Source organism: Artibeus jamaicensis, unplaced genomic scaffold (genome assembly GCF_021234435.1).
Source record: "Artibeus jamaicensis isolate MK-2021 breed Jamaican fruit bat unplaced genomic scaffold, CSHL_Jam_final contig_233, whole genome shotgun sequence".
Classification (NCBI taxonomy): domain Eukaryota; kingdom Metazoa; phylum Chordata; class Mammalia; order Chiroptera; family Phyllostomidae; genus Artibeus; species Artibeus jamaicensis.
The window spans coordinates 4806390-4943986 of NW_026521486.1; the positions used below are offsets into that span (position 1 = coordinate 4806390).

Sequence of the window (137597 nt, forward strand, 5' to 3'; positions counted from 1 at the left end):
GGTTAGCGTTTTCCTTGCCCCCTGTGCTCCATTTCCCCTCTTCACGCTCTTGCTATCCTGGGGTACTACCCCAGAACCCCCTTCTCTCCCTATTGCAAGAGTAGCTCCCTCCTGAGTGGGGTGCATTTCCCCCCGTCCGCCTGCCTTAGTTCTTCATGTCCTAGAGACATGCTTGATTTTTCTTGTTCCCCAACTCTTACCACCATAAAATAAATCAGAGGAAGGAAGGGGATCCTGGCCTTGTTTTCTGCTCCCCCCCCCCCGTGTGTAGGGAAGGGGTTGGCAAAAATTAATAGGGTCTATTTCTGGCCCTGTGAAGCCTGAGAGATGAAGGGTGGACACCCCCCCCCACCTCACCCCCCCACCCCCGCTTTTGGATCGGTCTCTGGTGACCGTCCTCTGGCCGCTGAGCCAGAATTCACAATTTGGGCTTAAGCTCTTTATCCTCTTTAGTGTTTTCAGTGGAAACTGGGCGGGTGGGGGGGAGGAGTACCTTTAGAGGAATACCAGTGAGTGGATTCTGGTGGATCCTGGTGAGGTGCCTGGGAGGAACAGCCCCTACTCCTAAGCTCATTCTCCTGTCCAAAGGATGGACTGTGTCCTTGACCACAAAGGGAGGGGAAGGAGGGAGCAGAGAGGAAGGGCAACTGGCAGGCCCTTTTCTATCCCCCAAGAGAAACCAGAACCCCACACAGCAGGCTTCAACTTGGGGGCCAGTGGAAAGGGTCTTGGCGGCCTGCTCTGTATACTAACCTTTTTCTCCTTCCTATCCAACCTACCCTGGGAGTAGGTCCCTCATCTTAGATTTTCCAGGAGGAAAACACCCCTATTGCTTTCTTGGGCACCTATCCCCATCCCCCTCTTAAGCAGAGGGGGAGAGAAGCTAGTGTGGGAGGAAGGATTTAGGAGGTTTGTTTAACACCCTGTAGGGGAGCTTTGCTTAGGATCTGGTAAGTCTGGTCATAGAGCAGGCCTTGCAGTGGGAGGAGACTCACAAACAATTTTAAGTATTGGAGGGTGATGATGTCCAGGTGTCAGATATATGTTTTTCCTTCCCTGCCCGGGAACCTCTTCCCATTTCCCTCCCCGGGTCTGGTTACTCGGACTTGAATTAGAAGAAGCGTGAGGCTTGGGCCCTGCTGGCTTCTGGCCTTCCGATTGCCTGCCTGGCGCCTCCCCGCAGCTTGACTGGTAATTTCTTCGCCTGAAAGGACGGGAAGAACTGGCTTTTAACTACTGCCTTTACTTTCCTGGTTGTTGGGGTGCGGGAGCCGAGCCTGCAGGTCCTTAACTGACAGGGTTCTTTCTTTTTGAATCTACCATCCCTACAGCAACTCCAGACAGAGACCACCAAACCCCAGGAATACAGATTAAGTGGCTGGGATGGGGGTGGGAATGTGACTTTATCTATTCAAGCCCACCGCCTTCAGCCAGGAAACCTAATTTGAAGCAGATACTTAATTCAGCAGCCATGGGAGGCTGTAAAGAGAAAGGGAGAAAAAGTTCAGCCTCTCAGGAAACCGAGACAAGGGTATGGTACGGTGATACAGTACAGCGAGTAGGCCTTATGGGTAGAATTTATATAAAATTAATTAGGCGGTGGGCGGGGGAGGGGGCAGTCCACTACAGCGCGCATGTGCCTCGGAAACTTTTCCTCGGTTCTCTGAACCTCGGCCAGCTGCCCTTACTGAGCATGCGTTGTTTGCCAGCGGAGCCTTCGCAAAGTACGTAGGGAAGTGTAGTGTGTAAAGAAAGTAGGTCACTTGGTTCAACCAGAGTTTGTGGTTTCTGAGGACTACAAGTCCCAGAGTGCGGGCCTGACTTCGCCACTGGCCTCCCCACTTACTTTGGGGCTCAGTCAAGCCTTCCTGGCTTCGGAGGAACCAAGAGTGCCGTAGAAAAGACCCTCTTGGGCGGAAGAATCCTTGCCGTCAGACTTGGGCTGTGCCAGCCAGTGTTTTGGGGAGATGGTGTGAGATTCTGGGCGGGCTTGTGCAGTCAGTCGGCCCAAGTCCTGGAAGCCTTTGAACCACACCTGCCATGTCGGTGCTCCGGGACAGGTGGGGTGGCTTTGTCCCCCATGGCCCTGGAGCTTAGCTCTTACTCCCTGGCACCCAGTTTGTGACACCTACTGACCTTGTCAAAATTGAAGACCCCTCCTCCCTGACTGCTCTGCCCACACTCACTTGAATCCAGTTGTACTTGATTGTAAAACACTTTGAAAGTTAAGGCTTTGGGATGCTTGAATATTTGTATAGGTTCTCACGGTTTGAGAGCCTGGTGGGGTCCCTTATCATTATCTTTCCTTTTCTCCTTTAGTTTTTTATTCGATTTTTTTTAATAGAAAAAGACATTGATTTGTTGTTCCATGTATCAATGTATTCATTGGTTGCTTCTTGTCTGTGCCCTGACCAGGGATGGAACCCACAACCTTGGCGTATCGGGGTGACGCTCTGACCAATTCTGCCCAGCCAGGTCCTCTTCTCCTCCAGTATATAACAATTTTTCTTCTTACAGTTCTTCCTTTGCATTTTTGCTAGGCATTCTCTTTGTGCTGTCCATTACCCTGTCATTGAGGGAGGCTACCACCACCTTCATTTTTGTCCTGTTATGCACTTTTCTTTAAAATGAGGCAGTTAGAGGGATCTGAGTAACTTTGTTGCTGGAAGTAAACAAGTGGAAGATAAGGTTCTAAATAAGGTTTGGCAGAATTTAGTCTCACATTTGCAACTTTTTAATATATTGACAAAAGGTAAATTTGCTATTGTTAAACAGCTTCTTAGACTTCTCTTCTGCTGGTTAACGCAAATCTACTTGTGGCTTTTGTTGAAGGGTAGTTATTTCTAGGCTTTCTAATCTTACACATACTATAAATATTTTATGTGTAAACTCTAGAATTTGTTCATCACCTAAAAAGAAAATGAGCAAACTCGTTGGAGTGGTTACTTCTATCTTTAGTTAAAGACAAGACAGCACCAGTGCTTTAATCCTCAGTTCCATAAGCTTCTTGAAGTCAAAATTAGAGCCTGAGCCGATAGAGCAGAAAATCCCATTCTGGTTGTCCGGCATTTTTGTTCGGTTCCACCCCACAGCCATCTGGCCTGGCCTGCTCTCCAATTAAAGAGGCAAAGGTGGCATTATATATACTTCCTCATTTGTGCGGCAGCATCACTGAGGTATAAATTGGTGTGCAGCTTTAGTTGCTTATGCTGCAGAAAATGGGTAGCTAGGCAGGGCTGATGATAGTGCTTCTATTGTATTTCAAAGTGGGAGGCTCATTTCCCAGTGACTTTGACCTGCATTTAAAATGCTCTCAGTTTGAGACTGAACTGTTTAGGGGAGGTTAGCTTAGAAGGCAAATATGCATTAAAGTTGGAGGAGGGCTGGAAATGCGTAGAAGCCCTTCAGTCTGTGCGGCATGCCAAGAGGCTGTGTGATGCCTTGAGGAGTGTCGTGTACTGGATTCAGGTCTTTCACTTCAGGCTCATCCTTGGGGACCAGTGCCAGCTTCCTCACAGCGTTTACATTTTAGTCTCCTCCGTATTGGACGCCTCTGGTGGGCTGCCATAGCCCTTACATACCTCCGTGTTTTTTTTTAAGATTTTATTTATTTTTCTTTAGAGGGGAAGGGAAGGAGAGAGGGAGAGAAATATCATTGTGTGGTTCCCTCTCGTGCATCCCCTGCTGGGAACTGGCCTGCAACCCAGGCATGTGCCCTGACTGGGAATCGAACAGTGATCCTTTGGTTCTCAGGCCCACGCTCAATCTACTGAGCTACACCAGCCAGGGCCATATCTCTCTTTTTTTTTTTTTTTTTTTTTTTTTAGGTTTTATTTATTTTTAGAGAGGGGAAGGGAGAGGAACATCAATGTGTGGTTGCCTCTTGTACGTTCCCTACTGGGTACCTGGCCCACAACCCAGGCATGTGCCCTGACTGGGAATCAAACCAGTACCTCTTTGGTTCCAAGGCCAGCACTCAATCCACTGAGCCACACTAGCCAGAGCCATACCTCCATTCTTGAGTGGAGGTCCAGGTTCCTGGTGGCTGGCTTTGCATCTGGTGATGAACCCATTCCTCAAAAACAGAAAGCCCCTTACCTTTACCCTTGTTCTTCTCTTAAAACCAGAAGGCCCCCGGAGTTGGTCTGTGGTGACCATGAATAGACATTTGAAGCAACTTGGAGATTCAGTGTTTGCTGGAAGCTGTGATAGAGGGGAGATAAGGGTCTCCTGAATCCTGAGCATCCCTGTGGGGAGCGTGGGGGAGTCTGTGCTCAGAGCATCTCTGTTGGGGACTCCCCCACATGACCCTCTGTCTACTCACACCTGAAATGAGGTCAGGACTACACCCAGCCAGTGTGTGTGCTACTCCAGATTGACTTGGTGCATCTTCTCTGAAACTCCCCCCAGAGAGCTTCACTTGAGAATTCAATCCTAAAAATGCTCCTAGGAGACATGGCCCAGGTCTGAGAACTATAGGGAAGTGAGTTGAGACAGGTGTTCAGAAAATTCAAGATCCTCAAGCCTAGAATTAGTCCCTGGATACCCTGTGCTGGACCGAGAAGGGATTTTAATCCAATTCCAACGCCAGGTCTATCCCAGGACTGAAGATGCCCTTGATGGAGTCTGGATCAGTCTTGCTTCTGTGCTAAGCGCAGCAGCACAGTCTCACCCCAAGGTCCAGCTAGGAATGTGTTCTGGCCTTGTCGGCCCTGCAAGGCAGGTGGCCTTTTCTAGTTCAGTTCTCCCGTAGCATGAGCCTGGAGCTGTCCTTTTGGAGAAAGCGAGGAGATGAGGATCACTGGCTCTTAAGGCCTCACAGATCATCTTCCTGGGACTTGAGGCTGGCCCAGAAGTCGGGAATAAACCTCTTTGACCTCTGTGCGATCTGGCTGTGAGACAGTCCCAAAATAACAATCCAAGTGTTTATCTTGGGCTGCCTCCTCTCCAGGGATCTCCAAACACTTGATAAATCTGATCTGGGGCCAAGGACAGGTGGTCAGACAGTCCCTGGGAGACTGAATGATGATGGATCCCCAGCTGGAAGCTGCAGGGTGATGGAAAATTTCTTCTCTCTGCCCTCCTTCCTCATCACCTACCCTCTAGACATGTGTTGGCTGGCAGGACCCTCCTTCCCTCTCCTTCCTCCGCAGCCCTGGGCAATCCTTGTCAGCAGTTCCATTATTGGCCCAGGCCCCTTGACTTTTCCCTGGGAATCATGCTCTCATCTCTATTCTTGGAGGCCGTCTGGATGGCAGTGCTTGCCTGGGCCATACTGCGCCATTAAATGAGTTGTGCGAACCCAGAGTGAGCCAGAGCACATACACACCCAGGAGCCCGGGATGACAAACTGGATGTGACGGGAGTCCAAACCTTCAGTGAAACGTTGGCAGTGCTGCTTCTTGTTCAGTGACCTGTATCCCTTTCCATTTAAGGAGGGAAACTAAAGATTTTAAACATATCTTGGCCTGTGGCAATTTGGGAGCACAGTTTCACCGAGATATTATAGAGACTAATGAGTTAGCAGAAGCCTTCCCTTCAGCTGAGTTCAGGATTCAGTTTTTTTGTGTTAGTTGGGCAGTGGTCTGAATTCTCAAAGTATTGGAAACCACAACATCTCAGTTTCTTTAGAATTACTTTAAAAATAGTAGCTAGTTTTATCAAGTACATACTGAACACCAGGTAGAGCATGAGGTGGTTTACATCCTTGAACTAACCTAGTCTTCATGGTAACTTCATGTGGCTGATGAACCTAAAGCTCAGAAAAAGCGACTTGCTCTCAGCCCCACAACAGAGGCAGTCACCAGTAGAGCAGAAGTGGGACCCTGGGTCTGTGTGATCCAAAGTCGGGGCCAACATGTCCTTTGCCATCGATCGCCCGAGGCTTTCTGCTCATCTACTCATGATGCCCTCTCTTGTTTCCCAGAGCCATCTGGAGCCCGAGGCTGCCTGCCTTCCATCTTTCGCCTTTGGCTTGTGCACGTGCCCTGTGGTGATTATCTGCCCAGGAAAGGACCATGCAGCTGGAGATCAAAGTGGCCCTGAACTTCATCATCTCCTACTTATACAACAAGCTGCCCCGGCGGCGGGCAGACCTGTTTGGGGAGGAGCTAGAGCGGCTCTTGAAAAAGAAATACGAAGGCCACTGGTACCCTGACAAGCCACTGAAGGGCTCTGGCTTTCGCTGTGTCCACATCGGGGAGATAGTGGACCCTGTGGTGGAGCTGGCCGCCAAGCGGAGTGGCCTGGCGGTAGAGGATGTGCGGGCCAACGTGCCTGAGGAGCTGAGCGTCTGGATTGACCCTTTCGAGGTGTCCTACCAGATCGGGGAGAAAGGCGCTGTGAAAGTGCTGTACCTGGATGACAGCGAGGGCTGTGTTGCCCCAGAGCTAGACAAGGAGATCAAGAGCAGCTTCAACCCTGATGCACAGGTATTCGTGCCCATCGGCAGCCAGGACAGCTCCCTGTCCAACTCCCCATCACCATCCTTTGGCCAGTCTCCCAGCCCCACCTTTATCCCGCGCTCCACCCAGCCCATCACTTTCACCACCGCCTCCTTCGCTGCCACCAAGTTTGGCTCCACCAAGATGAAGAAGGGCGGTGGGGCTGGGGGTGGTGGGGGTGTGGCCAGCGGTGGGGCAGGCGGCCAGCAGCCCCCACAGCAGCAGCCTCACATGGCCCGCTCTCCCACCAACAACCTGCTGAAGCACAAGAGCCTCTCCTTGTCTATGCATTCACTGAACTTCATCACACCCAACCCAGCCCCTCAGTCCCAGCTCTCGCCCAATGCCAAGGAGTTCGTGTACAATGGTGGTGGCTCTCCCAGCCTCTTCTTTGACGGGGCCGATGGCCAGGGCAGTGGCACCCCGGCCCCCTTTGGGGGCAGTGGGGCCAGCACCTGCAACAGCAGCAGCTTTGACGTGGCCCAGGTATTTGGAGGTGGCGCCAACAGCATCTTCCTAGAGAAGACGCCCTTCGTGGAAGGCCTCAGCTACAACCTGAACACCATGCAGTATCCCAGTCAGCCGTTCCAGCCCGTCGTGCTGGCCAACTGACCACCCACCTGCTTGTGGGGCCGTGAGAACGCAAGACCACGGAAAAGAGAAAAGAAAGGAAAGGCCAAAAAAAGAGGAAAAGAAAAATACACAAAAAGATTTCCAATCTTCTCACTCTCACTTCTAGAAAGATGCAGCCGAGGCGTGGAGTGGAAGGGGGCTCCCGAAGCACCTGAATCGTGTTTAACTCAACCTCCCTGCTCTTTTCCTGCCTGCCTCTGATTTATTTGGTTGGTTTGGGTTTTTATATTTTTTCTTTTTTTTACATGTAGTTTTCTATATAACATCTTTGATTAATGGCTTCCTGTGCTAAGAATGGTCCAGATGTGAACTGCTGCTCCCTCTTGCCCTCTCTCCCTTCCTCCCTCCTTCACACACCTGGTTTAGGGTTGGTGTGTCCAAGCTCACAGGGAAGGGAGAGCCGCAGCTGGGGCCTGGCCTTCCTCAGAACAGGGAGAGGCTGTCCCATGTCACTGCATCAGTCACCCAGCTGTCCTCTCACTCAAAGCCATCCAACCTCAGCAGGCCTTCTTGTGTCCTGCCACTCAGATAGGTCTGACCCTGGCCCCCACTCCCTCTCAGGCATGGGTCATGGGGAGGTTAGTGCTCTGTCTGTTGGAATTCCTTTCATCTCTGTCCTGTGGCCTCCTCACCGCCATCCCCATCTGGAGTACCAGACTGTCACTGTGGCCCTGGAGACCCAGCTGTTGACTTGTGTGGCATCTCTCGCAGCCCTTTCTTCCCTGGGCCTGAGGTGGTGGGTGGGGAGATGAGGCCAGTTGAGGGGGGGGTGTATGCATGTGTGTGCTTGGTTTGCTGTCCTATTTCAAAGGGTTCCCAGCCATGTGAAGCTTCCCCTCTGGGTGTGATTCTGGGTCGCCGCAAGTGCTTATTTACATCTGAGGTTGGGGAACGGTCCAGGGCAGGTTGTCAGTCCTTTCATAGGGTGGTTCGGGTGGTTTGTGTGGTTCAGTGAGGCTGGCTGAGCCTAAGACACTCCCAGAGTAGAGCACTGCCGAAGGAACTGGTTTCCAAACTCCGGAGGGATCTGCACTTTTGTTTTTGACCAAAAAAATTTTAAATGGTTCGCTGCGAGGGACTGAGGGAATACCCTGCCTCTGACCGCTAAGAGAAGTCCCTGGACTTGGGCCCTCCTGTTGTAGTGTGACCCTTGCCCGGTGTGGGAGCTGAGACCCTGGCGGGTGAGCGTTTTGGGGCCGTGCCTATAACAGGCAGTCCTGAGCCTCAAACTAAGACTTCTTGGTCCTTTGGTTGTATAGATGTTTTAATACATTTCTGCCCCTGCCTGCTTGAAAACTTTTTGGTGCCTCTTGCCATCCGCCCTCACTGCCCGGCCCAGCCCCTCTGGGCCTCGATGCTGTGACGGGTGTTCTTCTGGGCGGGCCGGGCCCAGCCAGCGCAGCAGGGTGTTCGGACTGCAGAAGAGCATTCACTCCCCCCTCTGCTGGAAGAGAAGTTGTTTCTCCCACCCAGCCCCAGTGGGCCAGCTTCCATACCATGAGTCTTTGGCAAGTGGGGCACATGGCATCAGGGTCCCCATCGCCAGAAAGTACCAAAGCCTTTGGCACCCCACCCTCCCCGGTGACCCCAAGTGAGCAACTGCTGTGGCAGTGGGTCCAGCCCAGACAGACACTGCCAGCCTCCCCCGCACTGGGCACCAGCTCTACCTCCCCCGGCGGGGCGGTGCCCTGGCTCCTCAGCCCAGCACCGTCTGTCCCCCAGACTTCTCAGGGGCCAGCCCAGCCTGGGCCGCTCTCTCTCCTTAGCCATGGGTTCTCTCACAGGTGACAGGCTCAGGCAGACTGCTGCTCTCCGGGAAAGGTCGGATGCCGCCTTACGCCCTCTCCCAGCTCCCCCCTCCCACACTCTCGTGCACAGGTACTCCCACACCCGGTCAGCTTGTTATCCTGCCACATGCAGGGGGAGGGGGACCTACCCCTTAGTGTCTTGAAATACGAAGGAAAATGTACGTCCAGGAGCATGGCTCCAGCGCTGGGCCCCGGGCCCGGTTCGGTCTGTCTTGTCTCAAATCTAGGCATTTTGCTTCAATTTTATTTTTTTTAAGAAAACAAAAACAAAAATCTGCACTAATTTACCTGGTTTCGTAGAAAAAAGGTTTTTTTTTTATTTTTTACATTTTTTGGTGTCCGTTTGTATTGAATAATTTGCTACATTTGTAAAATGTAAGAGGTATATAATATATGTATATTTCTAACGTAAAACGTAATTTTTTTCTTTTCAAGATTTTTTCTTAAGAAGAGAGAAAGATATTTTTTCAGGAAAAACAAACTTTAAAATAAAAAAGAATAAAACTTTTCTCCCCTTTCCCCATCCTTTATTTACCCCCTCTTTCCAGGAACAAATCAAGAGGTGGATCGTCTTGTAAAGAATGTAAACTTTTAGTCCAGAATGATGTCTTTTTCTCAATGCAGTGAGCTGTAGATTCTCCAGCTGGACCCCGAGGGGCGGGAAGGGGGCATCGAGGTGATGTGCAGAGGGGTGTGGGGAGCAGGGCAGTGAACGTGTTTTCTTTAGTGAAGGAGGAATACAATCAGGCATTTTGTATTCAGAACGTTGTGCAATATTTTGGAATGGGACATTGGTGTGTTTAGAGATTTAGTTTAAAAACAAAACAATTGATCAAATCTGTACAGTTTATATTGTTCCAGATTTTTTTAAGTTTGTATTAAAAGCATGATATATAATAGCCTCTGCGTGCTCCTGGCTGGTTTGTTTCTGGGCTCCTCCAATTTGGGATGGAGAGAGGGAGTGACTTGGCCCCTGTTGGTTTCAAGAAACAATCGCTCATCCTCACCTGACCACTGCGTGAGCGCAGGTGTCACGGGCTCCTTTCTGACCACCTGTCCTGCCAACACAGGACACCTCAGGGTGCCCACTCCCCTGGGGCCTGCTCCGTGTGGGAGACAGGGTCCAGGGGGGCGTGCAGGGCCCCAGCTCCCCGCACTCAGCGGTGGTGGAGCCTGGACTGGAAGCGGAGCCTTGAGAACAAGATGATGCCCCTGGGTCCTTTAGGAACGGCCTCCAGCAAGCTCTAGAACCAGCATTTGCCGACTCCATTAGACTTTTAGGAGTGGGCAGGGGCGAGAGAGCCCCCCTCATACTGAGGCTGGGGAAGAGCCAGCCTCCTACCTGATTCCAGAGGAGTTCAGCCACCCCCTCTGTCCTAGGCCCATAAGGCTGGGAGAAGGGAGGAGACACAGACAACCCCATTCAGTACCTTCCCAGCAGTGATTCACATCGGGCCCAAAAGGCCCCTGGGTGGAAGCAGGCAGCCAGATGCTTGCTGGATCGGTTCACAGAGACTTGGTGGTGCCAGTACTACCTCTGCAGTGCCACCGAGAAGTGGGCTCCAAGTTAGATCACCTGCTAAGTTCGCAAAGCTAGGAAGTGGGGAAGCTGAGGTTTTGACCTGTCTGCGTATGGCGTTTTGTTTTTGCTTTTTTAGATTTTTAAAAATATTTATTTTTAGAGAGAGGGGGTGAGGAGGGAGAAAGAGGGAGAGAAACATCAATGTGTGGATGCCTCCTGTGTGCCCCCCCGACAGGGGACCTGGCCTGCAACCCAGGCATATGCCATGACTGGGAATTGAACCCGTGACCCCTTGGCTGGCAGGTCAGCACTCAGTCCACTGAGCCACACTAGTCAAGGCTGTGTATGGCGTTTTTCATGCATAAAACTGGTAACAGCTATGGAAGGGTGACACAAGACAGGCAGGGAGGGCCTGACCACTAGGCTGGGCAATAGACAAGCAGCTCTTCTGGGCATGGGCAAGATAAGGGTCTCCTCAGGTCCCTCCCCAAACAGGCCAAAACTGATAGCCCACCACCCCCCCACACAAGCATGAGACCTGGGCCTAGGACCCCAAGTCAAACATACAACCTCTGCTTAGGGTCCTAGAAGTCCTTGGTGTCATGCGCCTCCACTGGCCACTTCCTCCCACAGCATCTGGCCTAGGGTGCCTGCCAGATGTAAGGCGACTTCCAGGGGTATTCCCTTCCTCTGTCCTGCCAGGGAGAGGCCCAGCCTGTCCCTATATCCCTGTGTCCAGGCCCCAGGGCCCTTGCACTCATTCCTACTTATGTTAATGTAAATAAAGCACCTAGTATCAGTGATTATCTGCCCTGGAAGCACAGGCGGAACAGCAGTTACAGGGCAAGTGTGCACAGGGCCCGCAGGATCAGGAAGGGAAGAGGAGGAGTTAGCCAGAGAGGAGAAAAGCTTGGCCACAGCCCCTCCGCAGGGACCCTGTCAGGGAAGATTCTGGACCTGGCTCCCTTGTTTAGAAGACTCAGGTTCCAGCCCTACCTCTGCCACCTCCTAGCTGGGTGGCCTCAAGCAAACCACTTCGACTACACCTTATTTCTTTCACCTCTAAAATGTACCTACTCATGAAACTAAATAAAATAATGAGTGGGAAATGCTTAGCACAGTGGCTGGCCCAGGGTAAATGACAAGTATCATTTTCGTCATCAGGACCGTTATTGTCCATCCTCAAATGCCACAGGCCAGCCAAGTCCAGGATGTGTCCTCACATTGGCAGACAGGCTGAAACCCAACTCTGTCGGCAGCAAGAGCAGGAAAAGGAAACTCCACTCTCCGAGCCGCAGAGCCTAGCTGCCTGTCACTGTGCCCTGTGCCAAGGTGGGAGGCTGCCTGCCCCCCAGGCGGACAGCTCCTGTAAAGTGTGCTGTGTGTGGCCACGCCTCCTCCCCCGGGACCCAGCCTTTGGCCTCAGAATGGGATGGGCCCTCCAGGTGTGTCCAGAAACCTCCTGGGAGTCTCTCCCAGGAGAGGCAGGTGGGCAGGTGGGGGTGAGTGGCGGGGGCAGGAGAGTCTTGCTCTGTTCCTCACTGTCTGCCTGAGCCAGTGACTACCCTTACGCCAAGTGAGTGCCACGGCCTGGTTCCCACCACTGCACCCCCTGCTCCCTCAGAATCCAGGGAGTAGAGTGGTACACTCTTACCCTCCCCACTCCTTTCCACGGGCAGAGCCAGTTGTGCCAAGTCCCACCTGGGCAGGACGTAAGGACAGGCTGGGACCAGCCAGGAAGTCTCCAAGCCCCTGGGCAATAGGAACCCACTGATCTGCTGGTTTTTAATTTAGAGAATTTCACTGCCAACAAGACAAGTGTGTTCTCAGTCCTCACAGCTGTGGACTCTGTGTAACCTCAAACACATCTCTCCCCTCTTAACATCTGTCCCATGTGTATGAGGGAAAGTGGGGCTAGACCCCTGCCCAGCTAGGACCTGTCCAGCCAGGCCATCGGCCTGGTCCCCTGACCATCACCTCTTCCTGCCCCACTGGCTCCCAAAATTTGGGGAGGACCCTGGGGGACTCTGTGCCGTGCCACCTTCCCCAGAGAGGGGAGCCCTGAGCGGAACCGCAGGGTACTGACAGAGACCTGCCTAGACACGAGGACCTGATCAGGACCCTGCTGAGCTGTGGCAGAGCTGGGCAAGGCCAGGCAGGAGAAGAGGCCTGGCCCAGCCACGGGACATCTGGGTCCTTCTGCTCTGTCCTGATTTACTATATTCAACACTCAACATGGAGCCTTCATAAACACCAGACACTTCTAGACATGAGAACAGTAAGGGCAGACAGCAGACAAAATCCCTGTCCCCCTAAAGATGATCTTCTATCAATCACAGACAAGTGAGAAAATGTCAGACGGTGAGGATGTACCATTAAGACCATCACAACCGGTGATGGACCAAGCGGTCCCTGTATCCTGGGCGGTTGGGGGAAGTGGGGACCTTCCCAAGGATGCGGCTTTCAACCTGCAACCTGAATTAGAAGAGAATCACAGAGACAGGAGCCAAGGGCTCAGCCCCTTGCACAGGCAGGCAAGGCAGGAACCAGCATGGTGCACTCAGGGAACTCAGGGAGGCAAGTAGCCCAGAACAAGGTCCAGGAAGTCCTCGGGGCCACATAACAGGCCCCATAGCCCAGGGGGCGAGTTGGGATTTTATCTTAAATGTGAGAGTTAAGTTTCTCACGCCCAGGTTGCCTCATATGTGGCCAGGGGCAGAGTGAGCGAGAGAGTGTTCTCTCACACAGTCAATCCACAGACTTTCCTGAGGCCCCTCCTGTGGACCAAGGCCCTGAGCTGGGTCCTGGGCACGAGCCGGTTGGAAGCATGGACGTGCTTCTAGTGACAGAAGAGTGGGGGCAGAAGACAGACCTGAGTCATTATGATCAGGCCCGCCCATGGCAGAAGCAAGCCCCGGGAAGCACACGTGACCAGAGGAGGCGCCTACCCATCCCAGGAAGGCTCTTTGGAGGGTTGATAGAAGTTCAGGTGCAAGGAGTTGTGGCCCGGCACGCAGGCTGAATTCTTTAAGGTGAGGCAGCAATACGAAACCCACACTCAGCATTGAGGGGCTCCAGCAGGGAGGGGGCAGAGAAGCTAGACCCAGAGGAGTGAGGTGGGAAAGCCTTGGGCCCCCCAAGTGCATGTGACCCCTCCGAGGTAACCAGAAGTGTAAAAATGAACTGTAAAACCTGTACAAGAAAAGAGGAAATCTTCATGTTCTTGTATAAGGAAAAGATTTCTTAGCTATGACTCCAAAAGAATACTCAAAAAGAAAAAAAAACTGGTAAATTGGGACTTTATCAAAGTAAAAAAACTTCCCTTGGGCACTATTAAGAAGTGAAGACCAAGCCACAGACAGGGAGAAAACAAGTGCGAATTATATATCTGATGGAAGGGCTTGTGTCTGGGATCTATAAAGAACTTTCAAAATTCAATTATAAGAAATAAACCCAATACAAAAGTGAGAAGAAGACTTGAATGGACACTTCACAGAGAAGATATATGAATAGCAAACAAGCACATGAAAAGATACTCAACATCATTAGTCATTAGAAAAATGCAAACTAAAGTCACAACGAGCGCACCTATAAAAGAGCTGAGATGAAGAAGAATTAAGAAGACTGACTGTGCCCTGTTAGTCAAAACATAGAGGAATGAACTCTGGCTGGGCTGCTCGGTCGGAGTGTCATCCCACACACCAAAAGGTCGCGGGTTCTCTCTCCAGTCAGGGTTCATACCTACGTTGCAGGTTGGATTCCCTGGTCAGGGTGCGTGCGGGAGGCACCCAATGTGTGTTCCTCTCTCACACTGATGTTCCTCTCCCCCCGCCCCCCCCCAAAAATCAATGAACATATCTTCAGGTGAGAACGAAAAACAACAAAAAACAAGATGTAGAGGAATGAGTAACATTCATGCACTGCTATTGCGAACGTAAATGGTCCAAGCACTTTGGAAAATAATTTGGGAGCTTTTTTAAAAGTTAAACAGACAACTACAATGTCATCCAGCCATTCTGTTCCTAAGAATTTACTCATTAGGAAATATATGTCCATACGAAGACCTGTACACGATTGTTCACAGCAGCTTTATTTGTTAGCCCCAAACTGGAAACAAACCAAATGTCTTCCATGGCCTAAACGGTCGAACCAACTCCAATACAATCATACCATGGAATATTACTGAGCCATAAAAAGAAATGAACAAGTGACACCTGCAACGACATGGAGGACTCTCAAAATAATGATGCTGAAGGTTGGACCGCCCCCAAGTAAAACCATACTGTTTGAATCCGTTTATAGAAGATTCTAGAAAATGCAGACTAATCATGTAGCAACAGAAAGCAGTTTAGCAGTCAGTTGCCTGAGGACAGGAGAGGGAGAGAGGGAGGGACAGGAGGGACGGAAAGGGAACAAGGAAACTTTCGAGGGTGATAGACACATTCATCACCTTGACTGTGTTGTGATGGTCGTGGGTATGTACACTAAAACGTATCAGCTTATAACCTTTAACTACGTGCAGTTTACTGTATGTCGATTATTCCTCAGTAAAGCTATTTCAAAAAAAAAACCCAGCCAACCCTGGCCAGTGTGGTTCAGTGGATTGAGCGCCGGCTTGTGAATCAAAGGGTCACTGGTTTGATTCCCAGTCAGGGCACATGCCTGGGTTGCCAGCCAGGTCCCCAGTACGGGGCATGTGAGAGACAACCACACACTGATGTTTCTCTCCCTTTCTTTTGAAAAAGAAAAAAAAAAAAAAGAAGGCAAGATGTGTCTGAAATATGAAAAGGCACAACCAAAATTCAATTGTTTATTTGATAAATACATATTGACCTCCCATTCTGTGCGAGACCCTGTTTTTGGGATGGGAAATAAAGCAGGGACAAAATGAAGTCCCGTCCTTACCAGGCTCGTGCTCTAGAAGCAGGACAAACAAGAAATCTGACAAACAAGAAAAGCTGTGCAGAGAAACACCCTCCGGGAAACAAAATATGAGTGCCGGAGCTCTCCCCTTCCTTGGTGGGGGGGGACCGAAGGAGGGTGTCTCTGGGCAGGAGGTAGTTAAACTAAGACCAGCAGGGTCTTGTGTACCCCTGCCACTCTGAGACTGCCCCCTCCCCATTGCCACTGTCCCTTAGCCCCACGCTTTGTGGCTTTGCATGAAGGCAGGTCTCAGCTTTCTTCAGCAGAGACGAGGCTGTGCCCCCGCTCACAGGGCGCACGCAGCTGGTTCTCTGCCAAAGTCGGCCTCTCACCTGGGCTCAGCAGGGTTCAGAGACGGGCTGAGCAACACTACCAAGGGCAGGTGAACAGGCATCTCAGGAGCCCAGCTGCCTTCTCCTGAGAGGCACCCTGGGGAGCCAGTCTCTCAGGATTGGGTTGTCTTGTGGGGACAGGCATAGGCTGGAGCAGGGGGCGCTGTCCTGGCCTCTGGGAAGGCAGCTCTGGTGTCCTGTTCATGCCAGGCCCAGGGCCAGGCCAGGTTGGCCTGAGGCCCGAAGGGGCGGGGAGGGAGGTCAGGGGCTGGCCGTGGTGGCGGGGCCACTTGGCCCTCTCTCTGGACACAATGTCCTGGACTGCTCCACGACTTGGCTGGCTGACAGGGAACAGTGGCTGGCAGAGGGTATGGGCAGCCAGCCGACTAGGGGGGAGAGCAGCCTGGTCCCAGCAAAGGCCTTTTTCCTGTACCATGTCCTGCCCCACCTTGAGCAAGGAGGGGACCAGCTTGCCTGGGAGGCAGGCAGAGGGCCTGGCAGCACCCTGTGGGCACCTGAACAATATCCCTCTGCCCCATGCCTTAGTTTCCCCACACCTCCACCAACTGCCGTCAGTTAAGGGAAGTTCTGCAAGAACACAGAACCCTGCCAACGCTGGCCCTGGCTCTGACCGCTGTGACCTTGGGCAAGTCACCACCTCTCTGAAACTCAGATCTTCACCCCCAAAATGTCATCTGCTTCTTTAGCCTTGAATGTGTGGGAAACATTTATTTAATAGTACAGTTACCTTTCCAGAGGAAGCCTTAATGGAGTAGTTTGCTATACTTACCACATTAATAAACAACAATAACAATGATTATGTATTGAGGGCCCAATGTAGACCCAATGTAGGTTTTATCTACATTGTTTTATAAGTGAGGAAAACTGAGCTCTAAGAAGCAAAGTGACACAGCTGATACTAGGGGACAAGTGGCTCCCCTGGTGGGAGTCCAGCCTCCCCTGTAAGCAGAAGGATATAAGGCTGATGCGTGAACCCTAGGGTTTCCTTCAGGCTGACCTGAATCAGGAGGGGCCCTGGGGTGGGGGGTCTTAGGAACTCAGTAGCCAAACCCAGAGAGTGCTCTTGCTTCCCACTGGACCTAGATGTGTGGCCTAGAGGTAGAACGACTCTCAGTTTTCCTGTTGAAAGTGCTGCCTCGCAGGAAACCCCTCAGTCCCACGGAACCAGGAAAGCTGGTCACCCCACTTGTTGGAGTTACTCAATCTCTGGTTTCCTCAACTATAAAAGGACACTTATCACCTGGGATTGATGTGTGAAGGTAAACTCAGCATAAAGCCAGCAGAGGCTCCCAGTTCAGGCTCCATCAGTGGGATAAGTAGGAGCAGGGATAGCAGCATTGACTTCTTCCTGGCAGAGGGGAGGGAGAGAGGTGGAATTATTCCCATTTTGCAGATGCAGAGACTGGGGCTCCCTTGGTTTTTCAGCAGAGCAGAGAAGGCCCGAGCAGATGCTTCCCTCTCCCTATCTGCTCCTAGGAGCTGCTCAAAACTGGTGTTGGGTGGGCTACCTCAGGGAGTGAGACCATGGGTGGTACTGCAGGGGACCCCCTAGGTGCTCCTAGGGACTTTGTGCAGAGGGCAGCTGGGCAGGTCCCCCTGTGCTACATCGACCTGCAGGACCAGCTGGACCCACTAGGCCACAGGGCAGGACGGCACCATGTACTCCCTGAGCAAAGGCCGAGGCCCCCAGGGAGCTGACCGGCCTGAAGGGGCACCACCTGCTAGCCGACCCAGGCCCAAATCCTGTACTGTTCCAGGTCCTGGGATGGTAAAGGGAGGGTTAGGACACTTCAGCTTCTTTGCTAAGTATTCAGCAAGTGCTGACACGCCTGGTTTTTCCCTACACTAAAAAGAGTACCCATCTTAGCCCCATTTAATAGGTGGGGACAGTGAGGCTAAGAGAGGCCAAGTTTACCCAAGGTCACCCAGAGAGTACCTGGAAGAATCAGTCACCACTGAGCTTCAATGCTTGACTTTAGAATTCAGGAAACTTAGTGGCCAGGCACAATGGGGAGGGAGGCGCAGCTGTGTAGGCTTTCCCAAAAGGAAAACAGCCAAGTGGGAGCCAGGGAGGGAACCTTGGTTCAGAAAAGGAAGCCATAGCCTCAGGCAGAGCTGGGGCTCCCACTGCAGTCTGCATTGCCCTGTAGACCCAAGGATCCTATCGAGGGAGTAACCCCCATTCCCGCAGCCGCCCCCTCGCTGGAAAGCGGCCTGTTTTCCCTCAGGCGCTAAGCAGAGGTAGGGAGTCGGGCCTGGGAAGGTTGCACAGAAGGAGGAGAAGGCCTCTCCTTTCCCCAACCCCCACAGCAGCTGGGGCGCGAGAGGGCGGGGGAAGAGTTACGTAAGGGCCGGCTAGGGGCGGGGCTTCAGCGCTGGAGGCCGAGGGAGCCAATGGGGTCGCTTCCTAGGTCGAGACGGCTGTTCCGGTTGCCGGGACTCAGGACTGCCCCCTCTGCGCGCGGCGCCGGCGGGAACTGGAAAGGGGGGCGGACTCGCGGGGAAGGTGGGGCTCGGGGGGGCGCGGCCGTCACCGGGAGGGTGGCCTCGCAGTTTCCAGCGCCTCTCCGACTCCCAGGCCGGCGCTCCTAAGCCGCTTTGCCCGGCGTTGTTACACCTCCCGCCCTGGGTCCAGGTGGAAGCAGCTCAGCCTGCTGCCTGGCCTCCAGGCCCGGAGCCCCGGACTCCTCATCGAAGGTCACTGGAGACCCGAGGGAGCTCCGGGCCCGCGCCCCCCTTCCCACCGAAGCGCCTTTGCAGATCCCGCTCCCCAGCAGCGGTTCCTGCCTCTCAGCTCGCACTTACTTCACGCGGCCTGGCTTCGTGGTTATTTATATCCAAGTCTGCCTCCCAGCAGACAGCCCTGAGGCCTGTTCACGCACCTTGTGCAGCAGATTCTGGGGCTGTGGGGCCTGCCTTTGGCCCGAGGACCGAGGCCGAGTAAGCCCCTTACATAGGCCTGGCTAACCTTAGTGTTGGGAAAGGAGGAAGGATGCAGACAGCTACCAACTGAGGTCATGCCCAGCCCCCAGTCCCATTGTGACTGCACGAGCTCTCCCTCCCTCCCCCCTTCCTGGTCTGGGCATTATTTGGGGCTTGTATGTTGTCCCCGCTCCAGGAGGTACCCAAAGCAGAATTGTGGTTACCGGGAGGCTGCTTAACAATGCTGACTCTAGGGTCTCACACAAGGCTCCCTCTACGTGGGTCTCCCGAGGATGAAGCCTGGACTCCTCACTTGAAATAGGCTCTCTAAACTGGGCTTTTTAAGGTTTGGAAGCTTGTGGGTGCCTTTGAAGGAGGGAGGTTAGGACTGCTGCTGCTTTGATTTGATGGGGTGGGATGGAAATGCAGGGCAGAGGAGCTTAGAGGTTTGGACTGAGCAAGTGAGGGTTTGAAAGGAGGGTTGACAGGGGACTTGGCCAGAGCAACACTCCTGTGGCAAAGCCGGTTCATGCCTACTCAGGGATATGGTAGATCCCCCCCAGTCGGCAGCAACCCTGCACAGTGGGCCTTGTCCCCACCTCACAAGGCTCACGGAGGGTATGTGATTGTCCAAAACCCCTGGTGAGAAGGGAGCAGGATCAGGCCCAATTTCATTCCTTCATCCACTAGCTAGACACTGGGCACGGAGAGAAGAGTACAATATGGTTCTTGTTGCCCCCGCAAAGATATGGGTCCAGGAAGAGAGCTGGGCAGCAGACAGCTGCTGCATTCAGAAGCATGATGGTGGTCTGAGGAGCCACAGTGGCTCCTAGCTGGATTATGAGGATGATTAGGGGTTCCCCAGGAGGATACAGGAGGGGCATTCCAACCAGCGGAACAGCTTGTTCAACTACTCAGAGGCCTGAAATAGCAGTTGCTGCAGGGATCTGTGAGCAGTTTGGTGAGGCTGAGGCTTAGAGTGTGGCACATATGTGATGAGAGATGAGGCTGGATGTGCAGGAAAAGCCTTGGCCAGGACAGGAGGCTGGACTTTGTCCTGAATGCAGCGAGGTACCTAGCCCTTGGAGGAGGAGGAGGAGGAGGAGGAGGAGGAGGAGGAGGAGGAGGAGGGGGAGGGATGGTAGGGAGGCCAGAGCCCAGTGGAGGAGAGGTGAGAAAGAGGAGGGATGGGAGGGAGGCCTAATGAACAGGGGCACCCCAACAGCAGAGGCAGCAGGGACTCCTTCCCTTTCCCCACCTGCCTACACCCACCTTGGCTCCACCTTAGGTGTCTATCAGCAGCTCACACTGGGGTCTGCCAGTGGGGACTTGACCCCATCCCAGGTGGGCATGAGGTGCTGGCTGTGCAGCCCAGAGTAGGTGATTTTGTCTCCCTAGGTCTCAGTTTCCTCATCTATAAAATGGGGACAGCATTAGCTCCTGCCTGTCCTCCTTGGTTGGGGTCAGAGTGAGGAGCAGAAGTGATGGATGGGCAGGAGGAGCTTGTTTGTCATGACCAATGTCGAGCACAGTGCTAGCCATTGCTCATTTGATGCCTCCCCCCCTCCCCATCCTCTATCCAGACGAGCCTCCTCCCCAAATGGTTCCCACCCTATGCTCACCAGGAACAGGACCAAAATTCGGAATTAAAGTCCAACACCCACTTGCTTATTCTCAGGTCCAGTTCTGCAAGTTCAGGCTGGGAATTAATATGTAAGGAAGTGGCTTCATGTGACAGCTTTGGTTCTCTCATGGCCAAAATTTAATCACTCATGCCAATCAGCAGCTGGTGGTACTTTTCTTTCACTCAGTTCTTGGAAAATAAATTTTTATGATGCACTGGTGGGTCTCCACGGTCATTATCAGCTGAGCAAACAATATTGTCTTCCTTTATTTCAGTTGTTTGGTCCAGCAACTAAGGAACATTTGAAATAGTTTTCATAAAACCGTTGTTTCCTTGTCACCCACAGCCTATGCTGGCATTGTAACACCGATGGAAAAAACTTACACTCTCCTTGAAAGCTTTATCTAGAAGGGGTGTCCAACCTTTTGGTGTCTCTGGGCCATACTGGAAGAAAAAGAGTTGTCTTGGGCTACACATTAAACACACATACACTAACGAAAACTGATGAGCAGCCCTGGCTGGTGTAGCTCAGTGGATAGAGCACAGGCTGTGAACCAAAGGGTCGCAGGTTAGATTCCCAGTCAGGGCACATGCCTGGGTTGCAAGCCGGGTCCCCAGTGGGGGCCACATGAGAGGCAAACACACATTGACGTTTCTCTCTCTTTCTCCCTCCCTTCCCCTCTCTGAAAATAAATAAATGAAAATCTTTAAAAAAAAAAACTGATGAGCAAAAAGAAAGATTTTAAGTCAATTTGAGATTTTGCGTCAGGCCACATTCATACCATCCTGGGCCACGTGTGGCTTGGACACCCCCGCAAAGACAATGAATATTGGAATCTCTGAGGTCTGCTTGGCAGAGTAACTTCATCCACCCCCAATTCTCCAAAATGAATTAATAACAATTATTTGCAGACTGCTACTGACGGTTCATACACAGGTACGGTATGAGCTAGAAAATGGTCAACAAAGCTGTCTAAATATAATTTTAAAAAAAGAGTCAACGCGTGAGAGGCAGAAATGGCTCTGAGTTGTGGAGCTGCCACGTTCCTCAGAGCAAGTGGCCCTCAGTTTTCTCAGATGCAAAATGGAACATGCTGGGGGAGGAGGGGACTGGGCAGCCCCTCTGACCCAGGACAGCCCAGGCTGGCTGTCCCCAAACACAAATAGCTCCCAGGTGCAGAAAGAGCAGATGGGACCTCTCCACCCTCCCCTTTGCCATGTCCCCTCTGCCACCCCCAGCACCTGCCAGGGACATCCTGTGCTCTATGATGTCACCAGGCCCTGGGAGCTGTGGCTGGCTGTGGCTGACAGCCCTCAGGCAGGATTTATTTTTAAACTCTTGGGGCATGGTCAGCTCCCTGCCCCCTCCCCTCACCCCCCACTTCATTCTGTTTACCCTGTTTCCCATATCTCAGATGAGCGCCAACAGAAGGTTCTCTCCATACATCCTCTGTTGCCTAAGTCACAAGAACCAGGCTTCGGAGGGGCCGTGAGGAGCCAGGCCATTGGCCAAGCATCTCCTGCCCAGACCTGCTGAGGTAAACAGATGGGCCCCTGGAGGTGGACTCCAGCCTCCTGTGCCTCCTGAAGCCCAGAGGGTGCCCAAGGCCCCGGAGCTGGGGCTCGGGTCATCAGATGGGTGCTGTGGGCACCTAGAATGCCTGGCTGAGCTGTCACCAAAACTTGATTTGATTCATTTTTAAAAACAGCTTTTTGCCTGTGGGCCTGAAGGTTTTTTGATGCCATCCAGCTCGGGTAATCTGCAGAAAAGACTGGGTGCTGGAGTAGCTTCCAGCGGCACCCGGCCCTCACCCACACCCTGGGCAGGGCATGTTTCCATCACAGTTGTCATACACCCTCTCAAGTGACTTTAGGCTAAGAACCTGTCAGCACCCTGAGCTTGGAAATTTATGCTGATGAAACATGTCTTTTATCAGTTTCCTATGTTGGCCTTCTAGGCTGAAAATAAGATTCTTCTGGAAAAATCTACTTGAAAATGGCAGCCTTGACTCCTCCGTCCTCGAAACTGCCCCATGAGGCTGGGCTAGGGCCAGAACCCTCTCTCAGCAAATGGAGAAATGAAGGCTTGAAGAGGAAGCATGACTTGTGTGGCGGCTGGAATCCAGGGTGCTCCGGCCTCCAGCTCTGTGAGAGGTGAGATGGACCTGCGGTGCCCAGTCCAGCCCAGCCTAGAACTGTTGATCCAAGACACCCCCTGTAGGCCACGGCACTCAGTGAGGACACCCCCTTAGAATCTCCATTTCTTTATTTTTAGAGAGGAGAAGGGAGGGGAGACAAGGAGAGAAACAGCAATGTACGGTTGCCTCTTGAGTGCCCCCTACTGGGGACCTGGGCTGCAACCCAGTAAGCATGAGCCCTGACTGGGAATCGAACCTGCGACTATTTGGTTCACAGGCCGGCACTTAGTTCACTGAGCCACACCAGCCAGGGCAGAATCTCCATTTCTTGACAGTTCACTTCAGTGCAATACAGACTCTGGACCCAGATAAACTCAGTTTGAAACCTTCTTGTGGCATCTCTTGGCTGTGTGATCTTAGGTAAATCACTTCACCTCACTCTGCCTGTTTCCTTGCCTGTAAAATGAGGATGATAATAGGAAGCATTTCACATGGAGAGTGGTGGGGAAGACTGCTTGAAAAACTGTCTGCGAAGCACTTAATGGCTGGACACTTGGCACTTAGCTGATAGTACATTTTATCACCACTAGTATTATCCCTGAACCAGCAGTCATTGGATCTTTTCCCTGATAACTCTGCCCTGGGCACTGGAAGGTGGACATGGCCTCTGCCCCCAGGTGGCTTAGAAGTCCAGAGAGACAAGGGGCAATGCTGAGGGAAAGGCCACATCTGATGGGGCATCCGGGAGGACCTTTGGGAAGAAGTGGCCTTGAAGCTGGGCCTGGAAGGGTGGCCACTTTGGGCAGTGTCTGGGCAGGGCCACTGTGGGTTAGGGGGGTAGCTGGCTCAGTTGTTCCGGGAGGAAGAATTGCAGGGAGGACCTCCCAGCAGCCTGGGGTGGCTGTGGGGAGAGGCTGAATTGGCTCTGGAACCCCCAAACTTCAGCAGAACCTTGCTTCTGCTGCTGCCACCTCTACCACCCTCATCTCCCCAGGGGGTCACTTGAGCCAAAAGACCGGGAGCCAGGTGGCTGGACAGATGGCGTGTTACCAGGAGGGTAGGAGTCAGGAAAGAGGGAGCCCGGGCCCCTCGCCAGAGCTGGCTCCAACCCCACTTCCTGTGTGGTCTCTGCGCTCCATCTCTCTGAACCTGTTTTCTCCTCTGCAAAATGAGTGTGAAGATGCCTTAAAGGGCTGTTGTGAAGACATAATGAACAGGCGTGTAAAACTTCTGGCACACAGTAAGTGTTGACTAATTATATCTCTTGAGAAGGGTTAGAGCCAGGCTGACTCTCCATGGGCAGAAGTGAGGATGCTGGAGACTGGACCCCACCAAGTTAGTCCCTGGCCCCCTGACCCTTGGGAAGTCCAGGGCCTCCAAGACTGGGCTGGCAGGAGTGAGAATGAGGGAGAGCCCATGGGGTCTGAGAGCAAATGGATGCAAATAGGGAAGCGCGGGGCGGTGCAGGGGGCGGTGCAGGGGGGAGGGAGATGAAGAGAGACATCCAGGTCCAGCTACCAGGTGCTGGGCAGCCAAAACAGAAGCCAGTACCCTACGGGCCCCTCTGTCCTGGAATCCCCAGTCCCCCTCTGCAGCTTGTCCTCACCCATGGACGCCCAGGTGTGGACACAGACAGACACATGCGCACAGACACACTCTTATTCAAACACAGACACACATATATACACCCAGGGACACTCAGACATACACTTCAGGTCACAGGCCTCAGGACAGGGGAGGCCTAGGGAAGTCAGTTTGACGGAGCAGGAAGCGAGGCCCTGGGGACTGCCGATTTCTTGTCCATCTGCCTTTTCCCCAAATGCACCCACTGCCCACCTGCACACACCACTCACACTGCTGGGGAGCCCCCTCCAAGGCCCCTCATTCTCATTCCAACAGAGCAGTCACACAGGGTTTCAGTTCTTGTTAACATTTTTGTCTCTCTGCTGACAGATGAGGAAATGGAGGCTAAAAGCCAGGACCAGGCTTGTCAAAGGTGTGAGGAGGACAGGAGGAGGTGGGAGGCCAACCCAGGCTCAGTGCGCAGACTCCTAAATCCAAAGCCTCTCCAGAGTCCCTGACCCCAGTTCCCCCCACAGCACCTCCTCAGGTCCACACACCTACTTCCTCCCCAGAAAGAGCCTAGAAGTACAGGCCATGGGAGGCAGCCAGCCTTCCCTTCCTGCCAGGCCTCTGGATACCCCGGACCCATGTGTTCCCGTAGCCACTGGGGAACAGGCAGGGTGGGGGTGAATCAGCTGGTGCCCCACAGCACGGTCTGGCACAGCCCTGGGGCTTTGCCGAGAGGACAAATCTGGAGGCTGGACCCGAGGTCACCTCTCAGGGAGGTGTCTGCAGCACCACCTGGTGGTGATATGGCACTGCTGCCACACCCGGCGTGCTCTGCCATCTAGGCCCGTGAGTTCACCAGGTGTGTTTAGTGGACAGTTACCACTTGCCAACCATTGGGCTGGCCGGTCACTGAGAATGGGACTGGGCTGAGAAGATCTGGGGGAATCGGCCTAGGCAGACGGAACAGCAAGAGTGACGACTCGGCGACAGGGAGTGGGGCATGACACAAGTGGTCAACAAGGCTAGACCTGGGTGCCGGGGCGGAAAGGGAGGGGAAGAGAACCAGGTCAGCGGCCCGGGCTCCCAGGGCCTTTTAGGCTGCAGTGAGGAGTTTGGATTTTTTTCCCGAGTGTGAGGGGAGCCACAAGACATGATGGATGGTTTAAAGGCTGCTGTGAGGAGGACAGACAGGGAACTGATGCCCAGAGCAAGGAGCATCGCAGTGAGTCCTTGGTGGGCTGGGCACTGGCTCCTGGATCGGGACTCCCCAGCTTTGGGCACCTCCCCTTGCTTGGGTCACATCCCCGAGGCTCAACCAGGGGCCTCAGCGAGGCTTTGGGATTAGATTTCAGGGTGATTTGAACAAAGTCCAGCAGCTTCTCAGATGGAGTTCTGGGGTCAGGGGCATGCCCAGCCCAAAGCGGTCCTGGACACAGACCCAGGAAAAGTCATGATCTTCAGCCCTGAGTGGCCACTCCTGCTGACTTCCAGCCCTATCTCTTGCCTCTACTTCCCTCACTTTAGCCTCCAGCCAGCTTTTCTGATAGAATCTCGGGCATTGGCAAGTCTTCGGGGAAGGTGGTTTATGTGTGGTGTGGGGAGAAGGTGGGGCGGGGCACCTTTCATCACATTTTGGATCCCAGATGTGCTGGGCTGGGACATTGTCCCATGTCTCAGCCCTTGCAATTTACATGGGACTTCTATTCAGCATATCCCTTGAACTTCACAGCAATGCTTGGGCAGGACAGGGATCCTGATCTCCATGGCGCTGATGAATAATAAGGGCCCAGTCAGGGATGTGGCTTGTAGAAAGTCACACAGCAAGTTGGAAATGAGGCCTGATTTCTGCTTCCACGTGAGCCCAGGTTTCCGTGACCCACTCATGGTCCAGGAGGCCTGGGAGCCACCTGTGCTGTCCCTGAGTGAAGAGCCAGCCAATTTCAGTGTGATTTGAGGGAGACGGGACGTGTGGAGGCGCAGGCTCCCTTAGCCCAAGTCTTACTTTGCTGCATGAGCTTGGGTAGCTCCTTTTCCTCTCCGGGTCTCTTTCCCATCCATTCAGGGAAGACATGGATGTGATAACTTCTAATGTCTTTGTTGAACAAAGCCTCTGACCCTGGCACCCAAGAAGAGAGGAGATGCCATGAGGGAGGGAGGGAGACGGGTCCACAGGTGAGGGGAGGGTCCTTGGAAGGAGGGTGGAGTGGAGCAGCAGTGTGGCCTTGGGGTAGATACTTCCCTTTTGAACCTGTTTCCACACTTGTCAACTGCAGTTACCGCGGAGGTCCTGGCCCAACAGGTGGGACAAATGTCAGTCTTTTCTTACCTACCAATTGCTGGGCCTGGGTCTTGTTGCTGCTGGCTATAGTAGGTTGGGGAGCCATGGAAAATGTCAGACCAGGCAGTGGTCTGGCTGCTCGGCTGGCTGACCTCTGCTGGCCCCAGGAAAGTGGAGAGTGGGGTGTCCTTCCAGCAGGACAGGCCTAGGCAGCACCAGCACCTTATCACTCAGATGGCAGAAGGGGCTTAGGCTTAGGGGCCACCAGGGCTGGGTTTGAGTCTCAGCTCTGACACTTAGCAGCTGTGAGACCTTGGGCAAGTCACCTAAGACCTTACTGAGCCTTAATTTCCTCTGTAAAATGGGAGTACCTATCCTCAGGTGCTGTGGGGCTGGACAGCGGAGGAGCAGTGGGAAGCAGTGCACCCAGCCCAGGCTGAGAGGACCGGCTGATGTCCCTTCTTCTTCTGCTTTCCCCACAGCCCCAGTCTGGACTCGGAGTCAGCCTGGAACCCAGGCGCCAGTGGATGCCTCACCTAGCTTGGAGACATACAGGCAGCCTCAGAGTGGGCGGAGGCTGAGCTGGGCACCCCGTGCAGCCCGGCTCCTCCCAACAGAGACACAGCTCACAATAACCCGCTCCACGTGTCCAGGTGTCATTCTGCATGGTTGGGAGGGTTCGCTGGTGAGAAGCTGATGAGAGCACAGGAGGGGTTGCCTGAGGGTAACCACCCCAAAACCTGATTTCCTTTGCTGCTCACCCCTCTCTGGCTGGCAGCCTTCCTAGATTAGCTGCTGACGTCAGGAGCTGCCAGCTGGGCAGCCTGGCACAGCCGCAGGAGGTGGCTGAGAGCTGTCTGGTTGATGGGAACACTCAAGGAAGGGGGCCTGTGTCGAGCTTTGGAAAATGTGTCCTTCAGGGAGCTGGGAGGTGGGGTAGAGAGCTGAATTGTTTCAGGCACTCACCTATTATCTGAGTAGCGCATTCACACTGTAGAGAGAAAGAGCTCAGGGAGAGGGAGTAACTTGCCCAAAGCCACACAGCTAGTCTGACCCTGGCTGCACCCCAAGCCATCCAGTGGGCCCACAGCTGCTAGGCCAGAGGGCTCCTTGCCACGTAGGTCAGCAGCCCTAGATCATCGCCACAGCAGCAGCTGCCGTGTGCTAAGAACTGTGAGGCTGCTGTCCCATTGTGTACACAGGGATGTAGTAGGTGCTCAAGCAGGCACCTGGGCTCCACCGAGGCAGCAGAACAAGGATGAAGAGAGGGTGGAGGTGGAGGAGGATTTACAGGGGCACTGCCAAGGGTGATGCACCCTATCCCACGCCACCCCGGGCTGAAAGCCAATGGGGGGCCCGGGCCAGCCCTGAGCAGGGGCCCTGGGGATGCCAATGCTAAATCAGGAATGAGTGCAGGTGCCCTGCACGTGGCCTATGCATAAGCAGGTGTAGCTTATACTACACCTTGTTTTTTAATTGTGAAGCTCCCAGGGCCAGAGAGAAATCTGGCAAAGGGAGAACAAGAAAAGCCCCAGAATCCCACCCAACCCTTCCAGTCTTTTTTTAATGTAGTTGCTAGCAAGGGTTCCCCATTGGGAACACTCTCCAAGAACAGTTTCCTGTCTTCCTGTTGCACTTTCAAACTGCCTTTGGTCTGCCTGGTAGTGTTTTTCCTTGGTAAACACTACCAAGAGCTGTGAGGAGAGCAGGCAGGAATAACTTCCAGCTGACAGATGAGGAAACTGAGGCACAGAGCGGTCAGGTTACTTAGTCAAGGGTACCTGGCTAGTGATACAGAGGTGCCAGGGACAACTCTCAGGCTCCTAGGCCAACACGGACAGAGAAGACCCGGGAGAGACAGGGGAGAGAAGAGGACAGCAAAGACAGCCCCACAACTCTCGTCTCAAAATATTTAATTTCATTTTGAAAAGGTTACATTCCCAGCTTCCCTCCCCATCATATCACTCCGGCCCACCAGCAGCGACACACTCGCACGCACACACGCACATAAGGCCAATGGGCTACAGTCTGCTTCTGCCCTCTCCAGCTGGGAAGGAGTTTTCTCCTTGCCTCCTTCCCCCGCAAAGGTGAGAAAGAGGGGCTCACTGGAATGCCAGCTCCCAGGGGAAGACAGGGAAGCCCCCACACACTCTGTCACATCACATGCACCTAGAAAAATAAAACCAAGTGGTGTTCTGGCATCCCCAACACCCTAAGATAGCAATATCCACCTGGAAATCATCTTTACCATTTTCTAGAAAAATTTATTGCACTTAATTAACAGATGTTAAAGGAGCTCTGGGGTGGGGCTTTGCCATGAAAACCAGGGCTCCAGGGCCCTGGAGCTGCCCAGCACAAAGGGGCCCTCCTCTGCTGGCTCCCACACCTGCCACCCTGATTCAGGCTGGAGGGCCGCAGGGGCTGCCCACCCAGGGCCACAGCAGGGTAACATCGCTAAGTGCCTTCTCCAACCTCAGCCCCAGACAGGCAACCCCCTTCCTTTGGCCAAGGGTAAGAGTTACCCAGGCCCTCCGCAAGGCTACTGGCCATTGTGAATGCTCTAAGTACCTATCAATAGCTAGATACACATTTACTATATGTATATTCTTGCAACATTCTAGCTCATTCACAATTTGTCTGTTCGGAGGCTGTAGCAAAGCTGCCATTAAACTGAAGACAGGGCGCTTAGGAAGGGATGGCGCCTCCCAGCCCATCGCAAACCCGTGTAAAGCCACTTGACATTGGCTTCTCTGGCCTCCAGTGCTTTTTAAGGAGATGTCAAAGATTTGAGCAGAGGAGTCTCAGTCTTTGGCTGCCAGCCCCAAGATGGAGAGGGGCCAGGAGGGAGTCTCCTTGATGGAAATCACAGGCACCAACCGCCTCCTGCAAGGACTCCATTCTTGGGCCTGGGAAGGAGGTACATTTCCCTGGGCTCCTGTTCCCCAACACGTCACCCCCATGGACATTTCCTTCCTGTGTCTGCTAGGCTCCCAACTCAAAGGGGCTTTTCTAAAAGAGGCCAGAAGCCACACTCTTTCCACATAAGCACTTTGGGAAAGAACCAGAAACCCACTGCCTGGGGGAAGGAAGGGGAGGGCACTGAACAGGCAGAAGGTGCAGAGGGTGGGACAGAAAGGGGAGACTTCAGGCCACCGTCCCACCCACAGGAGTCAGAACATGGATGCCACCCAGAAATTAAGTCTTCATCCTTTAAAAAAAAAATGAAACAAAACCCACAAGCCATACACTTTCTGGCCAAAGAAAACGAAGAGCTTTTAAGCTGGAGGCTCTTCTACCAACAACAAAATGAGAACTGCCCTCTTGGTGGGCAGCCCGGCCAGAGGGAGAACGCCTGGGCGGCGGGCGAGCGGCCCAGGGCAGGACACTGACATGCCGGATGCAACTGCCCTGTTGTGGTTACAATAGAGTGAAAAGTGTGAACGTGGGTTTTATAGAACCACGAAGTAAAAGTCAGGGGCCTGGAGGGAGGTGGTGACCCCCCTTGGCCTCAGGCACCCTTGTCGAGTCCCCTGGAGAGGCGGGTGTGCGGGTCCCCGGGGGCCGTGGCATTCCTCTGGGGTGCGGTCCACGGTCAGTGGATGGCTTCCCCGGGTCTTATTATGTTATAAAGTCTTTGGGGGTCAGAGTCGGGTCTTGGAGCTACCACTTAAAAATAAAGTCAGTGGTAAGCATGACAAAGTGTGCCCGTCACCTCCAACCCGTTAACCACAGGCTGCCTGGCCCTGAGCCAATAAATATACCCATCTTCAGATGCCCCAGCTGACCACAACGAGCAGAGGGTTCCATGGATTTCTTCGATGAATCTCCCAGGCAGAGCAAAAAGACAAGTCCAGCTGGACACAAGAAAGAGCAGCTGTGAGGTAGCGAAGCCACAGCTGCAAGGACCCTCCACATACCACAGCCACGTTTGTGAGACTGCCTGTATCTCGGGACCAGACGGAGGAGACCCGCATGTGTATGTCCAGAGAACCTGCTGTTCCATGAGTTGCACTGCGACCCTGGTGACCCCTGGCCGGGTGTCCTGCCCGGCGGGTCCCCTCTTGGCAGCTTGCACAGGGGAGGGATCCTGAGGCAAGAACTGGGAAGCCCTCTCCTGCCTTCCTCTGGCCCGGCCCACACCGGAGCAGAGCAAGATGACACGGAGACACACACCCCAGCTCCCCATCCACAGTGGGGACCGGTTTCCCGACCACCGTGCAGAAGTCTCCTGCCTCTAAGGAAGGTAAGCTTCCTAAACAAGGGGGTTTTCCTTTTAAATTCAAAATCTGAGATTGGTCACTGGGTGGAAAGAAACAGTCTAGTGGGACGAGTGAGATTCAGGTGGCCTCCACAAGTGACCTGGAGAAGAGGAGATGTCAGCGCAGCTCTCTGCACTGTGACCAGACTCAGAGACTGGCCGGCCTGGGGACCTCCCCTTCACAACAGACGAAATGCAGAGAGAGCCGGCTGCCAGCGCCTCCTCCCTGGCTTCCAGGCCCCCCGAGTCACGAGAGTAAAGGGGTGTGGTAGCTGTGAATGGTTCGGTGCACTTTTACTGCAGGCCCCAGACCCCAACTCTGCCCAGGCTGGCGGAGCCCCACTCAGGTGGCCTGGCAGCCACGCAGACATGACGGAGGAGCCAGTGTGTCTTCTGCCTCTGAGGGAGAAGGAAACGGATGTTTCTCTCAGACGTTCTGGGTAAGGAGAGGTGGCCCGCCGACACAGCCTGCCTAGGAACACACCCTGCTACCTGAGATGTACGGCGACAACCATGGACTCATTCTGCAGAGACAGGCCTCCACAGCCCGGGGTAGAGACTGAGGGAGAGCAGGGCAGCCTGAGTGCCCTGGGAAAGGAGATCTGTACTCCAGAGGTCCCCTTCCAATTCAACTGGGACATCCAAGAACAGAAACTAAGGCAGATGCACCCGTCTACGTCGATTCTCGCGTCCCTGCCAGTGAGCAGGCTGGTTCCCCAGGGAAGTCGCCACGTGCGCTGGCCATGGGATAATGAAGCTTGAACATGACAGCTCCTGGAGCAGGTGCGTCGCCATTTGCCCGTGACGAGTCATAAGTCTCCACACACGTGTGGGGTTTCAGGGAGCCCCCAGGCAGAGGGCTGAGATGTAGGCAGGGCAGCCAGGGTGAGGGCACGGGTTGTTACAAGGGCCCGTACTTGGTCTCATACTTGGACACGATGGTCTTGCACTTGCCCACCTCCTTGCGTAGCTCAGCCACCTCCGTCCGCAGAGCCATGTTTTCCTTCTCCAGGAAGGCCGCCCGGATGGTGATCTGGTTTTCCTTTAGGCGCCGGGCGTCCCGGGACCGTTTGGCTGCCACATTGTTCTTTTTGCGTCTCGTCCAGTACTTTTCATCCTGTGGGGAAGTGTCCTCTGTTGGTCTTTCCTCTTCCCCAACAAGGAAACCCAACCTTTCTCCTCCTTCCAGCACTCTACACCCAGGACTCCTTTAATCACTCATTCGGTGCAGAAGGAATGAAAGCTGGGACCCAGGGAAGGAGATGCATGTGCCAAGGACAGCAGGGGGCCCTGCTCTTTTGCCAGGATGAGAAACAAAGCCCTTTGTACGAAGTGGTAGAGTGAGGGGGACTCCATGTACTGGGAGCCTGCTCTGTGATGCTCCAACATAAAGAAAGCACTGTCGCATTGGTTATGGCTGAGGTCCAGTCCCCTGAGTTCAAATCTTGCCCCAGCCCCTTACTAGCAGAGGAACAGTGCGACTTCCTTAACTTCTCAATGTCTCAGGTCCCTCATCTTTACAATGAAGGATAGCAGTAACTACCTCAACAAGTTGTTTGAGGAGTAAATGAAGTGGTATGTACAGGTGCTTATTACAGTAAGGACCGCATAAAAGTTTACCATGTTCTTTGCATTATGAAAGCCTCAGAAACCTCCTGATAGGCAGGTACAGTTAGTTATTCCCATTTTACAAATGAGGAACCTGAGGCCCAGCTAGTTCTAGGTGGCAAAGTGGGGCCTGGACCGAGCTCTGCCTAACTCCAAAGCTTGTATGAAAAGTCCTTCCTGTGAGTTTTCCACAGATGAGGATGGAAAAACTGCAAATCTTCCTCTCCCTCCCAAACCCAACTCCTATAAAACCATCAGCCTCAATGCTGTTTGCAACATAAAACTATCTTTTGCCCTTCAAAGTGAAGACTCGTTCAGCTCAGTTCCTGTGACCTAGTGAGCGCTTGCCCCATAGCTGGGCTAAAGCCAGGGAAGCAAGAACATCCACACAGCCGCTGGCCAATAAGGAAACAGAAACCACAGGGAGTCAGGCGGGGGCCAAACGCCACCTGATTCCCTTTCTTCCTACCAGCTGGTGCAGGGCATGGGCCTATGCTCTGAACTCATGCCTTTCTAAACAGTATCTATAGAGGGGGAGGACCCTCCAGGTAAAACCAAATGTGAAGCAGCACAGCCCCCAGCTCTCGAACCAGTGCTGCACCGTCACTTACACGGACATAACATTACCTTCTGCTCATCGGGGACAAAGACCTTCTTGGCCTTTTTGATCATGGGCTGCGGCTTCAGGTCCTCCTCTGCGAATTTGTGCTTCCGAGGGTTGAAGAGCTCCCCGCCTGGCACACTGGAGAGGACCAGGTCTGCAGGGTCGGGATTGAAGTTCACATCCACCTCCACACAGTTGGGGTCGATGGGACTGGGCGTTTCCCTCTCTTTTTCAAGTGAGGATTCTGAAATACACAGAGGCAGGTGGTCCCAAAGTGGGCTCACTGAACAGCAGATTCATGCCATACACTCAGATACCTGCCTGAATCTCAGCATCACACAGCCACTGCCACCTGGAGGGAAGGAAAAAAACAGCACCAACCCCCAAGCCAGACTGGCATTTGTGATTCAAATCAACAACACAAACACAGAAAGAATCCTTCCCTTTAGGAACAAAATGCTGAAAAGGAAACAAAGGCCCTTGAAAAAGACAGGATTTTCTGATTGTTTCTCCCCCCCAAGAAATATTAAGCAAAACATGAAATCATTATCCTCCTTAAACTTCCTGTGATTTCAAACTCTCAAGTAATAAGAAACAGCTGAATCTCTGTGTGAACTGTAATGAGTTAGGGACACAGTCTGAATAATGAAATGGCATCGACTTTTGAGTCCTTAGAGATGTACCAGTCACAGTGCTCCTTTAGTCTTAGAGCAACTCTGAAAGCCAGATGAGTGTCAGCTTTATTTTACAGATGAGGAAACTAAGGCTCAGAGAAAGGACATGGTTTTCCCAGGGTCACTCAGAAGGTGAGTGACTGAACTAAAATTTAAGTCTGTGCCTGGCTGACTCTGAATCCTTTTTCTTCTCTGCCCTACTTGGCTGCCACTTTATAGTGAACATTAGATGAAAGGGACTTTCAGAATTCAAAGGTTGTTAGAGATAAGTTATTTTAAAAACCTACACCTTTGGCCTACTCATTCAATGTTACTGATAGGAGTACACAAAATACATCATTACTCAGTCAATAGCTGTTTATCGAACACCTACTACATGCCAGCTACTGTCTTGGTGAAGACAAAGTAGTGAACAAAACAAGTGAAAGTCTTGCCTTTGTGGATGTTATTCCAGTGGGGAAGGCTGACATTGTACAAGCTGAATTTTAGATATTTATAGAAGCCTTAGATGGCATGGGAATACCTGTGAGAAAACATTTCAGGAACAGCGACCATCAAGTGCACTGCTACGTGCACAGCCAAGCACTGGTATGTGCAGGGTCAGCCACAGAGGCTGAGAGAGCTGGAGTGAATGAATGAGAGGGAAGAGTGATAAAACAGGTGAAGAATGGGGGACAATTTGTTCCTACAGGGGGCATCTGTCCATGTAAGAATTGTGCAGAGTGGGGGAAGCCCAGGCTGGGTAGCTCAGTTGGTTAGAGCACTGTCCCAATACAAGAAGGTTGCAGGTTCGATCCTTGATCAGGGCTTATACAAGAATCAACCAATGAATGCATAATTAAGTGGAACAACAAACTAATGTTTCTCTCTCCCTAAAGTTGATGAGTGAAAATTAAAAAAGGAATTGAGCCGGCCCTGGCTGGTGTAGCTCAGTGGATTGAGCGCGGGCCTGCGAACCAGACAATCGAGGTTCGATTCCCAGTCAGGGCACATGCCAGGGTTGCAGGCCGGTTCCCTGCAGGCCAGTACCCAGCAGGGGACGCATGAAAGGCAACCATACATTGATGTTTCTCTCCCTCTATCCTTCCCTTCCCCTATAAATATAAATAAATAAAATCTTAAAAAAAAAAAAAGAATTGAGCAGATATGTAGCGGGAAGGGAGTACTACTGGTATCTAGTGGGTAGATGCCAAGGATGCTGCTAGGTATCTTATAATATAGAGCACAGTCCTTTCCCTGACCCAAACAACAAAATTATCTAGTCCAAATGTCAACAGTATACCGATTCTGACTTTTACCCTGCTATGAGAAAAACCACTGGAGGGCTCTGAGCAGAGGTAGGACATGATCAGTTAACTTTTAACTAGACAATGCACATAAACTCATTGCATCCTATTAGAGGGGATTAATTACAAAGAGGGCTGAGTGTCAGAGGAATGATTAACCAGGGACCAATGTGGTCACTGAGGAATACTGGGGCTGCCAAACTCTATACCTACAGAACAAACAGTCAAGGCATCAAAGGCTGACAACTAGAGCTCCCATACCCCAGCTGCTGGGGGTATTCACAGTTATGGCCATGTCGTGCACTGGTAGTATCCAGAAAAGCTGAATGTATGGTCCTGGCCGGGTGGCTCAGTTGGTTGGAGTGCCATCCCATACACCAAAAAGGGTGCAGGTTGGATTCCCAGTCAGGGTACATACCTGGGTTGTGGATCCTCAGTTGAGACATGCAGGAGGCAACTGATTAATGTCTCTTTCTCTCTCGTATGCACACACACACAGACACACACACAAATCAGTGAAAATATCCTTGGATAAGGATTTTAAAAAATCAGAATGTATGCATGTCCAATGACCCAGCCATTATACTCCTAGGTAAATAACCAACTGGAAAGTGCACATGTATTTACCACCTGACGTGCACAGAAGTGTTCATGGCATTGCTGCGCATAACCCCAAACCAGAAGCACCTCAAATGTCCATCATCTATAGAGCAGATATGTACTATGGTCAGGTAATGGAACACTATTCAGCGATGAAAAAGGACAAGCTATGCTACAGGCAACAATATGAATGATCCTCATAAAGTTGAGGAAAGAAGTGAGACACAAAAGAATGCATACTACTTATGTCTTTCCTACAGAAGAAACTGAAAAATTAAGAGGGAAAATTCTACCTTCAACTCTACCATGTGTACAATTCTTTAATGCAGATCTTTCTTCATCTGTATTGTGGTTTTTCCGTCACAGGAGTATTCCTTAAGTGTGTTCTGTAAATCTACGCTGTTAGCGTAAAGAGATTCTGATGTCCACGTAATTTATGTGTGTACTATAAAGCTAGCTACAGAAAGCTATAAACATGAGTATAACCAACACGGTAGTTAAAAAGAGAACATAATATACAACTCCATTTATAGAATGTTCAGTTACAAGCAAAAGGAGTCTCTGACAATGGAAATCAAGAAAGTGGTCACCTCTGGGGAGCAATGACTGAATGGGGTCGCAAGGCACTTTGGGGACACCAACAATGCTGTATCTCCTGACGGGGTGAGAGTCACACGAGTAGGTACACTTTGTGAACACTCATTGCATGGTACACTTGTGGTGTGGCACTGTTGCGTGCCACCCTAAATAAGAAGGTTCTTAAAAAACACAGTCAGAGGCAGATGTCATCCAGGTGACCACAGGTACAAGACGGGCTCGTTTCCTACTTTGCCCCTGCCCACACATGAAACCAGCCTTCTAGGACAGCCCAACCAGCATACAAATGAGCTGCCTTTGAACAAGAATTTGGCCGGAATCAGCTGAATCCTCTAGAGCTAACCCATTTACAGGAAAACAACAAGGGGCAGAGGAGCACGGTAAATGGCACGACAGGGACACAGTCAGAAGAACCCAGCACATGCTGAACTCTACAGGACAAATGATTCCATTTCTTCAACAAATAAATTGCAAAGGAAAAAAGAGTGGAGCCTGTAGATTACAAGAGACTTAAGAGATTTGAGAGAGACAACTGAGTGAAATGTGTGGGCCTTGTTTGGATCCTGATTCAAACAAACTATAAAACAGCCGCATTGCCCTGGCTGGTGTAGCTCAGTGGATTGAGCACGGGCCTGCGAACCACATGATCGCAGTTCGATTCCCAGTCTGGGCACATGCCTGAGTTGCAGGCCAGTTCCCAGCACGGGACTCACGAGAGGCAACCATACACTGTTATTTCTCTCCTTCTCCTTCCATTCCTCTCTAAAGATGAATAAATGAAATCTTAAAAAAAAAACAAGCGAGCAGCATTTATGAGATAACTTTTTGTAAATTTGAATGCTGAAGAATCTATTGTTAAGTTCAGATGTAAAATCGCTATTTTTTTTTAAAGATTTTATTTACTTATCTTTAGAGGGAAAGGGAAGGAGAGAGGGAGAGAAATATCAATGTGTGGTTGTCTCTCCTGCATCCCCTGCTGGGAACTGGCCTGCAACCCAGGCATGTGCCCTGCCTGGGAATCGAACCGCGATCCTTTGGTTCACAGGCCCACACTCAATTTACTGAGCTACACCAGCCAGGGCTATTTTTGCTATTTTTAAAATAACTCATATTTTACATATGTATTGATGGATGACTATTTATGGATGAAATGTAGTATCCAGGATTTTACTGAAAATGATCAGGTAAGGGGGATGGGAGAGATTCTAGAAAACGACTGGTTAAGAACTGTGGAAGCTGAGTGATGGTTGCATGGAGGTTCATGATAGTAGTTTATCTTCTGTATTCGAAAATTTGTCCATAATGAAAAGTAAAATTAAAAAAACAGAGCACGGTAATTCTCCGGGTGTGGGTTCCCGGGGGGGCCTCCAGGAGTCATCAGCCTGTGCGCCTCTAACCGTGCCTGCAGAAAGGTTTGCAGAGACCCCTGAAACAGTGACCATGCCCCCTCCCAAGGGTTCGTGACCAAAGGGCATGAAGACCAACCAAATAACCAAATGACCCCTCAGGGGTAAAACAGAAAAAGGACAAGAGGATGGAGGAGTCCCCAAGGTCCCTTCTTTGTGCCAGTGCCTAGGTGGGACCTGGCTATGGGGTCAGACAGCCTGGGCTCAAGTGCTGTCCCCACTACCTACGAGCTGAGTGACCTTGGGTAAGTTACTCAACTTCTGTTTCCTCACCTCTAACACACATAAGAGTATTGATCTGATAGAATTCTTCTGTGAGGATTACATGTTAATGCCTAGCACAGAGTAAGTGCTAAGTAAATGTTAGCGGGCGCTATTATTGTCATCGCCTGAGCTTCCCAATAATCTGTGGCAAAGTGCATGTGGCAGGGTATGGAGTCATGCTGAGAAAACGCAGAATGGGATTTCTATCCTGGAAAGCCTTAGACTGGAAGGTCTTGCTTCACTGTCCTGAGCAGCGGCCACATGCCGGCCAACAGAAAGACTCCAGCACTGCTGACATGACTGCTGTTTCTGTCTTCAGCCTCGGGGACTACGCTGGAGGGCGGAGAGCAGAGGGTTTCTCCACACTGCAGGCCCACCGGGACCTCCCCTGAGAGAAGAGGCTCACTGCGTGTGTGGACATTAAGCCTTCAGGGGAAAGTGGACTTCCTTGGATGAGACAGGTGGCCCTGTCCTAAGGCCCGTCACCAACCTGTGCTGGACACGGTTTCAGAGGGCTGAAAGACGGCGGTGGAAGAGGATGGTGGGGACGCTGTGGAAGAGCTGGCCGACTCCTTCCCCTCTAGCTCGGCCACAGGCAGCAGTAGGTTCTGGGCCAGGTGAGTGGGGCTGGCGGGGATGCCATTCTCCAGCAGGAACTCGTCCAGGTCCATGTACTCCAGGTGGAAAGACTCGCCATCATATGGGATGGTTTTGTCCCAGATGGGTGGCATGAGGGAGGCTGAAACCGCCATGGTACTGGCTGCTGAGGCCTCGTCTTCCTCCAGCTTTTCCTTCCCCTTTTCCTTATCTGCAGACACAAAATCTGTGATGAGACGCCACATAAGAGGATAGTTCAATCCTAGGAGGGGAGTACTGAGCTTCACAGGGCTAGCGCATCTCTCCAAGTCCTGACCTATCCCATGCATTTCAAGCGCTCACTATGTTCTCCATTTATAACCTGGTGCTTGACCAAGGCCCACTGGTCTCCTTTAGAGATGGCAGCACATCCTCATCCATGCCTGGGCTTCCCAGAATGCTCACTACAATCTTTAATGTGGTTAATTCAGAATGGGCTGTGGAATTAGCATCTGGAGGAGAGAGGCTACAGGGAGGAAATGGAACTTCTGAGCTTTCCTGATGATCTATCATTTCCCTGTGATAGGAAAGGGGTGATTCCTCAGGTCAAGAACTTTTGTATTCTCCTGTCCTGTCCCCTCCAGCTATGCTTCACCACAGCAACCTGGCCTAGGGCTTGAATCCCAGTTCTGCCACCCAGTTGCCATGATGTGCGACCTTAGCCATGTTATCTCACCTCTCCCAGACTCAGTGTCATCCACTGTAAATGAGAATAAAGCTTCCTCTTTGGTGTAGACTAAAGATAACATCTGAAAGTGTCTTACAGAGTTCTGGGCAAATAGCAGGCACTCATTACTACCGTGAGTTCACAGAAGGCAGGGGCTGTGTCTCATTCATTGCTAGATCTCAGCACCAACACGGGAGCAGGATGACCGTGGGCCATGGGAAAATGTGTATACTGAATGAAGAGCACTAGGTTGGCACACAGATTCCCTTTAAATTTATTAGATACAGAGGGTATGGAGCTGTCTTTTCAGGACCTTTTTTAGAGCAATAATTTCCAGAGAAGTCTATCCCTGAATAAGCAGAGAGGACTGAAAGGCAGGTTTTCAGGGAAGAAGGAGAGGGTGGAGCTGAAGAAGAAATCTTGCTCCCATTCAAAGCAAAACTAATTAGCAGGGACTAGGTCTCACCTAACTGTCTCGATCTAAAAGTTATACACATGGATATGGAAGAAAGGGCAAATTAGGAAAAACAGACGAGAGAAATGCAACAAGGCTGAAGGAAATCAAAGTGACAGGGAGGCTAATTGGGGAAGTAGGAGATAAAATCATGACAAGTTCATAATGGGTTTTCAAAACGAGGGAGACAACTTTGAACTCTGGATTCTGAAGTGGAAAAGAGAAATCAAATATGATTATGTTGGAAATAAACCAGTCATGCATGGACTCCCACACCACAGCCAGCCAAAAAGAAGCCCGTCGGTCCAACAGAAATAGGTTAAGAAGGTGGAGGTTTTAACAAACAGAATTTGGTCATGGCTTCTAATACAAATTAGCCTGAATTCTTGCACCTGCCTTCTGTACCAGGCTTTGGTTGAAGTAAGAAAGCAAGCCAAATGGGAACTAAGAAAGCCAAGCTTTGGTGGGCTGCATAGGCCAAATGGCCTCACTTCCCCCCCCCCAGATCTTTTAATTTCTATTTATTGATTTTATAGAGAGAAGGTAGAAGGGGGAGAGAATGAAAAACACCAATTTGTTGTTCCACTTATTTATGCATTCATTCATTGATTCTTATATGTGCCCTGACTGGGTGTCGAACCTGCAACCTTGGTATATCAGGACAGGACAACACTCTAACCAACTGAGAACACTGCCAGGAGTCTCCCTGCCCAGATCTTGACTCCACATTCTGTTCAGTGTCCATGTTAGTTGAGGTCATGGGGATCAAAGGAGAGAGGAGGAGACATAAAAACAGCCACACTAAAGGACAAATAAAAATTAGTTTCAGGTTTTGCTTGACCTAAGCAGTTAAGGGTATTTTTTTAAATATTTATTTTTTTAAGAGGGGAATGGGAAGGAGAAAGAGAGGGAGAGAAACATTAATGTATGGTTGCCTTTCTCATGTCCCCCTACTGGGGAGCTGGCCTGAAACCCAGGCATGTGCCCTAGACTGGGAATTGAACTGGCAGTCTTTTGGTCCGAAGACTGGCACTCAATCCACTGAGACACACCAGCCTGGGCTAACTACGGATATTTTTAATATCCGTAGAATTTTAATTGTAAGAGATAATAAAGAACTAGGTCCATCACTCAGGTCACAGGGATTAACATTAGTAGTTCCCAGATGGTAGAGCACCAGACTGAGTTACAAGGCCTCACAATGTGACCTTGAGGGAACATCCTCCCCTCTGAGCCTCAACTTTCTTCATCTGTGAAGTGGGGATAACACCCTCTACAGGACTGCTGTGGAAGACCAAATAAAACAAGGTTCTGTCAAAGTGCTTTGTGAGAACTCTGCTAATGTAAAGGAAAATTATTGTTATGGATAGCTTTTATTGGGCAATCTTGAACAAGAACCTCACAGATGTCCCAGCAGCTTGTCTCAGCCCCAGATTTGGAACAAAGCATCGCCTTAAAAACAAACAAAAGGGTCTGAGCACAAGAGGTCCTGAAGCAAGAGGAGAAAGCCTGGCTTCACCTGATATACTGAGGCTATTTATAATCCAACCATGACAAGCCATAGAAATGGAAGCCTCAAAACACACCCAGGAAAGAGATGGCATTTTTAAAAAGAAAGTTAATTCCTCAAGACAGGTAATTCACAGAAAGCCTATTCCATCCCAGACCCCTGAACTACACCAATGGTTCTTGGAAATTCAAAGGTCTCAGATTAAAAGCATATCTCCGTGCACTGAAAACCACAATAGGTGGCACTCTACTGCTCTCTGAACTTCATGTTGCCGGGCCAAAAAAACAAGGCCAAACCTGCTTTCCACATGGGCCCTTGGGACCTTTGTGGCCTAGGAAACAAAGATGAAGGCCAGCTCTGCCACTGTGGCCCTCGAAGTCTAGGGTCAGTCCCCCAAAACCAGGTGAAGGACCTCAGTGGCATTGTTCTGATCTTCATCCCTCTACCTGCCTTGCCCCACTCTCCATCTCTTCTGACACCCCCTCCCCCAGCTCAGCAGCAACCGAGACACACTTCCAAAAAATCTCCAGTGTGTACCTAGTGGTATGAAGACAAGGTCCTCCTCCCAGGAGGAGGCAAGGCCAACATCAAAGACAATCTACCATGTAAATCAGCGCTTCTCAAACTTTAGTGGACTACGGAATCAGAGATGGGGTGCTCCTTAAAATGCAGACTCCTGTCCCACAAGCTGCAGATTCGGTAGGTGAAGGGTGGGGCCCAGGAACCAGCATTCAAAACAAGCAACCCAAGTGATTTGATTCGGATGACGCTGTCCCGGGAGAAGGCTCCCAGGAGCGTCATTTAAGCGGCTGTACGACTTAACCCCCACACCTCATAACCCGCACAGCACGCGCGCGCTCGGGCGGCCCCGTGAAACCTCCTCACCGCGACCCCACCCCATCCTCTCCCTCCAAACCCTTCCCCGCCAACGACCATCTGACCCAACCTCTCTCAACTGGCCCCTGACCTTCCCCCAACCTTCTTGCCTCGCCAACCAGGCCTTTTGTCATCTCGAGTCTAATCCCCCTTCCGAGGGACCACATCACCGAGACCTCCGACCTTCCCAGCCCCGCCCTCAGAAGGCCACGCCCCTGCAAACCCCGCCCCCTAGAGCGCGCGGACCCCCGGTTCCTCACCGAGGCGCGCCTCCCGCGGGGGGTTCTCCATCAGCTTCTTCAGGACCAGTGGGAAAGACCCTGGCAGACCCCTTTCCCCAGCTGCGCGCCCAGGCCCCGGGCCTGGCCCCGCCTGCGGCTCCACAGGCGGCTTCTTTCCACCGCCTGTGTCGGACATCGCGCCCCCCCCTCACGCTCTGCTCTCGCGCCTCGCCTGCCCCGCCCGCCCCCCAGAAGGGCCGGAGCGGTGCGACCCGCCGCAGCTGCCGATACTGGTAGCTACTGCGCAAGCGCCCAACAGCTCCCCCGCCTCCCTCCATCCCTACCCCGCCTGCGGACCTGCTCGGTAACATTAATTATTCATGAGGCCAGGACAGCTTTCCCAGACCGCGGCCTTGGATTGGCCCACCCTGAGAGAAAGGCAGGAGCGGCCTTCCGGCCCGTGATTGGTTAGGCTGCAGTGATAAGTGAGACACGTGCAGGGCCAGGTGAGGAGCAATGCCGGAGGCCCCGCCCCACCCACCCGAGTCACCTGATTGGTGCCTGCTGGAGTCTGTGTCATACGCCCTCTTCTGCGGTAGCTCCTTCCCTGCTACCAGAGATTTCACCTTCGCCTTCCTCTTCATAACCCCCGCTCTCATCCCAGACCACCGCGACCGCTCTCCTTTCCGTCTCATCCCAATCTCTCCACCTTCGGGACAGGCCAATGAAGGGAGGTGCGCTGGGAGCCGCCGGGAGAGCCTATCAGAGAGCCCATTCGGGATGCAGGGCCCACCCTCCGCAGGTCACATGGAGCCCCAGCCGAGTCTATTCGCGCGGGGAGGGGGGAGAAGAGGAGGAAGGCAAGGAGCAGCCAATAGAGGGCGGGGGCGGGGCCCGGGTCGGTGCACGAGGCTCAGCACGTGCGGACTTGCGGCGGGGCGGGGAGGAAGGGAGGGGAGGAAGAAGGGGCGGGCCCTTTTGTACCCAGGACTCTGCCCTGGGTTGTGGTCCCGGGACACTGAGTCGAGCCTGCACTCCCCCCTCCTCAGAGGTTGCCTGAGGGCAGGGCGGCAGACGACGACCTGCTCTTCCCGTAGGGATGGCCCGAACAGGAGCAGGCTTGGCGGTGCTGAAGGGGGTGTCAGGTTCCTCACTAATCCCGAGTTTCTAGTGCGGGCGTGGTGGCCAGATAAACACTAGCGTGGAGAGAAGCATTCTAGAGGCCGGGGCGGGGCGGGGTGTGTAAGGTGGAGGGGAGGGAAAGGGCCCAGCCCCAAGCCAGGACCGGGGTACACACTTTTTGTCCTCCAAATGACTAGCTGTGACCTTGGGAAAGTCCAGTTGCTTCCCTGGAGCCTATTTCCTCGTTTATAAAATTAAAGGATTGGGCTAGATAATCTCTAAAGTCCTAAACAGCTCTGAAATTCGGTTCTTTAGGACCATTCCATCCTTTTCCTAGGGACAACCCCCCCCCCCCCCCCCCCCCAGAAAACCAAACTCCTTAACATGGGGTACCGATTACACATTTCGTGGGAGAACCACCTTCTCTCTTACAATATAAACACTTCCTGGGAGTTCATTGGAAAACATAAAAACGTCAAATTTGAGGAGTACACAAATGCGGAGACATTATAGGAAGCTGCTCCTAAACAGCGCCCAGAAACTTGTCCCTCTCCATAGAACAAACTATACTCTGCTTTGAACCTGAACCATACAAGACTCTGCCTGCCCAAACTCCCAGAGGGCAGGGTCTTTGGCCTGTTTGTCCGGTATCCTACCAAACGCTAGGGAGTTGGGAATGGCAGGACGCAGCCGGCCGGGGTTCACCCGGCAGGGGCGTGACAGCGACACCCAGCTAGCTGAGAGTTGTCGGACTGCGGCCATTAGAATTTTGCCGGGAGCTGAGAAGGAACAAGAAATTGGGTTTCTGCCCAGGCCTGAAAAGGTGGTGGGGTGGGGCGGGGTGATGGCATCTGACTCCAAAACTCAAGTTTACTGCCACACGCATTGGATTTCAGTCACTTTCTGACGTGATACCCCCAGCCAATTGCTCCCCCTCTCCAGGCCTCCTTTCCATACAAGGAAAGTTGAATGGGGGACACATGTCAAGGATCTACCTTGTGGGGTTTCTGGAGGCCAATGTACGTAAATGTGCAATTGCAAACCTGCCACAAGTGGTAGTTTCCATAATTTTCTAAAACTAACTAAAAAATAATAAAAGTCATGTGTATAACATCACTGGCTGGTGTATCCATTATCCTGGAGGCTGGTACAGTGCCCACATCACTTCCTTTAGTGGAAATACGAGGTTGTGTACACAAAATCTGTTGTGTTGCAGAGTCGTTGGTGGGAATTCTGTATGTGGCTAAGAAATCTTTAGGTGAAACTGACTTAGAGGTTTTTAAAAACACATTTTAGCAGACTTAGCGAGAGAGATTGATTAAAACAGTATACGAAGCTTTTTTAAAAAAATGGCTAGCTTGGTGGTGGAGAGACTGACTGGACTAGAGTCAAGTGCATATTTTAATGGCTAATATGACATTGTTGAAGCGGAAAAAATCTCCAAGTGTTAGAGAAGGATTTATGATAACATAACAGTGGAAGGTTATAGTATTTGTTTACGACAAAGGCGGGATATAGTAACAGGGAGTGAATATTTAGATACTTTTAAAGCTACAATTATCCAGGGGGAAAACGTTTACTTTACTTATCACCCAGCCTGGAGCAACTAATGTACAAGGCAAGTGACAATGGGGAGAAGTGAGGCCAGCGGTCGGGGCTCCAGGAGTTAGTTTGGATTTGGTGCTCTGTTCTTGGGCTGGCATTCCCCAGAGAGGGCTTTCCCCCTGATAACCACAGGGTGAATGGTGCATCACAAACACCGAGGAACATTCAAACATGTTCTCTCTCGTGCCTACTGGCAAGCTGGGAGGTTCGCTACAGTGCTGGCTGGCAGCCTCAACAGCCCCATCCAGGAGTCGGGAGCCGGGAAAGTCTGGTCTTCATTCTCCAGCTGACCTGAGAGGAGGTGTCGCTGCCTTACTCTGCCTCCAGCTCCTGTCAGTGAAGTGGGAATAGCAGTGTGGCCTGGCCCCTTCTCTTAGTGGAGAAATAAATGTTGTGAGGAGTAATTAGCTCATTTCCACAGTGTTTTGTGAGCCCTACAAAGAAATAAACTCCATAGCAAGAACATGCTATTATCTGGTTAAGGCTTTAAAGGTATGAAGTGGTGCCCGAGTGTTCTTTAGTAACAGGGTTTCCATGCAGACACTTCTGGAGAAAAGTGTGGTCCTGGGGACAGCTTTGTGGGCTGGGGAGGCAGGCCTGGGTAGAGTCCCCCTCAGATGCTGACCGGCCATGTGGCCTGGGCAAGTGACTTTCCTTGCCTAAGGCTTTGTTATTTTTCTCTTGGAAACAGAGATGAACATGCTTACCTCACAGAGTGGGTATGAGGATTATGTGTGAGAAGTAGTGTCAAGGGCCCCCCCAGAACAGTGTGGCATGGTGTGGCCTCTGCCCTTCTGCTTCCCCTCAGGTTATGTTGGGTCTGGAGTAGAATTATTTGGGGTGTGGGGACAAGGCTGTGTAGGTGCAGGGGGTGGGAGGGCTCTGGAGCCTATGCTGGAGCCTTCTCCAGAGCTGGGCTGGCTTTGAATTCTTTCCTGTTCCAGAAACCTGCTAACCAATCCATGTTAAAAACTTAATGCAATTCAAGTGAGCATATGCAGAACAAGTGCCTTTAAGTCATTATCTACCATTTAAACTTGACATTTACAAGAGCTAAAACTCCAGCCTGGGAGCCCGTGGCCAGATACCCCATAATGATCTCTTTGGCCACACATGCAGCGTCCGGTAGGACATGACCACCCCATCTTTCCGCTACTGAAACATGTGTTGCAAGGCCGGTGTGCGTAAGACTGGGGCGAGGCCGAGGCTTCCACTGAGCTCTAACAAAGCCCAGTCGTTTGTGTGATTTGCCAATACCAGTTGCAGGAGAGTATACAAAGCTTTGTTCAGGGTAGTAACTCACTAAGCATTTGCTGGCTCATTTGTTGTTGGTGCTGGTAGGAGGGTTAACAAAACTTTTCAGAGCCAAGTCATACACGTTTGGAACGTGCTAACATTAAATAGCTGTCACCGTGTTTCACAGTCAAACCTAGAACAACAAACATGGCAGGTGCCCCGGCACTAGCTGTACTGACAGCTGCCTGCTTTCGGGCCCACATGCCTGTGGGCTGGGCTGTGTACCTTGGTCTCAGTGTGTTCTAGGGTAGAAGTGGTGGGTGGAGACTCTTTGCTACCTCTTGCCTGTCTCTTCAATATTCTCAAGAGTACTGGTTTCCTCTTCTGCTTGTCTTTTGCCTACACCCAGGATCCTGATTGATTACAGACAGAGAGCTGCCCCAAGAGGGCCATTTCCAGAGAGAAGCCCTCAGCTCCAGTCTCCGCCATCTCAACAGCCACTGCCTGGTGGCCAGGGACTCTTCCGTGCAGGCCCTGCTGGTGGTGCAGTGGTAGGGTGTGGGCTCTGGAGCCGGACCATTTGGGTCTGATTCCTGCTTCAAGTACTTCCTAACTGTGCAGCTTCAGGCAAGTTACTTAACCTCTCTGTGCCTGAGCGTCAGAAGTAAAAGAGTACATTCAGGTACACCACTGAGAGCAGCACTTGGTGCATAGCAAGTGCTCGATTAAAATGAACTCTTACTGTAATTCCATCTTGAATTGTTCTGGGACTACCTCATTCCTCCTCACCTGCCACCTTCATGAGAATAGTGCGGGTGGGTAGGGCCTTGCAGGCAAGGGGATGACAGCCTCATGCCCTTCGAGGCCCTCCCTGGTCCATGTGTTTCCAACCTCACCTCTTCCTCCTCTCCCCTTGCTCACCTTCTGCAGCCACAGTGGCCTTTTGTTGCTCAGATACGTGAGTCTCTCCTATCCTAGGAAAGGCCTTTGCAGGTGCTCTTCCCTCAGCCTGAAAGTTCTGGGTGGAGACGTGGACCTTCCCTGGTCCATGTCTCTCCAAACTCACCTCTTCCTCACCCTCCAGGCCTCAGTTTGAATGCTACCCCCTTGGAGAGGTTGGCCCTGCGTGCATGTGTCATTCACTCCAAGCCACCAGGGTAGTGTAGCAAATGTTCAGTGAGCAAGTGATGACGAAGCAAAGGATGACTGAAGAGGTCCTGCCCTGGGTCCGGGTTTCGGAGGCCCTGGGTCCTGGGGGCAGGGTCGAGCCTGGAAGCAGGCAGAGCTGGGCTGGAACGCCTGACAACTCTGAGCCTCAGTCTGCTCATCTGTAGAAAGGATAATTCCACTGCCCTTGCAAAGCCGTTTCACAGGCAGTGCTGTCAAAGCTTCTGGCACGGCCCCCACTGCAAACCCCGGAACAGTGGCCTTCCAACCCAGGATGCATTCCTTAAGCAGCCTGGTCTTGGGTCAGGGCCTGTCAAGATGCAAAGCCATCTGGAAGGGGCACCCCTGGACACTGCCATCAGTTTCTGGCACCTGGTGAGAATGAATTTCTCACGTTTCTCTGGTGACAGGGGACAGGTAGAGAAGGCAGCTGAGCCCCTAAGGTGGAGCGAGGAGAGAGGTTGGCCCATGTGGTGGCCCTGAGGGCAGCCAATCCTCGTCATTTAGAAGGTGGTGGTGAGGAGCCAAGGCTTCCAGCACACTGAAGCCCTCCCCTACTTCTCTTCCCTGAAAGGATACTTCAAGATTGCTTGGTTTTGCCTGGCACCCCCCCACCCCCAGGCTGGGAGCGGAGGCGACCCCATGGCCCGTCCTGAGGCTAACCTCAGGACAGCCCAGGCTGTACCAAGTCCACCCTCTGGGGCCTTTTGGTTCAATCCCCCAAGAGAAGGCTACTCAGGCCCCTCGTCTGTACCACGGCCTCTGTCCCAGAAAGTCCCCTTGACATCCAGCCTGTTATCATTCTACTCTTTCCCTGGGCAGGCCAGCTGGGCTGTCCAGTCTGATTCAGGGCTGATGGCCCCCAAGAGCTCAGCACGCATTTCCAAGGACACAGCACAAACTTACAACATTCAGTTGTTTTAGAGAACATCCACAGGAAGGAGGGTAGAAAGAAGGGAATGTGGGTCAGATTGCGGTCTGACCGCAAATTGCAAGTGTGATGTTGGTGGAAGGAGCATAATGCCAGGCCCAGCTGCTCTTTGCTTGCACAGAGAACATGGCACTTCACAGTTTGCTCATGCTTTCACATGGGATAGCTCCTTTGATCCTGGCAACAAGCCTGTGAAGCAGGTATTCTTTTTCTCATTTTTTACAAATTTGTTATGGAGAGAGAGAAAGAGCTATATCTAGGATGCCCTACTGGGTGACCCACTAATGATTCTAGTTAGGAGCTTCCTGAAGTGGGGACCCTACCTGGCCAGCTCAAAGTGAAGGCCATGTTCAAGCTTTGAGTGTGCTTCATGCCAAATGACTGCTTGGAAGGCCTGAGTGACCAAAGCTGTCAGAAAGATGGGGGACCGGCCTCTGAGCACAGCCAGGCCCCTATAGGGTGAGGGAAGGAAGAGGTATAAAGAGCTAATAGTACAGTTCAGAGAAGAGGTCTGTCCAGAAGCTGGAGAAGAAAGTAGCAGAGAGTGAGCAGAGTCTGAAACAGGAGACGGTCCTGGGGAGAAAGGGCGGGAGTGGTCCTTAGGGACCAGGGATCAGAGACAGTGGGGGAATCGAGCCAGACCACCCTTTTGCTGGACGTGGATTTCTCTACCTCACAGGAAAGTCGGCCAAACTGGTGGCCCAGAGCGAGGGTCTGCCAGGTGGCTGTTGTAATCCGAAGCCATGGGAGGCTGGAGCCTGGTCAGATCTGCTAGACAAAATCTGCTTAACCAGGGACAGGCAAGAGGTGGAGGTCTCTCTGTGCAGGCTGGGGTGGCAGGCAAGAGGGAGAGGGAGAAACCCCAAGGTCAAGATGCTCAGGGAACATCTTCGAACTAGAAAATGGAATAAGAGTTCTGCAGGGAGAACAATCTCAGGAGAGCACACCTGGAATTCCTCACCCTCTACATGTTTTCCTCTGAAACTCCCTCATGCTGGACCCAAGATATGCTCTGTACGTGACCTAAATGTGTGTGGAAGCAGCCAGTGGGCTGGAGTCTGTAGACAGAAAGTTGGGAGTCTCTGGTGAGAAACCTGTTCTTATTACATCAAAGCAAAGGGCAAGAGACCCTGAGGGCAACTGTTTCTGGGCCAGCTGGCACCTCAGCTGTCTTCCTCCCACTGAGGTCCAGGCCAGAGTGGGGAGCCCAGGGAGAGAAGCTCCTTCAAGAACTTAGGGTACTTGCTGCATGACTGCCAGAAATTCTAGTTCTGGGGGGGTGTGTGTACTCTCTCTTACCGAGATACATGGCTTTTCAGGTAGATACTTTTATTTATGAAAGACTTGGAGGGTCTGGGAGCTTTGGAAGTAGTGGTTGCAGGCTGGGGCAGTGATGTGAGTGAGGTCTTTGTGGGTGCTCTGGCCTGTCGATTTATCTACGCATTGGTGTCTGTCAGTCCCACGGGGCCTCATGCTTCTGACCCTCAGTGAGATACCACATGGAGAAGTGATGGGAGGTGGCCTGAGATGCTGGTCCACAGCCCTTGACCAACCCAGTTGTAGCAGACCAACTGATCCTAGGTCAGAGCTTGCCAATAGTCAGCAAGCTCTGTCCAAGACCTTCGGCCAGTCCTCTCAGTGCTGGGCCCCGACTGTGCCCATCTGTAGTGAGTGATGGGGATTTTCCACTGTCACAAGGCTCTGTGGACCAGCTGGGAACCAGCAACCAGCAGCTGCTGCCACACTTCAAGGGCCTTGTTATCCTCACGGGTGGAGGAGCAGCGCTCTGAGTTGCCCCCGAGAACGCTTCCCTGCCCAGCAGGGAGCTGTCCCTGCAGCCCAGCCACTCCCTGTGCATGCACTGGGCCATCCTGCACACCCCACCTTCCCTGGGTGCCTGGACCAAGAAGGGAGCCCCCTACCTCTAGCTGCTGGAAGGACTTGAGTCGCCTACCCACACGGCTGTTCAGAGATGGCAAGAAAAAGTCAGCTGTGACTCATCCGCCAGGCTGAGTTGAGGGTGTCCCGAGGAGATGTGCTTCTCCTGGTGAGCAGCTGAGGTCCTGAGTGCGAGGAGGGCACAGGAGCTCCTGTGATGCCCACCTCCGGTGGGGGGCGGGGGTGGCCCGGCTGCCCCAGCAGGAACCTCAGGGTGCCGTCTGAGGAGCCTGGGCCTGGAGCTCTGAGACCCTGGGACCCACCTTTCCTTCCCAGCAGGGTCTCCACAGAACAGAGCCCACAGCCCCTCTTTTTCTGAGCCTGGTTCCCCGAGGGGTGAGAGGGAGAGAGGGCACAGGCTGTGGTGTCTGTCCTCAGCTTCAGAGTTTGGGAGTAAGCTGAGAGTACTGTGGGACAAGGTCCTGTGGCAACAACCAGGGCTACCTGGTGATGAGATATATCAGTTGCCAGCACAGTAGGATGAGGGAGAGGCCTGAGAAAGGTGCCCCCAGGGGACACACTGGGCATCTAAGTCAGACTCAGGCAGCAGAGGACAGCAGGGCTCCTTTAAGACGCCTGGGGAGTTTGAGCAGTGAGGACCTGGGTGTGAGTTACTGACCTCTTAGAAGAGAGGAGATGGGGAGAACCCTGAGCAGGGGGGCTCCCAAAGCTAGCCATGCATGGCCTTGTGTTGCTCAGGCAGGAGTTGGGAGACACCTGGTGCTGGCGGCTGGCTATGCCCCTTGGTCCACGCCCTCCTCTACAGGCTCCCTTGCCCCGTGTTTGCCTGTGGTATCCTAGGAACCCAGGCTTCGAGCCTGTGGTCCTGTTACATAACAGCTTCCCTCCCATCCACGGGTTCAGCCCTCCAGCAAGCAGGAGCTGAAGCAGGCACATGGAAGAAAGCCTGTTCTCCAGACGGGAGGCTGCCCAAATCCACAGTCTCTGCCTGTCCTCTGCCACCATGCAGAAGGAGGGGACTTAATCAGCAATCTGCATCCAGGACATTCTCTCAGCAGGGCCCTCTGGTCCTGCCCTTGTTCCACGTGAGCACAGCACCTGTCAGTGGCCACACGCTGGCCATGGCCCCCCTAAGCCAGCAAGCTGAGGGGGCCGTCCTGGAGTTGCAGTGGCACGCCCCGCCTTGTCTCTCTCTGCACCCCAGCCCTTCCTCCTGCTCAGGAAGGGACCAAGGACAGACCCCTGCTGGGGACCTTCTCTAGCTTGGAGATGCCTGTCCTGCCACTGTGCCTGTGGCTGCCCCCAAACCCTTGGGCACCTGGGCAGCCAGCCAATGCAGGCCACCTCCGTTCCTACCTGTCCTCTTCTCTGGCCAAGGCAAAGAGTGCTCCAGCAGGGATTTGAGAACCTCAGGCATGTCCATGGCAGGGGCTACTCCGATCCGGTCGCAGCTCGACATGGCCTGGCAGGAGGAGCTTGCTCTGGGAGTTTAGAAGCAGCTGGAGAGGCAGGAGCTGGCCCGGGAGCCACAGGCTCTGGAGGCGGGCGGGGCGGGAGCCGGAGGCAGCCAATGGGCAGCTCGGACCCCGGCCCGCCCGTCCACCCCCAGCTCGGCCCCCTGCCAGCTCAGGCTGCAGCCAGGCCTTCCCTTCCCTGCTGCCTGGCAGGGCAGGCCTGGCCCTGTGCCAGCTGCAACACGTGGAGCCACTGCACCAATCATCTGACGGGAAGCCTGTGCTGTTATCTAACTTTGCAAAGGGAAGTTCTCCCCCAGGCTGGGAGCCACGACCAGGGCCTGCCAGGTGAGAACAGGGAGCTGGCTGGCTCCACGCCCGCAATGAGCGTGCACCGCACAATCAGCCACACTCAACAGAGGACCCCTGGCACAGTCGAGAGCAGGGCCTGCTGTGGAAACCAGCTGGGGCTGGGACTTGAGACCCTGGCACTGCAGGCAGCTCAGCACAAAGGATAAAATCCGTGTTCGTACATACAGGCACATGAAGGCACCTTACACAGTCACCTGCGGGCTTGTGAACCTCCAAGGGCTGTGTGTTTTCATGCTTGTGCCATGTGCCTTGCAAGGTACACAGGTGTGCATGGGGAATGCATCATTGGGGCTTTCTACCATGTGCAGAGCCTGAAGTCTGTTTTCTCTCTCTCTTTAAAGGTTTTATTTATTTATTTTTCGAGAGGGGAAGGGAGAAAGAAAGAGGCAGAGAAACATCAATGTGTGGTTGCCTCTCGCACACCCCACACTGGGGACCTGGCATGTACCTCAACTGGGAATCAAACTGGTGATCTCCCGGGTTCACGGGCCTGTCCTCAATCCACTGAGACATTAGCCAGGGCTGAAGTCTGTTCTCTTAAAGGAAGTCACAAAACCTGCAGCCTGGGGTCCCTTTGGTTTTCCTGAGAGGGAAGAAGTGGCGGGCGCCAGCGGGCAGGTGCTGGGAGGCCAGGCGGAGCAGGGACTACTGAAAGGGGCCAGTTCTGTGACCTGCCTCAGGCTTGTCTTGGATGATGCCCTGCTTCCCGGGCCATCCTAGGCACCTTGGTGAATACTGGACTCTGTGGTTCCCAGGCCACCTGAAAGTGTGGTTGAAGCCAGAGTTCTGTATGTCACCTTCCGCTGAAGACCAGCATCAGATTCGGCCAGCGGGTTGTCAGCTCTCAGTGACGCCACACACTGATGCGGGATCTGGAAGCAGCCGTTCAGATCTTCTGGGTCTCTGGTCCAAAACTGCTGAACGTGTGACAGCCTTCAGGTCTGGTTCTGTGTCTCTGACACTCCTGATTGGATGCAGTAAGCAATGCTTCCTTTGCTGTAGCAGATTTGTACGCCATCCTTCGCTGCTCTCCAAAATCCCATTTTTGCATAGAACCAAACATACTCCAGGAACCTCTTTGGCATCTTCTGAACAGCTCTCACCTTGTCTTCTAATCACCCTCCTTCCCTCCCTAGTGGCCCTCCCTCCCCAAAACCATGTTCTTTTCCCAAACTAAAATTAATTTCAATTTTTGAAAACAGAAAAACAGTATATGGCTCAAAGCTCAACATTTTCGATGAAGGCATCCTTTAGAAATGTCATTTCTAGCCCTGGCTGGCGTAGCTCAGTGGATCGAGTGCGGGCCTGCGAACCAGAGTATCGCGGTTCGATTCCCAGTCAGGGCACATGCCTGGGTTGCAGGCCAGTTCCCGGCAGGGGACGCATGAGAGGCAACCACACATTGGTGTTTCTCTCCCACTCTTTCTCCTTCCCTTCCCCTCTCTCGAAAAATAAATAAATATTTAAAAAAAGAAAAAGAAAGAGAGAAACATCAGTTTGTTATTCCACTTGTGTATTAATTTGTTGATCTTTTGTATGTGCCCTGACCAGGGATCAAATCCACACCTTGGTGCATTGGGACATTGCTTATAACCAACTGAACTATCTGACTAGTGCTCCTTGTTTTTCAATTAGTCTATTTGTCTCATTGATATCAACTCTCCTGGGTTCTAGTCCTGTAGAAATTAGTCACTGCAGGTATCTTCAAGTTTATCTCTTATGGTGTCTCGTACAGAATTTCTTATATTTGATGTAGTTGATTATATTGGTCTTTCAAGGTTTGAATTCTTGTTGAAGAAATCCTATCCTACACTAATGCTATTAAAATACTCTGCATGCTTCTAAACATTTTAAACATAATTGGAGTTGATAGTGTTTGGGGGAATAGGATGGGGCCTGCCTGGATATTTAGTTATATATAATGAATAAATAACCAGTGGTCACAACTAAAAAAAAAAAAAAAAAAAAAAAGAAATGTCATTTCTAAGCCCTGGTTGGTTAGCTCCTGAGCAATTGGTTGGAGCATCATCCTAATACACCAAGGTTGCAGATTTGATCCCCGGTCAGGGCACACAGAAGAATTAACCAATGAATGCATAAATAAGTGGAACAACAAACTGATGTTTCTCTCTCCTTTCCTCTTTCTCTAAAATCAATCAAAAACAATTTTAAAAGTACATATATAATGAAACCTCGTTTTTAAAAAATGAGATTTTTGTATTTCTCTTTCCAGCACCCTTCGCCTCTGTGATCCCGGGTAAATGAGGACATGGCGGGCCTGGTCTGCAGGCTGCCCCGATTTGCAGGATGGGGTGACCGAGGCTGAGCTGGTGGTACCTTAACCATTCCTTGGCCCAACAACCCTGTCACATGCAAGGTTAGCTTACCACAGAGGTGGAGTGGGTAGGTGCCCACAGGTTTCAGAGGCAATAGGAAGTGCCCCACATGACTCAGAAAAATGCCCACCAGATGCATGACATGAGTCCTTGGAGCTTTGTCCCTGTGGCCCTCTGCAGGCCCGTCAGTGTGTGAGCATATGAAGCCTCTAGGACCTGGAACAAGTGCTTAAGGTGTGCCTGGCACCGCCTAGGTCTTGTGAGGAATTCAAAGTTAAATAACAGACGCAGCCAGGCAAGTCTCCACCTTTAAGGAATTTTCATGCCAGTCAGGCCACCTCGCACCCCTGCTCTGCACCCAGGGTGTCCAGACTGCAGCATCACCCATGGTCACAGAGGGGCCACCCAGCAGGTTGCTGGGTCAGGGTGCTAGGGAGGGACGTGGGAGGGGGGAGGCCATGTAAAAGCCTGGGGACACTCAGAGGGGCCACCTAGCAGGCATGTGGGGATTGTCTGCACTTCTTGGGTTTCCCGGCTTAGAGGTCTCCTCTGGTTGGTTGCTTATTATACTCTTTATTTGTTGAGTTCAAGGGAGGTCCTGATGTGGGCTCATAATTTCTCCAGCCCGAGGATTGGGTCTGGGAGCAGTACCTTGTGATGCCACTTTGTTTTTTTTGGTGTGCGGCCAGGGATGCTGAGAAACCAGACGTCAGCGCTGAAGAGACCTTTGCCTACCAGCCAAGTGGTTCTTTTTCTGCCTCCTTTCTGGGGGTCCTCGGAACCTTCACTGAATGTACAGGAATATTGTGAACAGACACACTGCGTCCGGTGCCTGGCACACAGAAGGTCCTCAGTCAAGCCAGCAGCTGCTTACTCATCTGGTCATTTGTCAAGCATCTTAGCCCTTCCTGTATACTGAGCCCAAATGACTCCCTATCCTTGAAGTTACACAGGTCTTAGACCTCTGTTCCTGGGGTCACTGTGCTGTAGTTTAAAGCTGTCTGGAGAGCTTGCTCATGAACATGTGCAGCTCCTCCATGGCCTGCAACCACACACAATGCGAGATTTGAAAAAGTACCTCCAGCCCTGGCTGGTGCAGCACAGGGGATTGAGTGCCAGCCTGCAAACCAAAAGGTCGCCAGTTCAATTCCTGGTCAGGGCACGTGCCTGGGTTGTAGGGCCAGGTGCCTGGTTGGGGCATGTGAGAGGCAACCAGTCAATATATCTCTCATAAATTGATGTTTCTCTCATTCTCTTTCTCCCTCCCTCCCTCTAAAAGTAAATAAAATCTTTAAAAAAAGAAAAATTACCTTCAGCAGATACAGATGTCCCTCATTAAGGATTCCTGAACTAATATACTCTTCTTTTAAGGATGGGGAAGCCCATGTGACTTAGATCTTCCTGGGCCCAGAAGAATCTGTGTTGCAGTCAAGATCCTATTTCAAAGCATGACATGGCCCCTCACCTTCCTGGAAAAACCACACACAGACAGTGCACAGTGCCGGCCCTTCAGGACGTGCACATGGTAAGAGTAGGGAGGAGTGGGTGCTGCTGGACAGCCCACGCGGAGGGCTGAGAGCAGGCAGGCTGCAGAAGAGCCAGCAGAGGGTGGTACTGGGGTCACTTGAGCAGAGCACAGCTTGTCCCTGTCAGCTGCCTGAGCCAAGGTCAGCTGTTGCCCTGTTTACACAGGGAACCAGACCTGCCCCTCACCCCTCGGAATGTCTGCTTTGAGGCATTCCCAGCACCAGCCAGCTCTGCCTCATGAGTATATTGTAGCCCAGGCCCTGGGCACAAGTGCCAGGCAGGGAGGAACAGGAGCGACACCTTGGGGACAGAGGTCAAAATGCACATTTATTTTCTAGAACAAAGGCTAAGAGAAGCAAGTTTCTTTCATTTTATTTTAAGAAGGACAAAAATTGTTATTAAAACATCTACATTATTATCAAGATACTAGACCTTATGAATATTTAATATTAAAGTGTGGTATTCTTAAATTTTTATACACAGACGTTTTAAAAGGACCACTAAGTTGATTCCTGCCCAGCTGAGAAATGCAGCATCCCTCTTTGCCTGATCCAAAGGGACCCTCACATCAAGGGTGTCTGTTCCTGGTCACCATGTTCGCAATGACGTCTTGACCCTGCCTGATGGTGGTGGGCACAGGCCCCTGGTTCAACTCTCCCAGCCTCCCAGTCAGGGTCACAACTGAAATAGTCCCCTCACCACTCAGAGTCTACTCCCATCCCCCTCCCCACACCTCCCTTCCTGCTTCTTGCTCAGGGGAGCAGCTCTGGCCAGGCCAGAAAGGCCCAGATCCCAGGGACCCCTGGGAGGGTAACAGGTAGAAGAAAAATCTGGACTCTAATCCGATTCCCTTGGGTGGGAGACAAACAGCAATCATTTTCTGTTCTTGAGCACTCTTACTCGCTCCTCACCAGCGGTGGTCTGGGAGCTGCCACGCAGAGCTAGGCCTAGGCAGGGCCACTTCTGCCCCAGTCACCTCTGACCACGGCTCTAGTCCCTGAATCCTTGAAAATGGCCTGATGACCCTGAAAACCTTTCCCAATTACATCAGATGGCTGCATTTTCTGACCAAATTCTTTATCTTTAGCCCTCGTTAGAAGTGATTCGTTGGATACCACACACATATATAATATTATATAGAGCGATATATTTAATACCTGTGTATATATGTATCACAGGAGCGACATATATACACACTAAAAACAAGGCTGGTGACAACAGACTGCAACACCACGAATCAGGGAAAACACATGTCATTGACATTCATGGCCACGCCCCCACCTTGGGTGTGGTCTCTCCTCCCCTCCAGCTCCACCAGCATCCACACTCCGCAGCGCTGGCCTGCTGGGGGAAGGGGCAGGGAGGAAGGGATGCATGCCGGTTACTGGGGAAAGGCTGGGCAGTGGCGGCAAGAGGAACAGGGTTCTCTGCGGCCTGGGACGCCCGTCATCATATCCGCACACTATCAATCCTTGCTTGAGGAGAAATACAGGGTACTCTATACTCTCCATCTCACCCCCAACTCCAGCCTTGGTCCTGGTTCCTTTGGGGGGGGGGGGGCCCACTTCTTGTGCCAATGGTGTGGGGCCTTCTGGAATGTCTAGGGAACCATGGGAGGCTGGATATACTCACAGGGGGTGGGATGGAGAGGAAGGGGTGCACACAGACATTAGACGAGGGGGACAAGAGAGGGGCTTGGTGGGGGGGCAGGGGCTGGGGAATCAGTTGGGGTCCTAGGCAGCTGGCAGGGCTGGGGAGCAGGAGGGAGGGGCCGGGACAGATGGTCATAATTGATTTCTGGGTCTGGGGAGAAGGGGGAGAGGACCATGCTGGGTGCCCAGAAAGAGGGGTTATATCTGGTCCTGGAGTGGCCCATGGTGCCCAGAGTCACGTCTCCCTTCTCTCCACCTCTCCCCCATCCCAATACCTGATGCAGAACCTGAGCCCACGGGTGTCCTGCCCATTCCCAGCTCTCCTTACTACCTGTCCCTGAGCGGGGCGGGGAAGTAATCTTTGCTGCTACACTCCCCGCAACCGTCCTCGGGAGGGCACTTCCCCTCCACATTGCTGACAAGACTAGCCCTCTGAGCCCCCTTCCCCAGCCCCTGGGTGGGGTTGCCTGGGACCCCAGCTGCACATGGAGTCAGAGGCTGTCTGTCACACTCTTATCGAGAGCCTGGAAGCTCCAGCTAATGACAAGCCCTGAGTCTTCTGACTAGTTTTGCACCCCAGCTCTACCTCAGGCCGTGGGAGGGAGACCCTGGGCAGATAACTAACCTCTCTTTTAGGCCTCAGTTTTCCTATCTGCAAAACAGAGGTTTGGGCTGGGCCATCACCAAAGGCTCTGAGGATCTAGGATTTACATTCAATGGCTCAGGAGCGAGAGGGGCTGGGATGGTAGCCTCCCTGGAGAGTCAACTCCAGAGATCACTAGCCCAGCCCCTCCCATTCTTCCAACCAGAGGGAACACTGAGGCCCCAGAGGGTAAGTGGCCAGTACAGTGTCTCAGCCCCATCCTGGGGCTGCATGTTAAAGCTACGTGGGGCTTCCTGCCCTCTGCTGTATCCTGATCTGCCCCCAGAGAGGTGGGGGTGGAATGAAGGTGGGGTCGGGAGAGGACCCTCCTGCTGCAGATTCAAGTGGGGACCCCAGGCTCTTCAGCCCTGACCTTTGGGCCCCCTTCAGGAGCAGACAGAAGTTAAAGCTGTAGCTGAAGCTGGAGGGGTCGGCTAGACTCCTCTCTACCCAACCCAGAGGGCTGGGAGTGGGAGAGGCCCTACCCAGGGTTTCAGCGGGATGAGGACCCTGGGACGGCTGGTGGCTGCAGCACGTGCACTGGGCTTGTGCACTGGGTAGTAGGGACAGATGGCAGGGTGAGGCGTCTGGAGCCAGGGGCTGCTGGGTGAGGGCAGCCCCCACCCCCAGCCCTGGCCTGCTCTGGCCTTTCTACCAGGCCCTCTGTCCCCACCCCAACCCCTGACCCTAGGACTTCACCCACGACCAAGACGGGGTCCTACTCCCCAGTGACAGTGGCAGTAGCAGGAGCTTCTGGGGCTGCAGCAGCAGTGTTGCCATCCTCTTGCAGCAGGAAGTTGTATTTGCCAAAGTCATCATCCCGGGGGCACAGAAGCATGTCCTTGCGAGCCTTGGCCAGCTTCTGCTTCAGCACCTCGCGCCGATCCAGCCACTCGTTGAGCTCCTCCTGACCATGGGCGCAGCGGCACTTGTCCCCGTCGGGGCAGGCCTTTCCCTTCTGGAGCCTGTGGGCGGCAAGGGGCTCAATGCCCAATCCCAGTGCCCTTTCTACCACAGGCTGCTGGACCTGGGACCAGCAGCTTAACCTCCCCCAAGACGAGCCTCTCCCTGGGCAGCTTCAGTCACGCTGCAAGCTGGCACGTCCTGGCCTTCTCCAGGATCTGATCCAGAGCTGCGTGCGAAGTAGGGGTCTGGCCAGGCTCCACCCCACCCCTCCGACCCAGTCCTGCTGGCCCGGGCTTCCACCTCCCCAGGCCCACCGCCATCCACCCACGGCACTGGCCTCCCCGCAAGCACCTGTCACACAGCCGGAACTCGCCCATGGGGAAGCGATAGGCCCAGCCACTGGCGTCGCTGTCGGATGTGAAGACCTTCTCCTTGTGCTTCTCCGACTGGATGTGCTGCTGCCACTGCTTCTTGCTGTTGCTGTTCTTGCCGCAGAGCCAGCAATGGTAGCCCATCTGGGGGCACAGCCTCCGTGGGTGCCGGCTCCTCACACCTCTGCCCAGAGGCTGAGCCCCTCCCCACAGCCTGCCCCCAGTCGGGCTCAGAGCAAGGCCCCAAGCACGCGTGAGGCGTTACCATGATGTCGGCGTAGTCCGTGGGCATCTGGATCTGCTTCTCTCCTTCCCGGGAACTGATTGGGGTCCCTTCCCCTGGCTTCCCTGGGTTGTGTTTCTTCAGCCACATGTCATAGGTCTGCTGCATGTCCAGGACTGGTGGGAAGTAGGGAAAAGGGGACAGAGTGCACGGTGAAGGGGTGCTCTGGCACTCTGCCCCATGATCCCTGCTGGGACAGAGAACTGGGGGTGGCTCAGGCCCTGCCACTGGGCTGCCGGTCAACCCCAGAAGACCAGAGGGCGTGGCCGGGTGTGCCTGGAGAAGGGACCAGTGGCAAAGGTGCTCTTGGACCTGCGGAAAAGTTGGGGAGTCCAGCATTGAGGGGACGCAGGGCCCACTCACTCTTATTCTCCTTCATGAACGTCCACATGTCCCTCTCCTCTGGGCTGTGTGCGAAGGAGCAGTTCCCCACATACTGGCACTTGCGGCCGTTCTGCGCGTGGATGCAGAGCTGCAGGGCAGGCAAGGGGAGAGCATGATGCCGAGTCCCCCTGGATGGCGTCACCATCCCAGCTGGAGGGTAAGCCCTCCGGGAGCCCCATGGTCCCCCCAACCTGAGGTCCGACCGCCACCCTGCCGTGCCTCTCCCCTGGCACTCACGTCATATTGCTGTGGGAAGTTGCGAATGGATGGCAGTGGCCTCACTGACACCCACTTTCTCTTGGCCTTGGACATCACGAGAAGTACCCGTCGCTCCTTGGTCCAGCTGCAGGGCAGAGCGGGGGGCGGGCCACTTGGGGTGAGCTTGGGTGGAATCTCAGGCTGAGTGACCTCCACAGAGAGCCACAGCCTCCTTACTCGGTGCTCAAGTACACCACCCCTGCCCCCCGCCCCCACCCCACTCACCAGTGCTGGGCCTTGGCACTGCAGTACTTGAGGTCTTTGTCGGGCTCCACCACCTGCCCATTCCTCCAGCACTGGCCACACACAAACTTCATCTGCAGGTCAAAGGTGCTGGGCCCGTGTGTCCGTGGGGCACCCTGTGGACAGAACGGCAGGTGACACTACAAGCACCAGGGCTGAGGCCCTGGGGTCCATCATGAAGGTGGCCCCCGGGAGCATTAGGGCTGCCCAGAGCCTTGGAATGGGCTGCTCCATCACCCCTTCCTCGTGGGATGTAACCTCCCCCAACACCAGGAACGAGGCCTGGGATGGGGCTCCTGACTCCCAAGGTCCTGTGGACCTTAGCTGGCCAGTCCACACAGGCCTGCTCTGCGGAGGTGCTGGCATTTCTCTGGGCACAGCGTATGACCTCACACCTCTCTGCTTTTGCACATGCTGTTCCCTCTTCCTGGAATGCCTTTTCTCCATTCTTCACCAAATTTGTTCTAGAAATCTCCAAAACTCAGCTTGAGCACCTCCTTCAGGAAGCCTTCCTAGAGCTCCCCTAAGTGGTGGCTGTTCATCCTCTGGGCTCCCGCAGTATCTGAACTTGGTTGACGCATCTCATTATGAGGGCCAGACCTGGTGGAGAGCACGGCCCAGAGGGTGGGAAGCCACCTGTGGCACGTGGGGACAGAGGGGCCTGCGATGGGCAGTGGGACAGACTTTGGGGCAGCCCTGGACTAAGGCCCCGCCATGTTCATTCCCCATCCTCTCCTTTGCAGGCAGGAGGCCCTGCTCTTCCTGCACCCCTGTGTCAGGGTGAGAGGCAAGAGGTGAGGAAAGTGCCTACCCAGGGTTTCTTGCAACCTAGCTGTCCCTCCTGTGAGCCAGAGCCTCCCCATGCTCCTGGGAGGCTCAGAGAGGGGCCACCCCTGCAGGCAGCCGTCTCCTCCAGGCTGGCCAGTGCTTGTCCCCTGCCATGGGCGCACCCATGTCCCCAGCACTGCCAGCCCCACCCTTTTATCATAAGGATAAGGACTCGGCCTGTGCTACAGTGCTCCCCGCTGCAGCCCTGGGGGGTAGGTGGGGGCATTTGGCTCTGGGAGGTTACTAACCCACCCTTGGGTAAACGGCTTGAGGACAGTGACCTGGTGTGAGGCAGGTGCTCATGCTTCTTTAAGGAATGGCACAGATGGTTTACTTTGGCATCTCATACTTGGCTCCACTCTGGGATGGCAGGCAAGCAAGCAAGCAAGACGCCCATGCACAGGTCATGGCCAGACCTAGCACAGTTCTATTCTGGAGCCAGGTCCAAGGGTGGCATCTTGGTGGGGAGGGTAGGGCCTGGCAGCAGCCCTGGGCAGGATGAAGGGGGTGGGGGGGGGTTGGCAAGGGCTCTCTTCTCTCTTTAAAAGACGAGGCTGCAGGTCTAGCCCTGGCCCTCAGTGGTGCCCAGCTAGGATCCCAGCCAGGAGCAAAAGTAAGCCACATGGAAAGGGAGGGAGGAAGGAAGCAACCAGCAAGATGGGACAGAAAGAAAAAGGACCAGAAACAAGGGGGCTACGGAGAGAGAGGGAAGGCCTGAGGGTGCCGGGCAGCCCTGCTGACTGGCCAGCTGCGCCGCTCCCTCGCTCAGTGCCCACCCAGGCTGGTCTCAGGGTGGGCCAAGGGCCCAGCCTTCTCTCAAGTTGATCAGTGGGTTTTCCCTCCTGTGTGGATGGCACAGAGGCATCATATCATAATCACCATCTTCTGAGCTCTGAGGCCACCCCTTCTGCCCCAATGTCATCTAAATTACAGTGAGCCCTACCTGCTGGGGCAGGTATGAGGGTCAGGGTGGCACAGGGCCAGTACAGAGCAGGGACTCAGGACGTTGCACTGTGGTCAGCTCCTGTGAGCCTCACACCGACCTTGGGAGAAGGCAGGCAGGACTAGGGTTCCATTTTATGGATGAGGAACCCTCAGAGGTGAAGGGCATGGGACAGGTTGGGAGGGGGCAGAGAAAGGCGTCAGAGAGCCTGGGATTTACTTCACTGAGCTTGAGTCCCAGGGTGGGTCTGAGAATGGTCAGAGCTCCCTTTCCCTGTCCACAAATGCCATGATGCCGCAGCTCGATCTTCAGGACCAGGGTGAGGATTAGGAGGGACGGGGTTAGGGGGAAGTGGGGCCCCCCCAATCGGTAGATGAAAGTTTGAGGAATACCAGGATATTTACATGATCTCAAGTATCTCCCCAGAAGGTGTTTATTAATTACAAAGGGGAAACATAACTTCACAGTGGAGGCACGTTATATTAAGTTGTTCCATTATCATCAGTAAAAGCTGAGTTGGATGATGTGCCCCCCAGTGAGTGACCCAGGAAGACCACTGCATCATCCTGAGGTTTGAGGAACCACTGGGCAATGCCAGATGGATGGGCCTTTTGCAAAGCAAGCGTCTCTTCACCAACGTCCAGGTCATGAAAGACACAAAACGACTGAGAAAGGGCTCTGCATCGAAGGACACTAAAGCGACACAAGGGGCGAGTGCAGTGTGCTACTCGGGGTCTGGGAATGATTCGTGAAATCTGAGTGACAGTGCACACCAACGCTCATTGTGTGATGTTGATCAAGTCCTGTGCTTACTGTGTAAGGGGTGTCTTGATTTTTAGGAAACACACACGGAAATATTTAGGGGTGACAGGGCATTGTGCCTGCAACTTACTCTCAAATGTGTTCATTTCCATATATAAGTATGTGTTACGTACACACAGACAAAATGAGTGTGGAATGTGGTAAAATGTTAACATCTGGGGAATCCACAAATGGGCATACACAAACTGCTTGTACCACCGTTAAAATTTTCTGGTGAATCTGGAATTACGTCCAAGTAAAGGGATGAGGTCTGAGCCCACCCCCAAAGCCGGCCCGGGCCTTACCAAGCTGCTGCTGGCCTTCCCTGCGTGGGCCTCCATCTGCTGCCAGTATTTCTTAGACTCCTGGACGATGTCTTCGTGGGTCATGCCTGGGGGAGGGGTGGAAGCAGACATGGGTGTCCCTGAAGGCCCTCATCCAGGAGAGGCGGGGATCTGAGCAGGGTGGTGGACCCCAGGCCCAGGTGGAGGAGCCCCCCGCCACCTTTGGGCCTGACATGGAAAGAGGTAAAGAGGTAGGTGCAAGAACAGTGCTTGTTGTCTGGGCTTATTTGTGCATCTGTGACTGCGACAGCGGCCTGCTCCAAGAATGGGAAAATGCAGGAGGAAGATCCTGGCTCCGTGGCATGGCATGGTGGCTCCATGACCCTATACCACTGTCCCTGCCTCTTGGGCCAGCTGCTCAGTACCCTTCCTCGACCCCCGTCACACTCAGTGGGGCCTCAAGCCTGACCCCTGCAGGGCAGACTCCAGCCCACAAGTTCTTAGGGCTCCATGCCTGGCCTGGCCTGGTTCGCCAGCTCACTGAGGGGCAACGTCTCTTCACTGCCTGCCAGCACGGGGTATGAGCCCGAGCCTGGGGCCCAGACCCACCTACTCTCACTGCTGACACTGAGCCTGCCCGAGGGGCTACAGCTCAGACCCTTTTCCATGAAGCTGTCCTCCAGCCTACCTACCTCCAGCCTTCTAGTGCCTTTCCCAGAACTGATTTCGTCTTTGACCTTGTCCTATGGATACTGCTCCATGGTGGCCACTCGTCATCAGCCATTAACTCTGGGCCAGCCACTGCGCCTGACATCCATTTTCTTGCTAACGATTCCCAAACATGTATGTCCAGCCCAGACCTCTCCTATGAACTTCCAGGTGCCCACATCCAGCTGTCTGCTCAGTGTCTCCACTCTAAGTCCAACGGGCAGTGAGAACGGCCCAGATCCCACACCGGGCCCAGATGAGACCCCCACATCGGCTCCTCCTACAGCCTCCCCTCCACAGAACATGGCAACGCCGTCCTTCCAGCTGCTCTGGTCAAACCCTTATAGTGGGGAGAAGAGATGGAATGCCCACCTGTCACACTGCCCGCCCTGCCCTCACTCACACACGGCGGTCCCCACACAGCAAGGGTCTCCCTGGCTCTTGCTCGGTCCCTGACACAGAGCAGGGGCTCAGTGAGTCCAGGTTAGATTGAGTGAGTGAATCACTTTTAATCTCCTCAACTCTGACACAGAGACGATGATGGCCATTTCAGACAAGCAAATGGAGGCTCAGTGAGGGGGTGTGACCTGCTGATGACCATCCGGGGAGCCAAGGGAGTAGGAGCCTGGCTCTACTGGCCTCCGCCTGCCACTGCGGCAAGTGCCTGGAGAGGGGAAGCCCAGCATCCTGAGAGCAGAGCCTTCACAGTGTGCAGGAGGCCCCTCGGTGGCCACCCCGCTCCGCACCCAAGTCCCCCTCCACCCGCCACTGGGCAGGCCCTACCCGAGTACTGCTGGAGCAGCCAGACTTTGAGCTCGATGAAGCTGTGGGCGAAGTGGCAGCTGTCTTCCCGCAGGCAGCCGTAGCGTACCTCGTGGCGGCACACGTCGAACTGGAAGTGCTCCTGGAACTGGCGGATCTTGGAGTACTTGAGGGAGGTGGAGCGGACGATGTGCACCAGGCACCTGGAGGGCAGGTGAGGGGCACAATGCAGCCTGCAGCCCCCATTCCTGGGGGGGCCGCCTCCCACAGTGCCGGCAGCCTAGTGGGTGTCCTGCCCTCAGACCGCCCTGGATTACGGTCCCAGCTGTGTGCCCCTCTCCCGGATTCGACCTGAGGCAAGTTCAAAGACAGAGCTGCCTGCAGGAGCAGGGCACCAGCTCCCAGGTGCTCCTCGAGGCCGGGAGGAGGGAGAGGAGGCGTTTCCCTCAGGAACCCCAGCCCGATGCTCCAGAGCGGGTCCTGGACCGAGGGACAGTAATCGAGCAGCTCCTCCGGGCCAGGAATTTTAATTACCCTCTCAGCAACCTTAGGGGACTTGGGATCACCGTCAACTGTACAGATGAGGAAAGCAAGGGTCACAGTGGCCAGAGGACAGAGTAGGCCACTGACCAGGCTGGGCCTTGGACCCAGGTCTTTCTGACTCCAGGGCCTGGGCTCCATCATCCCCACTGGGGCAGAGCCAAGGGCGTCAGTGGGAGCAAAGGTGGGCAGCTGACTCACCCAGCCCCTCCCACTCAGTGTCCAACACAGATGTCAAGACAGTGGAGGGTACCAGACGGGGGTCAGAGGTGTGGCCTCCTGCTTGCCCGATGAGTACGTTACTTACTCCCAAGCCTCAGCGCTCTCATCCGTACAACTGACAGGAACTCTGACCTCATAGGACTACAGGGACCACTAAGATACCCAAGAGGATGCTTGGAACACAGATGCTCAAAACAGGCGGTTATGTCTGTCCTTTCCAGGTGGATGCTGGGTCTGAGTCCCAAATTCTGCCCCTTGCCTTGACAGCCTCCATCCACCCTCGAGCCTCAGCGGCTCCCCCGGCATCCGAGCTGCCCCGGGGCCCTCCCCCTGTGCCCCCACCCCTGGGCCGGGCTGCGGGCCCCACTCACTTGTTGTTGTAGAAGCTGTGCTTGGCAGCCAGGTTGGAGCAGACCGACGGAGAGTCCTTTGTGCCTTTGCTGATGATCCGGGGTTTGCTGTCAAAGCAGATCTGCCCAGGGAAGGGGCGGACAGATGGGTCCCTACAAGCCCTGTCCCGAATACCTGAGTCTGGGGAGTGAGGAAGGGAGTCCCAGGGTCTCTGGCCCTTGACCCTCTGGCTCTGACAGGTAACCAGGGCCTTGGCTCTCTTCACTCCCACCCCTCATTGGGACGTCACCATGTCAGGCCTGGGGCGGGGGTTATTCCAGGCCTCTGAGCCTCAGTTTCCACCTCCACACAATGAGGGGGCTGGAGAGGGTCAGGGCTTTGGCGTGATAGCAGCCTCTGAGCCTAACTTTCTAATGGTCCAAGAACCTGCTGATTCTAGCCTTGGGCCTCCAAAGCCCTCAGGCTCCAAGGCTGACATCCCACGATGGATGGAGTATGCCAGGGAGCCCCCTCCCTCCCCAGCCTGTGCCACGGAGGTGGCAGGTGGGTGGGGTGGGCAGGCAGGTACCTCGCAGAGGAAGGTGAAGATGCCCTGGTGCTCCTTAAGGAGCTTGGCGATGGTGAGGCTGCCACGCTTGATGCCCCCCAGCGGGTCAAAGAGCAGGTCGCGGTTAAGGGTGCCCTTCCGCTCCTCGGTCCACACGTCGATCTCCTCCTGATGGTAGGCGAAGGTGCAGTTATCCCCGTACTTACAGTCCTGCTTGTTAATCATGTCTGCAAAGAGGCAACAGGACACACGTTCTGCCAGGCGGGAAGGCACCCCCACAACCACCGCCACCGCGGTCCGGGGGACCAGCAACCCCCCTGCAGGGCCTGTGCTCATCTCCGACATAGTGTGCTGGACACCTGGGAGGGGAGGGGAGGCAAGGCAGAGCTCCGGGACAGCCCTCCCCAGGCCAGGCCCCCTCTCTGCCCTATACCTGGTGGGTGGGGATTTGCATCCTCATCTGCAAAGCACAGCTGTCATCAGGCTCCACCCCCCCGAGTCGTGAGGACGCATGGCAGTGGGTACAGAGGGGCGGCAATATAAAGCACTGGCCAATACTGTGACCGCCACGTACTGCTCTACAGCCTGCACCAAGATGCTTAGTTGGAGAATGGGAAGAAAGCGTGTAAACTGTCCATTAAATTTCAACCATAATGACATGAGGTGAAGTGAGGGCAATAACCACAGAATAATTTTTAAAAGCCAACACTTACCAAGCCTTTACTATGTGCCCCTCCTAAATACTTTGGTAGTTCTCCTTAAGCTGTCTGACCCTCACATTCGAGAGCACAGGCCACCAGCTCAGTTGTAACATCCCGAACATTCCCACCTGTCTGCAGGGCTGGCCACAGTGGGAAATGCTCGCTCTGATGTGGGGTTCACCCTCGATGGGCCATACCTGCTCTGTCTACCTCTATCTACCTGTGATGAGGAGCAGAGCAGCAGCCTGGAATAAGAGCAGGACCCTGCCACGGGCCACCCACCTTTGCACAGGTAGTAGGAGCCCACGAAGCTGGTCTTGGTGGGTCGGGGCCGGATTCGCTTCCAGGTCTGGTCCTCAGAGCTCCGGAGCCGACCGAGCAGGGTGTCCCGCTTGCACTTATGCTCCAGGCCCTCTCGGTAGGTGTAGTCGCCTGCCCTGGGGCCTGTGGGTGCAGGGTGGGTAGGGGCTGTCATTCTGGAAGCAGAACTGACAGGTGATGGCTGACGGGCCTAAGCAGTGGCAAGTGCCCCCCCCCCCCGCCACACCCTCCCGTGCCCTGCGCTCTCTGGGGCCTGGCTAAGGGAGCCTGAGCACGTCGGGGTTTCCTGGAATGAGTCAGAGGACAGGGCCTGGCAGAGAGCAGACCTCCACAACACCCTCCCTTACTCTCCTGCCCCCAAGGGCATCACCCAGATACAGTCACCCTCCCTTGCTCCTTTTTCTCTTCTCAATCCTCTCAAATCTTCTGACCAAGGGCCTCCCTTCCCCAGACAATGGAGTGGGCCAGTCTCCTTAAAGAGACCACGAGGAAATGGCCCTTGGGGGGACCTCATGTGATCTGGCCGCCAGGCATGCACCGGCTCCTGGGGCCTTAGCCAGCTTCCTGGGTGCTGGGAGCAGCGGGCACGTGGACTGGGAAGGGGGCCAAGGGAGAACTTCCTCATGGGCACAGCCATCCAACAAAACGGCATTCTGCGCTCCATCCCCACAGATCCATGGGTGCTCTGGTCAGATGACTCTCAGGGGTGACATGTATGTGGGGGGGCTAATGGGAGTGTCATGCAGAGAGCGGATGACAGCAACTGGATGGTCTCTAAGGTCCTCTGAACTCCAATACGCTTGAGATAGAGAATTCTAGACTGTTAGGATTTGGGGTTCTGTCAACCCCAGCATCCCAAGAGAATATCATTCTAGAACTTCAGGACAGTAGGATGCTGACAAATAAAACTCTGAGTCTTAAGAGTCTAGAATTCTGAGATTCTAGGCATGCTGAAAATTATCTACCAACCTTGGAGATCTGTTCTGAACTGCTTCTATCATCTCCCTTGGATGTGGGGGGCTGGGAGCTGAGGAAATACCTTTCTCAAACTCCTTTGCCACCTGGGTGCAAGGTTTGAACTCACCAGGGGAGGCGCACTAGGGGGTGGAGCATGGACAGAGGGGCAGGCTGCTGCATCTCCTCTGGCAGAGGTGAGTTCGCAGCACCCATTGGCTTCTGCATTCTGCAGCCAGGTACCAGCTTCCAGGTTGCAGGGCAGCCATGATACTCACCAGCAGTGCCAGCAGGGGCCCCTCCCTCCCAGCCCTTCTGAAAGCCCCCACTCCCATATCACATCCCTGTCTGCTGGAAATCCCCAAGGGGCTCCTGTCCCGCAGTGCACGAGGGACTCCTCTCTGACCAGTGCACGAGAATTCTGTCATGCTGGGAGTATGCACTCCTGAAATTCCAAGCAGCTCTGGGCAGAGGGGCAGAGTACAAAAGTTACCTGTTTTGGGGTAGCAGAGCTGGCAGGCCTGCTTGAACTCGTGGGTGGCAGCCAACGGGTTCTTGATGAGCAGGGCGGTGTTGGGCATGGAGGGCTCTGGCTGTGGCAAGGGAAAGTTGGCCATCTTGGGTGCCTTAGATGGGGGCTCTATGACCCTCCCATCCCACCCAAGAGCAGAACTGTAGTCCAGGGCCCTCTTTCTTCCTCTGCCCTCCCAGCTGGGGAGCTCCCTATAACATGATCCCAGAATCCAGAACATCAGGACTGAACCAGCATAGTAGGGGTACGCGGGTTACAGTGACCTTGGCTTAGAACCATTTACTTGAGTAAAAAAGCCCAACATGAAAGTGGAGAAGTAGGAGTGGCCCCAAATGCCATGCTGTCCCCCAGCCTCTGTTTCCCAAGTCCCCACAGCATCAACAGATGGGGAAGAAGGCAAGACTAGAGGAGGTTCGGTGACTTTGCTGGGGCCACCCAGCTAGTGTCCAGGCTGAGGCATGAGTTCAGGCTTCATAAATCCTGGTCAAGGGCTCTCCTGCACCCAGAACCCGGCTGAGTCCCGAAACCAGGGATGTTGACTATCCCGGGGAAGTTACTTAGCCTTTCTGAGCCTTGATGTCCTCTTCTGTCACACCCCAGTGCCCTCTGCCCTCTGCTCACCCCCCCAGCACACAGCTCGGGTGGGAAGTCTGGGAGAGACCAGCCCTGGCCCGTGGGCTCTGAGGGGCTCCTCCCGGGGGGGATGCAGCTCTTTGTCCCAGGCAGAGGGCTCACCCCGACTCCAGCCCCCAACCACTTGTCCTCTAACCCCTGGGACGACATGGGATGCCTGAGTCACCAAGTCACTCACCGAAGGGGCTGGTTTTTGAGAGCCACTTGGGGGACGATGGTCCTGTGAATTGGCATCCTCTGGGCAAGGAGAAGACACAGGGGTCACCGCCCGGATCTGGAGGGTGTGAAGGGTCCTCCGAGGACCTGTCCTCCATATTTCTAACCCAGAGAACCTCCCAGGTACACGTCCTCTCCTACTCATGCTGACCCCCTAACTCTTAGGGAAGTGTCCCAGCCTAAGTGTGTCCCCGTGTTTACACCTTTGCCACACTCACTGTCCCCCAGAAGCAAGCCGAAGCGCCTCAGCTTGGCTCCCAGGTCCTCCAAGACCAGCTCAGGTCTTGCCGGCCCCCAGACCACCCTCCCTCATAACCCGCTCATCTGCCTTGGGAGATGTCCCCCTGTCATGCAGACTGCTGAAATGACCTCCTTCAAGAGGTGCCGTCATCCCCTCCTGGAAGCCTCCCTGGGCCCCGAGGCTGAGTGAAGCCCCTCTGGGCTCAGCAGCCCCGTGAATCCCCCTCAGCTGTGAGCTCTCTGAGCCAGGTCTGACTGTGGAAAGCCAGGCCCATCAGGGCCCAGGTGGGTCTGTTTCCTCTCTGGGTCCCTGGCACCCAGCTCAGAGTGGTGCTGAAGGTACCCATGGCCTTGCACCACTCCCCTAGCCTCAGGGTCATCCCATGCGACCCTATCGTCTAGTGACCCCAGGGCCCTGAGGGCTGGGCAGAGAGCACCCGATCGCAAGTCCTGGTTCTAGACTACCACAGCTCTGCTGTCTGAGACTAGATGAGATGCCGGCCCCATGCCGCACTGAGAGTGGCAGGAGACAGCATCTCAGAAGACGTGGCCCCGGACAGCGACAGGGTGAGAGGACCTGGGCTTTCTCAAGACAACTGTGACCCCCGCTCTGCTCTCCAGAGACTGGAGCTGCGATGATACTTGGCAAACTGTCAAGGGGTGCGGGGTGACTATGCCCACCCGGGACTCACCCATGAAGGAGCTGGTCTTGTCCAGGGAGCCCCGGGTCGACCCAAAGCTGTCCAAGGCGTCCAGCCGGGTCTCTGAGTACGGCAGCAGGTCCAGGGAGTCCAGTGCGGAGCCTGGGGGGTCAAGGGCGTCCAGCACAGAGGCAGCCAGCTTCTTGGAGGGGTCCATGACGAGGCCAAAGGAGGCAGGGGGCAGTGGGCTGGAGACGGGGATGGACCCACCCACCACGGGTGGCAGCAGCGGGGTCCCGCCCGGGAACACGGGTATCAGCTGGGGCAGCTCACTGGGCACAGCGCTGCCAGGCAGGCCACCCTGGACCAGAGACTGCAAGGTGAACAGAGGTGTCAGGAGAGAACTTGAGTGCCCGGGTCTGGGCACATCGGGCACTGGGAACAGCCAACCCTCTGCACCTTGGCCCCAGCCTGCTCCATGGGGTGAACCAGAAATCTTTATCGCCCCTTCCAGCTGCACGTTCTGCAGCTTTACATTTCTTCCAAGCTGGTACCCACCCAAGGCCTCAGTTTTACCACCTGTGACATGGAGACAAGGGCTTCCCTCCAACCGTTGTGGGTTGTGAGGATGAATGTGATGGGGTCCCAGCTGGGATGGGCAGTCAGGAGAGCAGGAGGGCGGAGGCAGGGCTCACCAGGGAGTCCAGAAGGGAGTCCAGCTCAGGACCGAGGACGTCCCCGTCAGAGAAGTCGTCCAGGGCCTCGGTGCCGGGGAGGGCCCTACTGCTACTGTCCAGGGGAGCCAGCAGATCCAGAACGTGAGGGAACAGGGGCATCGTAAGGGTGGAGGGGAGGGGTGCCGGGGAGCCTCGAAGGTCCACGTAGCAGTCTGGGGAGGGGGGAGTGGGGCTCAGTAGCTGTGGGGGCTGCTGCTTGGTGGGAAAGGGGAGTTGTCCCAGGGCCCTGGGGTCCTCATCCAACACCATTCCTCCTCCCCCACCTCCTGCTCAGAACCCGGTCCACCCTGCTGGCCTGCCCCCACCAGCAGGGGCTCAGTGATAGGGAAGGAAGGCCACCATGGAGTGGAAGAGGGTCCTTCAGTCCCGTAATATGTCCTGATGGGCCCGGCTCAGGGCCTGAATATTCTGTCTCTGGGGTAAGCAGTGCCCTCTCTAAGGGACACTTTTAAAGTGGTCTTTCTTGGAAGCCAGTGAGAAAAAATGAGGAGAAAAAATAGGGAGAGGATGACCTTGAGAGGTGGCACCCAGTTGCAGGGTGGGGGAGCTGGGGCGGAAGACACGGGACCAGCACTGCCCCGCTGCGGGCAGCCCCGCCTGCCCTCCCAGGCCTGGGCGGTGCTCTCCCCTCCCTGCGGGGAGTCTGCCCAGACCCACTCTATTCGCCTTCCTGCTTCACACAGTCCCCAAGGAAGGGAGCCCTCGGGAGCTCGTGTCTGCGGGGCTGCGGCCGGGGCCCCATCTCCACCCTCGCATGAGGGACACTACCTGTTTCGATGTCATCTATGGACCCCCATCCACTGGAAGTTCCCTGTGGAGAGGAAGGACATGGTGGGTCAGGCAGACATGGGCTGGGAAGGTCACAGTGCCCAGCACCCAGGGGGTCACCTGGGCCCATGGGACTGGACAGCACAACCGAGAAGGCACCAATGTGCCACTCCCTGAGTCACCACAGTCCCCTTCTCCAGTTACAGCCCCGGGCGGAATCGGTCCAGGTGGGATCCCGCTGTTGAGGGAAGGCCGGGCAGAGCTTGCTCCTGGCCTTGCCAACTTCCTCACCCATCCGTCCTGAATCCTTATACACAAAGTGAGGGCGGCACAGTCACCCACCTCCTCGTACCATTACAAGGATGAAACAACTCGACATCCGTATTAGGGCACCACCTTACATACCGGAACTGCTGTGTGTGTTCAGTAAACAAGTAACAGAATTTTAAACCCAAGCTTTCAGGAACTGAGCTGGGTGACCTGGGTGCTCGTGTCCCCAGCCTCCGCACTCCATCCCTGTGGACGTGTACAGATTGTCTCCGCCTGCAGGCTGCGGCCCAGCGTTCTGCGAGCCTGGCCCGTCCTCCCCTTCTGTGAGTCCCACACACTCCAGCTGAAGTCCTCCTTCCCTGGCGAGGCCCTGGGGGATCCCATCTCCTCTGTGCTCTGAGGGAGGGCAGCGGGGGCACCAGAATCCCCCTCCCCCCGCTGACCATGCTGCCCTGTGGCTCAGCAGCAGTGAAAATAGCAACAAGATTAACCAGGTGCTGCCTCACACCAGGGCCAGGTCTGCACTTCACACCCAGTCGAGTTCAGCCCTTAGCCTAGTGCCCTGCCAGGTGTCCCCCAGCACAGAGACGTCAGACCTGAGAAGCTGCCACTCCCAAGTCAGAAGGGCTGTCTGACTTGGGAGCCTGCCCTGACCCTACCCCGGGCCTTGCTCTCCCAACCCTGTGTGCAGAGACCCCCCCACAGTGCAGGCTCCCAGGGCGTGCCTGGCCCTCACAGAAAAGCCCAATAGCCCAAGGCCGCCACGCCGCGTCGGAGAGCTACCGTGCTCACGGCGAGTGTATGAAGTACTCACTCAGTGCCACCGTGGCTCCCCAGGCCCCACAGGACAGAGTCGCCTTCGCAGCCCCTGCCCACTACCTCCCTCCAGCCCACCTCTCTAAGAGCATCTCTCCCTGCCTGTTTCCAGCTAATGACACTCGCTTAGAACAGAGGTCTCTGGAGCCCCTCCTCTCCGGTGGGCGCTGTGCTGAGACCATTCTCATGTGACCCACTGGAATCCTACAGCCACCACAAGACGGCAGGAAACAGCACCCCTCCAAGAGGTGGAGGGGCCGCCTCACATAAAGGGGTGCACTCAAGACCTAAACCCAAACACACCAGGCTGCAGGGCCCAGATTCTTCTGAACCCCAGGGGGAGAACGTGGATTTCCTTCTGCCTCTCAGCCTTTGCTCTAGCTGTTCCCCTGCTGCCCCCTCTCTGCCTACCTGAGTCCTGCCAACCTGACTCCATCACAGCCTCTCGACCATCGCTGCTTTGGGCTCGGTCTGTGCCTCGGACTCACGGCCCTCCTTGTATCTCGCTCCCCACACTGCCAAGGGACACAGCTCTGGCACAGAGACCGTGTCTTCAGGGCCTGCCTGACTCCAGGGTCCTAAGAAGCCCCCTGTGGGCACAGTCGTGCCACCTCCAGTACTAGGCACACATGTGGAATGACTGGCTGAATGAACGCGACGCCTGGGCCAGAGATCCATCCCGGCAGCCCAGGCTCACACCCAGTGCGTGCATATAGCTCCCAGGTCAGGGGTCTGGCTGTGTGGGTGCACGCAGTGCCACTCTGGCCACTGAGGCAGGGTCTGACCTCGTCTCCTCCACCGTGGAATCCACTCTGCTTGGCCTTCTCATGGATGCCACCCCCATGACCAGCCCTGGCCTGTGTGCATGTGATGGGGCCCCAGCAAAGCTGCATGGATGGGCGAGTGGTCTGGCCGGGGCTAGCTACCCGGTGCCATGCATGGTACCATCTGTGGTCCCCTAGCTCCAGACTCAGTGGACATGGAAGGCTGGCCCTCTGGTAGCTGGGCATTCTACCCACATTTGCTGTGGCTCTTTGGCCACAGTCATTCACCAAACAACTTTTGAGCATCAGTTGTGCCTGCCCAGCACAACATTGCCTGCTACGACCAGGTGCCACTATACTGCACACTCGCTCACTCAGCCTCCGAGGACCTGGAGGCAGGTGCCTCGTCCCAGGCTCCTAGAAGAGACCTGTGAGTGAGCTGGGCTGGAATGGGATGGGAGTGAACACCAACCCTGCCCAGGCACCAAGAGCTGTCTTTCCAGGCCTGCTCTCATTTCATCCATGAGCCACCCTGGGGGCTGAGCACAACTGTCTCCATTTTACAGAGGCCTCCCAAAGCGCAGACAGCTGACATAACTGCCTCTCAGTCATGCCACCAGTAAGCAAAGGCCAGGCCTCCCTGACTCCAAAGCGGTGCCACGCAGAGGCACAGAACAGAGGAGCTCAGAGCCCCTGCTCTCAAGTGAGCTCCCTGCAAAGCAGAGACAATACATGCACACACGCCATCCGGTGCGTCCGCAGGAGGTGGTGAGGGTGCAGAGGGAGGCTGGAACCAGACGATGGAGAGGCCTGAACGCAAGGCGGTAGTACCCGGACGTTGATTAATCACATTACTTTAAAACAGACACTTCACTAACCACTGAGGGTTTCTAAGTGAGGAGAGATCCGCCAGGCCTGGCTGCTGGAGCTCACCCTGCAGCTGCAATGGGGGAACAAGTGGGGGGGTCTGCAGAGTGTTGAGGCGACAAGAAAGGAAGTCCAGACAGGACTTGGAAAAGTGGGATGTGGTCTGAACTGGGGCAGTCACTGTAGGAAGAGAAGGAACAGAGACAGCCCATCACATACCGGCTAAGGTCATCCAAGAGCTGCCTGCTAATGCGCAATCACAGCACTACCCACAGAAAACAAAAGGGCCCAGTCTCTCGGGCTCTGGGGATGAGGTAGGAGCCCTTGAGATCCAGGAACCCTGGATAAGACCTGTCTGAATAACCCCCTGCCTCTCCATCACCTCTGGAAGGACGGAAGAGGAGCCTTGCACAGTCCCCTCCAGCCCCTCTGGCCTCCTGGCTGTTCTCACACACTCCTGTCTCAGGGGTTCGCACTAGCTGTTCCCCCTGCCTGGTCCCCCAGACCCCCTTAGGGTTTATCCTCATCTCCTTTAGGACTTTGCTCAAGTGTTTCCTTCTTTTCAAAAAAAAATTTATTTATTTATTTTTAGAGAGAAGGGAAAAGGAGGAAAAAGAATGAGAGAGAAATATCAATGTGTGGTTGACTCTCATGTGTCCCCTACTGGGGACCTGGCCTGCAACCCAGGCACGTGCCCTGACTGGGAATCGAACTGGTGACTCTTTGCTTCACAGGCCCGTGCTCAATCCACTGAGCTACACCAGCCAGGGCAAGTGTTTCCTCCTCACGGAGGCCTTCCCTGCTCCCTGTTTAAATCTGCAGCCCCCTCCCAACAGCCCCAGCACTCCTCAGCCCCCTTCTCCATAACACATATCACCTTTTCTTTACCTTCCCCAATTAATCTGCAAGTTCTGTGAGGGTGTGGCTCTTTGGCTGTTTCTCTTGCTTTACCCCAAGTGCCTAGATCAATTATATGCTGGGCATATAGCACTCGATAATTATCTTCTGAATGGAGGGAATCAATACCTTCCCAACTTTCTTATGATGAGGATGCAGCTCCTCACCAGGGACAAAGCAGTCTGGCTTCCAGCTACTGTTCCAGCCCCACTGGACCGCTGCTTCCCCTCCACTTGGTCCCTCCCACACCTGAGCTCTTCCCAGCCTTGGGGCCTTTGCGCATGCCTGCCCCTGTCTGGAATGCTATTTTACCTGTATATCCTGCCCTGCCTATTCCTTAACCTTCAGGGCTCAGCTTAAAGGTCACTGATGCCAGTCCAAATCAGGCCTTACATGTCCAGTGGCCCGTGGCTCCCCACGGTCTGCCTTTAAAGGTCTCATCATAGTTTGTAACCAGAAACGATTTGGCTAGTGTCCATCTGCCCTGGCTGGGGAGCGCTTTGAGGGCAGGGACCATACTTATTTGGTTTGCCATGTGCACAGCCCCAAGCTCAGTGCCTGCCACACACTGGATGAACTCAGACCAGTCACCTAACTTCTCTGTGCCTATTTCCCTTTGTCACAGGGAAGACGCAGTACCTCCCTTGAGGCACTGCTGTAAAATTATTTGGGACTGTTCATTGCTCATTCATTCACTCACTGCTATGGTGTACCGGTTTATCCCCCCCAAACTGATATGTTGTAATCTAACCCCTAAAGTGATGACAGTAATAGAAGAGGCCCTTTGGGAGGTGATTGGAACAGGAGCGTGAGTGGGGTCCTCGAGAATGGTATCAGAGACCCTCACTGAGATCCCTGGTCCCCCCTGCCCTCGAAAGTTACAACTAGAAGGTGCCAACTACAAACCCACAAGTGGGTTTTCACTAGACACAGAATCTGCCAGCACCTTGTTCTTGCACATCCCAGTCTCCAGAACCGAGAGACAATTGTCTGCTGTCTATAAATCACCTGTCCTACGGCATTTTGTTGCAGCAGCCCAAACAGACTAAGACATTCCCTTATTATTTTTCGAACACTCAGTACATGCGCAGCTAATAATTTCTGGTTATAAACCACGATGAGTGAGGGTTACAAACCAGATGAGATCGCACCTGCCTCCCTTGCAGCCTGAGAGGTCCCCCAGGGCAAAGAGGTGCCTAACTAAGCTCTGGCCCTGCAGCCGGGCCAGGGCCTAGAAGGGATTCCCTGAGATGTGATGAGTAAATGAATGAAAGAGCTGCAACACCCTGGAGGAGGGTGGGCCTGCTGCTGCCCTGCTGTGGGACACTGGTCAAGTCCCCTGCCCACTCTGTGCCTCACTCTCCCCTTATGTAAAACAAGGAGGCAGGACATGGGCTCCATCCGTACTCTTAGAGGCCATCCCTCATCTTCCGAGAAGGCTCCAAGTCCACGCAGCATTTCCCATGTGGTGAGTGGCAGGGCAGTCATGCGTGTGCTGAGCCCGCCGCCGCCCACAGGGAAAGGCCTGGGCGGTCTGGCCCCGGTCACCCTCCTTTCTACTTCCTTATCCCCATCCTTCCTGCTGCCACTGTTTCCCTTCTCAGGGGTTCATAGGCTGCCCCTGCAGCGACCATTCCCGCCACCAGCAGCCACAGCCTGTCCCCACGAACCTGACAGGCTCAGGCTGTCAGCCGCCCCTCTTCCTAGCACAGGTGCCTGGCTCATAGCAGCGGAGACGAGGATAGATGGAGCCCAACCCTTCAGTCTGACGCCCCTGCGCCCTCTGCCTGTGGTCATTTATACCCCAGAGTGAATTCAAAGCTCTCACGATGGATGAACCACAACAGGTCATTCCTTGAGGTGGGGAGGAGGGAGGCTTGGGGTCCTGGCCCCATCCTACCTGATCTGCCACACCAGCTGCAGTGCCGTTACTGAGCAGAGAAAAGGTTTCCAATTCCTGCCAGAGATTGGAGAGAGGTGGGAAGAGATGAAGATCCTGGAAAGATGCTCAGGGTCCCATCAGCCAGGGCAGCAGAGGGGGCCCGACAGGCGGCCGGGGTCCATGGTGCCCTCCAAGGCTCCCTGCCCCAGGCCGCCAGGGGTCACCTGCACTTTCTGGGTCACCTGAGGGTGTTTTCTTCCTGCAACCCTGACCTGACCAGAGGAATTCGAGCACACACTGCCACTGTGTGCAGGCACTGCCATGTCACTTGCTCACTGTGATCCTCCCGGGGACCCTCTGAGATGGGCATGATTACCCCACGTCCCAGGTGCAGAACTGAAGGTACAGAGAGGACTGACTTGCTCGAGGTCACAGCAGAGACTCCAGAACGATACCCTTTCTACGTGCAGCTTCCTGGCACACAGTAGGTGCCATAGAACATACATAGATTTGAACGAACCGAACAGATACCAACATTTCAAATATGCGCCACCACACGGGGGTTATGTGAGGACATAGGCTGAAGGACACCACTATCACTGAGGCCATCTCTTGGGTGCTGAAGTCATCCAGGGCAGGGGAGGGGATGGGTTTTAACAGCTGGTGTTTAGTTTAAGGTGAGCTGGAAGCTTCGGCTGTTCTTTCCTTTCCCTAAAGGTTCTGAAAGTCACTCCAGGGCTTTCGGCCAAAAAGAGGGACGATCACCTGCTGTCACTCCCTTCTGTCCCGGCCTGGCCCCGGCCACCCTCACCTACTTCTCCCAAAGGCGCCTAGACTCCCTCTTGAGATCCCCCCGTCTCCACCCCACCAACCCCGGCACCCAGAGCCCGCCTACCTGGGGCCTCTTATACGCCTTCCGAACTCGCAGCCCAAGCTTCTGAGCCAGCTCCTGACCAAGCTGAGTTACACTTTCATCCTGGGAAGACAAGACACAGGGTGGAGCAGGTTGGTCTGCCCGGCTCACCAAGCTGGACTGTGGGCACTCGTGCAGTCCGGCGAGGGGGGCTGCTCTCAGCCCACGTCACTACGGACAAGGAAGCAAGCTCCGGGAAGGGGACACTAAGGTGGCTGGCTGTCCAAGTCACACAGCTAGATTGTGGTGCGGCTGGGACCAGAACCCCTGGCTTCTGTTTTTCTTTTATTGGGGGGAGGAAAAGGAATCTGCCCCACAGGATGCATGGGCAGCCCGGTCTGGTGGGGGAGACCCCTGGGTAGGCAACAGCATCAGGCTGGTCTGGGCAACGGCGGGCGAGGGGGACTGACGCACCCCCCGCAGCTGCTACCTCCCACTCACTGAGGAGCTCCCGGGGCCCCAAGGTCAGGCTCTGGGGTCATCTCTAGTCATGGTGCCAACACAAGGCACAGTTCTATTAGCATCCATCCGCAAAGACTGGAAATGGGAACTCTCCAACTCAGAGTCCAAAGCCCTCATCTGCGTACTTCCCTCAGGGGAGTTACCACCCTGGCTGGGCTGTACAGTGGGGTAAAAGCCAGATGTCCTCGCAGGAGGGGGTCGCCACAACAGCTGGGTGTGGGCCTGCTCTGAGTGCTGGAAAAAGCTGTACGGATGGGGACAACTGTCGTGAGAAAGGTTCTCACTGTGAATGAACTGAGTCAGGGGAGGAAGAATAATAAACACAACCCAGAGTAACAGCGCATGTTTTCTGAACACTCACTGTGCCTGCTACCGTGCACGCCGGCCCGTGCGACTGTCGAGTTCCATCCTCAGCACAGTCCTGCGACGCCTGGTTTGTTATCACCCCGTTTACAGGGTGTAAACCAAGGCCAGAGAGGCCAAGCCGTGTGTGCAAGGTCACACAGCTAGTACGTGCAGGCTCAATATCAGGACCCAAACCCAGGCCAGAGCTGGGGCACTGATGTCCTTGACCATCATGCGTGTGACTTCCTCTCTGCTCTGCTCACCCAAATCCTTCTTGCCTCTTCCAGGCCCACTCATGACCCACCTCCTTCGGGGAGTCCTCCAGGATCCTGACCACTCCTGAGTCCTCTCAGCCCTTCCTGGGAAGCACTTACCTACCCCAAACACCTTCACACCCACCATTTCAGGGATAAAGTAGAAAAGACCTTTTAAAGGCATGGAGGTGATGCGCAGGGACAGGTCCACGCCCGGGGTCAGTGGTGGAGCCCAGCCTAGACCCAGGGATGTCTCCACTTGTCTCCGCGCAGCCTGTGGGTCCCCGAAAGGCACAGCGCTGGGTGCTGCGTGGGCACTCAGTAAACACTCGCTACGCAGGAGACTAAATGGGGAGCGCATGCAGATGCCCAGCCGCACACTGGCTGAGGCACGCGGGGCTCTCTCCAGGTCATGTCCCGTTGGCTCCTCCCCAGCTAAGGACAGCCTGGACACTCCGTGCACGTGGCACCCCTTTCATTCTCGCTGCGACCCTGTACTCAGCACTCAATCTGGTTAGAAGCACCAACTCTAACTCTAAGCACCAAGCCTCGGAGATGCCGGGAGAGTTCCTTTCCCTCTATCATCTTTAAAATGGGGATAAATGTATCTACCACAAAGGGTTGTTTGTTGCAAGTGAGCTAATATAATGTATCTTTAGCAATGCCTGGCACACAGTCAGAGGTCACGGTTAGTAACAGTAGTTGCAACTCTATGGAATAGAAAACTCAGGCTCAGAACGATGGGGTGGTTTGGCCAGAGTGGACGCAGAGCCGCACTCACGTGGGGCAGGGCGAGTGAGCAACGGCTGCTGCACTCATAGGCCTCCTTGTGGCGCCCCAGCTCGGTGAGGGCCCGCGCCTTGCGGAACAGCGCTCGGATGTTCTCGCTGTCCAGACCCAGGGCCTTCTCGCTGTCCTCCAGCGCCTTCTCGTACAGGCCCTGCCGGAGAGGAGCAGGGGCTCTGCGTCAGCGCCGGTGACCCTCCCTCCCCCGGGCCTCCTGCTCCCCTCCCTGCAGAGATGGAGGCTGCCCGGGGACCGGCTCAGGGAGGAGGCTGTGGTGGGAGGCGAGGAGCCCAGGAGGGAGCAGCGGGGCAGGCCAGAGGTTTGCAGAAAGAGGCGGCGTGATGACAAGGGAGGTTCTCAGCCCTGACTGCCCACAGACTCCTGGCAGCGCTCAGGCCACCCTGAGATGCGAACTGAATCCATCTGGGGTAGGGCTTAGGCACCAGCGTCATCTTTAAAAATCTTCTCACGTATCGGTATTAGTACTTCACGAGCTCTCCAGGTAAATCTGCTGTGCAGCAGGGTTGAGAGTCAAGGAAGTAGATGGTGAGATTCAGACGGGAGGCTGGGGAGAAGCCGGCCTTGCAGAGGCTCCCCGGGGTATGGCCTGGCTCGGCTGGGCATCTGGGGAAGTGGCGGGCAGGGCAGGGGGTGGGGGAGGGCGGGGGCGCGCCAGGCTCACCATGGTGAAGTAACAGGCGGCCCTGTTGACATGCAGTTTGCACAGCAGCTCCCGGGGCAGGGCCACCTGGTCGGAAGCGGCGTAGTCGGCCACATTCAGCCCTTCCATGTACTGCACCAGGGCCTGCTTGTAGTCCTTCTCCCGGAACAGGTCATTGCCCTCGGCAAACAGGTTCTGCACCAGCTTGAGCAGAAAGGCCTGCCAGGGTGTAGGACACAGAGGGCACTCAGGGGGCTTTCTCCATCCAGCCCCAGCCCTGGCTCCTGGACCCACACCCGCCTCATTGGACACCCCTGCTCTTGGCCTCCCCCCAGCCCAGCAGCTGACACTCACCTCATATTCTTCTTGCTTTAGGGGTAGTGTCGACCTAACAGGAAAAGGAGAGGAAAACAAGGTCTAGCTGAGCCCGAGCGTCCCAGATACATGGAGGTCCAGGAGCCAGAGCCACAGGCCAGGATCACGCCTGGAGTGGGCTCCTCCAGCTCGGACCTCCGATGCCACCTCACGGACTGGGATGAGTGGACAGCAGTTTTCTCTCCCTGAACCATCACCATGCCGGCCTTCCACTCACCCCAGGGCCTAGCAGCCTGGCTTTCCCAGGTGCAGAGGCTGAGAGAGAGCAGGCCAGCTCGGCTGAGCCAGCTGTCCTGAGAAAGCAGTCCCCTCCCTACGAGTGGCTGTGCCCTGCCACACCAGCCCTGCAGCGGCAGGCCCCCAGGCACCATCAGCGATCCACCCAAGGTCCCCTTCTCCTGCCCCTTCCCACGAAACTCACATTAACACCAACCAATACCAGGTACACCTAGAGCCTGTCACCCCTTCATGTCAGACTCAACAATGTAGATGGGTCCCTAGGTGCCCTCTGCTCTCCCGTGGTCAAAAAAATGCCACTCAGGATGGTAGCAAGTGTCAGCCCAGGAGAGCAGAGGTGCACCTGTCATGCTGAAGGGCTGAACTGGAGGGGAAACTGGGGTTTGTCTCCCGGCCACTCATGTCACAGAGGGGAAAACAGACACCCCGAGGGGCAGTCATTTGCCCGAGGTCACACAGCAGGTCAGCGCCAGGGCCAGAGGGCTGGGCCCTTTCCATTGCGTGGAGCTGTCACCAATGGCTGGGCGAGAAGGAGCTGCCTAAGCGAGCGAGGGAGAAGCAGTGAGAGATGCCGGAGGACTCCAGGGGGTGAGAGGTGTCCCTGATGGTGACAGCAGGGCTCCCAACCCGATCCTCTTACCTCCCCACCCTCAGAGGCCAGGGCTTGTCCCTCCTTCCCCACACTGTCCCAGCCCAGGCCACTGCCGCGGTCACCCTCCTCCTAACTGGTCTCCACCTCCAGCCTTTCCCCTTCCAGCACGGGCTTCCTCTTCAACAGGTCACATCCTGTCCTAAAAATCACCGCATCCTGGTGTTTAAGGCCTCCACAAGGCAGCGCCAACCCACCTGTCCAGATCGCTTTGTGTCTCCTCCAATGCTCTGTGCCCAGAGTTGCCAACTAAATGTTTGCTAAGCACATGCGATCTGTATGTGAAAACCCAGTAATTTCACAAAGAGCAAGGCCCACTGTGTTATCCCGCAGAGCGGCCCCTGGGGAGAGCAACACATGGTTCCTGGAGGTAGTCCTCTTGCTAAACCTCTTGCGACCCCCTTGGGAAAGGAGACCAGGCCACAAAGCTAATGACTCCTGCAGGCGCAGTGACCCCGTGAGGGACGTGGCACTGCTCTCTCCATTTCACGAGAATGGAGACCACCCGGGAAAGCAGCAGAACCCGGGTGTGGGCTCGGAGCTGTAGCTCCAGGGAAACCAGTGACTTCAGCTCATGATGGATTCCTACAAAAGACAGCATTCTCCAGGTTAACCTTGTTCACCAGACTGACCTCAGCTGTGTCACCTGCAAAACGGTGGACAAGACCACCCACTTTCCAGGGCTGTTGTGGAGATCAGAACCATGATGGATGTAAAGGGCCTGGCGCGGAGCTAGGAAGACGTGCTCAGTAAGTGGGGCCACTGGTTTCTCACAAGAGCTGCACAGGCAAGAGAACTGACGAGCGTGTGTGGACAGTGAGGGTAGACGGCACACTGCACAAGGCCGAAGGGCTGCCAGGGTCAGGGAGCGCACACGCGTGTGTAGGGTTCGTGGCTCACATGTGGGGTTCACAGATCCAGCCCCTCGCCCCTGCCATGCCAGTCACTTCCTGGCACCTCCTACCTCCCCAGTCCCCAATACTCGCGGGGACCTGAACAGCAAAGGACCAGCCAGCAGGAAAAGGAGAGCTGCAGAGAGCACGTGCTTCCGGCTGCGTTCCGAGGCCCCGCCCCGCCCCGCCCCACAGCCCCAGCGCACACTCACTGAATGAACTGCAGCCCCTTCTCGATGTCCGCCTTGCGTCTCTGCCTCTCCATCAGTCTCTAGGGGAGAGAACAGTTTATTATCAGTCGGTCACAGGGCCCATCTGCCCCCAACACGCTGTGCACTCACCCTCGCTCATCCCATTTCACGGTGCAGAGGGAATTCCCGAGGGCAATGACCTGCCTCAGAGTCTCCAAAGACGTCCAAACCAGGCTCGCAGCCCCTGCCCTCCACGCCCGTGTCCCACTGGACTCAGAGTTCGTACAGTGCGCTCGATGGCCAAGGAGCTGCATGGAGGCCACCTGCCCTTTCCCACAAATGACTTGGGCTGGAATACTGCATAGGACTCCCTCAAGTTCAAGGAAAAAAATCTTGTTTAACTACCAAACTCAGTCTGAGGAGAAAAGACACAAAAAAGGCAAAATAATGCCACTGATTATAGCTACAATGTAGCACCACGCACTGGGCCAGGCACTTGGTATACGTGTCTGAATGAGTCTTTCAACAGCAAGGTGAGGCAGGTGTCCTGGGAGGAGTGGAAGCTCAGAGCCCTTGCCTTGAGCTGCCGCACAGCTGAGGTAGGGTCTGAGCCCAGGCCACCCCACTTTATGCGCCCCCCCCCACAGTCCCTCCACTCAGCTCTGTGTGAGCCATCTTCCCGGACAGCAGTACAGGAAAGAGATGAATGAGTATCAACTCTTCCTACTCAGACCTTTTATAGATAAGGGTAAGTATTTATTTATCTATGTGTTTACTTTTAAAGGTTTTATTTTATTTTTAGGGAGGAGAAGGGAAAGAGAAAGAGAGGGAGAGAAACATCATGTACCCTGATGGGGAGTTGAACCGGCAACCCCTTGGTTCTCAGGTTCACAGGCTGGCACCCAGTCCACTGTGCCACACCAGCCAGGGCAGAATAAGTATTGAATAAGTAAATGAGAAATGGTGAGTGATATGCGCAGTTGCTGAGTGGTAACCATGTGCCTGCCCAGGGGCTGTCACGATCCCTTTAGAGGCCCCTGCGACAGCCATTCTGTCCCGTTCAGCACTCAGCCCCAGCCCCAGGACGCCTAGCCTGTCTTCAGGCTCAAAACAATCAAAACTGCCTCCCTGACCCAAAGCCCCCTCTGGCTGTTGCACAAGCTCTCCTCCCTTTCTTGGCCACATTTCCTGAAAGAGATGTCCGCACGTCCACATCCTCACGTCCTCCATGCCCCGACTCGCGGCAACCCCACTCCCAGTCCACCGCTCACGCTCACCAAGAGACCTCCTTGTTGCTGAGTCCACAGGGGGACAGTTTTCCACCTGCCTTTTCTGGCACTTTCGGCTGCGCCTGCCAGGTCCCCTCACACCTGCCTCTGTGACTGATCGCCCCTGCTCCACTGCCCAGGCCTGAAGACCAAAGCACCTGGCCTCTTTTGATGGGACAGCACCCTGCTCCCTCAACGTGCCCGCTCTCCCCAGATGAGCTCTCACATTTTGTGCTGATGTCGTGAGTCACACTGATGATTCACAAATCTGTTCCCCTGGCCAGGCCCACCCCCTCCCCAACATTTCAGATCCCCATCTTACCTTCTGAGCAACGCAGCCTGGATGTCCAACACCCAGGTCGCCCATGACTTCGAAGCCTTTCCCAGCCTGAGGCCCCCACCTGGAATGCCCCCCGACACACACAGCCAGCCAACTCCTTCACGACTCAGCTCGGATGCCTTTGTGTCTAGAAAGCCCTCCCCGATGCCCACCCCAGCTGGGCCGGGCGCTCCCCCAACTCAGTGGACACTCCAAACTCAGCTCAGCAGCCTCTCCCTCACCCCACCCCTCCTCCGTGAATCCCCCACTGCAGTCTGGCTCAGCTCTCCGGTTCAGTCCGTCTCCAACTCCTCCCACCTTTACCTGGGAAACTTTTCTCCCCTGGGCATCTCCTCCCTCCTTCTCCACAATCACAGCCCAGGCCCTCCAGTGAGTCCCGTCCAGTCTGCTGCCCTTTGGTGGCCAAGAATATCCGTCAACCCACATGTCAGTGTCACTCCCTGCTCAAAACTCTTCTGGGTACGCGCACACTCGCGTGCGAATGCAGATTTCTTAAAAAGGTGGAAGCCACATACACTCTGCAGTCTAGTAATGCACCGAAGCCAATGCTCTGATTTTGCTAAGCTACAACGATATGTTACCATCAGGGGAAGCTGGGTGAAGGGAACTCGGTGCTATTTTTACAACTTCCCGTGAATAAAAAGTTAAACAAACAAAACCGTCCGTGACTCCCACCAGCAAGAGGGCAAATGCCAAGCTGCTCATCGAGGATGCAGGGCACCGTGAGGCCCAGCCTGCGCTGCTGCACCCTGGTAACGCCGGACCATCGGCTTCCCGTTCAGGCTGCCCTCTGTGTGTGGTGTCTGGACCTCCTTTCACAGCCCGCTTCCTCCCCGCTGGCTGGTGCCCGGGGCTTCCTGCCCTGCCCACCGCCGCCACCCCCACCCCAGCACCGCCATCACTGCACTTCTCCGGGCTATCCGCCGGAATGTGCTCATGTTCCCATCCCTTCCCAAACTGGGAGCTCCCCGGAGGCAGAAGCTGCATCTGCTCCATCTCTGGGAGCCCTAAGAAGCAGGACTCAGCAACCTGTTCTGAGGAAGTGGAGCCTCGAGTCCCAGCACGGAGGGTAGAGACTGACTTCAGTCCTCAGGTATGAAGTACATTCTCCTACCAGATGTTGTTCTAGGAGCTTTAATGATAATAATTAATCCTCACCACCCCCCAGAAGAAAGTGCTATTATCATCCCCATTTTACAGATGAGAAAACTAAGGCACAAGGAGTTAGCACCTGCTGGTTAGTAAGTGTCAGAGCTGGGGTTTGAACCCTGGCAACTGGACTCTGGAGGTCACCCTGTCATCACCTCCCAACCCTGTGGTGCTCCTCCCGGTCCCCACAGGATGCCTCCTGGGTCATCTCACATGCTGCCGCGGGCACTTACCTGTTCCCAACTCTTGAAGGAGCAGCAGTCAGGGCAGACCACAGACCTGCCACAGGCACAACGATATGTTACCATCAGGGGAAGCTGGGTGAAGGGAACTCGGTGCTACCTGAGCACCGAGGCTGCTCAGCTACCTGAGGCTGCGTCATCAGCAAAGATCCCTGGCACTTCTGACTCACCAGCCCTCAGTGGCTTAGTCAGAGACCGTCAATGGTTTAGTCCAGCCAACCTGACCTCACCAGTCAGCATCCCAGGTCTGCCTCCGCCCCCTTCCCACAGCCCCTGTGGGCCCTGCCTCCTCCCCTGAGGACCCTCTGCTCCAAGGAGGGTAGGGAGGGGCCTCAGCCCATCCTTTGGACATTACCCACTGGGTGTCAAGCACCTTCTATGGCAGGGGTTTTGAACCTGGAGACCAAGGAGAGAATTCAGGAGCCCATGAACGTGGGTGGGAAAACACCGGCAAGTTTTTCCAGTAACCCCCACCTGGTACTTAGCATCCCCTTCGATTACGGATGTCGACGCTACACCACAGCAGGGTCGGGCTAGAAATCACCGCTCCCGCTGCTGCCTCTCGGCTACCACAGACACGACAAACTGCAGGTCACACTGGTGACCGCCTCGAGACCACTGCAGTTGTGTTACTGACTGTGAGGTCCTGTCTTTCAGTGCGCTGATTAAAAAAAAGCACAGCCACAGCTCCTTAGAATTGCCTTCCTCTGTAATGCCGTACATTTCATGTTTAATGCACTTAAAAAACAGCATCCTGAGAGGGCTTGCTGCCTCCTGAGGGGTCTGCGCTGCAGCGATGGTTTGAAGCTCTGTTCTAAGGCATCATGTTTTCATCCCCACAATAATCCCAGAAGTAGGTGTTATTGTCCCCACTTTCCACAGAAAAGTGAGGCTTGAAAAAACAGTCTTAAAAAAAAAAAGCAAGGCCTGGCACTCACCCCTCCACCAGGACCTGCACTTTGTTTACTTTCAACTGGTCACCTCGGCAGAAACCAAAGGTCAGGAAACTGTCCCCAAGTCCCCAAGCCTCCCCCACTGCCCCAGCATAAACCACACTAACAGTCAGCAGCACAGCACACTCCCCCTCCTGGCCCGGTGTTCTGGGCACAAAGAGCTTTAACTTTCAAAATCATGTTTTAGGCCTCGAACCACCTGGGGAGGGGCCCAGGCTTGCGCTACACTGCCATCCGCCAGCTGCGGTGCTTAAGTGAAAACTTTAACAAGAGCTTTTTTTTTTTTTTTTTTAAGATTTTATTTATCTTTAGAGGGAAAGGGAAGGAGAGAGGGAGAGAAACATCAATGTATGGTTGCCTTTCGTGTGTCCCCTGCTGGGAACTGGCCTGCAGGAAACCAGTCTGCAACCCAGGCATGTGCCCTGACTGGGAACCGAACTGCAATTGTCTGGTTCGCAGGCCCATGCTCAATCCACTGAGCTACACCAGCCAGGGCTTTTTTTTTTTTTTTTAAATAGAAAAGTAACAGAAGCTCATTGTACAACCCTTGGGAATTATGGACAAGTATAACAAAGCAAAAGAGAAAACACCTAGTACCCACCCAACACTGGGAAGCGCTCCTTCCCTCTGAGTGATTGAAAAGCCACTGCTCCAGCCCCAGGGGGTCAGAAGTCCTTGGGCTGGGCGCCCTGGGGCCAAGGGTCATCCTGGGCTACTCCGCCTGCTCCGCTCCCTGAGGGCAGGGAGGCAGGCCACCAGACCTGGGTTCCAACCCCAGCACCGTCCCACACCAGCTTTTGGGGCACCTCTCTGAGCCTGTATGTCATTTGCAACGTGGGGCCAAGGACATGCGCCTTGTAAGGAGGCAATTCCCAGAGTTACACGGCAGGCCCCCCCTGGAGGAGGTGGTAAGTTTGTCTTTCCTGCCGAGCAGGACACTATTACAGGGTCCCTGGCAACCTACAAAATTAGCCTGAAAGTCCTTCTCATTCAGTCCACACCGATTCTCTGCAGTTTCTGTCTGGGCCACTCTTTTTCGGCATGGGCTGTTCAGGAACACCCTGCTACTGGTACCCACTTATCCCACAAGTATCCACAGAACACCTTCGTGGGCAGGGGTCTCTGCCAGGTGCCGGGGCACGAGATTAACAAAGACCCTGGCCCTGCGGGATTTGTGTTCCAGGAACAAGAAGACAAAGCGACAGGTCAGGGCTAACCGCACAAGACAAGGAAAGGCAGAGGTAACAGTCACAAGGAAACTGGGAGAGGAAACATGGCAGCGGAGTGATGAGGGTGGGCTGGGAAGACTCTGCTGAGGAGGTGGCACTTAAGAGTCAAAAGAAGGAAACCCTGGCTGAAGCGCCAGCTTGTGGACCAAAGGGTTGATGGTTCGATTCCCAGTCAGGGCATAAACCTGGGTTGAGGGCCAGGTCCCCAGTTAGGGGCATGAGGGGCAGCTGGTCAATGTTTCTCTCGCAGGTCGTTGTCTTTCTCCCTCCCTTCCCATTTCTAAAATACAAATAAATAAAATCTTCAAAAAAATACAGGAGACAAAAGAAGGAGCAAGCCACGGGAACCTGGGAGGTGGGTAAGAGTGCACCGGGAGAGGGTACTGCAAAGGCAATGAACCTGAGGTGGCAAGGAGCTTAGGGTGTTCGAGGAACAGACAGAAGGCCGGGAGTGAAGGCAAACCGAGGAAGCAGGGTGCAAGGCGCAGGCCGAGGCCGGTCCCAGAGCCCCACGCACGCCAGGACCTGTGGGAGAGGCAGTGCTGTGTCCTGCACAAGTCAGGGAACCACTGGACGGTGCTCAGCAGTGACAGGGTCACATTTAAATCTTGAGAAGATCCCTTTGGCTGCTGCATTAAAGATGGGTAACAAGAGGGGAAGCTGGGAAATTGGCTGGGAGGAGGTGACTTGATCCAGGCCTGGATAACGAGGGCAGTGGAAACGACTCAGGAATGTTCCGGAGGTTATTAATTGCTCATGGCAACCACAGCCATGCACTATAAAGACACCGGGTGGTCTTTACAACTTTGAAAGTTCCATCATTTGAGACTCACAGCAAACCCAAGGCAGATGGGACTGGATCGGCAAGGCCATTTCACAGACCAGGAGACTGAGGCAGAGATGGCTGAGAGCATCCCCAGATCACGCAGCTGGCCTGTGCTGGAGCTGGGTGTGCATCTCGGGACTTTGGACTCCCTGCCCTGTGTTCTGCCTGCAGAGGGACGGGGCAGGACACAGAGTGCTGTGGGGAAGCAGAGCAGACGAGCCCCCGAAAACCCCGGAAGGGTCACGGCCTCCACCTCCCCTGCAGCCCTCACAGAAAGTGTTCAGTGGCTGCTCGCTGGCTGACCCCGGCACTTGGTCTCGGGGCACCTGACATGTGTTCCCTTCCTGAGTCACCGTGTGGACAGGGCAGGAAGAGCTGGAGAATGAATGACCCTTAGTTTTCTTTTTCGAAAAAAAAAAGAGGGACCTCACTGACCTTGAAGGATTGTCAAGAGGATTAATGAGAGACCCTGGGCAAAAGCATGACATGTTAGATAATTAGGGTTTCCAGATAAGAACAGAGCGCCACAGAGACCAAAAGAACACAAGGAGTCACTCCTGCCTGACAGATAAGACCTGGACTTGGGAGCCTGGGCTGCCCGGCTCCCTCTGGCTCCGCTCCACTGCAGTGGTGATCTTGGAACCTCGGTCTCCTCTGCCAAGTGGGGCTGCTAACCATCGCTCCTGCCTCAACGAGTTCTTAAGAAGACTCAGTAAGAAAAGACACAGGAAGTGCCAAGCACAGTGCTGGCGCACAGCAGCGTTAGATATGTCGTGGCGGCTGTCGCTATCGCCACCGTTCCCATCAAGCCAGTGTCTCAGCCTCTGACACGGGGCTCAGGACTGCTGCTGACCACAGTCAGCTGCAGATGAACTCTGAATCAGAAGTGCTGCGGCTGCCCCTTCCTCCGGGCCTCCACAGTGGGAGGGAGGGGCGGCGCCAGCGCACCCGCAGAAGCCATCAGGGTGCTTGCAAAGAAGCAGACCAACCAAGGGAAATAAATAAGGTGGGAGACAGCCCTGTTGCTGGCGATGAGGGAGAAAGGAAAATGAGCCCGTGCCTCTGGCCATTAAATGTGATAAAAAGAGCTGGCTTCTGCAGAGGCTCCTGGGAGCTGACTCAGAGCCAACCCTTCACCAGCCCAGGCTGAGGGTCCAGCTCCATCGGCAGTTACCTGCACCTCCCATCACCCCTGGCCCGTCAGGCCCCTCCTGCCTCCCAGCAACCCCTAGGCCCACACAAGTCTCACTCAAGAGCCAGACTCCCCGAGATTGTTCTCTAGCTCTGCCTCTTACACAATGTCACTTACCTCTTTGTGCCACAGTTTCTTCATCTGTAAAGTGGGGATAATTATAGTGCCTACCTATAGGGCTGTTACAAAGATTAAATAAGCTAATCTAGGAAAAAGCACTCACACAGGGCCTGACCACATGGTAATTGCTGGATCAGTGTTTTGAAATTATGAAGAATTTATAGTCCTGGCTGGTGTAGATCAGTGGATTGAGCGAGGGCCTTCTAACCAAACAACCATGGTTTGATTCCCAGTCAGGGCACATGCCTAGGTTGCAGGCCAGTTCCCAGCAGGGGATGCACAAGAGGCAACCATACATTGATATTTCTCTCCTTCTCTCCTTCCCTTCCCCTCTAGAAATAAATAAATAAAATCTTTAAAAGATAAAAGAATTTACAAACCCCCCTGGTTCCTCTCACCTGGGTCCCCTGTCCCAAGCCCCAGATGCTGGGCCTCTCCCACAGATTGCTATCAAACATCATCAAACCGCAGGGCTTGTTTTCAGAAAGGAAAACTCAGGCCCAGAGAACCCAGGGGAGCTCCGTGGCAGAGCCAGACTTGAACCTGAACTCACACACATACCGCCTATATTGTGGCTGCAACAGATCATCTGCCTGTTCCTCCCCCACATGTCCCTGCCTTTGTCCATCTCAGCGTGTCCCCCTACGATGCCCTTTCTATAGCCTTTCTCAGCCATCTTCCAAATATTCAAATGGCACTTCTTCTAGGAAGAATTTCCAACCCCAGACAAAACACACCTTCCCCCCTCTGGGTGGGGCATAATTCACTTTGACAACACAATGGCTGAACGTGTCCTCCAGCCCCTGCACCGCAGCCCGGAGCACAGGGGGTGGGGCAGACCCAGTGGCTGTGCTTGAGCAGCTCAGGTTAATCATCCATATCTTCCCCCTGTGCAAGCTACCAGCTCCTCCAAGGCAGGCAGCCAGGTACTCGGCAGGCAGGCACTAGGGCACCGAACGCAGATCTGCATGCTCAGGGCCCCATCCTCCTTCCACAGCCGTTCTGTCTTCTCCAGTCTCCCTTCCAGAAATCTCTGAGAGCGTATTTACTGGGCCAGCCCCACAAGGCCCTTGGACGGAGGGCTGTTTTAGTAAAGCCCCTGGCCTTGGAAAGCCTGCTGACCTTTTAGCTTTAGCCCCCACCCCTATTGCATTTGCCAGTTCATACTGTCCTGGTCTCTGTTCTTGTCTACATATCTAAGATGGAGGTGGTCCAATTAGATGATGTCACCAGCTGGAGGTGACACCAATTCCAATGTGGCACACTCAACAATCACAGAGAGGTCTGGGTTCAAATCCAGCTGGGTGACCTTGGGTCAACCCCATAAATCCTATGTTTCTCAATTTCTTCAACTGTGGAATGAAGACCAACAACAGCCACCCCTCAAGGAGCACTGTAGGCATCAGAATGCCTGTCAACCTCCCGACGATTGCTGCGAGCCTGGGAATGAACTCCTCTTCTCATTGGGCCAAGCCTCCCCTCTCTTACATGCTCAAGCTCCACTTCCTGCAGGGAGCCTTCTTGAACTTTCCCAGGTTACCCCAAGAGCTCTCTCTCCTCTCCTCTCCCACTGCACTGACCCCCGTGTCCAGCACTTCCCTGTTCTCTCCTTGACTCGCTAGACTTCCATTCTCCTTCCAGGAAGACTCGAAGGGACAACTCCACACCACCACCACCCCCCACCCACCCCCCCGCCTGCCCCGGAGCACCTAACAGGGCTCACAAGAGGCACTTGAAAAGTTACTGCTCCAGTAGCCCAGGACTCCAGGAAAGGGTGAAGATTTGGAGTCAGAAAACCAGGCGGGAATCCTCCTCTGCTATGTGACCTTCCAGCAAGACATTCTATTCTTGAAGCCTCGGGCTTCTCATCTGGAACATGAGGACTGAAAAATGTCTACCTGACATGGTTACTGTGCAGGACAGACGAGCCAGCACATGTGAAAGCCCTTTTGTTAGGAACTAAAAAGTGCTACTTAAGAGAATATTATTTTCAGGCTCTCACATCCAAACCTGCTGATGCCTCAGCTTTCCTGTACCTGAGACACTCCAGACTAGCTCACCCCACCGAACTCCTTAGGTGCCAAAACCCACATTCCTAAATGTCCATCAGAAACAAAAGCCAACAGCCTAGAACTCACAGCATCCAGGGAACACAGACCCCACCCCCACTCAGGGACCACAAACTCGTGCTCCTGTCCTTAGACCTGGTCCTACCAGGACACAGCTTAAGAAACATAGCACCTCAAACCCACTCCACCCGCGCTCTGTGCCAGTACCATTTCCGTGGGAAGTAAAAATGGAGAAAGACAACCTGGGGATGTGGTTGCATGTGGGGAGTGACGTGGGGGAGTCTTGGTAGTGAAACTGAAGATTCTGCTGTAAGTTTGCTTCCAACAGTTGCTCAATGTACTGTAATTATCACATTCTTGTGAGAACTCAACAAACTGCACTCTGCTTTTTTCATGAGGCCTGATGGATTACAGGAACTGAGAAAAATGGTAAGAAGTTGGGGTTCACAGGTCTGATACCTGGTAAGCAAAGTCCCAGTGAGCAACCCAGAGGAATGAAATTCCGGACGAAGCTGCAGTGGGACCCCCGGCCCCAACTGGCACCCCAGCCCCCTACTGCACCCCCCCTCCTGGGCCCAAACCCTGCTCCTGCCCTCTAGTGCCGTGTTGTCACCACAGCCGTCAGGATCTGCCAGGGAATCGTCCCTACATGATTTTGCCCCCCTGGGAAAACTGCTTTGTCGCTGTGAAAGACCCCCAAACCAGGCACCTTATAAACACCAAGCCAGGCAGATTTTACAGGAAATTGGTAAAAGGATGGAGCAGGCCCAGAGGAGTCTCTGAGGCCTCGGAGGAAGGGAGTGGGGTCCGAGGCTGGGGTCGGCAGCTCCTGGGCACCCATCTCCCAGGGCGCCCCTCAGACGCTGGAGCTGCGCCCCGCAGTCCCCTCGGCCCAGCTCTACCCACCCAGCGACAGGCCCCTCTCAGGTCTCGGAGCCCAGGGACCGATCCCGCGACCGGAAATGCCCCCAGCCCAGACCGCGCCCCCTTTCCTGCCACCACCGCCCCCCCCCACTCCAGGCCCGGCCGCAGGCCCAGAATCCCCGGGCTCGCGTGGCTGCCGCAGCCAGCAGGGGTGGCCTGTCGGCGGCCGGGGTCCCTGGCCCTCGCCGCGGTCCCTCCAACTCCCGGCGCTGTGGGGCCAAGGAGCACACAAAAGACACTCGTGTGCCTTTTTCGCGGGGGGCCGCAAAGCATTCGCACACCCCAAAGCTCCGATCGCCGAGGCGAGAGCACCCCCGGAAGAAAATTCCCAGGCTCCCCCTCGCCCTCGGCAGCTGCAAGGGCGGCCGAATCACCAGGCGGCAGGTGCCCCCAGCTGCACGATAATTTTGAAACTTTGGGGCAGGGAACAGGGACCGAGAGGTGCCCCCCAAAGAGGAAACGGGAAAGGGGGTTCTGCCAAATGCACTTCTCAGGTGGCCCCGCGCGGCTCCGGCCCGGCCCGGGGTCCCCCACCCGCTCCGGCCCGCGCGGCCCCGGGCCCCGCGCCCCCCGCCGGCCGGGACGCGGTCGGGCGCCGGCCTCCGCCACTCGGGGCGCGGGCCGCGCGCTGCACTCACCTCGGCCGGGCTGCGCTCCCCGCGGGCCTGCGCCGAGCCCGATAAGTGGTATGCTATGACTAGAGGTATGATTACGTTATTATTATTAGTAATAATAAGAGTAAATGCTATTTAATTACGGGCGGCCGCATCCTGCTCCCGGCGCCGCCGCCCCGGCAGCTCCGTCCATGTGGCTCCGGAGCGCTGCACTTTCATTTCCAGCCGCTCGGCTGGCCGCTCGCGGCAGCACCCGCCGCAGGCCGCGTCCGGTTCCCTGCGGCGCTTCCTCCTCGGGTCCTAGCGCGGCTCCCTGCTCCGCGCCGGTGGGCGGCGCGGAGCGCACCTGGGGGCCGAGGGGGGCGGGGGAGCTCCCGCTGCCCCCCGGAAAACTCATGCCTGGAATTCACCTTTACTTTCTTTGTGTCCTTCCCTTTTAGGATTTTTCCCCCCGGCAATTCTGCATTTCTGGGCGCATGCCGGGTCTGACTCGGCGCCTCCGCCCTTCCCCATGTGAGAAAAAAAAAAAAACAAAAACCAAAAAACGTGTTTCCAGGAGCTTTCATTGAAGGCTCCCCAAAACCCTAGCTGCGTTGTGTCTTTTCCACGGATGAAAACCAGAGGCTCAGAGAGGCATCAGGACCTCGATCGGCTGGTGTTTTATGCATGGGAGCTTTTCCGAAAGTGTTTGAGGCTGCTTAGAAGACCCAGAATGTAAGGGAAGATCACCGAAGGAGAGAGAGCAGCTGTGAGCGTCCAGGCCCTGCATCTGAGCTGGGCAGAGCCGGCCGGGGGTGAACCAGAGCTTCTGATTCCAAATACAGTGTCACCCCACCTTTCCACCCCTGGCACCTCTGATTCCTGAGAGTTCTCTCAAATGTTCCCCTCTTCATTCTACATACACACTCATGTATGTATGCATAGGTGTGTATGTACATATATATGTATTTTTAAATGTATTGAAAATCAGCTGTGAGCCTGGCTGACTTTGTCTTTACAAATGTTATCTCTTCCACAAACATATGTGCCAGACACAATGTTGGGAACTGGAGATACGTGGCTGAGACAAATTTGAAACACACTGTGGTAAATGCTGGGAGGGAAGAGCAACTGGTGCTGTTTGCTTATTTAAGTCTCATGGTAACCATGGAAGATTGTTTTAGCACGCCCATTTTACAGATGGAAAACTGGGGTTTGGGATGAAGTGGCTTGTCCAAGGTGGCAATTCTGACTCCTGAGCTGCGTTTTGCATGGCCTCTTGCACTTTCCCTTGTGTGCTTTAAGTGGGGTACTTACATGAGGAAAATATATCTTCACTGACAGAAACTCTCAAACTCTCCCTTCTGTGGGAGGGGGCTCTCTCTCCTTGCTACTCCAAGATTCGTAAACAAAGAGGATGACTTTTTCATATCCTCAAATACAAACCAGAGTCCAATGGCCCTCAGATTCATCATGGGGTGGGGCTTGTTTAAAATAAAGACCTCTGATCCCTCCCTCTCCCCCCCCCCCCCGAGATTCTGCCTCAGTATTTCTGACAAGCACAACCCTGGGGGTTCTAATGTTTAATGGGAGGTGGACCCCTGAATCACCTGCAACAGACCCAAGATCATGGGCTAAAGGTGGCCACAGGCCAAACCTGGTGATTCGGGGAGGCTCAGTGGTAGGGTGGAGACGCCACCCAGGCAGGATTAGTAAGACCGAGGTTTGTTGGAGTCCCAGCTCTGCCACTTGCTATAGTGTGGCCACAGCAATCTCACAGCACCAGTTTCCTCATTCGTAAAATAAAGGTAAGGATGTCTAATCAACATAAAGTTTATTTTAGGGATTACAGTGAAATTGTACCTGTAAAGCATGTAGCACAGTGCCTAGCTCTTGTAGGGGACGAATAAGTGGTAGTTCCCATGCCACTGTGCACTTTTCGGTGAAACACTCTAGGACAAATTGTCAGATCAGGCACCCTTGCTGTTACATTCCCATTTTATGGGTGAGGATGCTGAGCCCAGTTGGATGACCGCATCTTGCAGCAAATCAACAAGGTGGTGAATGTGTGGTGATTCCACCATCCCAGGGCCAGTGGAATAACACAGATCCTTATGAGGACTCAGCACTCAGAGGGGAATTCAACTGCATGTCTGCCCCGCTGTATTTTCAGTTTGGTACCAACTAGTTAAACTGCCTGAGACAGTAAATGATCCTTTACAAGACCCCGGGTAGGTGGTTCAGTTGATTGAAGAGTCATCCTGTACACCAAAAGATTACAGGTTCAATCCCCAATCAGAGCACATATCTAGGTTGAGGGTTCAATTCCCAGTCGGGGCACATGTGGGAGGCAGCTGATCAATGCTGCTCTCTCACATCAATGTTTCTCTCTCTCTAAAATCAATAGCATATCCTCGGATGAGGAATTGAAAACAGAACACATTACACACACACACAAGGTCTGTCTGGAAAAAAATCCATCCATTGTTAATATAATGAGAACCATTTGCGTGACATCGAAGTAACCTGGCAGCCAAGGAGAATGGACTGGAATGTGCTCGCGTGAACATGACCACTCCACTGTACCGGTCAGTGGGGGCAGGAGATGCCGCTGAGTGAGCTCGTGTAGTCTGTGGTACTCGCATTCAAAATGACTGAGTGACTAGGGTAATGAATCTACATCTAACCTTGTGTTAAGTTTGAACACTCCTCTGCAGATACCATTCGGATGGTTCAGAAGACCGCAGCTCTGGGCAACTGGTGATTGGCAGCTTCATCACAACAACACACCTGCTCATGCATCACGTCCAATGCAGAGTTTTTGGTGAAACATCAAATCACACTGGTGACTCAGCCCCACTACAGTACAGATTTGGGGCCCCGTGATCTCTGGCTTTTCCCAAAACTAAGATCACTTTTGAAAGGTAAGAGATTTCAGACCGTTGATGAGATTCAGGAAAATTTGACAGGGCAGCTGATGTCAGTTAGAACTGTGTGAGGTCCCAAGGTGCCCACTTTGAAGGGGACTGAGGCATCACTGTCCTATGTACAATGCTTCTTGTATCATGTATCTTCTTCAATAAATGTCTCTGATTTTTCATATTACATGTCTGGATACCTCCCGGACATACATCTAGAAGACCCCAGCAAGAAGAACGAGAGGTGGTAGTGCTTTGGGGAGAAAGTTCTCCAGGCTGGCACAAGTTGTCTTCTGGGGAACCCCAAGGCCCGACGTCCTCGGCGACAGTGTTCCACACCCCGTGTTAAAGCTGCAGTAGCGGTAACAGCCACCACTTCTTATCTACCATGAACCAAGCCCTTTGCACATGCTGATCCTTTACCCTTCCCCAAGTCCTGTAAGGTAGGGATTGATTTTGCCCGTTTTTAGGTGAACAAACAGACACAAAGTAGGAAGTGACTTGGTTGCAGTCACACAGCTAAGAAAGAGGTAGAGAGACACAATTCAGTTCCAGGTGTGCCCTCCTGAAAGGCCTGACCACTGCCCTGTGACGTGGACATCTGACATTTGAATGTGTCACGAGGGCCTGTCACCTGAGCAGGTTCCTGGAGAATGAGAGCCAGACGCTCATGCTCTGACCTCAGAGCAACCAACAGGAACATTTGGTTGTTCCTGCTCCCGAGAGCACCTCCTGCCCCAGGCCTAGCTCTGTCCCGGGCCAGCCTCCACGGATGCCTTGTTGCGTCGGGGCGGGGTCTGAGCACAGGGCAACCTTAGCTGTGTGGAGAGGAGACTCTCCACGCGTGTGCAGAGTTTCCTCACTCTTTCAACATCCGTTTCCACGCTGGGTCCTGGGACTGCAGAGAAACACTGTGTCCAGCTCCAGCAAAGGCCCAGGCCCCAGCCTCCAAGACCTTACCCTGGGGTGTAGGGAGGGCTCCTGAGGATGAATGCACAGTTTTAGGGTCAGGTTGGGCATAGGAAGAGTACGTCCCCCATGGGGTCACTGTGAGGATTAAGCATGCAAAGCACTGATAAATGTGTGGTTAACTAGAAAATAAATAAAAATATATATTCTTCTGGGAAACAGTCCATAGAATTCATATTCTCAAAGATGACTTAAAAAAGGAGAGGAAGCCCTGGCTGGTGTAGCTCAGTGGATTGAGTGCGGCCCTGCAAACCAGAAGGTTGCAGGTTCGATTCCCAGCCAGGGCATATGCCTGGGTTACAGGTCACGTCCCTGGGCGGGGGATCATGAGAGGCAACCACACACTGATGTTTCTGTCCCTCTCTTTCTCCTTCCCTTCCACTCTCTCTAAAAAGTAAATAAATAAAATCTCAAAAAAAAAAAAAGAGGTGGGGGAGGAGGACCCATGAGCCTGGAGGCTGAGATGGGTCAGCCTGTAACACAGCGGATGAAATGCAGGCAGTAAAACATGGTCATATTGGCCCCATAGTTATTATGAAAATGTTCGAGCCTCCAGGAAGTTGAGAGCTGTATATTTGCATACCCTAGAGTATGCTACTATTGTTAACATTTTGTTGTATTTGCTTTATCACGTATTCATCTTTCTATCCATCCATCCAGCAGTCCACAAGATAACTCTAGCTGCTTGCAGAATCCTAGGAATCTTAGCTGCTCTGGGAAACCAGCGTTTCAGGAGCAGCAAGAGGTTCTGAGAAGCTAGAATAAAAGATTTAGTCTTAGAGAGAGGGGAAGGGAGGAAGACAGGGAGAGAAACATCAATATGTGAGAGAAATATCAATCTGTTGCCTCCCGCACATGCTCTGAAGGGGGACCCACCCACAACCCAGGCACATGCCCCAATTGAACCAGCAACCTTTTGCTTTGTGGGACAGTGCCCAACCCAATGAGCCGCCCCAGGGCCACATAAAATTTTGTTAAAAATAAAGCAGGTAATTTTCAACTTTCCTCTTTATGATTTTTTACATTTATACTAATTTTTAAAAATTACCATCAGTTTTCTTTTCAAAATATTGTCGCCATTTTGAAACACAATATTTCTTGAAAAAGAAAGTAATCTCCCAAAGCATCTGGTAGTAGGGAACCCTTCACAAACGTGGGCCAAAAATTTAGGATCCTCTGCAGACAACACCCTTTTCTTCCTCCTTTATCACTGGATTCTCAGGTGCTGGGAGAGTGCCTGGTACAGAGTAGATGCTCGGTAACTGTTGATAGAGTTAATGAATTATTTTAACTGCAGTTGTTTATAGAGGTTAAAAAGAAAAAAAGTATGTTGTGAGGAGAGCCCTGCTTGAACCCGAGGGGGACAGTGTGGTTTGAGTTGTCTTTTATTAACGAGGTAGGGACTCCTCTCCCACTGGGAGGCGACCCCCGAGGGGGGCAGGCTCCCCAGCAGCAGGGCCAGGCCCATGCACCTCTCCCCGGGGGCCCAAGGGCAGCACTCGTTCGGGTCTTAGGAACTAATCCCCACGCTCCTCACTGTCTGGCACACTCGAGGCGTTTGTCTCTGATATGACTACATGGCAAGCCGGCAGCCTTTAGAAAACTGGTGTAAATATTATTTATACCGTTTGCAATTGGCAATTAAGTTTGTTTTCAGGCACCAGAATGGAATTTAAAATACTCGGTTAAAGTAAACCAAACGAATCAGAGGCAGCCTGCTTTCCTCTTCAAGACATTAAAAAACAAAACAAAACAAAACAGAATGCACTGCGCCACAGATAGAGAAAGGCCCGGAATGTTCCCCATCCCCGTGGTCCTGCCTCCCACTCACAAAGAGACTTGTTATGTGTGTGTGCCTGTGTGTGTGTCGAAAGAAAAGAAGCCTAGAGATCTAGCTTCTACTAGGTCTTCTCTAAATTTCTGTGCAAACTGGGCAGCTTATCTGACCTCTTCGAACTGAAGTCCTTCATCTGTTGGGAAGAGGAAAGGTGTGGCTGGAGATGGCTTTATCTGTCTGTCAGAGGCCGAGTCCACTTCCAGGGCCAGGCAAACAGACCAGCTCTCCTGTGATAACAGAGAGACAGATGGAGAAAGGGAAGGACAGAGAGAAGATGACGAATGGGTTGCTCGGAAACACTGACAGTTCTGGACTCTTCTGACTCACTGTGCACCCTTGGGCAAACCTCCTTCCTTTGTTTTTAAACCCCAGTCTCCATTTTAAAGGACTTTGACCCCTGGCTGGTGTGGCTCAGTGGACTGAGCACGGGCCTGCAAACCTAAGGGTCGCCAGTTCAATTCCAAATTAGGGCACATGCCTGGGTTGCGGGCCAGGTCCTCAGTCTGGGGCTTGAGAGAGGCAACCACACACTGATGTTTCTCTCCCTCTCTTTCTCCTTCCATTTTCCTCTCTCTAAAAAGAAATAAAGGGCAGTGAGATGGAATCTAGATTTGGGAGTAACAAACAGAATCTAGATGGCTAAGGGGTGCTGTCAGGCTGGGTTGTGATTTTTTGCTTAGAGTGCGAATACTTTCAAATAGAATACCTAGTCTAGAGTTCTCCATTACCCCCATGACCTCCTATTGTCTCCCTGGCCTTTGAAGGCCACTGAGTTTCTGTAAAGAATTCCCTTCCGGTTCTTTCTTTCTTTTTTTCCTCTCTCTTTCTTTAATTTATTGATTTTAGAGAGAGAGGAAAAGGGGGGAGAAACATCAGTTTGTTGCTCCACTTACCTATACATTCATTGGTTGGTTCTTTTATGTACCCTGGCTGGGGATCAAACTCGAAACCTTGTCACATAGGGATGACGCTGTAACTAAGTGAGCTACCCAGCCAGGGCCCCTTCCAGTTCTGAAACCCCTGATTCATCAAGTAGATGAAAAAAGAGATTGTCTAAGATGTTCCACCTTCTACCTTCTTCTTTCTGGGGGGTCTGTCTCAGAGGGCCCGCAAAGTCGCAGGAAGTAAACTGGAAAAGGGAGCCTGGGGATCGTCCCGAGAGACTCCCGGACTGACCTTGACCCTAACTGGAGCCAGCACAGGAAGTGCAGCAGGCCTAATTGGGGCCGTCCCAGCCTTCTCATGGTACTCATTTTAAACAAACTCCAGTTTGTTTAAACTGGAAACCAGTTCAAATGAGGAAACCTGAAGCACTAGCCACAGTCCTGGCCCCAGAGGATGCTGAGTACCTATCCCCAAGGTGCTCCCGGGTTGAGGAGGAAGCCGCCCCGAACACTGTTGACTCTGACTGTGAAGGAACCCACAGACTGACTGATGTGGGGGCCTTCGGCTCACGGTGGGGCCAGGAGGAAAGTGTCCTGGCTGGAGTGGCATAGGAAAGCCTCTCAACGGAGGTGGCATTTGATATGGGGCTTGTAGGCAGAGAATGAGGAAGAAGATACAAAGATGACCCCTATCTGAGTAGTTGTGTGAACCGGGCTGGAACTTTGGTTTTCTCATCTCTGCACTGGGAAGGGTGGTAACAATGCCCACCTCCTTTGTGGTTGTAGAGATTCAACTACCTGTGTGGTAAAGGATCTGGTTCATAATATATAGGGGGGGCAAAAGGAGGTTTACAGTTGTGGTACAAATAAATAATACAATAAGTCATAAATAATAATACAAGAATAAACTCTGTGTTTTGCATACTGACAACTATAAATCTACTTTTACCCCAGCCTGTATGTAACTGTGAATCACAGGCAGTGCAAAAGCATGTGTGTGGGCCGAGTTGCGAGAAGAGCCTTTAGAAAAGACAGCTGCACATGTTGACAGTGATTATCTCTGGGTGCTACAGTTTTTGGGATAATGTTTACTTTTCTCTCTATCCTGTTCTAAATTGGTTGAAGTGTTTATGGTGAACATGTTTTATTTAGATAATGGCTAAAAGGTTTAAAAAAAAAAAGCCTTGGCTGGTGTGGCTCCGTGGATTGAGCGCTGGCGGGCAAACCAAAGGGTCTTGGATTTGATTCCCAGTCAGGGCACGAGCCTGGGTTGCCGGCCTGGTCAGCCCCCAATAGGGGGCGCACAGGAAGCAACCACACTTGGATGTTTCCCTTTCGCTCTTTCTCCCTGCCTTCCCCTCTCTAAAAATAAATAAGTATAACACTAAAGAAAAAAGCAAAAGCTACTTGTGTTCTGGTACTTGAGAAAATCCAAACCTACAGAAAAGTGGCCAAAATGTTCAAAGAACTCCCATATTCACTCACTGTTAACATTTTGCCACATTTGTACTCTACATGTGTATAGACATGCCCCCACTGTTTTTTTAAGATTTTATTTATTCATCTTTAGAGGGGAAGGGGAGGAGAGAGGGAGAGAAATATCGATATATGGTTGCCTCTTGTGTGTCCCCTGCTGGAAACTGGCCTGCAACCCAGGCCTGTGCCCTGACTGGAAATCCAACCGAAATCCGCTGGTTTTCAGGCCCACACTCAATCCAGCTAAACTGAACTATACCAGCCAGGGCTCCCCCTACTTTTTGAAAGTTTGCGACGCCACTTTTTTTTTCTTTTTTTACAAAAGGCATACATTTGTAGAGTCAGCTCTCTGTACCTGCATGTTCTGCATCCTCAAATTCAATCAACAGAGATGAATAAGGGCAGTCTCTTACATAACCCAGTGCAGTAACAAAAATCAATACATTTAATGTTGATACAATACTATTACATAATATACATACAGTCAAGTTTCACTAATTGTCTCAATATTGCCCTTTATAGTAATCCCCCAGCCACACATACACACACTGCAAAACTCAATCCAAGATCAGGTGCTGCATTTCGTTTTACTGTCTTTTTAGCCTCCCTCAATCTGGAACAGTCCCCCAGCTTTTCTCTTTCACGAGAGACGTGTTTGGAGGAGTACAGACCAGTTATTCTGTAACATGTTTGGGTTTGTCTGATGTTTCCTCATTATTAGATTAATTGCATCGCTCACCGGTTGGTGATGCTGTGTCCTCAGTGCATCGCGTACAGAGGTGTGAGGCGGATATCAGTTTGTCCTCTTATTGATATTCATAAGGGCCGATTGGGTTAATATGCTGTCAGAGTTTCTCCCTCATGGGGTTACTATTTCCCCTTTTTAATCATCGAGTAATTTGTGACTGTTAACACGGAAAGCTCCCAATGTTCTTTCAATTTCATGAGACAAAAGAAAAGGCGAGGCTTTCCTTTCAGGAAATACCTATTTCTTGCTGAACACATCCAATAGGGTGCGTCGGGCTGTGCCAGCTCTTGCCAATAAAGTTACGTGAAAGCGCACCTTTCCAGAAGGGCGGGGGTGGTAGGCCGCAAGGCATTAAGGGAATTGTAGTCTTTCTGGGAGCTCACCACAAAATGCCGCCCTGTCGTCTCCCAGAGAAAGAGCCAGAAGTTGAAAAGGGAGGGCGAGAGGGCCGCCCGCCCGCTCTGGGCGCGTTGAATCTCGGGAAGGTAGTGCGCGGCGGCGCTCCGTCGCGCCCCACGCGGGGCACTGGACTACCATACCCGAGAGGCCGCGCGCGCGGGGGCCGGGGAGGCCGTCCGGGCCTGGAACAAATCAAATCGAGGGAAAGAAACTGCCGGCTTTCAAAATCCTCCTCCTCCGCCATCATCCTTAGCCGTGCGGGGAGCAGGTGGTGTCGCGAGTGGGGAGGACAGACGGACAGGCGGGCTGGGCATCGGGACCGCTGGACTCGGAGGCGGCGACTCCGACCGGACCTGACACGGACCCTAAGTCAGCCCCCATCCCGGAGGGAGTAGGCGCCTGCTAGGGTCTCCCCACGCGGTGGCGCCATCTGTTTACGGTAGGGTGAGGGTCCTTTCCTTTCCCTGTCACCTGCCTGGAATGGGGGCGGGGCGGCTCTGGAACTGGATGTGGGAGGTGGGGCGCCCATTGAGCATCTTCTCCCCTGCGCCTTCTACGGCCAAGTGCGGAGAGGGTGGGAGTGGGGGGCTAGACCCCTTTGCATGTGGGGAAACTGAGGCTTAGAGAGGGTGTCTGGCTCTCCTGGTCGCCGCTGCCAACAGTGGCGTCTCCTGTCAGCGTCGGTGTCAACTGGGGGCGGTGCGCGTCGCCCAGGGATCCCGGGTGCGGCTCTCGCGCAGCCTGCCTGTCACTGGCGGCTGGCACTCGCTCGTATCTCCCTTGGAGGCCGCCTCCCAAGAGGCCCACACTCGCCGAGGGCCTGGGCTGGCGCCGCAGCCCTCGGGAGGGAATCGGCGTGACTCACTGCAAACGCTTCACCTGAGCGATGGATGTGCATCTAAGAAAGTGACGCCGGAGTGGAGAAGGGAGAGGACCGCTTGTATGTTTACCGTTTGTCTTTGCTCTGCCACTGCTCCTTTGCAGACTTTGGACAAATGAATTCACCTCTTTGCTGAGTCTAGTGGATCGCGTGTGTACACTAGACTGAAGGGTGGGCCCTCCGCCAGCTGATAAGTTTGTGTGCCTGTTCCATTTGGGGCCCCCACCCCAACATACACACACCATTTTCGTAGCTTCAGATTGTTCCCTCCCAGAACTGCAAGAGGTGGTGGAGTTTCAGGCTAATTTTTATTCTGCTTCATCCCATCATTGAAGCATCTTTTAAAAGCCAGGCCGTATGTGGCAGATGTATTGATCCCGTTGAAGCGTGTGTATCACCCCTCTCCTCTGCTGGAAACATTCCAGTGGCTCTCCTTGTCACTCAGGATAAAAGCCACAGTTCTTAAAATGACCTTTGGGCCTTTTGTTCATACTCTTTTCTCATTTCTTACCTCCTTTCTCCCTTCCTCTTCTGTGCCCCAGCCCCGCTGGCCTCCTTGAAGTTCCTCTCCCCAACAAAAGCAGTTAGTTGAGTTTGCAAGAATGTTCTTCCTCCAGGTATCTGCATGGCTCCATCTCTGATATCCTTCAGGTCTTTGTTTTTCCCCTAATACCACCTCTAACCATTCTACTTGGAATTGCAACCCCTCAAAAAACTCCTTACCCCCTCCTTTCCTATTTGTTTTTCATATCAGATACTGAGTATCTTACTTAGGATACTAAATATCTTGTTTAGAACATGTTTCAAGCTGGCAGTGTTCATTCACTGCTATACTCCTGGTACCTGCAACAATGTCTGGCACATAGTAGTACTCATAATGAATGGTTTGATGCCTCCTTACCCAGAAGAATAACTCATGCCTATTGATAAAGACAGACACACTGGGGTGATGAGGTTAAGACAAGAAAAAGAGGGTGCGAGTCTGGCTACTTGGGCCAGTGGGAGCATGGGGAGCTATCATACCATATCTTGAAGCTGAGTTGATTCAGGGAGTAAGTGGTCTGGATGGAAGGAGTCTCTGTATCTCCTAGTTCTCTCTGCCTAATCAGTCTTCTTGGTCTCGCCTGATGACCTGCCATTTCCTCTTTGGAGAGTGGAATGGTCCTTTCTGAGTCTGCTGAGCTCCAGGCTGGAAGCTCCTTTTTTCAGCAGCTCTGCCCCTGCTCTATTGTGATGGTGGCTGTTGTGATGTAGAGACCTCTAGTCTCCTAGGAATCCCTGAGGTCTGACCACCATGGGCTACCTACTCTCCTGGCCAGGGCTGAAACCAGATGTGCGGTGGGCTGGCTCCTGTGCCCCACCCCCAGAATCATGCCAGTGTGGGTGGTGGGGCATTCTCTGGGACGGATGACCTGGATCCTGTAGCCATCTATGTCCTGTTTGAGGGATGGGATCCTCAAACAGGGACTAGCCAAGATGATCCAGCAGGTGTGTGCTTGGGGCAAACTCTTGGTGTCCATGACCCTGGCACTTAACTGTCACTCTCTGAGAGCCCAGGAACTGGGCAGCTCACATGGCTTTGCTAGGTGTCCCAGCTGGGGCGGTTGGACAAGAATGCCTTATAGTGGGAAGGTAGTTCTTCAGAGGCAAAACATGATATTTCTCATATTTGCCATCTCATCCACCTTTCTAGAATGATTCCTTTCCTAGTTTGCAGTTTTCATTTCTCCCAGTGGTGTAGCTATTGGGAAGGTGGGCATAGGCCCCTGATTGGTTTCCTACTCTATCTCCCCAACTGGGGACCCCAGGAGCCTCTTCCCTCCCTTTCTCTCTCTTTAAAACTTATTTACTTACTGAATTTTAGAGATAAAGAGAAACATCAATTTGTTGTTCCACCTGTTTATGCATTCATTGGTTGATTTTTGTGTGTGCCCTGATGGGGGATTGAACCTGCAGCCTTGGCATATAACCAACAGAGCTGCCCACCAGGGTCGAGCCTTCTCTCTTAATGAAACTTTGGCCACTTCAGTTTGCAGATTTCCAGGAGAGCCTGCCAACGAGTCCAGTATGGCCTCTGAAGACATTGCCAAGTTGGCAGAGACGCTAGCCAAAACCCAGGTGGCTGGCGGACAGCTGAGTTTCAAGGGCAAGAGCCTCAAACTCAACACGGCCGACGATGGTGAGTCCCTGCATGAGCTGACCTGAGGGAGGACAAGGAGTGTGGGGACGAGCCCTTCCTCTTACTGTTGTCAGGCTCATTTGGCTACATTATCATATTCTGTCCTTGCAGCTCTGGGAAGTATCACTGCCTATGTGACAGTTGAGGCTCAACAGTGGTTTGCCCTTGAGCACACGCAGGCTTCCCTACCAGTCTTCATGTTTGCAGTGGGCATTTCTTTCTTTCTTTCTTTTTTTTTAAGATTTTATTTATTTTATTTTTAGAGAGAGGGGAAAGGAGGAAGAAAGAGAAGGAGAGAAACATGGTTGCCTCTCACATACTCCCCCACAACCCAGGCATGTGCCCTGGCTGAGAATCAAACCAGCAACCTTTTGGTTCATAAGCCAATGCTCAGTCCACTGAGCCACACCAGCCAGGGGTGTGGTGGGCATTTCTGCCATGACAGCTCAGGCTGGCAGGTGGGAAGGGCCCCGTTATCTTTGGGAGGGATGGAGACAGTGAGGGACTGCAGTGGCAGTCCCAGTATCCACCCCTACCTTCACCCGCATGACCCCAAGCTGATCTGGGACTACCTGTCACCTTCCCCAGAGCTGAGGCCCTCATGGAGCTGCACTAAGACAACAGTCCAGGCCCTCTCAGGAGGTCTGGTCCATGCAGCTGAATCTCCCTGAGAGGGGAGGACGCTTCGTGCAGGCACGGGGACTGGGGAGAACTAGGAATCAGAAGGTAGACTGTATTTCCATCCCTGGCCGAGTCCTGGCTGGCACTGACCAACCTTGAGTCCCCTGGCATCTGGAATTGAAGGCACCTGTATTGGTATCTGTAAGACCTCAAAGATTTGGCCCAACCAGGCAGACTGGTCTGGACTTGCCTGGTTGTCATGGTGCGTGGGCAGGCTTGCTCCCCTCCGCGGGGTCGGAGGCCGCCTCAGTCCTTGGCCTGCTGGGAGCGTGGCGATGCACATTCTTAACATCTCTTACGGCGTCTGAAAGTGGACCGTGTTCCTCCCTGCACTTTGATTACTTTTGATTCTTACATCATCCCTGAGGTACAAATGTTGCTGTTTTAGACATAAGGAAAGACTTGTGAAACTTCAATAACTTGCTCAAGGTTGTACAGCTGGTCAGTCACTGAGCCTGGATTTTAGCAGAGGTCCACCTGCATCCCTGTCCCATCCTTCTCTGCAGACGTTCGGCCCCCAGCAGGAAATGGGGATTTGAGTTGAACGCCCTTCATTGAGCACTGTGTCAGGCAGAGTCTTAAGTGTCACCCAAGTAGTATCTCAGTTTGTCCTCACAAAAGCCCTGGAGGTGGACTTCATCTCCGTTGGCAGGTCGGAAAGCGAAGGCTGAGAAAGGGCTCCGTCTTGGCTGGGTGAGCCAGTGGGGCCAGGGGTGGGCAGGGGCCTGAGCGAGGAGGCCCGAGGCTGGAGATGAGAACAAGGCCCTCTTCTCTCCAGGAAGTCACTTAAGGAGCAAAGAAAGGCCTTTCTGCTTTACATGGCCGAGTGACAAACACCTGGAACTTGTTACTGTGTGAGGCGGCGGAGTGTGAAAAGAGAAATCCCTGCCACGCAGCCCTGTGGCGTCTGGGTATTCAGGAATGGCTGGGGCCCATGTCTGACCTGTTTTTTTTTTAATTAATTAATTTATAGAGGGGAAGGAGAGAGGGAGAGAAACATCAATGTATGGTTACCTTTTTGTGCGTCCCCTGCTGGAAACTGGCCTGCAGGGAAGCAGTCTGCAACCCAGGCATGTGCCCTGACTGGGAATTGAACCGCGATCCTTTGATTCGCAGGCCCGCGCTCTATCCACTGAGCTACACCAGCCAGGGCTTGACCTGTTTTTAAGTTAGGTACAACTCCATTTGCCTTGAAACCAAGTGAGAGAGGCAGCTCGTCTCTGAGCCCCTCCTTTTCCTGCTCTTCCCAGTTTGGTATGTTTCCTTCAAAGGGCGGTCTATGCTTCTGAGGTGCCCCAGGGCTGAACTTGTAGAAAGCACAGCACCGATGTTGTCCTGTACTTAAGTCGCTTATACAGCAAGGGTCGTCTTCCCTTGGGGCCTTGGCGCACCTGTTGCCTTATTTTTAAGGACCTCATAAACACGCCTCTCCTCTCGGTGAAGGGTGACTGGACAATCCCTGGATGACAAGGGCCCCCTTTTGGGAACAGGTCTTCTAAAAGCTTCTAATAGCTGTGAGGTCGTTCAGCCCTTGCACCGGATGCCAGCTCCCCAGTGGTCACCCAGGAGGGGTGGCAGGGCAGGGAGGGGTTAACGGCCTTCTCTGCTGGGGGGCTGCATGAAGGCCACAGTTGAGTTCAGAAGCAAGGTTGGGGGAGGAGCACACGGGTTCAGTTTGGGAAAAGCAGCCTGCGGGTTTCCCTGAACTGCTGTGCAGAGTTGCTTCATTCCTTAAAACCTCAGCTTCCTTTTCCATAACATGAGAGGCTCCTACCTGTCCAGCTTTCCTTGTTGTGAAATGAGAAATGGAAGATGAACGCTGCTTACCACTTTCTGGCTGTGTGACCTTGGTGGGCATCTACATCCCCTCTGTGTGCCTCACTCAATACACTCACCCACACCATAGACAAAACAGTAGCCCCTCATCAGATGGTGTGAGGAGCGTGTGGGTCCGTGGTGTAGGCCGCACACATTAGTGAGTGCTTATCCATATGCGGTAGTGAGCAGAAGCGGCGGGAGCCCCTTTCCTTGTGGAGCTCACGGCCCAGCGGACAGACAGTGTTAACAAAGTCACCACATGATGGTCAGGCAGTCGTGTAGGCCAGTGTAAGATCGCAGCAGACTCCACAGGTGCGATCGGGGCTGCACCGCCTGTGAGGATCTGGCCTGTTGGGAGCTTCACGAGGGCCCTTTAGAAGGTGCGGTGGCGGGCAGGTGGAGGGAGGCAGGGGTGTGCAGAGGCCCCCAGCTCAGGTGGCACTTTGGGAGCCCCTTCCAGTTGCAAGTCACAACCTTTCTCAAGACCCTCTGTGGGCTTTGTATAACCTAGAAGGTCAAGTTCAACTTCTGTCTCCCATATACATATATCTGCATCTTTTTCTACATGTTGCTCCAGCCCACTCCATCCCGTGCCAGCCAGACTAAAATGTTTTGATTCATGTAACTGGTGTGTTTTGTTCAGATTATAAAGTTAGTACATGCATGTTATAGAATAAAGAAACATGGAAGAAGGAAGAAAACTTGCAACTTCATTATCCTACAGCCCAGAGATGTAGCTACTGTTAATTTGGGTGCACTTCCTAGTCTTTTTTTCCCCAAAACGTAGCTGAGTTCTTTTTTTCTTTTTTCTTTTTTTTTTTTTAGATTTATTTATTTATCTTTAGAGGGGAAGAGAAGGAGAGAGAGAGAGAAACATCAATGTATGGTTGCCTCTCATGCATCCCCTGCTGGGAACTGGCCTGCAACCCAGGCATATGCCCTGACTGGGAATCAAACTACGATACTCTGGTTCTCAGGCTCACACTCAATCCACTGAGCAATTCCTGGCATAGGTGGAAACACTGTGTTTTCTCGCACAACCAAGTTTAAAGATAACAAAGTTTTAGTAACAAAAACGCAGCCAAAACACAGAAAATTGAACTATACCGAAGTGTGACAACAACATACTGTTCAGCCAGACCGGTAAGAGGGGTGGAGCCAGCGACTGGCGGAGTGGGGGTTGCGCAGGAAAACTCGGCCAGACTGACCCAGGTGCGTGGCTTGCAAGCGCACGCACTCAGCAATTGGTGGATCCCAGGTGTGGGGTTGCAATGGGCAGACCCAGTGGGGGCGCAAGGTGGCAGGCTGACCATAGTCACACATTTGCATGCAGATAAACCAGGCAAAGGAGCGAGCAGTGAGACAGACATCGAGGGCCCCAGCGACGGGAAGGAGCAAAGGGGACCTCTATTGCCCCTCTTTGACCCCGCCCCCACACACAGCGTCGCAAACCAGCGACCTGGGCAGCCCCACCCTGGGGAACACCTAAGGCTCTGCCCCTCATATGTAACAGGCGAGAACAGACCAAAACATGGCTCAAGACGAACTCAAAGCCCCAGAGCCCATAACTCTAAGCGACCAAGAAATAGCCAAACTTTCAGATGCACAGTTCAAAACACTAGTGATCAGGATGCTCACAGAACTGGTTGATTTTAGTCATAAATTAGAGGAACATATGAAGGCTAAACTAATTGAAGGGAAATGCACAGGAAACCAATAGTGATGGAAAGGAAACTGGGACTCAAATCAAGGGAGTGGACCAGAAGGAAGAAAGAAATGACCAAACAGAAAAGGATGAAGAAACAAGAATTCAAAAAATGAGGAGAGGCTTAGGAACCTCCAGGACATCTTTAAACGCTCCAACATCTGAATTATAGGGGTATCAGAAGGGGAAGAGGAATAGTCATGAGTGGAAAACTTACTTGAACAAATAATAAAGGAGAACTTCTCCAATTTGGCAAAGGAAATAGACTTCCAGGAAATCCAGGAAGCTCAGAGTCCCAAAGAAGTTGGACCCAAGAAGGAACACACCAAGGCACATCATAATTATATTAACCAAGCAACAGGGGAGTGGGAGGAGGAGAAGGGGGGAGAAGGTACAGAAAATAAGTAGCATAGACGGTAGGTAGAAAATAGGGGGAGGGCAAGAATAGTATGGGAAATAATAGAATCTAAAGAACTTGAGACACGTGGTCATAAAGGGGGGAATGGTGGGGGAGGGGTGTGCAGGGTGGAGGGGAATGAAGAGGGGGAATAGAACAACTGTAATGGCATAATCAATTAAAAAAAGGAAAAAAAATTTCTGGTTGGTGTAGCTCAGTGGATTGAGCGCAGGCCTGTGAATCAAAAAATCACGGTTCGATTCCCAGTCAGGGCACATGCCTGGGTTGCAGGCCAGTTCCCAGCAGGGCACGCATGAGAAGCAACCATACATTGATATTTCTCTCCCTCTTCCCTTCCCTTCCCTTCCCTTCCCTTCCCTTCCCTTCCCTTCCCTTCTAAAGATAAATAAATTTTAAATTTTTAAAAAATTATTTCAAAAATGATTTTAAAACAATTAAGATCATGTTACAGGTACTTTAAAGATTTTATTTATTTATTTTTAGACGGAAGGGAGGGAGAAAGAGAGGGAGAGAAACATCAGTATGTGGTTGCCTCTCACGTGGCCCCCACTGGGGACCTGGCCTGCAACCCAGGCGTGTGCCCTGATGGGAAATCTAACCTGCGACCCCTTGGTTCACAGCCTGTGCTCAATCCACTGAGCTACACCAGCCAGGGCTGTTACAGGTACTTTAAAAAGTACTTTATGACCTGAATCACTCATAATCCCACCCACCACCTAGAGATAACGGCTTTAACAGTTGGCTTCTGTCCCTCTGCCTTCCATACCGCATCCTTGTGTGTGCCTGTGTGTGTGCCCACACACGGACATGAGGGGGACAGGGAGAGGACAAGTGATGTTATTTTGAGGTGTCATCACACCAAATGCCATAGAATAACCTCATGTTTTACTCACCACTATAACATAAGTATTTTCTAAGTGAAACACCTGTGTCGCTGTTCCTGATGACGTTACTGTTACTCTACTCCAGTGAGTTAGCTGTCAGCCTCTCCACTGCTGATGGACATGAAGGTTGTTTGGAATTTTTCATCATCATGAAACGATACAGTAATGAACCCCCCAAACGTGAATAGTTGAACCCTTGAAAGCCTCACGCCATTGTACCTCTGGCCCTCTGACTTGGGTGCTGTTCCCCCACCTGGCCCGGTGCCACTCCTGTCCTGTGAGGCTCCACGCACAATGCCCACGAGGTGTCCCAAGCAGTTTCATTGCCCCAGGCAGCCAGTTGGCCTCTCCCACAGCTCCCAGGCCTTTTTAACACTTGTTACAGGGAAATCGTCCGTGTGGCTGTGTCCCTGCTAGACTGCGAGCCTGTCTGGTTCTCCTTGTCAGCCAGGGCCTGGCACGTGGTAGGCAGTCAGAGCCTTTGTGAGTGATGGGGGCCCTCCTGCCTCAGCTGTTTGCAAGTCTAAGTTCTCTTCTTTGGTTCTGGGCAGCCAAGGATGTGATTAAAGAGATTGAAGACTTTGATGGCTTAGAGGCTCTGCGCCTGGAGGGCAACACGGTGGGCGTGGAAGCGGCCAGGGTCATCGCCAAGGCCTTGGAGAAGAAGTCGGAGTTGAAGGTGAGATGTCCCGGGGTGGGCAGGCCCAGACTGGTTGGAGACAAGCTTCTGCTCAAAGAGCTGCAGAACTTTCTGGGCCCCTGTGTTGTTGGTGGTCATCGTGACCAACTCCTTTCCCTCTGGCTTCCCCGGAGCACTCAGCAGTGGCAGGGCCCCTCTCCCTGTGTGACATGTCCATTTGGGTAGCAGATAGGGAGATGGCATTACAAGTGTAACAGACTTACTGGGCAACATGAGTGAAAGAAAGGGGGACGGAGCAGAACTGGACGGGGAGGGCCTTCAGCCTGTGATGTGGAGCTGGAACCTGTGAGGAGGGAAGGCACAGAATCGGCTGAGAACCTCCCTCTTCTCACAAGCTCTCCGCCCGCCTTCGCCCCAGAGCACTGGCGGCCTGATAGAGGAGCCTCGTGTTGGGCGGAGTGGCCAGGCCTCGGCTCAGACGCCCAGACAGATTGGCAGTGTCCTGCAGCCAAGGTGGCCAGCCAGCTTCGTTCCTCACAGCTGAACAGGCCAGGCTCTCGGGGCCCCTCCTGTTTTTTTCCAGAGTGGGTTCCACTGAATGCCAGGACTTCAGGATGCTCTTTGAGAAAAGTGGGTTACTGTGATCAAAACGTCGGGCAGATGTCACTGGACGCTCCCCCTTGCTGGTACCCCCGTGCGCGAGTGCAGTAGAGCCTCCGAGGTGTCGTGAGGGAAAGACGGGGCCCCGCTTTGCAGACCGGAAGTGGCTGTCTTAGTTCACATAAGACTGACCTTGTGCCGTTTAATGCTCAGAGTGACCCAGGTGTAGAGACTCTCCGTTTTGTAAGTCACGGAAGCCGAGGCTCCGAGGGGCTGAGGAAGTAGCCAGCCCAGGCTCCCACAGCTGCTAAGTGGCTGAGCCACAGTTCACAGGCCTGAGTCCAGTGTTCCTTCTGCGGCACCGCGGCGCTTTCCGAAGGGGAAGGAATACAGATGGGGACCACGGAGAGAAAACGGGGTTTGCCCAGCAAGGGCTGGGGCTGGTTTAGGGAGGGGCCCTTGGTGGCTGTCTCTCGGGGAAGACCAGCCAGGTTAACCCGCCCAGGAAGTGGCTATTTTCACTCTCCTGCCTGGGGAGACCTTTCCTGGAGCAGAAGCTGGGGTGTTTTCCTACAAAAGAGGCTAGCCGTTCCCGGTGACCTGTGACCTGTGCAGGGCAGGAACAGAGAAGATGGGGTCTGGTCCTGGAGTCTGCAGCAGCTGAGCTTTGGCATCCAGGGGCCTGGGTTCAAGTTCTGGCACCAGCCCCCCATCTGCATGGCATGGACTTGCCCTGAACTCTGCGGGGTCTGGGCTCCTCTCCTCTCCGAGAGGTCGCCGTGTTGTAAGAGAGCTCGGCCTGCACGTCTTGTCGTCGCATGTAGACCCAGTGCCTTAGGTCACCCACCCCAGCATCTCAGTCCCGTTTCTATGGGAGAGGGAGCCCGGGTGGGGGCGGGGCAGACGGGAGCGGCCCTTGCCCATCATGCTCTGGGCTCCTGCAGTGGCAGATAGTATCTCCTTCGACACGTGCGCAAATTTGATCTGACAGATGAGAAAAGCGTGGCCCATAGGCACTCATCTCAGGCGTGGGCCGGAATTGGAGCCCAGGTATCAGTCCAGCCTCCTCACTGCTCTGCTGCCCTCTTGTCCTTGGTGAGGCCTGAAGCCCACGTCACAGACAGGGTACCGGGGTAGAGGTGGGGATCGTTGGCCCTCAGCCCACCAGAGCTGGCTTTGGAAAGCTTCGGGGCGCGAGGCCAGGAGTGAGGGGCCCTGGTGCACCGGCCACGGCTGGCTGGCTGGGCCCTTGGCACCCGTGTGCCGGGTGCCCCAGTGAGCAGACCCGTGTAGAGCGTCCCCTGAGACCCGGGTGTGTCGGGAGTGCTTTAGCTCTCACACAAACCAGTGTCCCCAGTACTTGGGGTTGCATTTACTTCGTGCACTTTGAGGACTGGGTTTTCAGGGGAAAGGTGCTTCCCCGTGTCCTGTCATCCCTGGTTTGGCCAAGGGAAAGCCAGAGCTGCGGGAGTTGGTATCTCGGGTGGACAGCGGCTGAGTTGGAGGGTAGGACCCACGGTGACAGAACCGTGCTGGTCAGTGTGACACAACCCAGTACTGCGGCCTCCACTTCTGTGGCATTCACCTGATATTTCCTTTAAGTCAGCTCACTTCGAAGTAATGGAAGAGCAAACCCAACCCCTTCTATTCAATGTGGTGGGAGGCTTCACGCGCACAATCCACAGGGTGTTCCAACCCATAAGGCCGCCCAAAGGCCCTGTGCCCGAGGGCCGCTCTTCTTTTGCTCGGTGGGAAACAGGGAGGGGGTGAGCCCCGCCAGTCCCAAAGCCAGGTCACCCTCTGGAGGTGGGCGGGCCAGTGGGATGGAGTTGAGAGAGTAGTAGCCTTGCTGCTGGGTCCCGTGTTGTTGACTTTTCTATTCCTCTGCTGCCCAGAATCGTGTTGTATGTCGCTGCCCCCACACCGTGTGGGAAGCTGGTGTTGGGAGGGAGCACGGGCTGCCGTGGGGCCCAGAGCATCTCCGCTCGCTCATCCTGACTCCCCTCCCAGAAAACCAGGGGCTGCACGGATGGGGCTCTTCCTGACACTTCTGAGCTTCTGGGCCCCACTGGCTTTGGCCGGAGCTGGTCTGGCTTTTGGCTAACAAAGCCCAAATCAAGAAGTCTTTTTTTTTTTTTTTTTAAGATTTTATTTATTTATTTTTAGAGAGAGGGCAAGGAAAGGAGAAAGGGAAAGAAACATCAATGTGTGGTTGCCTCTTACATGCCCTGGCTGGGCCCTGGCCTACAACCCCGGCATGTGCCCTGACTGGGAATTGAACCAATGACCCTGTGGTTCACAGGCCCGCACGCAATCCACTGAGCCACACCAGCCAGGGCCCAAATTAAGAAGTGTCGTAGTGCTCCATAGTCCAAGTCCACAAGGCGGGGTGCTGCTGGCTGCCTCCCTCTGGGGGTCTCGGCTAACTCTTCCCCTTCTTCCTTTCAAAGCGATGCCACTGGAGCGACATGTTCACGGGGCGGCTGCGGTCGGAGATCCCGCCGGCCCTGGTAAGTGGACACGGTGGCTGCTTCCCTCCCCGCTGGGCACAGGGACCCCTTTGCCAGGTGGGGCAGTGCCTCCTCTCCTCACCCATTTCTCCTGGGGCACTGCAGTATCCCCAGCCCAGGGGTCCTGGGATTGCTCAGCACCTTCTGGCCACACTTGCTCCTCCAAGCACGTGCATGCTGCTTTATGTTTGTGTCTCTGCTCACGTTTTTCCTGCTGTCTGGAATCTCATGTTTGACCAGCTGATTCTCATCCAGACTGAGCTCACATGTCACCTCCTATAGGAAGCCTTCCCTGACCACACCACATACACCAAGCCCACTCCCCAGCAGAATTGAGAGCCCCTGCAGGGTTTCCTGCCCTGCGGATGTAAGTTAGCAGCCCTGTACCAAAGTGGTCTGTATCTCCGCTGCTGTTTCCCCACCCGCCTGAGTGCCCCAGGCACAGAAGCAGCACCTGTCAGGTGGCTGTGACACTGACATGAGCTTCATCTGTGCCCAGATCTCACTAGGGGAGGGACTCATCGCAGCCGGAGCCCAGCTGGTGGAGCTAGACCTAAGCGACAACGCGTTCGGGCCCGACGGCGTGCGAGGCTTTGAGGCCCTGCTGAAGAGCCCCGCCTGCTTTACCCTGCACGAACTCAAACTCAACAACTGTGGCATGGGCATCGGGGGTGGCAAGGTGGGTGCGGCAGCCCCTCCCTCACGTCCCCACTGCCCTTCACCCCCCTTCCCTGCCAAGTCGCTGTGGCATTTGCCTCCATCTGAAGTATGTGCCCTGGCCACCTGCCATCTGGGTTGGTCGGCCTGTTGTTTTTTCTCTTCAGAGAAGAAAGGTCTCAAAGTCGGCAGCCTGTAGCCAGTGGAGAGAGGAGATGGAGTTCATTAGGGTGGGGTTGCCAAGCAACCATCTCCGATTCTGGTGTTGCCAAGGCAACACAGAGGCAGTATTGCACTGACCTGCTGACTCGGCAAAATGCAGGCTTTGGGTGTCCCTAGACCTGCCGTGGCCCGGGAACAGCTGGCAGAGCCACTTAAGGCCTGGCTGTGCGTGTGGGGAGGTGGCCCAGAAAGAGACAGCACAACTCACCTTCGTCCCTGCCTCCACCATCCTGTCGTCAGCCAGGCTGGTGGGGTGGGCAGGTTCCCTCCTCCCAGGGAAGGAGGCTGTTTCTCCCCTTCCGGCACCAGGCCTGCTCCGTTAGGCCCGGATCCCTGAACGACTGAACTCCAGTCTGATTCCCCTCTTCCCTCCCCTTGACGTTCCAACAAAAAGTGGAAAAGGCCTGAAAGCGGCCTGTCAAAGGAATTGACAGCGGTTGGGGCATCTCTTTAAAGGTGTGTTAGGTGCACAGCCTTAAATCCTCCACTCACAGTGACAGGTGGGTGATGCTGTCACCATTTTTTCAGATAAGTAGGCCTAGGCTCAGAGGTCTTGGGTTGAGTGCCCCCCCCCCCCGACGGCAGAGCTACCATGGGACTGATGTGGGATTTGAACCTGTATCCACATGGCCCTGTCAGAGCAGCAAGAGAAGCCTGTGCGATGCTCGCAGTGCCCCAGGCGGAGGAGCCAGAGTGGCCTCCCCTGCAGAGGTGCCTGTCACTCCTTGTCCCAAGGCGGAGAGCATGAGCCGAACCCCAGTGTCCGTCTCAGCCAGCCCTCCCCTCAGCCTAACGGGGCGGTAGCTCCGAGTGTGTCATGACCCACAAAAGTCTGAGTCAGCACAGAAAACAGGTCCGGCCCCACCCAGGTTGTGGCGCGCCAGGGAGCCAGAGATATCCTGGTGAAAGGCTTCTGTTTTCCACCCCTGCCTCACCTCTGCCCAGGAACTGAGGCTTTGGGGCTGCTTCAGGCAGCACCCCAAGGACAGGGAAACCTGGGTGTTAGGGCTTTGCTCCCCGTAGCTTAGACCCTGCTTTGTGTGGCTGGCCCGGACACCAGATGTCAGATGGTTCAGTGGGGCCATGGTCCCCTTGGCCAGCTCCCCTTACATAGTGGGGAGCATGGAAGAGACACTGGAAGATGTGGGTTCTGGTCCAGAGTCTTCTACTTGCTTAGCAACCATAGGAAAGTGTCTGTCTGTTCCTGAGCCTGAGTTATTTCAGCTGGAAAGGGACCCATGAGGGTCCCTACCTGCTAGAGGGCTTATGACAGTAAGTGCACTAATTGTGCCACCCCTCCCCTGGACCTGGCTTAAAGCTGGCCACTCAGTGTCGCTCTGCCCCTTCCCACTGGGCCTTGGTCACCTGTCTCTAACACGAGCCTAAACTCCAGGGTGGTGGGACCCACACATGAAGCAATAGATAAGAAAGCTCTTTGTAAACTCGAGGGTGCTGGGCACGTGGGAGGGGTGACCTCTGAGCTTTTAAGCAGTTCCTTGTCCCCGTGCCCCCCACCAGGGGATGGTGTGGGGAGTTGAAGACCGGTTTAGCCTCGTGGCTGCCCTGCTGGGGGAAGGGCTTCCCCGCTAGGCCCGGGCCCTTTGCCTCTTCCCACACAGATCCTGGCGGCTGCTCTGACTGAGTGTTACCGGAAGTCCAGTGCCCAGGGCAAGCCGCTGGCCCTGAAGGTCTTCGTGGCCGGCAGAAACCGTCTGGAGAACGACGGAGCCACTGCCTTGGCAGACGCTTTTGGGGTGAGTGGTTTCTGCCCGTCCTGCCCACCCTACAGAGAGTCCTGGGAGTCCACCCCAGCTCTGCAGCTTAGCTGGGAGACCTAGGTAGCGCCAGCCTCTTCCCCGTGCAGAGCCTCAGGAGCTCAGGGACTGATGGGTGCAGACAAGAAGGAGACTTTGACGTTCCAGCGTGGTGAACGCCATGGTAGAGGAAGGGTGGGGGGCTCTGGGGGTCCAGAGGAAGACATTTGACAGTGCTTGGGGCGACCCAGGAAGCCCATGTAGGGAGGAGGCATCCAAAGTGAGAGCTGTACAATGCACAGTAGCCAGCCCACCAAGCAAATGCCAACAAATAAGGAGATGGAGTGTTCCAGGTGGGGAGAAGGAAGTGTCAAAAAAGGCTGGGGTACAAAAGGGCCAGGTGGGTTAGGGATGACCCTCCTCACCCCCAAAACAGCCCATGGTGTATGGGATGTCAGTCATAAAAGTGGGGCAGGGGAGCCCCAAGTCAGAAAGACCAAGCGGAGCTGCGTTGTGCAGAGGCGGGCCATGGCTGACCACCACACCAGAGCCCAGGGTCCCCACAGTGTGCGGACACCTGGCTGAGAAACTGGTGCTAGAGCTGTGTGCCCCTAGGCAAGTCACTTAGCCTCTCTGATCTCTCGCCTTCTGTGTGTGGTGGAGATCCTCACCCCAGGTGGGGGTCCCTCGTGAGGTGGTAGAGAGGCTCAGCCGTGCTGAGCAGCACACTTTGAGACCTGATCTGCCCAGAACGTTCACAGATAAGCCCCTGTCTGTGCGGACAGCAGCCCCTCCCCATGTCTGCGTCCACTTCGGCCCTCCTGCCTGCTGGGTGTCATGGACGTGGGCCCACACCTGGTGCTCAGGACCCACCTCTCTGTCCTCTCTGTCCTGCCCTCGCAGATCATCGGGACGCTGGAGGAAGTCCACATGCCCCAGAATGGGATCAATCATCCTGGCATCACCGCCCTGGCCCAGGCTTTCGCCATCAACCCCCTGCTGCGGGTCATCAACCTGAATGACAACACCTTTACTGAGAAGGGCGCTGTGGCCATGGCCAAAGTAAGGCGGGTTCCACAGGGCCAGGTTGGGCCCTGGTGGCAGGGTCTGGCTGTTGCCTTTGCAAGGAACCCATCAGCAGGTGGTCTTTTGCCCCCCCCCCCCGGCCCACCGGGTATACACCCCAGGGCCCAGCTGAGTAAACATGCCCAGAATAGGGTGTGTGTCAGGAGCTGGCCTGCGCCCGTCCCAGGCAGCTCTGAGTGTCTGCACTGCCTTCCCGAGCTGCTCCAGGTAACCCCAGAGTTTTCTTCACTGGTTCTGTTTATTGAGCCCCTGTGTAGCGTCCGGCCCATGCCAGTCACAGGCCTCACAGAGCTGAGTCAGACACACAGCCTTCAGAAAGCCTCTGTGTCAAGGAGGGGAGGGAACAGCTGCTTGGTGACTCTCAGGGCTGTGGACACGGTGCCTGGCTGGACATCAGGGCCTCTGTGTGTGAGGGCTCCGCGAGCCCCCAGAGGCTAGTCCTGCCACTGTGTGGGGTCGGCAGGGGTGCCTGCAAGAGTTGCGGATCACCCTGGAAGTTCCAGTCAGACTCCAGGCAGGCTTCCTGGAGGAGGTCACATTTTGGCCAGTGGACTTTTTCTGGACAAAGATGGTGGAAGGGAGGTTTCAGGCACGGGGGTCCGCAGGAGGTAGGAAGGCCCAGGAACGGAGGAAACCCCGCTTGGTGGTCCTGGTGTGAAACGACCGGGGTTCAGAGTACATGGAAGGGCTGGAGGAGATGAAGAGAGTGCACCTTGTGGCCCTGCTGAGCCCTTGTGACTTCCCCCTGGAAGTAATAGGGAGCCATGGAGGCTTTTAAGCAGAGGTGGACGCTGCCAGGTTTGTGCTTCAGGAAAAGGGTTCTGGCTGTAGCAGGGAAACAGGAGGAGGGTCACCAGCAGCCAGGAGGCCAACGCGGGGGTGACGTGAAGAGCCGAGCAGGCGGACTGGGTACAGAAGAGGACAGGGTGTGGCCTCAGGTCCCAGGGGCCAGAGTGAGCTCGCTGCCTCACCCTGGCCTCCACTTCCTCCCTGCAGACACTGAAGACCTTGCGGCAGGTGGAGGCGATCAACTTCGGGGACTGCCTGGTGCGCTCCAAGGGTGCCGTTGCCATCGCAGACGCTGTCCGCGGGGGCCTGCCCAAGCTGAAGGTGCCCTTGGGGTGGAGGTTTCCCCAGCATTGTGGGGGGAGGTGGGGCACGGGGGATAGCAGAGGGTCTGGTCTTCAGAGGCCCATGGGCCTGGGCTCTTCCACACCCTCCCTCTGGCCGTGGTCCGGCCTCTTCCGCTCTCTGAGCCTCAGTGTCTCCATTTTCAACATGGGGGTGGGAGAGAGAGGTGGGTCACCACAGTGAGTGTAGGTAAATACACTGAGTTCCTGGCTCACTGCTGGTGTCATTCTGTCCATCTGCAGAACAGAGCCTACCTTACCCTTCCTTGGGGACACAGAGGCTTCAGACTAGGACCTGGTCTACAGGCCCATGTTCTTCCCTGCCACATCCCCTTCCTCTTATTTTTAGGAGCTGAACTTGTCATTCTGTGAAATCAAGAGAGATGCCGCGCTGGCTGTGGCTGAGGCCGTGGCAGACAAGGCCGAGCTGGAGAAACTGGACCTCAATGGTATGGAGGGGCGGCCCCGGCCCTGGCCGGCTGGGTGGGCCCGGCGCCCGTGCTGACCCCGCTGCCTTCCCTGCGAGCAGGCAACACCCTGGGAGAAGACGGCTGTGAGCAGCTCCAGGAGGTGCTGGACAGCTTCAACATGGCCCAGGTGCTGGCGTCCCTCAGGTGGGAGCTGCGGGCGGTTAGTGACGTGTCCGCTTTGTTCATTTAAAGATGGCTGGTTGAGTCCCCGCTGTGTGGCCAGTGATGGGCTAGGTATGAGGGATGTGAGAGTAAGGCGGTGAGGGTTGCTGGCCCGTGGAACTTCGTTCCGGCGGGGCAAGGGGTCAAGGAGAATCCAATTACTGCATGTTCAGCAGAGGCACAACGGAGGGCTGGGGGGGGTGGTCTCCCGGAGAGCAGGTGAGTCAGGGAGGGGCGTGAGGGCTGAGCTGATGCCGACAGGCAAGGCAGGGTGGCTGGCAGTGAGGCAGGGCGGTGACGTGACAGGGAGGGCGTTGTTCTCAACGTCGGTCTCGGAGACTGACTGGGAAGGAAGGGATGGGTGCAGGAGGGTGGGGTTCCTGGGTTTGCAGGGCCCACTGCAGGCAGGGGTGGGCTGCCTCCTCCAGTGGAGAGCACCCGCTTCCACCTTCCCCTTTCACCTTCCCCTTTCACCTCCAAGCTGGCTTCACTTGCTGGTCAGCACTGTGGGCCCTCACTGCTGGAGCCTGTGCTGCGGCTTGGAACTGGGGACCCGAGATGGGCTCAGAGGGCCTGGGGGCCAGCCCTTTTCAGGAGACAGGGAACCCCCTGCCTCTCCCGCGCCCCAGGTGCGCTTCCTATGGTCAGCAAGAGGTGGGGGGCACAGTCCTGGACATCTCTACCTGGACAATATTCCTGCCAGACCTTGGGCAGTCCCCCTCTTATTTGTGTACCCATTGGGTCTGGGGGCTTCTTTACGACAGGGACGAGATCTGGTCTCAGCATGGGCTTTCCTAGGTGATGAGATGTGAGTGATGGGCTCCCTCGTGACCCACTTGTCCCCACCCTGGGAACCAGCTGCCCAGCTGGTTCACGGAGCCAGGCCTCAGAGCCAACATGGGCCACTGGGCAGAGAGGGTCTGCTTTAGCCAGCTCCCCTCTGCAGTGATGATGAGGGTGAGGATGAGGACGAGGAGGATGAGGAGGAGGAAAGAGAAGAGGAGGAGGAGGAGGAAGATGAAGAGGAAGAAGAAGAGGAGGAAGAGGAAGAAGAAGAGCCGCATCAGGGAGGGCAGGGAGAGGAGCCAGCTACACCATCAAGGAATATTCTGGACCCGAATAGTGGGGTGAGTTCCTTGTTTGCAAGGGTCGGAACCTGGTCCCAACCACGGGTCCCCAGCATCTTTACAGGGCCATGTGATGGGGTGGAATTTAAACACAGCGGCCGTGAACTTTTTGCTCTATCGTGTTGAGCTCAGTACAGATGCATTCCCTTGGAAATAATAACGTGTGTGATACTGCTACATTGTATATAAGACATGCGTAAGTACTTCTAAAAGAACAGTGAAAGAATAAGCACAAATAGAAATCCTTTTGTCACCCATCAGTGGATTATCTTGTTGACCTCCCTGAAGCGACAGTGCCTGTCCCGCAGACTAGCTGGGACCACGGCCCAGCTTGGGCACTTGCTGCCTCTTCCCTGGCCGGGAGTCTGGTGGAGTCGGGCCTGCCGTGTCCTGATTCAGAGGTTCCTGTTCCCACCTCGGTTCCCAGATGAAGCTTTGGAGAACTCTGGGTTGGACAAACCCCAGCCCCGACACTTGTTGAATTTGGCTTTTCCAGTTTTATGGAAGCATTTCAACAAACAGCGAGTGTTTCTCAGTGTTCCGTTTCTCCCGGGCACCTCTGGGGCTCACTGGCGGTGCTTATTGAGGCTAGGTTCCAGTTCCTGGTCGGTGCACATTAGTCCCCATGTGCCTCGGAGCCATTTCTGGGGCATCGCATGTCATGGCGCAGGCCCAAGTGTCTCGCCGGGCTGTTGAAGTCCTAGGGAGGTGGCTTGTGCACTGGGAGCCCACTGGGCCGGCGTCTGGGGAGCTGCACCCGCGTGGGAGAAAGAATTCTAGACTCCGAGCAGTGACGATCAAGTGTTCTGGGTGAGGAGTCTGGGTTCGGACCTCTATAGTGCCACCTGTGTCACCCGTCCCTCAGGAACCAGCTCCCGCACTGTCCTCCCCGCCTCCCGCAGACGTCTCCACCTTCCTGGCTTTCCCTTCTCCCGAGAAGCTGCTGCGCCTGGGGCCCAAGAGTGCTGTGCTGATAGCCCAACAGGTACTGGCGCTGCCCCGCCCACCTGCACGCGCTGGGCCTGCAGGTTGTTGGGGAAAAGGGGCGAGCAGAGCACAGGGGACTGGGCGGGGAGGCTGCTGGGGGGAGGGGGGGCACGGGCGCTGCCACGCATTCCTTTTTGTTTGCAGACTATAAATGAGTGCGATGCTAACACACTTGGCTTACAGCCGGGGTCCCCAACTTCCAGGCCAGGGACTAGCACTGGTCCGGTCCTGTTAGGAACATGGCCACACAGCAGGAGATGAGCTTGAACACAATGAGCTTGAGTCATCCCTAAACTATCTCCCCTGGCCCCTGACTCCCCTGTCCGTGGGAAAATTGTCTTCCACGAACCAGTCCCTAGTGCCAAAAAGCTTGGGGACCCCGGCTTATAGGGTGCACAGGCCTGCCGCACCTCAGAGGACTGGAATTTCTTAAACACACCCCCCTAGACTTCCTTCAGCATGTTCTGTAGGACCAGCTGCTTCTAGAACAATCTGCTGCCCAGGACTCCGGCGGCTGGCTCAGGTGTATTGCAGGGAGGCAGCCCTTGCTCCAGCCTCACTTGTCTATGGGATAGGCAGTTCGGTCATTCCGTCCTTCCTTCCCCTGTTCACTTATTCTGAGATGATTATCAAACACCTGCTGTCTGCCGGGCACTCTTCTGAGTACTTTCGCATGGATTTATTTAACGCCCTTGGCAACCGGAAATGGAGAGCCTGTTGCTCTTAGTGTCCAGATGAGAAACTCTGAGGCCCCAGGAGGCCGAGTGAAAAGCAGAAATGACGTGGTTCTGCTCTCAGCGGTTGGCTGGTTCCCCTGGTTTGAGCTGTGCTTTCTTTGTGGTGCGTGAGGTTATGCGATAGAGTCCTTCCTGTGGCCCGCCTTTTCCTGCATGGGTTCATTGTTCTCCTGGGTCAGTAGAGCTCGTCTCGTGCCCCACGTCGTTTCTGGACACGGATGTTGCTCCCACTTCTCTGTGATCGGGACCATTGGGGCGAGCTCCATGGCATGCGGGGTGTCCAGGCTGGGTTATGGCGGGGGGGTGTCCCTGAGTCACAGGGCGAACCACTGCTCAGGCAGTCACTCCGTGCTTGTTGCACGCCTGCGTGGGCCGGGGCTGGGCCAGGCTCCGAGGGGACAGCGTGGGGCAAGGCAGGGCCTGCCCTTGCCCAGCAGAGGCCCGTGTCCTGGCAGGGCCTCTTCGAGGAAGTAGCAGAGCCCAGACGTCTGCTCTGTGAGCTACGGTCCTGGGGCCCTGGCCCCGCTGACCAGCCGTTGTCTCCTGTGTCTTCAGGCTGACACATCTGACCCGGAGAAGGTGGTCTCCGCCTTCCTGAAGGTGTCCTCTGTGTTCAAGGACGAGGCCTCAGTGAGGACGGCAGTCCAGGACGCAGTGGGTAACGTGGGCCGTGGGTCTGGGAGGGCTCCTGTCTCTGCGGGCCCCAGGGCTCCGTGACAACATTTCTAGCGACGGGCGTGCCTCCGCGCCAGCACTTCCGAGAGCCCCCCAGTGGGTTCTCCCCCGGGGGCTCTCATTTCTGTTTTTTTTGTAAATGGGGAACCTGAGGTCTTTCCCAGAGCTGCACAGCTATATTCAGTTAGAACGTGGGCTAGGTGGCGTCCACCACAGGAGGACCAGCTGGTCACGGCCCTGAGGTCCCTGTGGAGGCAGTCATCTCAGAGGAGGGCTGAGGGGACCTGAACCTTTGTCCCTACCTCTGAACCTCTGCAAGTGGGGTCCGCTCCACCTGGAGGTCCCTTGCTTTTCCCATACCTTCCACCTGGCTTTCTGGGATCTCTGGTCCCCCAGCCCCACCCCAAGCCCCGCCTGCCTTCCTGTCCCCACCTCATCACTTCCATCAGCCTTTCACCTTGTCGCCGTCTGTCTGAGCCTCCAAGGGTGGCCAGGTCCTACTAGACAGAGGAGAGGAAGGGCCTGCGGGTGAGCAGCGGGGCTCGGGGAAGAGGGTAGAAGCTGGAGCCACGTGCGATGCTTGCTCCAGGGAGGGTGCTGAGGCAGGAGGGTCCGTGGGAAGCAAGGCTGGGCAGGCAGGTGAGGGCCAGGTGGGGGTCTGGCTCTGCTCCCTGAGGTCCCAGCCCCACGGGTATCAGTGAGAGCCAGTTACCCAAACTGTCTCCCAGAACAGCCCAACACCTAAGCGAATGCCTCAGGGGTCTCTGCAGACCCCTGGCTGCTCTGTGCCCTCTCTCCCCTGTCCACATTCCCTCACCCTCATGGGCAGCCGAAACCTCCTGCCAGGGAGACCTGCGTCACTTAATCTCTGCCCCAGCTGTGCCAGGTCTCCGAGCCCGTTTTACTTAAGAGGCCAGGACAGGGAAAGGCCAAGGTGTCACAGCTGGTAGATTGATCCCTTCCCCTGGTGCTGGGTGTCCCCTCAGCCTGGTACCTGTGTCCATGTCCCACTGCCTGTGTTCACATCCTGAATAGCACAGGAGGCAGGACCCAGGACCCAGCTTGGGCGGGTGCCGGGTGCTGCAGGCCCTTCAGCCCGTGGCCAGCCCTTTGGTGCAGTAAGCACCCTGCCCTTGCTGCCTCTGCCTTGCAGATGCCTTGATGAAGAAGGCCTTCAGCTCGTCATCCTTCAACTCCAACGCCTTCCTCACCAGGCTCCTCATCCACATGGGTCTGCTCAAGGTGCGGCTGGGAGGAGTGGCAGCCGGGCGGGGAGTGCACTTCGGGTATGGTGGCCTCGTCCTCCTGCCCCTCCCACATGACACGTCACTCACACTGTCCTGGGCCTGGCTCTGCTAAAATAGCCTTGGTCTTCATGATGGGACTCAGCTTGACCTTGGCCATGGGGCTCTCTGAGCAGGGGCTGTGGTTGGTGGAGACCTACAATCCCCCAGGGGACCTTGAAGCTCACGTTCCACTTGGTGCTTTTCCCTTGCAGAGTGAAGACAAAGTCAAGGCCATTGCCAACCTGTACGGCCCCCTGATGACACTGAACCACATGGTGCAGCAGGACTACTTCCCCAAGGCCCTCGCACCCCTGCTGCTGGCATTCGTGACCAAGTGAGTGTGCCCATGTCGGTTCCCGTGGTCAGCAGAGGCTCCCCTGGCCCGGTCACTCGGGCTTGTGAGAGGCCCCTCACGTCTCCCAGGCTCTTGTGCGTGACTGGTTGTCACTACTTCTGTGTGGCCTCCTCCCCTGTGCTGAGGACACGGGACTCAGAGCGTTTCTCTGTGAGAGACAGGACGTGCCACACCCCACATTTTCCAGATGAGGAAACCAAGGTCAGTTAGGAGTGTCCCCCGTCACAGGCTGATCAAGGGCCTGCGCTCAGCCGCGTCCCTGAGTGCAGTTCTGTGTCTGGGGACACGGGGGGGGGGCACTGGCCACAGCCAACTAGTAAGGAGCCTCCAGGCCCTGCTTGGACCCCCCAAGGGTGGTGGGGAGGCCCGTCCCCTGGCCTCACAGAGGCCCTGTGTGGCCCCAGCTGACCTGGCCTTCCTCAGGCCTCCGTCTCCCAAGAGCTTGAGCAGACTTGTCTCCAGGGGCTCTGACCAGCTGCACTAGCAGTGAATCCAGCACCACAGAGAAAGTCGGGGTCGGGGGCGATGGGGGCAGAGGAGAAAGGCAGTGCCGCTCCCTCCAGCACGTGCCTCTTCGTCGAGAAGTCATTGTGAAAATTAGAAAAATGAACTCTGGAACGTTCGTGGCCTCAGAAGTGGCCTCTACCCCCTCTGCTGCCCACTGAGCTCCGGGCCCCCAAGGTGCCTCCCTGCTCACTGACCCTTCTTTCCCCGTAGGCCCAACGGCGCCCTGGAGTCCTGCTCCTTCGCCCGCCACAACCTGCTGCAGACGCTGCACAAGGTCTAGACCCAGACTCAAAGCAGCCTCTCCCCAACCCTCAGCCTGGGCCAGTGACTTGGGAAGGGACTCGGATGAAGGACTCTGGCCAGAGCAGGGAGGGTCTTTGTCACATGTGTCGTGCCGGTCCCCGAGTATGTGTGTCGGTGTGGTGTGCGTGCCGCTGTGTGCTTCCTGCTGGGGTGTGGGGTTGTTGACGTCTCCATGCTGGGCCGGCCCTGGTTCTCTAGAGGGGAGCTAGCCCCAGGCGGACAGGCTGCGAGCTGTGAGCTGCTCTGCCATTACATTCATGGCCACCTGAGGGCGGTGTGCTGATCTGGGCCTCAGGCTCCCAGCTGTGGCTGTTCCACCCACTTCGCCTTCCTTGCCTTCCTAGGCTGGACCAAAGCCTGGGGCACTGCTGTCTGTGCACGTGGTCCCCCCGCCCCAACTTCCCGTTGAGGTTGGGCTGCACCCCAGCCTGCCGGGGCTGCTGTCAGTCGCTGCCTCTGCTTCCTGCGAACGAGCCCTGGTCCTGTAGCCACCGCGGTCCCTGCCATGCATCCCCTGCTGTGCCGATCCCTCAGCAGGGGAGGCGGAGACGGCCACAGTGGTCAGCAGAGGGCAAGACCCTGGTGCCCCTGCTATGTGGACAGGACAAGAAGCCAGTGGGCAGACACGGGAGTCCTGGAGCAGGAGGTGCCTAGCGGCGCTGGCTGTGGACCCAGCGGGCCTCCCTCCCCTGGTGGCCGAGGAGATGTCTGTGACTGGCCTGGGGCCACACTGGAAGGGCATCTGGAGAGGCCCCAACCTGTTCTCCAGCCAGGGCGGGGAGGGGGGCAGGCAGGGGCAGGGCCCACTGCTGCCTGAGCTTCATCTAGGGAGCTCTCAAAGGACCCGGGGGGTCCTAGCGTGGGGACGGATGGGCTCACGATGCCTGCACCTCCCTGTTGTCCTGCGACGCCCTCTGCTTTCCCCTTGTGCTCTGTGTCTGGGCTGTGCCCGGGGCTTCTTGAATAAAGTCGTGTGTGGCAACAGTGGAGACGGAGAAGTGGCACCTGAAGTGGCCCAGTCTCAAGGCCTCGATCTGTAAGGCCCAGTCCATCTCACCAAGAAGTCCCCACGCCAACCTTGTGTCGCCGCTTGGGGCGGGTTTCCTCTGTGTGGGCATGCCAGCTCCCCTCTACTGGGTGAGCGGGGCTGGGGGTACCGGGATTGGCCCCAGCCTGTGGGAGTGGGGGGAGAGGGTCCTCCCTCTCCAGGCAGTGGAGGTCCCAGGTGGGGTCCCTTTCACCTGCACGGTCCCATCTCACCGCTCCACCCTCTTTGGGCCACAGCCTCACGGGTCCCCACGCTGCTCTGTGCACGGACCTGGCTGGGCTGGACCCTGTGTAGGTTGCGCCACAGGCCCTGCTCTCCACACAGTCTGGGTGCCCTGACTCCCAGGGCACACAGTCCTGCTCTCCACACAGTCTCGCCTCATGGGGGTGGAGGTGGGGGTCCTGGCTGGGAAGCCCCTGACGGGTGTCTGGCCCCGGGGCCTGGCGTGGAGGACGTACCGTGGGTCTCTTCCGCAGATGCTGCCCCTGGTGGGAGGGCGGCCTGGCCGACCATGTGCCCTGGAGTCTCCGCGGTAGTGAAGAGGCCCCTCCCACGTTTTCTTAGGGGCAGCATTTTCTAACTGGCTGTGCACCACTCAAGTGACTTGTTCCTTGGCCAGGTGGCAGAGCAGGTGTCTTTCCCTGCTCCTCCCCATACAGGGTGATATGGCAGGAGGCAGGTGGAGGCTCGACCAGCGCCACCCCCCATGCCTTGCCAGGCTCTGTCCTGAGTCCCCAGCTGCAGGCTGCCTTTGAGGAGCTGCCAGTCCTGGGCAGGAGACGAACAGTTGTGGCCCACGGCGGGGACAGTGGGCAGTGAGGGCAGGGCAACCCTCAGGGGTTAGGAGTGAGCAGGGGGAGGCCGAGGAGGCAGATGGGGTCGCTGAGGCTCAGGCTGCTCGGCCTGGTGGCAACAGGATCTTCGGGAAGCTCTGTCTCAAGGAAACCCCAGTGGACATTTTTGAGGATGAGCAGAGTCTTGCTTTTTGTGACATTGCCCCTCACACACCAGCACGTTTTCTGGATACACCTAAGAAGTCTATGTCCCGGGTTTCTGTAGCAGAAGATGCTGACCAAAGTCTTGGACGTTTCATGAGTGTTGGCAAGAAACGTGCTGCTGATCTGGGTCGGGGGTATGGAGTGTCTGAGCAGAGGCTCAGCGGGGAAGGTCCGTCCGTCATGTTTGTCCTCGTGATCTTAGAGGGCGGTAGGTGAATTGGCCTGGTTAAGCATGTTTTGGGGATAATTTTTTCCTACTCTAGGCAATGTTAAACAGCACACTTTAGTTTTACCTGTGTGTGGTGACTGAGTAACTAACTCCTAAAACTCTACATGATAGACACTGTCATGTGTTCTAAACAAGACAGGGATGCCAGAACTGAGTCTCCAGGTTCTACTTGGGCTTCTCATGGGTGATGTTTGACGGAGGAGAAACAGGCTGGAGGCTAAGCGGTGGCCTGTCCGAGGTGCTCCGGCCCGGCTGTCCTTTTCTCTTGGTCCTAGGTGAGGAGGTTCGGACTGCCCTGGCCCCTCTCATCCTCCAGACCAGCTCAGCCGTCAGGACCCCCGACCAGCTCCAGGTGCAGAGAAGGGCCGGGAAGCCTCTAACTTTCTGCTTTCTGAGAAAGCTGCAGCCTTTGGGGTTTTCTCCCAGACCCAGATTCTCCTGAAAACTACAGCCAACCCTAAGCTTGCACAGGCTGCAGGTCCATAAGCACTAAGATTTGGGATCTGCAAGATCACACATGCGCTGGCCTGGGACCCCTGCGTGCAAAGAGCCTGCTCAGCACCACGCTGCTCCCACCAAAGGGAACACAGCCACCGGCTCGGGGCTAAAGCACCAATTCTATTCTGAAACTTTGACCAGAGGAGCCCAGGAAGCCTAGTCATGGACGCTCCCAGCAGCACATCTGCTGCCAAGAGCCTAGAAAACGACTCACAGACCAGTACTGGGAAATGGATCAAATGCAGATCAGCCCAGTGGAATAGTTCACCACGGATTGACAACACGCCAGCTGGGGTTACACGCACACCACGCACACCACAGGTGGATCCTCGGCAGGGCTGGGTGGAGAGAATCTCAGCGCCACACCATTAGCAGGTTAGCGTCTTAGCCACGTGCATGTATGCGACCAACCCAGGAGGGGCCAGACCCAGCGTTCTGAGTGGGACCGGCAGGGCCAGGGCTGCGTAGGCACACCAAGTGTTCAGGGTGATCCAGGTCCATTCCTATTAAGAGCCATAGTCTTCAAAAGGAAATAAAACACAGGAGAGCGTTTTTTGACACAAGAAGTTGTAACCACAATGAAGTTTGCCCATGTAAAAAATGTAAAGCAATGATGGGAAGATACCACACAATGGAAGAGAAGCTGATGGAGTAGAAAGATCTCATGACACACAGCAGTAAAACCAGGACGGGGGTCGAACATATACATCGAACCCAAAGCTGGGCGAAGCGTGTGCACAGGTATTCCACAGAGGAAGCAGTCTGGCAGACACTAGCACAACTGGGCATTCATAGAGCCCGTGACCCTGAACTTCATTTCTAAGGTCTTCCTCAGAGCAACTCCCACACATGCCAAGGAGGCACATACAAGGGCAGTTTGATAAGGAATACCGGAAAATTAAGAAAGGACCTAAATGGCCGTTGGTAGGAGAATGATTAAATGTTGGCACATGCATGCAATGATGGGCGGCAGTTAAACCACAAGTTACCTGCATCCACATGAATGAATCTTGAAAACATTGGGAAACATAGTTATCCCCTATAAAACTGTAGAAGATTGTGTAAGTGAATGTCTTAAAAGACTGCAGGAGTAAGAAAAAAATGAATAAATTAATCTACATTTAACCTGGTTTGCCATTCTTGTAGGGTATTCAAGCAATGGACACTATGTAGCAATAAGAGCAGGTTTCTCTTCATCAAGAGGCATCATAAAGGAATAAAATTAAGACAAGTCATAGAAAGAAAGCAATTACAGTGTATATATTAAAATAACCCAGAATATTTGGCTTCTAAAAAGTAATTCAAGAGCACTCAGTAGAAAAATGAGCAAAAGCCTAGAATGAGCCCTTCACAAAAAACATGAAAAGCTGCTTAATTTCATTAGTCTTTAGAGAAGCACATACTAAAATCACAATGTAATACCACTATATCCTCACTGGAATGGCTAAAATACAAAAGACAGCCATGGCTGATGTGGCTCAGAGGATTGAGCACTGGCCTGCAAAGTTAAAAGTCACCAGTTCAATTCCCAGTCAGGGCACATGCCTGGGTTGCAGGCCAGGTCCCCAGCAGGGGGTGTGTGAGAGGCAACCAACTGATGTATCTCTCTCACACATTGATGTTTCTCTCCCTCTCTCCCTCCTTTCCCCTCTCTCTAAAATAAATAAATAAAACTTAAGAAAAGACAAAAGACAAATGATACCAAGCTTTGGTGAGGACGTAAAGCAACTGGAACGCTCGGCCACCACTAGTGAACGTGTGAACTGCTGCCCGCTTTGGGGAACTGGTAGGCTCCCTTGGAGATGGAAATACGTGTATTCTAAAATGAGCAATTCTACCTGTAGGTATGTGTGTATGTAAAAATCCTTACAAAAATGGGTTGTGATATGTTGATGAAAAAAGTGTGCAAACCTGGTATGCAGCACTTCCTGTTCACCCTACCCCGGACACAACCCAGATGCCCACCAAGAGTGGGACGGATAAGGACCGTGGGTCGGTGAGGCAGAGGTGGCCACGGTCTGCCCACACAGGGAGAGACAGTTCGGTATTGATAGTGATTAGAATTGCCAGTGGATGACGGTGAAAAGCAGTCTAAGTTGGTCCCACTGTGTTCCCTGCGGGCGGTACACCCCTTACTGCCTGCATTTGGTGCAGATTGCTCTCCGCCTCGGCCCCGCGCCACTGCGGGGGTGTGTTTCCAGAATGGAATGCTAGTCAAAAAAAGGAAGGGACAGGTCAAGAAAATAGGAATCCCAGGTGAACCTCACAGACACACTGTTGAGTGAGGAAAGCTGGACATAAGACGGGATTCTGCGTACAGGGATTCTGTTGGTAGGGAGTTCGTGAGCGGGACGGTGCGTGCGGGAGGTTGCGTGCCATGTGCTGCTATTTCTGCCAGAAAACAAACCAACCCAATGAAACAGCGAAAGATGCAGTTTTGTCAGAAAATTAAAGGTGCATAAATGTTTGCTATGATTGGATGGCCTATTTCATTGAAGATGCGCATGTGCCCAAGTAGGTAATCATTTGTATACTTTTTGCAACCTTATAGTAGCAAAAACTTGGAGGTAGCAGAGATCGATTAAGGAAAATGGCTGCTGTGGCTCAGTGGACTGAGCGCAGGCCTGTGATCGGAAAAGCCACCAGTTCATGGGCACATCGACCTGAGTCAGGGCACGTGCCCGGGTTGCAGGCTGGGTCCCCAGTGGAGGGCATGAGAGAGGCAACCAATTGACTGGTGTTTCCCTTTTTCCCTCTCTAAAAATAAAATCTTTTTTAAAAAATTAAGTAAAATCGGTATGTTTATACCATGGAATACTATATAGCAATCAAAATGAATGAGCATGAAGATAGTGCCGAATAATCTGATGCTGAGGGAAAGCACAGAAAGTTGTCTGCATAGTGTTGAGCAATGTGTGTAAAGGCATAATCACAAAAGGAAAGGACAGAGTTAATCATTCTTGAGCACCTACTAAGTTCCAGGTGCCTACCTTCATTCCCACAGCAACACTCTGAGCTAGTTGGTACTTCTGTGTTTTTCTCACAGAGCAGGAAATGGAGGCTCCGTGAGGCCCAGCCCACTCAGGGTCCCACAGCCGGAGTTCCCACAGCCCTCCAGTCCCCTCCCTGCAGGGCCACCCTGGGACTCTGCTGCCCAGGCTGGGGCTTCAGGCCTGGGCTGGGATCTCAAGCTGGTGCAGGGCAGGAGGCCCTGTAACTCCAGCCGCTGCCGCTGCCCCAGCCCCAGCCTGCCGGCCCCTCCTTCACCTCAGCCTCTGGCGGAGCTGCCCACAATGCCTTCCATTCAGCCCTGTCCCCGCTGCCGGGCCCACAGGCAGGGAGGGGGGCTCCCGCCTGCATCCAGACTAGGACGGACACAGCTTTTCCCTTGCGCTGCACCTCCAGGCTGGACTGACCCTAGGCGGTGGCATGGAGGGGTGAGTCTTTGGGCCCCGGGGTTGGGGCAGGGGCAGGGGGATTGGAGAAGCTGAGCGGCTGAAGTCAAGCCCCCACCCCTCTCTGGGCCTCCGGGATCTGCCTGGGCAGAGCTTCTCCAAGGGTCTCCTCCAAGTGGGTTCTGAGGAAGGTGGTGTGGGGGAATGTGGCTGCTCCTGTGGCTAGTCCCTTGGGGGCTTGTCTGAGAACTCTGTGGCCCTCTGAGCCCTGGAGGCTTGTCCCCTGGATCTGTCCCTCCTCCCAGTTGCCCTCCCTGCCCCACCCTTGAGCCTCAGCCTCCCCACAGACTGGGGAGTATCACCAGCTCCAGGGCCAGGGCTGGACTCTGGGACCCCAGGGAGACTGAAAAACAGATGATTGACAAAGTACTGAGCAGAAATGGGGGAGACTCAGGGCAGGGGCCCGGCCCAGGGATCCAAAGAGTCCACTCCGAGGTCCTGACAGCTAAAAAGCGGGAGGAAGAGCTGGGTGCCCTGTGTGTCATCGGTGGAGAGGAGCCAAGTGCTGACGCTGGAGAGTCTGAGCCGGGTCTTCCCACCACAGGCAGAGGAAAGGTGCTGGAGGGCTTTCAGCCATGGTGTCTGAGCCCAGCTGTACTTTGGAAAGTTCCCTTTGGTGGTTGGTGGTGAGCGGGGCCCCAGGGAAGACAGGAGACCCTGAGGCAGGGGTCGGCCCCAGGACGCAACAGGCAGTGGCTGAAGTTTTGGCTTGAGGAGGTCCAACAGGGGAGGGGGAGGATGGACAGATGGTTGGACAGACAGGTAAGTGGATAGGCCCTGCCTGAAGCCCGGCCCTAAACCCAGACCCTCGTGTCCGCACCCCAGCCCTGGCCAGCTGGTGGCACTAAGATGAAGGGGGCCAACAGGGATGGAAACAGGAGAGAAGGGGCTGAGCCAAGCCGGCTCAGCCGTGAGGGTGGCTCTGACCAGTCACTCAGGCTCCTCCAGGCTCTCGGAGCCTACAACCTGGCCAGGCCTCAGTCCTCCCCTCGGGCTGCCGGGCCACCTTCTCGAGGTGGATGCGGCTTTTGGAGGACTGTCTGCTTCTCTCTCCGCCACCAAGCTCACACTGGGGGGGTCCAGGCCTCCCCCAGACCCCGGAGCCTCAGCACAGCCCGGCACCGACGGAACACCGTTCAGCAAGGCCCCACGGGGCCACTGGGCAGACAGCTGCAGGGATGGGCCAGGTTGCCTCTCTAAGCCTCAGTTTCCTCCAGCATAAAACAGGGCTGACGGTGTCTGCTGCATGTCAGGGGTGGGGGGCGCTCCTGGGGCTGAAGGACCAGAGCCTGGGCTCAGTGCATGGACAATGTGGGACCCCTGCTCCTGTGAACAGCAGACTCTCCCTCTGCCAGGCCCCAAAGTGTCTCCTTGGTCCTGCTGCTTTTTCTGCTGCTTCCACTGGGCCCAACTTGGCATGCGGCCGCCCAGCGCTGCCCACAGACCTGCGTCTGCGACAACTCCAGGCGGCATGTGGTCTGCCGGCACCAGAACCTCACTGAGGTGCCCAATGCCATTCCCGAGGTCAGCAGTGTGAGGCAGGGGGCTGGGGGCGGGTGGGACGGCAGGAGGAGACTGGGCTGGCATGGGAGGGTCCGCTGCTACCTGGCTGAGAGGAGACCTTGGAAAGTAGCTTTCTTCTCTGAGCCTCAGTCTTCACATCTGTAAAATGGGAATGATAACCAACAACAGGGAGATAAGCTATCTGAAATCCTCTGTGATTGGCACCAGTTGGTGACCTGTAGGTACGAATTGAATTAATTGTAGACCCTGGGGCAGAGAACTGGGAATAAACTGGGGGAAGACACAGTCTCTGCCCTATGGAGTCAAGAACTAGTGGGTAAAAGAGGAAGTAAGTGGGCAGTGACAATTCAGTGTGAAAAGTGCCAGAGTCGGGGATGCCCAGGTGGCGGAGGAGGAAGGCTTCCTGGAGGAGGTGTCAGGGAGCAGGATGAAGAGAATGAGAGAAAGGTGATGTGGAGGAGTCCCAGGTGAGGGAGATTAGCCAGCAGCACTGGCCGTGGGACTCACTGTGCTCAGTCTCCCTGCCTCTCTCCCCGCTCAGCTGACCCAGCGGCTGGACCTCCAGGGCAACGTGCTGAAGGAGATCGTTTCAGCTGCCTTTCAGGACCTGCCCTATTTGACACACCTGGACTTGCGGCACTGCCAGGTGGAGCTGGTAGCTGAGGGCGCCTTTCGGGGCCTGGGCCGCCTGCTTTTCCTCAACCTGGCCTCCAACCGCCTGAGTGCGCTGCCCCAGGAGGCGCTGGACGGACTGGGCTCGTTGCGGCGGCTGGAGCTGCAGGGGAACATGCTGGAGGAGCTGCGACCTGGGACTTTTGGGGCACTGGGAGCACTGGCCACACTCAACCTGGCCTACAATGCCCTCGTCTACCTGCCCGCCATGGCCTTCCAGGGGCTGGTGCGCACCCGCTGGCTGCAGCTGTCCCACAATGCGCTCAGTGTGCTGGCCCCGGAGGCTCTGGCTGGCCTGCCCGCTCTGCGCCGGCTCAGCCTGCACCACAATGAGCTGCAGGCCCTGCCGGGGCAGGCCCTGTCCCAGGCCCGCAGCCTGGCCCATCTGGAGTTGGGCCACAACCCATTCACCTATGCAGGGGAGGAGGATGGGCTGGTGCTGCCCAGCCTGCGGCAGCTGATGCTGGACCACGGGGCTCTGCAGGCCCTGGACCCCAGGGCTTTTGCCCACTGCCCGCGCCTGCACACCCTGGACCTCCGCGGAAACCAGCTGGACACTCTGCCACCATTGCAGAGCCCAGGGCAGTTGCGCCGGCTGCGGCTGCAGGGGAACCCGCTGTGGTGCGGGTGCCAGGTCTGGCCACTGCTTGAGTGGTTGGCACGGGCACGCGTGCGCTCAGATGGCGTGTGCAGGGGGCCCCGCCGCCTACAAGGAGAGGCCCTGGACGCCCTGCGGCCCTCAGATCTGCGCTGCCCAGGAGACCCAGCAGAGGATGAGGAGGGAGAGCTGGCGGCCGTGAAGCCCCGTGCCCCTCCCAGTGCTCCCAGAGAGGAGGACGGGGCCGCCCGGCCCTGCCCACGCGCCTGTGTGTGTGCCTCTGAGTCCCGGCACAGCAGCTGTGAGAGCCGAGGCCTGCAGGCCGTGCCCCGAGGCTTCCCCAACGACACCCAACTCCTGGACCTGAGGCAGAACCACTTCCCCGTGGTGCCCCAAGCAGCCTTCCCGGGCCTGAGTCACCTGGTGTCACTGCACCTGCAGCACTGCCGCATTGCGGAGCTGGAGGAGGGCGCCCTGGCAGGGCTGGGCAGCCTGCTCTACCTCTACCTCTCCGACAACCAGCTCTCGGGCCTCAGCGCTGCTGCCCTGGAAGGGGCCCCCCACCTTGGCTACCTGTACCTGGAGCGAAACCGCTTCCTGCAGGTGCCCAGCGCTGCCCTGCGCACCCTGCCTCGCCTCTTCTCCCTGCACCTGCAGGGTAATGCAGTGGGCCACCTGGCACCTGGGGACCTGGCGGGCATGCAGGCCTTGCACTGGCTCTACCTGAGTGGGAACCGTATCACCCAGGTGTCCCCAGGGGCACTGGGCCCAGCTCCGGAGCTAGAGAAGCTGCACCTTGACAGGAACAAGCTACAAGAGGTGCCCACTGGGGCTTTGGAGGGGCTGCCTGGCCTCCTGGAGCTGCAGCTCTCAGGGAACCCGCTCAGGGCCCTGCAGGATGGGGCCTTCCGGCCGGTGGGCCAATCACTGCAGCAGCTGTTCCTGAACAGCAGTGGCCTGGAGCAGGTGGGCACAGGAGGGATGCGGGGGAGGTGGCACAGCCTTGTGCAGTGAGCAGTCACTCAACAAACACTGCCAACCCCGCAGTGCCTGGCCCGGGGCTGGGAGTGCAGACCCTGAGATAAGCCACACTGCTCCTGCCCTCAGGGAACCCAGGTGTGAGTGACAGTAGGTGGAATCCAGCGCCACTCAGAGAGGCCTGCCAGGGAGACACGCAGGAGGGACACATGTGTCCACAGGGTCACCTACTGTTGTATACTTTCAGGGCAGGGCTGGAGCCCCCAAGAGGCTTTGCCATTATTGGGGAGGGTTCAGGCAAAGCAGGAAGAACCATGAATCAGGCCCAGGTGTCTTGCAAAGGGCAATTGCTTTGGGATCAGACGAACCTACGATCCCACCACCGCTCTGCCCTTCCTCCTCGGCCACCTTGGGGGTCCCCATTTCCCTTC

At 54.6% G+C, this 137597-nt stretch overlaps 5 protein-coding genes and 3 long non-coding RNA genes across 16 annotated transcripts in view; 5 read left to right on the top strand and 3 right to left on the bottom strand.

Annotated features, from left to right (window-relative positions):
- TOB2 (transducer of ERBB2, 2) overlaps positions 1 to 9783 on the top strand; it is a 10380-nt gene extending 597 nt beyond the window's left edge. Inside the window, exon 2 of the mRNA XM_037160436.2 lies at positions 5927 to 9783. Within this exon, the coding sequence (XP_037016331.2) occupies positions 6018 to 7055 (1038 nt within the window). The 5' untranslated portion in view covers positions 5927 to 6017 and the 3' untranslated portion in view covers positions 7056 to 9783. The remainder of the gene's footprint in view (positions 1 to 5926) is intronic.
- Positions 9784 to 21896: 12113 nt separating this feature from the next.
- Positions 21897 to 26914, top strand: LOC128626841 (uncharacterized). The gene is made up of 3 exons (XR_008390938.1): positions 21897 to 22382; positions 23540 to 23606; positions 26699 to 26914. It is a non-coding gene; the product is annotated as an uncharacterized LOC128626841 (long non-coding RNA).
- A 1198-nt stretch (positions 26915 to 28112) lies between these two features.
- On the bottom strand, positions 28113 to 51353 carry TEF (TEF transcription factor, PAR bZIP family member). 5 transcript variants are annotated; one of them, XM_037160231.2, is made up of 4 exons: positions 51194 to 51353; positions 38004 to 38336; positions 32710 to 32930; positions 28113 to 31591 (listed from the first exon to the last, which is right to left on the bottom strand). In XM_037160231.2, exons 1-4 carry the CDS (start codon positions 51294 to 51296, stop codon positions 31376 to 31378), a joined length of 873 nt encoding a protein of 290 aa, XP_037016126.1. In that variant the 5' UTR covers positions 51297 to 51353; the 3' UTR covers positions 28113 to 31375. The 5 variants fall into 5 exon arrangements, with proteins under 5 accessions (XP_037016126.1, XP_037016127.1, XP_037016125.1 ...); XM_037160232.2 differs by having other exon boundaries at positions 38004 to 38321; positions 51194 to 51352; XM_037160230.2 differs by lacking the exon at positions 51194 to 51353 and adding an exon at positions 42428 to 42662 and having other exon boundaries at positions 38004 to 38321.
- Positions 51354 to 55882: 4529 nt separating this feature from the next.
- Positions 55883 to 94628, bottom strand: ZC3H7B (zinc finger CCCH-type containing 7B). Of its 4 annotated transcripts, XM_037160064.2 has the most exons (24): positions 94208 to 94628; positions 86248 to 86293; positions 83279 to 83337; positions 81267 to 81300; positions 80934 to 81131; positions 80247 to 80405; positions 78387 to 78467; positions 77510 to 77566; positions 71996 to 72038; positions 71186 to 71379; positions 70542 to 70863; positions 69572 to 69630; positions 68722 to 68821; positions 67236 to 67397; positions 66274 to 66479; positions 65726 to 65826; positions 64614 to 64795; positions 63144 to 63229; positions 60249 to 60382; positions 60003 to 60108; positions 59745 to 59853; positions 59364 to 59497; positions 59079 to 59242; positions 55883 to 58786 (listed from the first exon to the last, which is right to left on the bottom strand). In XM_037160064.2, the coding sequence occupies exons 3-24, from the start codon at positions 83329 to 83331 to the stop codon at positions 58540 to 58542; spliced, it is 2931 nt and encodes a 976-aa protein (XP_037015959.2). In that variant the 5' UTR covers positions 83332 to 83337; positions 86248 to 86293; positions 94208 to 94628; the 3' UTR covers positions 55883 to 58539. The 4 variants fall into 4 exon arrangements, with proteins under 4 accessions (XP_037015959.2, XP_037015957.2, XP_037015958.2 ...); XM_037160062.2 differs by lacking the exon at positions 86248 to 86293 and having other exon boundaries at positions 94327 to 94628; XM_037160063.2 differs by lacking the exon at positions 86248 to 86293.
- On the top strand, positions 92979 to 97024 carry LOC119060155 (uncharacterized). 2 transcript variants are annotated; one of them, XR_008390893.1, is made up of 3 exons: positions 92979 to 93074; positions 94624 to 95107; positions 96880 to 97024. It is a non-coding gene; the product is annotated as an uncharacterized LOC119060155 (long non-coding RNA). The 2 variants fall into 2 exon arrangements; XR_005084531.2 differs by lacking the exon at positions 96880 to 97024 and having other exon boundaries at positions 94624 to 95154.
- Positions 97025 to 99110: 2086 nt separating this feature from the next.
- LOC119060154 (uncharacterized) lies at positions 99111 to 103200 on the bottom strand. The gene is made up of 3 exons (XR_005084530.2): positions 102986 to 103200; positions 99997 to 100113; positions 99111 to 99311 (listed from the first exon to the last, which is right to left on the bottom strand). It is a non-coding gene; the product is annotated as an uncharacterized LOC119060154 (long non-coding RNA).
- Positions 103201 to 103608: 408 nt separating this feature from the next.
- RANGAP1 (Ran GTPase activating protein 1) lies at positions 103609 to 128155 on the top strand. The gene is made up of 16 exons (XM_037160288.2): positions 103609 to 103832; positions 106303 to 106452; positions 112510 to 112637; positions 115649 to 115708; positions 116208 to 116387; positions 118207 to 118341; positions 119245 to 119403; positions 120424 to 120537; positions 120907 to 121006; positions 121087 to 121171; positions 122136 to 122316; positions 123182 to 123301; positions 124596 to 124698; positions 125869 to 125957; positions 126214 to 126335; positions 127074 to 128155. The coding sequence occupies exons 2-16, from the start codon at positions 106341 to 106343 to the stop codon at positions 127141 to 127143; spliced, it is 1758 nt and encodes a 585-aa protein (XP_037016183.2). The 5' UTR covers positions 103609 to 103832; positions 106303 to 106340; the 3' UTR covers positions 127144 to 128155.
- A 5165-nt stretch (positions 128156 to 133320) lies between these two features.
- The window catches only part of CHADL (chondroadherin like), a 5777-nt gene continuing 1500 nt past the window's right edge, over positions 133321 to 137597 (top strand). The window contains exons 1-3 of the mRNA XM_037160536.2: positions 133321 to 133376; positions 134750 to 134918; positions 135460 to 137154. Coding sequence (XP_037016431.2) covers positions 133369 to 133376; positions 134750 to 134918; positions 135460 to 137154 — 1872 coding nt within the window. The 5' untranslated portion in view covers positions 133321 to 133368. The remainder of the gene's footprint in view (positions 133377 to 134749; positions 134919 to 135459; positions 137155 to 137597) is intronic.

Excerpts from the sequence above, each read along its gene's own strand:
- ZC3H7B (XM_037160062.2), bottom strand. Across the intron at positions 72,039-77,509 it reads CAGCTGGTGTGGCAGATCAG|GGAACTTCCAGTGGATGGGG; the intron begins GTAGGATGGGGC and ends TCCTCTCCACAG. Across the intron at positions 70,864-71,185 it reads ACTCCCTTCTGGACTCCCTG|TCTCTGGTCCAGGGTGGCCT; the intron begins GTGAGCCCTGCC and ends TTCACCTTGCAG.
- RANGAP1 (XM_037160288.2), top strand. The coding sequence starts at position 106,341 with ATGGCCTCTGAAGACATTGCCAAGTTGGCAGAGACGCTAGCCAAAACC. Across the intron at positions 120,538-120,906 it reads GGGGCCTGCCCAAGCTGAAG|GAGCTGAACTTGTCATTCTG; the intron begins GTGCCCTTGGGG and ends TCTTATTTTTAG. Across the intron at positions 125,958-126,213 it reads TCCACATGGGTCTGCTCAAG|AGTGAAGACAAAGTCAAGGC; the intron begins GTGCGGCTGGGA and ends TTTCCCTTGCAG.
- TEF (XM_037160228.2), bottom strand. The coding sequence starts at position 42,073 with ATGTCCGACACAGGCGGTGGAAAGAAGCCGCCTGTGGAGCCGCAGGCG. Across the intron at positions 38,337-41,916 it reads CCCGCGGGAGGCGCGCCTCG|ATTTTGTGTCTGCAGATAAG; the intron begins GTGAGGAACCGG and ends GTCTCATCACAG. Across the intron at positions 32,931-38,003 it reads TGAAACCGTGTCCAGCACAG|AATCCTCACTTGAAAAAGAG; the intron begins GTTGGTGACGGG and ends TGTGTATTTCAG.